At 43.5% G+C, this 143633-nt stretch overlaps 3 protein-coding genes across 4 annotated transcripts; 1 reads left to right on the top strand and 2 right to left on the bottom strand.

Moving 5' to 3' along the window:
• Positions 1 to 11419: 11419 nt before the first annotated feature.
• SNAP29 (synaptosome associated protein 29) lies at positions 11420 to 34932 on the bottom strand. 2 transcript variants are annotated; one of them, XM_060785927.2, is made up of 7 exons: positions 34848 to 34932; positions 31843 to 31938; positions 24786 to 25101; positions 22125 to 22321; positions 18063 to 18148; positions 17417 to 17521; positions 11420 to 14651 (listed from the first exon to the last, which is right to left on the bottom strand). In XM_060785927.2, the coding sequence occupies exons 3-7, from the start codon at positions 25008 to 25010 to the stop codon at positions 14494 to 14496; spliced, it is 771 nt and encodes a 256-aa protein (XP_060641910.2). In that variant the 5' UTR covers positions 25011 to 25101; positions 31843 to 31938; positions 34848 to 34932; the 3' UTR covers positions 11420 to 14493. The 2 variants fall into 2 exon arrangements, with proteins under 2 accessions (XP_060641910.2, XP_060641909.2); XM_060785926.2 differs by having other exon boundaries at positions 31843 to 32048; positions 34848 to 34930.
• Positions 34933 to 35000: 68 nt separating this feature from the next.
• Positions 35001 to 111497, top strand: PI4KA (phosphatidylinositol 4-kinase alpha). The gene is made up of 55 exons (XM_060785924.2): positions 35001 to 35228; positions 42564 to 42680; positions 43007 to 43100; positions 44517 to 44605; positions 44938 to 45010; positions 48079 to 48338; positions 48631 to 48697; positions 49738 to 49886; positions 59872 to 59937; positions 61219 to 61315; positions 61743 to 61934; positions 62128 to 62228; positions 62665 to 62794; positions 63148 to 63277; positions 63577 to 63672; positions 64588 to 64771; positions 65766 to 65869; positions 66215 to 66383; positions 69758 to 69808; positions 79419 to 79527; positions 86226 to 86362; positions 87280 to 87413; positions 87747 to 87829; positions 88516 to 88586; positions 89034 to 89158; positions 89450 to 89531; positions 89791 to 89874; positions 90416 to 90505; positions 90828 to 90947; positions 91890 to 91982; positions 92803 to 92959; positions 93243 to 93370; positions 93672 to 93830; positions 95579 to 95730; positions 96571 to 96678; positions 97078 to 97205; positions 97731 to 97850; positions 98242 to 98321; positions 98665 to 98858; positions 99222 to 99312; positions 99611 to 99778; positions 100093 to 100146; positions 102424 to 102544; positions 102872 to 103001; positions 103453 to 103523; positions 104310 to 104382; positions 104501 to 104571; positions 106791 to 106900; positions 107173 to 107277; positions 107735 to 107860; positions 108058 to 108178; positions 108799 to 108958; positions 109330 to 109419; positions 110303 to 110386; positions 110823 to 111497. The coding sequence occupies exons 1-55, from the start codon at positions 35061 to 35063 to the stop codon at positions 110872 to 110874; spliced, it is 6318 nt and encodes a 2105-aa protein (XP_060641907.1). The 5' UTR covers positions 35001 to 35060; the 3' UTR covers positions 110875 to 111497.
• On the bottom strand, positions 72488 to 78103 carry SERPIND1 (serpin family D member 1). The gene is made up of 5 exons (XM_060785925.2): positions 78022 to 78103; positions 76717 to 77600; positions 75232 to 75505; positions 73839 to 73983; positions 72488 to 72820 (listed from the first exon to the last, which is right to left on the bottom strand). Exons 2-5 carry the CDS (start codon positions 77582 to 77584, stop codon positions 72629 to 72631), a joined length of 1479 nt encoding a protein of 492 aa, XP_060641908.2. The 5' UTR covers positions 77585 to 77600; positions 78022 to 78103; the 3' UTR covers positions 72488 to 72628.
• Positions 111498 to 143633: the final 32136 nt, after the last annotated feature.

The following is a 143633-nucleotide window of genomic DNA, read 5'->3' on the forward strand; positions in this document are numbered from 1 at the left end:
GCAGATTCCCGCTCTCCAATAGCTGTTGGTGAGCAGGCAGGTCTGGAAGACAAGGACGGATTATGGGTCTTGAGTGGATTATTGGGTCCCAGCCAAGGGACAAATAAAGGGGACCATTAGGTCCCATGTGTTTTATTGTTAAGATGATTGTGATATGTCTCTCGCAAATGGTCCAGTGCCTCTGATGCTGCTGTCCATAGAGTCCAAAAGCAGAAATACTGTCCATGCTGATAGGACAAAGTAGCGTGTTCATGTGAAAGGGGAAATGTTATTGTTGGACAATGGGGCATGACCTCCTGGTGTACTGGTAGTCATATCAGGTGATGAATGGCATAATGTCCAGGTGCCTGAAACAAAGGGCAGGTGACCCAGCAGATGGATCCTGTCGTCCTCTGTACATTCAGGGGTCTATGGGACCAGTAGAGATGGACTGGTTTGAAGGTGATGGGTGACTGAGTCCTTAGGTAGATGAAGCCCAAGACGACAGCTGGATGGGCTTCCCAGGTCAGGAGATGTAGGCGAAAGGTCATCACAAGGACTGGGTCAGTGGCATGCTTCTCCATAAGGGGTTTTATATTGAGATGAGTAGATCAATAGGTACCGCTCTGGCAGGAAGGTAATGGCGCTCCATGCAGTCATGCTGGCCACATGACCTTGGAGGTGTCTATGGACAATGCCGGCTCTTTGGCTTAGAAATGGAGATGAGCATCAACTCCCAGAGTCAGACGCAACTATTTATTTATTTATTTATTTGCTATATTTATATACCGCCCTTCTCAGCCCACGGGCGACTCATATCAGGTGACTTCATGTCAGGGGACAACCTTTACCTTTAACATATAATAAAGTCAATTCACACGCACACGAAAGGGTCCATGGATATCGAGGGAACCATGTGAATGGGTAATTAGATAGATATCCACAGGGAAAGGGGGATGCACACAAAAGAGCTGCAGATACCGGGGGAAGCCCTTCAAATGGGTAGGTCTCAGTATCCACGGGGGAGGTTATGGTTGATGCAGGGTTACTGGGGCCAAGGTTTGATGCATACAAGGGAAATGGGAAGGAGAGCGCCATTTTCAAGGCTGTAGAGGGTGGTGAGGGCCATGCGGCCAAGCAGCCATCGGGCTGGCTGCGGAAGGCGGAAGTAGGAAGAAAAGAACTCAAAAGGCAAAAGGAGAGATGGAGAGGCAGACACTAAGGATCACCAGGTTTATTTAGGGGTTAAAGGCAAAATAACTAATAAAAAGGGGAAGATCAAAGCAAAACGGTTTCAAGGTGCTGGTAGCTGCTGCTGGGCTTCTTCAGGTATTGGTTGGGCCAATTCATGGAATTCCTGGCTCCTGCCAACTGTGGAACTCTCCGCTGTGGTGCCAAATATATTAACGTAATATTTCGACCCCGGGGGAACGGGGTCTATCTTCGACAACAGTACAAGTTTTTTTGGCCTGACTCATATCACAAGGTTGCAAAAGTAAACATGAGAGAGTCGTGTTTGCTACTCTTCAATACTTGGAAAAAAATCAATATTTGATGGTTTGCTTTTTTGAAGTACCCGATTTTTTAAAGTATACAATCAGGTGGACCTCAATTTCAAGTGTTCCTGGATTTTTAGCAATTATTCCTGGACCCCATTCCCTCCAAGATCCTCTGTGAGCTTGAAACTGTAGTCGACTTGGAGATCGATCTTTGTCCGCAGATCAGCAGGGGGAAATGTGATTCTTTTAATCCTCTTATGCTTGTCAGCTGCTTTTGACACCACCAGGTTTTGCAGAGCCATCTGGCCGCACAGCAGGGCTCTTCGATTTGAATATTCAAAATGGCTCTAAAGTGAACAACCAAGACTATTGATCTACTCACATTTGTATGTTTTCAAACTGCTAGGTTGGCAGAAGCTGGGGCTAACATTGGGAGCTCACCCTTTCCAACAGATTCAAACCACCTTCTGGGCAGCAAGTTCTGTAGCTTAGCAGTTTAACCTGCTGCACCACCACAGACCCATATCTCTTCATACGTGGGAGCAAAAAGTTTTGCTGCTACTTTATAAATCAGGATTAGCAACTGTGAAGCTTTCCAGATATTTCTGAACTACAACATCCAGCAGCTCTAACCAGCATAGACAATGACAAGGAATGCTGGGAGTTGACGTTCAGCACCCAAAGTCCCACACAAATCCCACCCTTCTTATTGACTACCATATTTCTTATAGCATGACTCTTTCCTCTTCATCAGATGCACTGAAATGTCAGGAGACACTGCTGGGGTGGAATTGTAGACCAGGAGTTCAAGGGGTGATTACACTCCGGAAATCCAGATAGTGACAATTGCATTATCAGTCTTGGCCTTTCCCGCAACTATTGCCTGCAACCCAGAGCCAGAATGTTTGTATTATCAGCAACACTTTGATTACACATTGCGTAACCAATCTGTTTTCGTTCTGATACGATTAGAGCTTGCAAAAGAGATGTGTGAGGCATAAGTCAAGGAATGGATTTATCCGTTTGGCTTTTTGCTGTGTCACCAGCGGCTGCTGTGTCACAATATTGCGTTTAATTGCTTTGTGTCGCTGGGTTTTGCTCATCACTCTCCGCTGCAAAAATGTGAAGCAGAAACTTCTTTTGTTAGCTAATTCTTTGTCACTGTGTCACCCTGATCAATATTTTTATATAGGGATACAAGTAAAGGAGGAAAAGGAAACCTAAGAGGGGGGGGGGGAATAATAAGATACAAATGTTGCCAGATTTCCAGCCCCTCCCTGAGTCTGCAGACATTAAACCCTCCCTCTCGGTGAGGTCAGTCTCCTTTAAAAAAATAATGAAGATAACCAAGGCTATTAGCTGATGGGCTGCAGCTGGTTGGGTGTTGGCGATGTGGGTAGGGTTGTCCCTCCCTTCCGCTTCCCACCCCCTGAAGTTGACAACAGCCCTCAGAAAGACCTCTTCCCTTTGCAAACTTGTCACAAGGTAGGAAAAGCTGGTCTGGAAGGACCAAGCCACATGTGGACCTTCAAAACCAGCAGCAACTTTAGGAGTGGCAGTAGAGGGCATAGAAAGAGCGAGGAGTTCTGACAACTAGATCCTGACTAATGTATTGTCAAAGACTTTCATGGCCAAAATCACTGGGTTGTTGTAGGTTTTTCGTGCTGTATGGCCATGTTCTAGAAGCATTCTTTCCTGATGTTTCACCTGCATCTATGGCAGGCATCCTCAGAGGTTGTGAGGTCTGTTGAAAACTAGAAAAATTGGGTTTATATATCTGTGGAAAGTCCAGGTTGGGAGAAAGAACTCTTGTCTGTTGGTGCTAGGTGTTGTCGAGCAATTTAGATTGGGTATGGATAGAGAGATCCAAGCCATTGTGGGTTGTCTGGTGAGAAAAGAAGCCAGTATTCAAGAATAAATCTCACCAAGTTGAATAGAAAGCCACCAAGGTTTTATTTCATTCCAGCTGGAAAGGATGACGATTGCAGTAGTCTGCCAACAAATCGACATAACCCGCTGGGCAGAGAAATACAAAATAAATAGCCTTCAGATTCAAAAGTTCCCACCTCCCCCCCCCCCCCCCCCTTGAGCTGGCTTTGTTATGATTGTCTGTGATATCAGCAAGCCAGGAGGAGATCAAATGAAGACCCTGGCCCTGCTTTTGGCTGCCCAGCCAATGAGGTGGAAGGGAGGCGGGCAACAGGGAAACAATGAAGAAATGTCTAGTTGACTGGATTTAGAATGGCTGGTGTTTGCCAAATGGCTACACAATAGCTTTAGGCTCTTAAGCCTGGCCTGAGTTATTGTTTGATTCCTTGAATTAACGTTCTTATCTAGCCCTGAGAGGCTAGGTCCTTTGCCACACTATCCTGCGATATGGAGTTCATTGATGAAGTCAATGCTAGTTTCAGGAGATCAGGATGTGGCACAGCAGGGAGGGGGATGACAAATCCCTGGTTCCTCGCAGATGGAGAGATGTGTCCTTTGTGTTGGGTGATCCAAAGTGTCCATAGACCCCATCATTCCGAATGGCCTGGCTATTAGCCCTCCGAGGTCCGGTCAGAGAGAGCCATTTACTTATTGTCCATGCAAATGGGCTTGGTGAAATCCTTTGTTAGGGAATTATTGGCTCAGAAAGTTTGGAAACTCCAAGAGCCATGGGTTTGCTGGTTCACGAAAAGGTTGCTTTCCTTCATATTTTTTATATAGACATAAATACGTATAGGGAATGAGGAATGGGGCAAGGAGAGGGTGGTGCCCATCTCCATTTCTAAGCTGAGGAGACAGCGCTGTCCATAGACACCTCCTAGGTCATGTGGCTGGCATGACAGCATGGAGTGCAGTTACTTTCCTGCTGAATCTTTTTAGGTGTGATGCTGCGGCCAGCCTCTGACAGAAGTTGACCACAGTTGCACTGGAATACCTATTAATCTACTCACATTTGCAAGTTTTCGAACTGCTAGGTTGGCAGAACTGTGAGCTCACCTCGTCCATGGATTCGAATCGCCAACCTTCTGGTCAGCAAGTTCTGCAGCTTGGCGGTTTAACCCGCTGCGCCACTGCGGCCCCGCTGCACCATCACGACCCCAATTTTCATACCGGCAAATAAATTATAGAATTGGAAGACACTCTTAGGGCCATCCAATCTAACCACCTTCTGCCATACAGGGACATACAATCAAAGCACCTCTGACAGATGGCCATCCAGCCTCTACTTAAAAACCTTCAAAGGAGACTTCAGAAGAGTCCTGAGCAATATAGTTCACTGTTGAACAACAGCTCTTACTGTCAGGAAGATCTTCCAAATGTTTAGATGGAATCTCTTTTCCTATACCTTAAATCCGCTGCCCCATTATGTCCCAGGGCCCTTCCACAAAGCCACATAACTCAGAATATTAAGGCAGAAAATCCCACAATATCTGCTTTGAACTGGGTTATCTGAGTCCACACTGCCATATATCCCAGTTCAAAGCAGACAATGTGGGATTTTATTCAGCTGTGTGGAAGGGGCCCCAGAGCAACAGAAAACAACCCTGCCCCCTCCTCAATGTGACATTCTTTAAAATATTTAAACACAGCTCTTCATCTCCCATCTCAGCCATCTTTTTTCCAACCTAACCAGATCCAGCCTCCTAAGACACCCCTCATAGGGATTCTTGGCTTCCAAACCTAACTCAGGGCCCTTCCACACAGCCCTATATCCCAGAATATCAAGGCAGAAAATCTCACAATATCTGCTTTGAACGGAGTTATCTAAGTCCACACTCAGATAATGTGGGATTTTCTGCCTTGATATTCTGGGATATAGGGCTGTGTGGAAGGGCCCCCAGTCCTCTCTCCTTTTCCATCTTTGTCCTCTGTCTACGAGAAAGTTTTTAGCAGTTTTTGAATGTGGAGGGTTGTGAAGAAAGGTTAGTGAAACACAGATGGTCGGCACTTCACATTTGCTGGGGTTAGGGGCACAGGACCTCTGCAGAAGTGAAAAACCATATTTTTTAAAATGCATGATTTTTAGCATGAGATCACATCTTTTTAGGTGTGACGCTGCGGCCAGCCTCTGACAGAAGTTGACCACAGTTGCACTGGAATACCTAGAGATTCTTGATAGAATATTTAAATCAAATCCACAAGAGTAAAACTGAGATCTTGACCGTGGAGAGTGAATCCTGAAGTGCGGATACCGAGATCCATTAGGCGGATGACAAGTACTGGCAGTGGGCCTTCTGTGGATCCATGCCTGGTGAGACGAAGAAGCTACAACCTAATATTCCACAATCAAGAAGTCTCAGCAGTTGAAGAAGAAGCCACCGAGGTATTTCATTCAATTCAGCTGGAAAGGATGACAGCTTGCGGTAAACCACAAAAGGAAGCAGACATGTTTAGTACAGGCAAAACATACATTTTTATACTGTTCAGTCTTTTGTTTTTACTACTCACACCCAGGTGGAGCCAGCTTTGTGCTGATTGGTGGAGCCAGTCTTGACGTCATGGCCAGCAGGGAGGATTCCCTCTGCGAGGCGGGATTGTAACTCCCGCCAGCCAATCAGAAAGTGTTCCTTGCTTCCAATGCAGATTTCTGCTCTCCAGTGGCTGGCAGGGGGCAGGATAACCATTTAGACAAAGAAATGCATAGTTCCATGAGTGTATTATGGTGTCTCGACTCTGAGACAAACAAAGAGGGGCCATTTGGTCCCATGAGTTTTATTGTTTTGCTGATTGTCTTTATGAGTCCCCTATCAGCCGGGTCTAGCGACTCTGCACTAGTGTCCATTGTTCCTCACGGCAAGGTATTGTTGAAGATTATTGGATTTGATGATCCATCCTTGGGAAAAGTAAGTACATTTTATTGATGCACCCATTGGCTGTTTCAAAAACATTTGACAAACACATACACATACAGTACAACATAAGTTTAAATAAACAAGCTGAAACAAGGTCCCAATTCAAATCAAATATCTGCATCACCTCCAGAGTTTACCCCAATTGACTCTAAATATGCAGTTCCTAGCTGTGTTGCTTTGAAAAGAAAAGGTGTTATTTCATATGTTACCAACTGTACCCGCCACGAGTTGCTGTACCCAACCATCACTCCCACTTTCTCTTCTTTTTCTCCTTCCTTCCCTTTCTTCTTTCCTTCTCTCCTTCCTTCTCTTCTTCTTCCCTTCCACCCCCCAAATTTTCTTCCCCTTCCTCTTTCTCCCGTTTCTTCTCTACCTATTCTTGGACTGCAACTCCCAGCAGTCTTCCTGATCCATCTATCTATCTCTATCTAATCTATCTATCTGGAGGATTGCTGGGAGTTGCAGTCCAGGAATAGAAAATTGGAAATATGCAGGGATTGGAATGCTCTCAAAGAAATCCAAGGAGAAGAAAGCTTGAAGCTTGGAAGCAGTGGATTTGGATCATCCTCCTCTCCTAAAAGGCCTGGTCTAGGGGATGCTGAAGTTGTAGTCTGGAAGAGAGTGTGGATATGCTTTTGGGTGTTTTGTTTGCTGGGGGAGTAGTTTTTGTGCGTGTGCTGTAGTGACTTTTTGCTTTTTTGGCTTTTTAAGTCCCTTCCGCTGTGTTTTTTAGCATTTTTATGAGTGATGGTCATTAATTGGCCTGATAGGTGTATTGTGTCCAATTTTGGTGTCAATCCGTCCAGTGGTTTTTGAGTTATGTTAATCCCACAAATAAGCATTGCATTTTTGCCACCAGTTTCTCCAGAAGAAATAGAAGGCCTGCTTCGAAAATTAAAAACAGGAAAAGCCCCAGGAGAGGATATGCTACCGCCAGAATTATTTAGATATAACATCGCCTGGTGGGCTCCCATCCTGGCCAGATTGTTTACATACATCAACCAGACAGGAATGGTCCCAAATGGGTGGAAAACTAGTGTGATTGTTCCTCTATACAAAAAAGGCAATAGGACAGACCCACATAATTATAGACCCATTAGCCTTTTGAATGTAGGGTCAAAATTTTATGGTAGGTTCCTGCTAAATAAACTACATAGTTGGGCTGAGGAGAATAATATTATTGCAGAAGAACAGGCTGGATTTCGGCATGGCAGAAGCACAATAGACCAGTGTTTTGTGCTTTCACACCTAATCCAAAATAGTCTGAAGAAACCAAAGGGATGCCTACACACAGCATTTGTGGATTTTACCTCAGCCTTTGACTTAATTGATAGACAGCATTTGTGGGCAAAGTTGGCAAAGACTAATGTGGGTAGACGACTATTGTTATTATTGCAACAGCTATACTTGGGGACAGACCTAAGAGTGAGGTTAGGCCTGTCAGGCAAGCTATCAAACAACATTGAAACTAAAAGAGGAGTTAGGCAAGGCTGTCTGCTAGCACCCTTTCTGTTTAATTAATCCCACAAATAAGCATTGCATTTTTGCCACCAGTTTCTCCAGAAGAAATAGAAGGCCTGATTCGAAAATTAAAAACAGGAAAAGCCCCAGGAGAGGATATGCTACCGCCAGAATTATTTAGATATAAATAATCTAAATAATTAGATTATTTAGATTATTTCGCTCCCCCGACCACTTCCCTCCCTTAGCAGGTAGTAGGAGAATCCAAGTCTTGTTGTATGCGGATGATATGGTCCTCCTGTCAACTACGCAAATAGGTCTCAGGAGACTTTTGAGGTCACTAAGCAGAATTTGCGAACAAGAGAAGTTGAGGATCAATCACTCTAAAACCAAAGTAATGGTATTCTCCAAAAGGAAACAAATACACAATTGGAAATTGGATGGCCATTCAATAGAGCAGTGTCATAGCTTTAAATATCTGGGCATACACTTCTCATATAATGGAAATTGGAAGAGCCATATTGAGGCAGCCAAACTAGCTGCATGGAGGTCAGTGAACTCAATCCTAGCCTTCGGGAAAACAAAGGGAGGGTTCTTGGTCTGTCCCACAGTAAAGATTTTTGCTGCTAAAATTTTATCCCAACTATTATATGGAGCTGAAATTTGGGGACAGGGCAATACAAAACAGGTTGAATGTATTCAGAATAAGTTTGCAAGAGCTCTGTTAGCCCTTCCCCCTGGGACTCCAGCTGCCTTGTTAAGGCTGGAATTGGATCTTCCCTCACTTAAGGCCAGAATGCATAAGCTTAACATCTTATATGGGAAGAGGCTCCTGGGAATGGAGGACGAGAGTATAACAAAGCAATGCATGATGGAGCAGTATAAGCAGGGAGGATGGGCACAATACTGGCAAGCCTTGCTCCTTCAGTACTTTGATGGGTCAACAAATACCCTAATGCATCTGTACAAGAAGGCGATTAGAGACAAAATCTTTGAGAGGGATGCAGCTGACAACTTGCAGATTAGAAAACTGCAAGGTTTCTCTACCTGGTATCCTCGGCTAAAAAGTGACCAATATCGTCAACAATATCTTCAAGACCTAACGTCAGCAGTCCTGAGGAAAGCATTTACAGCCCTGCGATTCCAAACAATGCCATCAAACTGGCTAGAGGGAAGATACAGAGGGATCCCCCATGCCCAACGACTTTGCATTTGTGGCACAGGGGAAATAGAAGACCTAACACACTATTTGCTACGTTGCCCCTTGTACAATGACCCTAGGAAAAATCTCCTAGGATCACTCTTGGAAGAAAGGGCATCATGGCAACAATCTGTGGTGATCTGCGACTTGCTAGCAGATCATTCTAAAAATATAACACTAAAGGTTGCCACATTCGCAATCGCAGCCCAAAAGATCAGAGCCAAAGTAGCAAAACCCATACTGGGGGTCAGAAATGGAAACGGTTTGGAATGACTCAAAGCAGACACTGTTATTGTCATGTTTCTGCTTTCATAATTTTAAAGAACTTGTTTTAGTTTTAATTCTTGTTACATTTTAAGGTTTATATTGGAAAGTGTTTATAAAGTTAGTGTATTACTGATGTCATGGCCTATGGCTAGTACAATAAACCATTCATTCATTCATAATATAGATTTTAGCATTCTGGCCAGCCAATAAAAATGTAATTTTAATATATGGATCCCTTGGGAAAAGGGGAAATGGCATTGTGGAAGACAGGGCAAGACCTCCTGGTATCAGGGAAGAAATGCCAAATGAGGAATGTTTCTTTCTTATGTCCAGGTGGCTGTACAAAAGAGGGGCAGCCCAACTCTGGGTCCTGTTGGTCTTATGGGAACCAATAGAGATGGATTGGTTCCAGAAATGATGGGTGCTTGACTCCACTGTCGTTAGGTGATGACCAAGAAAAACCACTGGAGGAGATTTCAGAGTCGAGAGGTGCTGGTGAAAGGTTACCTGAGTCTTGCTTGGTGGCGTCATACTCCAAAAGTTCATAAAAATGAAATATTACATTATACACACACATAAAGGGTCCATGGATACCATGGGGGTTCCCAATCAAGGAAGCTGAGTTACCCATGAGGAAAAGGGTTGGTTCAGGGTTTAGTTGGGGTGAAGGGAGGTTACATCCTGGGGGGGGGGGGGAGCCCTGCTCTGAGGGCTATGAGGCCAAGTCGTTATGGCTGCCAGAGATGGGAAGGAAAGAGAAAGACACAGGAGGCAAAGAGAATACAAAGAATCAAATATGAGGGTAACACACCACCAAGTTCTCAGAGTGCTGGTAGCTGCTGCTTGGCTCCTTTGCTCCTCCAATCATTCACATCGTTGATCAGCTGGGCTCCGGGCTCCTGTTCTCTGCGGGTCTTCCTACCATGGTTCCAGCAAATTATCTTTATTAATTTGACAGTTTTGGGGGAGGGGGCCATGCTTGACCACAGAAAGAACAAGGTTCTACACTGACAGATTCTATTGTATATTTTACACCACTTAGGCGATCCCTCGTTGTCCAAGGATGATGGTCCTCCAAGTTTGCTGTCCTGGCGGTAGGTACGTAGGTGACTATGGAGCCCTATTCTTGACCTGTATGTTCTCCTGCAGTGAGGGCATCGGTTTCCAGGTGGAAGGTGGTCCCGGTCGGGGTTGGCACGTTTCTCTCTTTGCACAGCTCTCTTTTGCCCTCCATTTGTGCCTCTTCAAATTCTACAACACTGCTGGTCACAGTTGACCTCCAGCTAGAGCGCTCAAGGGCCAGGGCTTCCCAGTTCTCGGTGTCTATGCCAGTTTTTAAGGTTGGCTTTGAGCCCATCTTTAAATTTCTTTTCCTGTCCTCCAACAGTCCGTTTTCTGTTCTTGAGTTTGGAGTAGAGCGACTGCTTTGGGAGATGGTGATTGGGCATCTGGACAATGTGGCCGGTCCAGCAGAGTTGATGGCAGAGGACCATCGCTTCAATGCTGGTGGTCTTTGCTTCTTCCAGCATGCTGACATTTGCCTGTCTTCCCAAGAGATTTGCAGGATTTTTCGGAGGCAGAGCTGATGGAATCGTTCCAGGAGTTGCATGTGACGTCTGTAGATAGTCATTTCACAGGCGTATAGAAGGGTTGGGAGGACAATAGCTTTATAAACAAGCACCTTGGTATCCCTACAGATGTCCCCCTCGATGGATTATCACCTTGTCGTGGTGAGGGGGCTTGCATGTTCCAATGAACCTGCGGGTGCAATGACTGGAGTCATGAACTCCCAGGAGTGACCACAGGGGAGGTTCCAGACCAAGCACAATCCAAAGACCCAAAGACCTCAACGGCGGAGCAGGCGGAGGATAACATGGTAGTACATGTTACAACAGCTGTGAAGGCGGAAGAAGGCTGCAACAGATTGAGAAGCCACCGTCGTTGTGGGACCTCACTCTGTGAATATTTTACATACTGCTCTGAATACTAATGGTTGCCATTTGTTAGATTTGGAAATGATTTTTGTAAAACTTCTGCAGGTTCTTGTTTCGTAAGGCCACACTAGTATTTCTTTGCAGAAGTGTGACAAGCTATTTCTGGGAATACAACATCCTTTCTCACACCCTGAGAATCTGTTTTGACTTTCCAACAGCAATGTCAAGAAACAGGAGTCTCTGACCATAAGCACCTTTATTGATCGACTAAAAGCACATCGAATAAAGTGTGACACTACAGCAATACATTTCTCTCTCATTTTTCTAAGTAGAAAGGTTAGCCTTGCAAGTAGAAAAAAGTCAAGATAAAAGTTTAGTTTACAACAAAAGAGAAGAGATGTGGCAACAATTGTCTGCAAAGGTAAAAATGCTTCCATAGCACTGAGAAGAAATACAGTTGGTTTTCAAAGCGAAAACGTCCTCATCAAAGTGAAGTTCCATTTGAACACTCCTCTGTACAACAAAAAAGAGTTACATGCACAAAGTAAACTAGCAATTTGGGACCATGTTTAGGATAGATGCCATCTCCATTACATCTCGTATTCTACGGTGCGTCTTGAAGTCTCGCATACATTCTAGATTGAGTTCATTCCCTGTGAGAATCAAGGCATAAACCCATGGATTTTACATATGCTCTCTAGGATTATTTTCCTTCCCACTTGCAAAATCCTATGACGTCGTGTTTCCTGAATTATGGCTATCTTGACTTCCACCAGGAACACAAGCACTGCTGTTTCCTGGTCTCTTACAAGGCTGAGAAAAAGCAGTTTGTAGCATGAGCTTGCATACTGAAGATCCATTTGTACACCAGCACTGTTAGCATGTCTTTTCAAAGAGCATTTGTTACACTTGGAACAACGTACTTTATTTTGATACAATTGGTTTCCAAATAGAGGTCCTCCTTGATTGCTCTTCAAAGCGACAGTGAAATTAAAACATTAATACACAAACAAATCTTTCAGCAATACCTGAATTCAGATTTTTTTTTACCAAGTCAGTTTCTTCATCACATTTCTTTCTCTCCAACAGATGTCTTAGTGAGACACTAAAGCTACATCATTATTACAAAACAGCCTTGTTTGTCCTTCATGTTTACTTATATTTGCCTTTTGCAACAACTGATGGTTCAAAGTGCCATCTGCCAAAAGGAGGAAAATTATAGGGGAGCCGCACAGAGCATACACAAAATCTTAAAGGGAAATCAATTCCAGAAAAAAGCCCCCAAAAGGAGAAAACCCCTATTTGTATACCCTGATGAGAAGTTGGGATTCAAAATGAGATGAAACAGGAGAAAAGTGAGACATGAGGAGGAAAGCCAGCATCAAAACAATGTACGAAGTGGGGCAAAGGCAAGTTTTATTTTGCAAGCCGTTCCAAAAGGTAATTGCGATGCAAAGAATATCTGTGCAGGTTTCGTAGCCTGTCAATTGAGAAAAGCAACCAAGGCGGCTTCATGTGAGGAGGGGAAGTTTTATTTTTTGCCTTTCCCGCTTGGCAACTACACCATAGTTATCCTCCAACACAAAGAAAACCAAAGTTGTAACACTTGCCAGTCTTTTCCAAAGGTTCTCTCTTTTTCATTTAAGAGAGCCACTCATTGCCAAGACAACAGACAAGCTGAATACGGCAAGAAATTTTCTCCAGGCCCTGCTTGACAACAAAGTTCTTTTTACAGATAATGGGAAGATAGGTGATTGTCTTGCTTGGGAAGTCAAGACTCTAGTTGGCAGTTTTCTAAAACTGAGCTATAAACAAACATACCTGAAATTCCTAAGTCACTGCTATCCTTCAACCATCCAGTAAACATTTCAGACAGGACAGGGAACTGTGGTCCTCCATCAGAAAGACATATTAGACAGCCTTTTGAAGCACAATTCCTAGTGACAAGGCACGTATGTTCCTTACAATTGTGTTGCCACTGAATAAGCCACTTGGTTTTAATCTTTACTATGTGAGAGGTGGATTACGAACTACAACAACAGATTTGATAGAACGGATCCATAGTTGATACCATAGTAGTGATAGATTTCTGCCAAGTTTCTCAGGAATTACGAGGGGAGTCAGAGCCAAAGTCAGCAGAAAGTATACTCTTGTAACTGAAACTCTACCATTCACATTAGTTCTCAGTGACCACTGGCATGTGACAGAGGTAATTATATTAATTACTGCAATTTTCAGTTGTTCTTTATTGCACCGATGATTCACTGTGTGGGTTTAAGAGATGGTATTTGTCACTGAGTGCAGTTTCAAAAACCTTCATATTTGGTAAACACAGAAACAATCACATAGATTCAAAAAGGACAGCGGGTTACACTGTACATAGAGAGCTCTGCTGCAGAATGTACATGCTGAGACTAATTAAGGAGCAGGACGGTGCCCGTTTCAGCAATGACAGACCGATACGATATGCAATCCTAAAGCAGGTGACCTATAATAATTGACCAGCAGGCAGAGTTGTTTCATGTGTGCCCAGACCACAGGGGTGTTTCTAGATGCCAGCTTACACATTGCTTCTGAAATGAAAACCAGAAGCAATTGGCCCTTTGGCATCAGGCAACAGGGAAAGGGTGGCTGTATAAACAAATCTAAAACTGAGCACTCTTGCAACATCCTCATCAAGTCCATTTACAAACAGAAGCAAGCAGACAGTAAACCTCTTTTTAAAATATATAGCAAATCATGCTGGGCCTTACTGCTTATATTGGAAGAGAAAGACTACCAGAACCACCGCTGTCTTCATATAGTTGCTTTGCTTCTGGACCGCAACCTCTGCTTTTGACAGAAGCTTATTGGTCTTCCCAAACTTTAAAAAGCTGACGAAGAAGTAAATGAACAGCTACTCCACAATGCACAGCCTACAGTATTTACCATTTCAGAGTAAGGAATGAGTAACACTTCTCATGAAACAGGCAATGAAGATACACTCATCGTATGGAACGTCTGCCATAACCGAAGGCCAAAGGGCACTGTAAAAGTAGAAGCTCACAGCTTTTGTAGATTTGTACAGAACTGAGACAGTGACTCTGAAATCAGAAGCTCCAACAGGCAGTTCTTAAACTTGCTCTTAAACACATAAAAGGAGGTGGCTTAAATTTCTCTGACTGAATTTAAGGCTATTCAGTTTTAATCACAAAGCAAGACAGTCACACAGGCCATTTTCTTTCTGCTGGTAGTTTCCTAGACAGCAAGACAACAGACAAGCATATCAAATGTGCCAAGTTCAAATATGGGAGTTGAGAATTGGGAGCGCCTTAAAGCTCCTTGATTTTTTTGTCTGTGCTTTTGATATTGATGTCCAGCGTGTCGACTTTGTTGGTGAGGCGATCCAGGATTTCGTCTTGCACCTCAATTTCAGACTGCAAGCCCAGAGCAAGGTTCCTCAGACGGCCCAGACCAGAGGACATCTCATCTGTAAGAGGGCCAAGAACACACAGAGCAATATTAGCAGCAGAAAAATAGTGCCACCTTTTCTGAGAGGAAGTTCACTACAACTCTCGCTCTGCCCATTTCTTGGACTAAGGAACAGTGATGCAGATGGGTGCTCATTTTAATTCCGGAAAGTCCTAAGGCCACCTTCTCCAACCTGATATCCTCCATGCTTTGAAGAACAATGCCCATCAACCCAAGCCAATGTATTTAGTTGGTAGGAAACATGGTAGTTATAGCCCAAAATAGTTGGGAAGCAACCAGTTTAAGACGCTGGGGATCCATTTAACTCAGACTCTCACCTGCAAAGGCTCATGCCACAATCAAATTAAGGTGCTCCAGTATCCTGCTGTGTGAATCAATTGTTCTGAAATTTATTAAGTGTGGAGATCAGTTCCTGATGACAGTAATCTCTGCTGTTTCCAGGCCATTCCCAACTCAGTATCATTGACTTTTATGAAAGCAGCACATTGATTTCACCGTACCCATTTAGTTTTGGATATGAAAATGTGACTTTCAGAGTGTGATGGGACTGGGAGGCACTGTTCTACAGTGACTCCGGTCCTCCCTGGAGGGACGAACCCAGAAGGCGGTGCTGGGAGACTCCTATTTGACTCCATGGCCTGTAGGGTCCCTCAGGGTTCAATTCTGCCCCCCATGCTGTTTAATATTTACATGAAACCACTGGAAGAGATCACCTGGACTTTTGGAGTTCGATGTCAAATTGATGCCAATGACCCCCAACTCTATCACTCCTTCCCACCAAAAGCCAAGGATACCATCCAGCCCCTAAAGTGGTGCCTGTCATCAATGATGGACTGGATGAGGGCTAATAAATTGAAGGTAAATCCAGGCAAAACAGAGGTACTCCTGTCAGTCGGAAGGCGGATCAGGGTGTGGGATTTCAATCTGTGTTGGACGGGGTCGCACTCCCCCTGAAGACCCAGGTTCTCACAGTCTGGGGGTGATCCTGGACTCATAGCTGACTCTGGAACCCCAGGTGTCGGAGGTGGCCACAGTTAAAACTTGTGCGCCAGCTGTACCCGTACCTTGAGACACCAGGCTTGGCTATGGTAGTCCTTGGTTACTTCGCATTTGGACTACTGCAATGCTCTCTACCTGGGGCTGCCTTTGAAGATAGTTCAGAAGCTGCAATTGATGCAGAGATCGGCAACCAGGTTACTAAGCGGAGTGCCGTATCATGAGAGGATGATTCCCATGCTGCAGCAGCTCCACTAGCTGCCGATCTGCTTCTGGACTAAATCCAAAGTGCTCGTCATTAATTATCAAGCCCTAAACAATTCAGGCCCAGAATATTTGCAGAACTGCATATCCGTATACTAACTGGCCTGAGCCTTGCGATCCACGGAGGAGGCCCTGCTCTCGGTCCCACCCCCATCTCAAGCATGGCTGGTGGGAACGAGAGAAGGGGCCTTCTCTGTGATCACTCCCCACCTCTGGAACTCCCTCCCTAAAATATTAAAATCTGCTCTCTTTCTCCTAGACTTTAAAAAATGGCTAAAAACACACTTATGGACTCTGGTGTATGGAGAAGAGGAAGACTAATATGTCCTGACATATATCATCGTTTAGCTACATTAAATGTATTTATTTATTTAAAGCATTTATATTCCGCCCTTCTCCCCCTGTAGGGGATTCAGGGCAGAGCACAACATATATACGGCAAACATTCAATGCCGAGAAATAATACCATAAATATATACAAACATTAAAATCACTTATATCCACTTTAAAATCAGTTGCTTTAAAACCATTTCAGGACACCATTCTATTATTGCCTCATTGCACTGCCCCAATTGGTCCCACAGCTAGGTCTTCACTATCCTTCTGAAGGACAAGAGGGAGGGGGCTGATCTAATATTGCCAGGAAAGGAGTTCCATAACCGGGGGGGTGGGAATCACTGAGAAGGCCCTGTCTCTTGTTCCCGCCAAACGCGTCTGTGATGGTGGTGGGACTGAGAGTAGGGCCTCCCCAGAAGATCTTCGTTTTCTGTCTATACTGGAATCCTGTCTATACTGGAATTGACCTCAGCCTGTCAGATGTTGGAATCCACATCCTACACAAAATAAAGTGTTTTTATATTGTGTAAATGTATATGAAGTGATTATGTCTGATAGGGTTGTTAAGTTTGATGTCTTGGTATATTCTTAATTGGTATTAAGTTTACAGTTAGGCTGTTTCATATTGTTTGATGTCTCGTTTTGATGTAATTTGTTGATATGTTTCTTTGTTGGCATTGAATGCTTGCCATATGTGTTGGAAACCGCCCTGAGTCCCCACAGGGAGATAGGGTGGTCTACAAATAAAGTTGTTGTTGTTGTTACTATTACTATTATATGATTTTGGGAGAAACCACAATCACTAAACTTATGTATTTCTGCTCTGGCTGACAATTTTGCTGAAGAAAACCAATGGAAAATTCCACCCTTCACCCATGATCTGCCAGCAACTTTAGAGGTCCCATTTTGTCACCATGCTGTCTCTATCCCTCCCATTTCCAATGGAGAGGGGGAGAAACAAGCTGAGATTATCAATAACAATGGTCCTAGAGTTCCCATTTCTTTCTGCAGTAGGAGGAAAAAAACGGGGAAATATGCCCATTTCTCCCTGGAAACAAACTCCACACCCCTTCGCCACCTGAGAAATCACCAAGGCTTTATTTGAGGGTGAAACAACTAGAGAGTAAACATGAGGAAGCCCCACTTAGGTAGGCTGTTACAGCTTACCTAAATTGTTATCAACTTGCTGGTGATAAGATTGAAGGTATTGATTCTTGGGGTAGTTATCACGTTGAGATGAAGGAATTGAATTGGTTCCACTGGAACTATAGTCTGGTAAGAAAGAAAGGCAATATTTACCAACCATCAACTTTGGTAGCACCAGGTCTAAATGCCATACAGGACATGCCTCGTGGCAAGCAAATATTACTAAATTATTGAAACCCATAAGTGACAATCATAAACATTTGTTTGTTGTTAGAAGTGAGCAGTGCAATCCTTTCCTTCAAACTTGCCCAATACTACACATACATTTGTAACCTTGGGGCTATTACGGGAAAATGTTACCAGCTAACTGACAAAGCTGGCATCTGTGCAGAACTCCCCTATCTCCAAGGTTCACAGTCAGACCATTTGTCCTTGAAGCCTTCCTTTCTAGATTATGTGGCTTCTTGGATGTTTGAAAGACATCTGAGGGAAGGGGACTTTCAAGTGCTCGATTTTCCTTGGCTGCTCCGAGCACCTTTTTGGATTGCACAGCAAAGTAGAAACCCTTTAGGTAAAATAAATAAATGACCAATGCTCACAACTAAGAGGTGAAAGAGATCCAGTCGAGCCGATTCCAAGAAAGTTCAAGAAGCAAGATGAAACAAACCTGAATGATCCAGCTTCCGCAAATTTGGATGACTCTCCTGGTACTTTGACTCCTGTTCTTTACTGACAGACAATGCTTCTTTTAATCTGGGGAGAAAGAAATAGCTGTGATGCTGAGTGCTGCCTTGCAGCATTTTTTTTATTTACAACTAGTTTAGGTACCTGGTGTTGCCCGGGTTATTCGAATAAGTCATTTTTAGTGCTCTTTGATTGCAGGTGAACTATAAATCCTGGTACCTACAATGGCTATACATCAAGGTGAATTCCCTCCAAACCTCTCCAGTATTTTTCTTTGGTCATGGGGGTTCTGTGTGCCAAATGTGGTCCAGGTCCATTGTCAGTGGGGGTCACAGTGCTCTGACTTGATGCAGGGTGAACTACAACTTCCATCATGTGGAGTCAATCCCCCAAACTCCTTCAATATGTTTGGTTTCTGATTAGTTCTGCTCTGTTTGTTGTGCAGACAGAGTTGAAAAGAGTAGGAAAGGGTTAAGGGAGAGGGAGTGGGCGGGATGATATGTATTCCATACCAATGGAGGGAGTAAGAAACACTGGGATGCCTGTGGTGGAGGAAACACATAAAATCTAGGATGAAATTGTCCCAAATGAAAGCATTCTTTGGGTGGTGGTCCGTATGGTGTTTGTGGAGGACATTGGCAGGGGCTGGGCTATAAGCTGAAATGTCATTGGAGGGAGCACCTTTGGTGGCTCCTCAGCACTGTGGGTTAAAACTGTTTGTGGAAGCAGGAGCCTGCCTGTGGAAGTGGGCACCCCAGCCACACACACATATACATATTTTCACTTTCATTAGATATATAGATAGATTTCTTTCTGCATTACCTCAATATAATTTCCTATTTGGGGAGGCAAAAATGAAGCAGCCAATAGAGTCAATCTCTGCTGAGTTCTTTTCTGCCTCCGAAAGTATCCCATTTACAATTGGAGGCAGAAAAACTTTTTCCAAATTTTCACATCGTTTTGTCTAGTCTTTCCACCTCTAAGGAGACTTTCTGGTTTGTTTGCCTGCTTCTGCAACCAAGAAGTGGCAAATGCTAGTGCACAACAAGCCCCAATTAATCCGAATTCATATCAACCCTGGCTTACAATGTATGAATTTGACTATTGTGACTAAGGTAGGCTTTCCCGAATCAACTGGAAATAAGGTGTTATATTGAAGATGTGGACCGAAGCTTCACTGCAAAACTGGATCTGCACCCCAAATTTCATGCAGATGATTCAATTCCTGTATTTTCTATCAGAAGGGACAGAGAGTTTCATCTATGCTGATGACAGTACCATCACTGCTCAAGCAGGGAGCTTTGAAATGGTTGAAGAGAAGCTCTCTGAAGCTTTAGCTCAGTGGTTCTCAACCTGGGGTCCCCAGATGTTTTTGGCCTTCAACTCCCAGAAATCCTAACAGCTGGTAAACTGTCTGGGATTTCTGAGAGTTGTAGGCCAAAAACATCTGGGGACCCCAGGTTGAGAACCACTGCTTTAGGTGCTCTTACTGCCAATTACAGGGAAAACCAGTTGATTCCTAATAAATCTAAAACACAGACATGTGCTTTCCATCTTACGAATGGACAAGCATCTCAAGCTCTAAGGATTACTTGGGAAGGAATCCCACTGGAGTTGCCTATGGGCTGAGAAAGGCGGTATACAAATACATTAAATAAATCTACATAAATAAAATTGTAATGTTCCTTTGTGGGATTAACATAACTCAAAAACCACTGAGCGAATTGACACGAAATTTGGACACAATACAGCTATCGGGCCGATGAATGACCATCACTCATAAAAACACTGTAAAATACAACAGAAGGAACTTAAAAGGTCAAAAAAAGCAAAAAGACGCTACAGTGCATAGGAAAAACGACTCCCCCGGCAAACAAAACACACAATAGCATGTCCACTCTCTCTTCTGGACTACAGCTCCCAGCATCCCCTAAACCAGGCCCTTTAGGAGAGGAGGATGATCCAAATGCACTGCTTCCAAGCTGCAAGCTTTCTTCTCCTTGGATTTCTTTGAGAGCATCCCAATCCCTGCATATTTCCAATTTCCTATTCCTGGACTGCAACTCCCAGCAATCCCCCAGAAAGATAAGGTAGATAGATAGATAGATAGATAGATAGACAGACAGACATAGATAGGTAGATAGATAGATAGAAAGATTGATCAGGAGGACTGCTGGGAGTTGCAGTGCAAGAATAGGTAGAGAGGGGAGAAAGAGGAAGGGAAAGAAAAGGGGGGAAGGAAGGGAAGAGAAGGGAGAGAATGAAAGAAAAAAGTGAAGAAAAGGAAGGAAAGAGGGAAGGAAGGAAGGAAAGAAAGAGGGAGGGAAGGTTGGCCACAGCAACGCGTGGCGGATACAGCTAGTAAATAAATAAATAATTGCAGCACACCAAAATACCTGGGAATCACTCTGGACCATGCTCTGACTTACAAGAAGCACTGCTTAAATATCAAGCAAAAAGTGTGTGTTACAAATAATATCATACAAAAGCTGACTGGCACAACCTGGGGTAAACAACCAGTGACAGTGAAGACATCTGCCCTTGCACTTGGCCATTCTGCCAAGCGTATGCCCAGTGTGGAACACATCTCACCACACTAAAATAGTGGATGTGGCTCTTAATGAGACATGCCGCATTATCACAGGTTGTCTGCGCCCTACACCGCTGGAGAAATTACACTGTCTAGCCGGTATTGCACCACCTGACATCCGCTGGGAAGTAGCAGCCTGCAATGAAAGGACCAAGGCATTGACATCTCTGACCCATCCTCTGTTCGGATATCACCCAGCAAGCCAACACCTTAAATCAAGAAATAGCTTCCTAAGATCTACAGAAATACTCGCAGGAACCTCAGCAAGCTAGAGTCCAAAAGTGGCAGGCTAAAACCTGGAATCTTAAATCAGTGGCTGATACCAGATGAGAAACTCCCCCCTGGGCACACAGAAGACTGGGCAGCTTGGAATGCACTGAACAGGCTGCGATCTGGCACCATGAGATACAGAGTCAATCTTAAGAAACAGGGCCACCAAGTGGAGTCCACAACATGCGAATGCGAAGAGCAAACCACAGACCACTTACTACAATGAGGTCTGAGCCATGCCAAATGCACAATGGAGGATCTCCTTACAGTGGCACTCCAAGTGGCCAGCTTCTGGTCAAAGGAAATTTAATATAATGCTAAGTTTTTAACTTAGCTTGTGGTTATATATATACTGTATATTCTGGCGTATAAGACTACTTTTTGACTCAAGAACATCTTCTCAAAAGTCGGGGGTCGTCTTATACGCTGGAGTAGCCTTATGCATGGGAATAATCTTATATGCGGGAGTAGTCTTATAAGCCAGGAGTCTTTTTATAGAGCGAGTGCTGAAACTTCCAATCTGGACTGGAGAATCTGTGGTTGCTGCATATTGTGGGGGGAGCTCAAAAATGGCAGTGGCTGCGTCCCTGACGCATGCAGCAACTGTATGAAAGCATTAAGGGCAACACTGTACAAGTACGGTAGAAGAAAATCGATTCATCAGAATTCGTGGACTTAATGCGGTCCCGATGGTGAGGTGAAGGGGCGCCTCACCAGGAAGGTGTAAGTGAAGGGAGCAAGCTGCAGGCACCCGGGGCGCCCGAGGTACGGAAAAAAGAGAAAGAGTGGCTCTGGGCCCAGAAAAACACAACTCTTTTACCTGTCTGGCCCACCCTTGTATCCTATTACCGTACCTCCTCCTCTGCCTCTCAGATCTCACTCCTGAAAACTGCAGTGAAGCGGTACAGGTGTGCATGTGCGAGATCTGAGAGGCAGAGAAGGAGGTACGGTAATAGGAAAATTACCATATAGAAATCAAATCTGATGCTTTTAAAAATTTTATTTGGTGTGCGTTGGAAGAGGGGTAGTCTTATATGGCAAGTATATCCCAAACTCTATATTTTAACTGGAAAAGTTGGGGGTCGTCTTATATGCCCAGTCGTTTTATATGCTGGAATATACGGTAACTGTATTCTCAATTTGCTTCTGACATGATAAATAAATATCATCTACTGAGTTGCTTACTTGTTGCTTGCTTGGTGCTCAGAGGCCCCATTTTCGTCAGGCTTTATCTCTTGCGGCTTGGCCTTGAAATAATTTACAAAGCCACCAAACACACTCTTGATGCTGTTGATATGCCTCTGGCTTGTCTTTAAGTCTTGATCCATCTTGTCCACCATTCGTTCGGTGCGCTTCAGTACCTCACCCTGCCGGGTAAGCTCCTAAAGGGGAAATTTAAAAAAAGAAAAGGACTGAAGAAAAGGGATGTGAGTGCTTGACTTACTGAAGAATTGCTTTCCAAGAATTGCATTGAAAGTGACTATTTTCCTCATTTCTTTAGTATGTTGCAAAGGAGAGTTGGAGGGCCAAGGGAGAGGTGTACTAACTGGTTCACCTTTGCATTTCTACAGCATTCCTCTATTGAATCCCAGGTGCTCATTCCAAAAGGGACCGTTTTTTAAAAAATGCTTATGAAATATTTCACAGATCAGGCTTAGAGTTACATGGGTAAGAAAAAGGACACAGTGCCTTACACCAAATTACCTCCTCTGTGATCAAATATTACTTATGATAAGGCATGTTTCTGATATCAAGGAATGGAAACATTCTTTGGGGGTTGAACTTGAGCCTTCAGGACACAATTCAGTTTAGTTCAAATCTGAGCTGCAATTGCGGCTTTTCAAATTTGCAGGAATACAACCCTCTGCAGTCATATCTAGAGGAAAAGCAAATTCCTTTGCATTGTACTGGAAATACTACCTGGGTCTGTATATATTCTTAAGATTAATATATTATTTCGCAAGGTGCTGAAAACATGGCAGGCTTTTTGGAAATGATTATGACATCTGCTAATCCAAGGATCAAACAATGTAATATTGACACTGGCACTTTAATAGTTGAATTTGGGTTGTGGCTGGGATGTTGTACTATTCATTTTAATGCCAATTAGTAGTATGTTTTATTGATTTTAATTGAGATTGGTTTTTTTATTTTTGTAATGTGCTGTTTTTATGTGAGCTAATATTGTCTAATACGTTGATGTGATTTTACCTGTATTTAATATGTTTATGGCACTTGTATGTGCTTCTGTAAGCCACCTCAAGTCCTTTTTGGGAGATGGTGGCGGGGTATAAATTATTATTATTATTATTATTAGGTGATAGGTGTCCATTTTGACTGATTTGTATGAGCTGTAAGGCAGAACAGGGTATAGGATTACAGTCTATGCTGGAGGGGTCACACTCTCCCTGAAAACGCAGGGTTGCAGTCTGGGGGTGATCCTGGAACCTCAAGTGTCAGCGGTGGCCAGGAGCGCCTTTGCACTGTTAAAACTGGTGCACCAGCTCAGCTCGTACCTTGAGATGCCTGACTTGGTCATAGCAGTCCACGCCTTAGTCACATCCCTACTACTGCAATACTCTCTACATGGGGCTGCCTTTGAAGATAGTTCAGAAGCTACAGTAGTTCAGAAATCAGCAGCCAGGTTACTAACTGTGGCTCCATATAGGGAGAGAACCACTCCCATGTTGCGGCAGCTCTGCTGGCTGCCGGTCTGCTTCCAGGCTAAATACAACGTACTGGTCGTTACCTATAAATCCCCAAACAGTTTGGGTTCAGGCAACTTGTCCAACCGCATTTCCCTATACAGACCACTTTGTGCACTGTGGTCAGCAGAGGAAGTCCTGCTCTCGGTCCCATCCCTGTCACAAGAGAGGTGGGTGGGAATGAGAGAGGGGGCCTTCTCTGTGATCGTTCCCTGTCTCTGGAACTCCCTCCCTAAAGAAATAAAAAATGACTCCCACCCTCCTCTCCTTCAAAAAACTTCTAAAAACATACTTATGCACTTTAGCGTACCGAGAGGAGGAGGACTACATACCCTAAACCAACTTCATTGGAATGCGGGCTAACTTACCTGTATTCTATGGTCGCTATAGTACATTTTAAAGCACAAGTAAGATAGGCTCTTTTATGTATTTTAATCGTTTAATCTTTCAGGGTATATGTATTTAATGTCAATTATGTTACTAGTGTGATTATGTTTCATTTGAGCATTTGTATTTTTCTTTTATTTTAATGTTAATTCCTCTCTTTGTTATAAGTTTACCAATGTCATTTTATATTATTTTGAATTATTTTGATGTGTTTGAATATGATTATGACATTGAATGTTTGCCATTTTGAATGTAAACTGCCCTGAGTGCCCTTGGCAGAGAGAGCAGTCTATAAATAAATAAATAAATAATTTAATGGCTCCTTACACTTTGTCATACCACAGGTCCCTCTTGACTGGTGCTTGTAATGATTTCAGATCAAAAGTCTCCTCTAGCTGATTCTGGGAATTAAAACTGGGACCCTCCATGTCGCCTTTGTTTATGGAGTACACCTGAACATTCCTATCAACATGCTTTGAAGGCCACGGCCAATATTTCCATTCTTCCCAAACAAATATACATATCCATGGTTGAGCAGGAGAAAAAAGCAGGGTTTCCTTAGGCAAGGAATACTCAATAGTGGTCCTGCCAGGTCCTTCCTCTGAAATAGCGCTAATGGTACCTGGCATGTGTTGGTGATCTATCCAAGTATCAACCAGAGCCGACTATACCTAGTTTCCACAATCAGGATCTGGTGCCTTCTGGCTATCTAGGCAAGAAATACACATCCATACATATTAGGAGTCTTGCTTACCTCGGAGGTGGCCACTCCGATATGTTCTGACTCATAGATGAGACCGAGTGAGCGGTTAGTGCTGTCAACTGTGGCCTGAGAGCGCCTCAAGACCTCTTGCTGGAGATAGCTCTGTCTGTCGGGGGCTCCCCTGGGGGGTTCATTGCTTTCGTTCCACTTTACGGGCTTTAGATCTTCGTCCTCGTCTTCATCAAAGGGATTGTAGCTTTTCGTATAGGCTGACATGACTGCCACTCCAAATGTGGGTCCACTAAGATCCTTCAGACTCAGATCAACACCTTCCTATCAGAGGCAGGCAGTAATCATCTGAAAAACTCTGAGGGGGGGGGGGGGAGAGCAATTTCTCAGCAAAATTTAGGCAGAAGTTCCAGTGATTCACTGGAATGCATACTCACACAGCACCATAACAAATGATTGTCAATGACCACTTCCTGGCAGAGCCCCAAATCACTAGAAGATACATTTTGTTCTGCCTTTCTTTCAATTGTCAAGTGACACTCTTCAGTGGAGACAAAAAGAAAAACAGTTTATCTTTGTTCTAAAATGGAAAGACACTCCATAACATCCTTGCCTTCCTCGGTACATGACTTGGCTGATCCGCTTTAGTCCCATCTGTGGGAATGTTTTTCTGCCCTCCCAGAATGTAAGAAGCATTGTAAGGACTTCAGCTGCAGGCCTGGTATGTGAAGAGGTTCAGATCATTGGTGGCTCTTTCATAGCACCCACATCAGCTGCCTAAGGCGTTCTTCTCACTTTCCTTAAAGATAAAGCTAACCCGTCCTGATCTTTTGGTATATATTACCATGGCTAAGATAGACCTGTATCTCAGCTTTCTGTTTAAATGGGCCAGAACTCAGAGAGGTCATGCTTCACATTCTTTTTCCACTTGGGTTTCATTTAAGCCATTAGAAACCCTTAAGGGAGTGTTTCTCAGCCTTCCTAAGGCCACGACCCCTTAATACAGTTCCTCATGTTGTGACCCCCCAACCATAACATTATTTTTGTTGCTACTTCATAACTGTAATTTTGCTATTATAAATCGTAATGTAGTATTTTCACTCACTGGACCAAATTTGGCACAAATACCCAATACGCCCAAATCAGAGTACTGGTGGTGTGGGGGTGGGGATTGATTTTGTCATTTGGGAGTTGTAGTTGCTGGGATGTATAGTTCACTTATAACCAAAGAGCATTCTGAACTCCACCAATGATGGAACTGAGCCAAACCTGGCACAAAGAACTACCATGACCAACAGAAAATATTGGAAGTGTTTGGTGAACATTACCTTGAGTTTTGGAGTTGTAGTTCACCTACATCCAGAGATGGATCTGGACCAAGCTTGGCACGAATACTCAATATGCCCAAATGTGAACACTGGTGGAGTTTGGGGAAAACAGATCTGGACATTTGGGAGTTGTAGTTATCAGGATTTATAGTTCACCTACAATCAAAGAGCATTCTGAATCCCACCAACGATAGAAATGGGCCAAACTTCCCACACAACCGCCATACCTTGAAGGGACTAGCTGGTGCGAATCTCCCCTCCAGCCTTGCATGCTCTTCCTCGCAGACACATGCACACCACGCTGTCATGCAACAAGCATGCCTGCTCTTCCCTCCCCCGTTTGGAGTCTCAGAAACAACCCTCCCCTTGGCTGAGAGGCTGGCCAATCACAGCGAGGAGAACTTTTGGTGGGGGAATCCACCGCCTGTTTCCAAAAAGGAAGAGAAGGACAGGCAGAGAGATCATTAGCCTTCTATGCCAAAGGGGTTCCTAAGACCATCAGAGATATGTTTTCTGGTGGTCTTTGGTGACCCCTCTGCAACTCCCTCACAACTCTCCCAGGGGTCCTGATCCTCAGGTTGAGATATGCTGCCTTAAGGCATACTGAACTAACAGCTGTTCCAGAATCCCTTAGAGCAGTGGTTCAACCTGTGGGTCCCCAGGTGTTTTGGCCTACAACTCCCAGAAACCCTAGTCAGTTTACCAGCTGTTAGAATTTCTGGGAGTTGAATGCCAAAACATCTGGGGACCCACAGGTTGAGAAGCACTGCCTTAGAGAGAAGGGAAATGGCTGTTTCTTCTAGCCATGCTATCAACGTTCTATTTTCACTCACCTTCCAGTTCATTTATTTACCTTCTGCCCATATGTGACCCTTATTTCCTTTTACTCAGTTGTTATGTGCTTTCTGTCAGCTCTGACATACGGCAACTCTGTCCCAGGGTTTTTTTGGCAAAGGCTTCCACTCTTCTTTGCCTTCCTCTGAGGCTGAGAGAGAATGACTTGCCCAAGGTCCCCAAATGCTTACCAAGGCTGGGTAAGGCTTCCAAACCTTGTGTCCTAGAGTCCCAGGCCAGCACTCAAAGCAATGCTTGATCAGCACAAGTTATAAATGTCAAAGTGATGACAAAGTGATGCATCTCCACTCTCAAATCAATCCAATTTGACAACCCTTTAACTCTCATGGCCCAATCCTGTGGAATCCTAGGAGTTGTAGTTTTACAAAGTCTTTAGCCTTCTCTGTCAAAGGGTGCCAGTGCCTGACCAAACTACAATTCCTACGGTTGAACTAGGGTAATTAAAGTGGTGTCAAACTGCATTAATTTGACAGTGTAGAAGCATCCCAAGGCATACTGTGCATATGTCTCTCTGAACTACCACTAAGTTAGATGCCAGTTTTAGACCTAGACCGAGATCCCATGATACATGATCCTCAGCAAGCGCCATTAACTTGGTGGAGCAATGTGTGGCCAATCAAAACCCGTGAGATTACAACTCCCATGACTACTCAAGCCAGGGCTGATGGGAGCTGTAGTCCTCCAAGCACTTGGAGTACCATAGGATCCCTACCCTAGTGCTAGGATGCAATAACATCAGAGTCAGATCATGATTTATATGCCACTGTTTCTTCAAAAGCAACGACGAGATGACAAAAAATAGATGTATTTTACACTCATTTATGTGCATTAAACTTAAAAGCACAACATGGTCTGAGTAATACATCCATATGCTGGTTTACTCAAAAGTAATCCTCACAAAGACAAATAGTACAATGTCTTCTTCATTTAGTATTACCATTTAGTATCTCATTCCCAGTAGAGCAGTGCTTCTCAACCTGTGGGTCCCCAGATGTTTTGGCCTTCAACTCCAGAAATCCTAACAGTTGGTAAACTGGCTGGGATTTCCAGGAATTGCACACCAACCTGTGGGGCCCACAGGTTGAGAACCACTGCAGTAGAGAATCATATTTGTTTATTCATTAATCATATTTATTATATGGTGGCCCACGCTCTTGTTACATTGAGAATAGACTACTGCAACGCGCTCTACATAGGGTTGCCTTTGAAGACTTTTCGGAAGCTCCAAGTGGTCCAACAGGTGGCAGCCAGATTTCTCACCAGAGCAAGGTACAGGGAGCACACAAATCCTCTGCTACGTCAACTCCACTGGCTGCCGGTCTGCTACTGAGCACAATTCAAAGTGCTGGCTTTAGCTTATAAAGTCTAAATGGTTCCATCCCAGTTTACCTGTCGAACATATCTCCTTCTTTGAGCCAGATAGGGGGTTAAGATCGTCTGGGGAGCCCTGCTCTAAGTCCCACCTCCTTCTCAGGTGTGGTTGGTGGGAACGAGAGACAAGAGCCTTCACAGTGGTGGCCCCTCGGTTATGGAACTCACTTCCTAATAAAATTAGATCAGCCCCCTCCCTCTTGACCTTCAGCAAAAGGCTAAAGATGTGGATGTGGGCTCAAGTGTTCAGTTAGTAACCCACTAGAGAACTATGGAATAGTGCAATGACAATTTGGAATGGACATGGACTATGATTTCGGATAATATGATTTTAAATAGTGTTTTAAAGTTTGATATCTGGTTTTAATTATCGTTTTAATATATCTGTTTATTTTACCATATCTATATAAATAAAAATGTAATGTTCGTCTGTGAGATTAACAGAACTCAAAAACCAATGGGCCAATTGACACCAAATTTGGACAGCATACACCTAACAACCCAATGTATGTCCTTCACTCAAAAAAAATTGATTTTGTCATTTGGGAGTTGTACTTGCTGGGATTTATAGTTCACGTACAATCAAAGAGCATTCTGAACTCCACCAATTAAGGCATTGAACTAAACGTGGCTCACAGGACTCCAATGACCAACAGAAAACACTAGAAGGGTTTGGTGGGCATTGACCTTGAGTTTGGGAGTTGTAGTTCACCAACATCCAGAGAGCACTGTGGACTCAAACAATGATAGATCTGGACCAAACTTGGCACAAATGGAGTTTGGGGGAAACAGACCTTGGCATTTGGGATTTATAGTTACTGGGATTTATAGTTCACCTACAATCAAAGAGCATTCTGAATCCCACAAACAACTGAACTGGGGCAAACTTCCCACACAGAACCCCCATGATCAACAGAAAATACTTAAGGCCATCCAGTCCAACTCTCTTCACCAGGGCAAGAAAATGAAATCAGAACCCTCCTGACTGGGAGCCATCCAGCCATAGATATAGATAGATAGATAGATAGATAGATATGATTCACACACAGAGAGAGATATAGTATCATAGATTTGAAAGGGACCCCTAAAGAAGGACTATGATATGTTGCATATTCCTGAGCAGGCAAACCAGACACTCTCCACATCAACACTGACAAAGAAACAAGAAATACTGTTTACCCACAAGCATAAAGAAATTACATATATTAGAAACCAATGCTTTCTCATTACTGTATTTTCCAGATCACCATACTGGGCCACAGCAACGCGTGGCCCGGGACAGCTACACACACACATACATGGCATTGAATCATTGCCTATACAAGTAAGCCGCCTTGAGTTCCTTATGGGGTTGAAAAAGGTGGGGTATAAATAGGGTAAATAAATACATAAATAAATATTCTGTATCTGAATGACCTAGAATCATAGAGTTGGAAGAGACCTCGTGGGCCATTCAGTCCAACCCCATTCTGCCAATAAGCAGGAAAATCACATTCAAAGCACCCCTGACAGATGGCCATCCAGCCTCTGTTTAAAAGCTTCCAAAAAAGAGCCTCCACCACACTCCGGGGCAGAGAGTTCCACTGCTGAACAGCTCTCACAGTCCGGAAGTTCTTCCTAATGTTCAGATGGAATCTCCTTTCTATGGCCTAAGCATCAATAAAGTACTAATCTAATCTGAAATGACAGGAAGGCTAACTTGCAGCGAGTTGTGCGAACTGTGTGTTATTTCAACTGACGAGTCCCCGAAATAATAGTAATTGTTAAAATGATTTTAGAATCTGTATGTATGTAATTCTTATAAGATAGTTTATTGTGACATGTGTTTGTTGTTTGTACTGTTTTTTAAATGTTGTGAGCTGCTTTGGGTCCCATTCAGGGAGAAAAGTGGGATATAAATAAATAAATAAATAAATAAATAAAAAACCTAATTCATAGGCTTCCCTCTCTTTCTGAGGGGATGCAGGATAGTTTACACAAAAAAGGGCAAACATTCAATGCCCATAAGCAAATACAAACACCTCAGAATAATGCAAAATAATACAAAATAACCGTAAATTGTAGACAATCGCAACTCTGTCACTCCAGTTTGAGGGACCGCAAACAAAAATGTCACCCCAGACAAAGAAGAAGCTGCCTAATAAATGCCCTCATCTCTTCACAAGGAAGCTGTAAAGAAGAGGATGTGAGAAACCAGTCTGGCATTCTTGTGATTCATACTTGGCAGGTGAAGTAGATATTTTAGGTAACGTTAGACATAGGTTAAACTGCTGAGCTGCTGAACTTGCTGACCGAAAGGTTGGCAGTTCGAATCTGGGGAGTGGAATGAGCTTCTGCTGTTAGGCCCAGCTTCTGCCAACCTAGCAGTTCGAAAACATGCAAATGTGAGTAGATCAATAGGTACAGCTTCTGCGGGAAGGTAACAGCACTCCATGCACTCATACTGGCCACATGACCTTGGAGGCATCTACGGACAATGCCGGCTCTTTGGCATAGAAATTAGATGAGCATCAACCTCCAGAGTTGGACTCAACTAGACTTAATGTCAGGGGAAACCTTTAATAGACATGGATTAAATGACACTCTTTTAGACTCTTTGGGCCTGTTTGTTTCAGTCAAAATGAACTCTCAAAAGCAGACTATTCCTTCATCAACTTACCAGGCCTCTAAACCCCCAGTCCCATTTGGGAGAAACCCCCATCATACAGTGTACACCTGGATTGTCAAACCATAAACACAAACATTCAGAAATGTTACTTATTTGGATTCCCAGCCAAGACGATCAAACTGAACCGCCAAATCCCAAGCCCAAAACAGTGATTCCTGAATGGTTTGGACTTCATCTCCCAGAATGCCTCAGCTTCCTTTGCAAATGATTACAGAGTCTGGGAGCTGAAGTTCCCAAACCTAAAGGGTCAGAGTTTGGGTTTCTTAGTGTCACCCTAAAGGCCAGCTTCCCAGCCTCGAGTTCTCCAGATGCTTTAGACTTCCAACTCCCAGAAGCCTCTGTTGTCTGGGCCAAGGGTTGGGGATTCTGGGAGATGAAGTCCCCAAACCTAGAGGGCCAGAGTTTGGGATTCTCGCAGTGGTTCTCAACCTGGGGTCCCCAGATGTTTTTGGCCTACAACTCCCAGAAATCCCAGCCAGTTTACCAGCTGTTAGGATTTCTGGGAGTTGAAGGCCAAAAACATCTGGGGACCCCAGGTTGAGAACCACTAAACACTAGAGCTCTCCAGATGCTTTAGACTTCAACTCCCAGAAGCTTCCGCTGCCTGGGCCAATGATCAGGGATTCTGGGAGATGAAGTTGTCAAGCCCAGAAAGTCAGTTGGGAAACCGCAGGGCTAAAGGAACAAAAGGTTAGGTCTGAAAAGCTGGCTGAATCCTTGAGGATGAAAGTCAGGGAAAAGAACTCTGTCCCTGCCCTTGAACAACAGAAGGAAATCTAAATATAGAAGTATTGTTTTTTAAATGCCAGTAAATATTGGAGTTTGGGGTGTTTTCGGAAACCGAAACCGTCCTCCATGTTTTTTCTCCGCCACTTACCCGCTGCTGTTGCCACCTCGATGAAGCTCTTCTTCTTTCCCTTCTGGCTTCCCGTCCAGAGCGGAGGGCAGGGCTGCCTCTTGGGCGAAACCATTTCTAAACCGAAAAGGGGGGAGGAGCCAATTGGACGCGGTTGGAAGGCACCAACAACGTCCATTTGCGGGGGGACGACGACGACGAAATACCAGTTTTATCATTTCCGTTTGCTGGATGGGAGAAATTAAACCCTATTTAGCTCATTCAATGCGGGATTTTGTATAGAGCGCTTTGAGTGTTTTCAAAGAAGGCCCTACAAGGGCTGATACACATGGTTGCGTCTAGGGAAGGGGGAGGAGGAGCCACAGGGGGCGTGGTCATTTGATCACGCGGTGGGCGGGGCATCTTTAGCAGCTGAGTCTTCCAGAGGATATTATTTATTTATTTATTAACTTTATTTGTACCCTGCTAACATCTCCCGAAGGCTGACAAAGGCCAAGGCCCTCAATAAAACAACAGCATAACAAATGCAACAATCAAACTCATAAAGCAAACCAATAAAGATTAAAGCAATAACAGTAAAGCATGAAAACAATACATCATGACACATTTAAAACTAAGGGCGGGGCCAAATGTAATAAATAAAATTAAAAGTGCTGGACATGACAGGTGAAATGTAAGGATTTTAGGGTAGGTGCGATGTGCAGGCAATCTTAAATCTCTAATAAAGTGCGTTTGGGACATGATACTGGGAGTTTCCTATTCTGGAAAGGCACACTGGAACAGCCAGGTCTTCAAGCTCTTCCTAAAGACTGCCAGCGTTGGGGGTTGTCTGATGTCCTTGGGGAGAGAGTTCCAGAGTTGGAGGGGCTACCACAGAGAAGGACCTGTCCCTCGTCCCTACCAAACATGCTTGCGAAGCAGGTGGGATCGTGAGCAGGGCCTCTCCAGATGAACGGAGGGATCGTGTGGGTTCATATACAGAGATGCGGTCACGCAGGTCATGCAGGTAGGCGGGATAAGCTACAGATACCAGTTGTTGGCTGTGGTTACTGTAGGGCACTTCCACACAACCCTATATCCCAGAATATCAAGGCAGAAAATCTGAGTACGGACTCAGATAACCCATTTCAAAGCAGATATTGTGGGATTTTCAGCCTTGATATTCTGGGATATAGCGATGTGTGGAAGGGCCCGCAATAGATTGCAATTCAATAGCAGATTCTGGCTGGATCTACACTGCTATATAATCAATATTATCAAAGCAGATAGTCCAAATTATCTGCTTTGAATTGGATTATATGATGCTCCTTCTACACTGCCATATAAAATCCAGATTATCTGCTTTGAACTGGATTGTATGGCAGTACAGAAGGAACCTCATATAATCCAGTTCAAAGAAGATAATGTGGATGACCTGCTTTGATAATCTGTATTATATGTGTTGTTGTTCATTCATTCAGTTGCTTCCGACTCTTCATGACCTCATGGACCAGCCCATGTCAGAGCTCCCTGTCAGCCATCACCACCCCCAACTCCTTCAAGATCAAGCCAGTCATTTCAAGGATGCCATTCATTCATCTTGTCCTTGGTCGGCCCCTCTTCCTTTTTCCTTCCATTTTCCCCAGCATCATTGTCTTCTCTAATCTTTCCTGTCTTCTCATGATGTGGCCAAAATACTTCATCTTGGCCGCTAATATCCTTCCCTCCAATGAGAGTTGGGCTTTCCTTCCACACAGCCACATAAACCAAAATAACCCACAATATCCACTTCGAACTGGATTATCTGAGTACACACTGACATATATCCCAGTTCAAAGCAGATAATGTGGGATTTTATTCAGTTGTGTGGAAGGGTCCTGAAAACTCAGGGCTTGAGTTTTTGTCCCAACTGTGGGCCTCTCTCGCCATTTGACCCCAACTCCCAGAATCCCCAGTAGAACTGATGGGACTTCAATAACACTTATAATAACATTGCACTGTTCCTATATCCCAGGATCTGATCCCAGATTATCTTCTTATCCCAGATTATCTGGCAGTGGAGATGAAGGGCCCTTCCACACAGCCCTATATCCCAAAATGTCAAGACAGAAAATCCCACATTATCTGAGTGTCGACTCTGGTAGCCCAGTTCAAAGCTGATATTGTGGGATTTTCTGCCTTGATATTCTGGGATATATGGCTGTGTGGAATGGTCCCCAGAACACCAAGGCAGAAAATTCCTCATTATCTGCTTTGAACTAGAATATATGGCAGTGTGGACCCAGGGCTGTTCCACAAAGCCATATAACCCAGAATATTAAGGCAGAAAATCCCACAACAGGGGTCTTCAAACTAAGGCCCAGGGGCCGGATACAGCCCTCCAAGGTCATTTACCATTTTTGCATTACAAATAAGATATGTGCAGTGTGCATAGGAATTCATTCATATATTTTTTTTCAAATTATAATCTGGCCCTCCAACAATTTGAGGGACTGTGACCTGGCCCTCTGTTTAAAAAGTTTGTGGATCCCTGTCCCACAATATCTGCTTTGAACAGGGATATCTGAGTCCATACTGCCATATATTCCAGTTCAAAGTGGATAATGTGGGATTTTATTCAGCTGTCTTGAAGGGGTCTGGGTTATCTGAGGGCCCTTCCACACAGCCCTATATCCCACAATATCTGCTTTGAACTGGAATATACGGCAGTGTGGACTCAGTTAACCCACTTCAAAACAGACATTGTGGGATTTCCTGCCTTGATATTCTGGGCTGTAGGGCTGTGTGGAAGGCTCCTGACTGAGGGCCCTTCCACACAGCCCTGTATCCCTGAATATCAAGGCAGGAAATCCCATATTATCTGAGTGTCGACTCTGGTAGCCCAGTTCAAAGCTGATCTTGTGGGATTTTCAGCCTTGATATTCTGGGATATAGGGCTGTGTGGAAGGGCCCTCAGTCCACACTGCCATATATCCCAGTTCAAAGCAGAATATGTGGGATTTTATTCAGTTGTGTGGAAAGGGCCCGAGAAGCAGGTGCTTCCCTACCTTCGAGGCCTCTCTCGGACTCCAACTCCCAGAATTCCCGGCCGGTGGCGGCGCGGGCCGGGCTTTCGGGGAGTTGAAGTCCCTGCCGGAAAGGTCTCCAAATCTCGCGAGAGGCGGGCGTGTTGGCGGCCAAGGGGGCGGGGCCGGGCGCGCGGGGGCGGAGGCGGACCTCGTCCAGCGGCGCCTCGGCTGGGCTCGGCTCTCCCGCCCAAGATGTCGGCGCTGGCTGTGGCCACGGCTGCGGCCGCGACGGCGGCGGCGGTGACGGCGGCCCGCTCGGAGAAGCCCAGCAGCCCGGGGGCCTCGCGGGGCTTCTACTTCAACACGGTACTGGCGCTGGCCCGCTCCCTGGCCGTCCAGAGACCCGCGCCGCTCGAGAAGGTGAGGGGAAGCCGCCCGCCCGCCCGCCCGCGGAGGCGTTGGACAGGTGGCACCTGCGCGGGATTGGCCCTCGCTCAGGCAAGGCCGCCAAGGCTGGCCCTTGGGACAGTCCGCCCAAGAAACGCCTCCCCCCCCCCCCGCCCTCGCCTTCCCACAGGCTGCGTTCAGGTGCAGAGGGATGCAGACTTGGCAGCTCCCGTTTGACAAGGCCTTCCGCCTGCTTTGGCGCCTCACCAAACTGCACATCCCAGCACTCCCCCGCCTTGACAGTTCCAGTGGTGTCCAACTGCATTCATTCGACGGCACAACCGCCAAGGCTCAATGCTGTGGGATCCAGGGAGTTGTCGTTTCACCCTGGCTTTGGCCTTTGCTGTCAAAGATTTCAAGTGCCTCACCAAACTACAACTCTTGAGGCATGGCAGTTCAAGTGGGCCCCATCTGCATGCAGACCTCCTTTCACTGCCCTGGAACCCTAGGATGTGTCGTTTGGCGAAGCTCCAGCTCTTTTTGACAGAGGACCTTGTCAAACTACAACTCTCAGCCTCCCACTGTGAAGAGCCTTTGCAGTTCAAGGGTGTCTAACCACATTGATTCCATGGTATTACTACCGTGGCTCAATGCTATGAGATCCAGGGAGTTCTCATTTCACCCTGGCTTTGGTCTTTGCTGTCAAAGGGGGCCTCACCGAACGACAGCTCACAGGAGCCCATATTCTTGAGGTATGGCAGTCCGAAAGAGGTTTAGCTGCATTCATTTTTCTGGGATGTGTCATTTGGAGAGGCCCCAGCCCTCTTCGACAGAAAACCTTGTCAAACTACAACCCCCAGCCTCCCACCGAGAAGAGGCTTGGCAGTTCAAAGGGGGCTTCACCAAACTACAACTCCCAGGAGCCCATACTCTTGAGGCATGGCAGTTCAAGTGGGGCCCAGTTGCATGCAGGCCTCCTTTCACTGCCGTGGAACCCTGGGATGTGTCATTTGGCAAGGCCCTAGCCCTCTTTGATGAAAGACCTTGTCAAACTACAACTCCCAGCCTCCCACTGTAAAGAATCTTGCAGTTCAAGTAGTGTCCAACTGCATTAATTCGATGGTATCACTGCCGTGGTTCACTGGCCTTTGCTGTAAATGGGGGCGAGGGCCTCAACAAACTACAACTCCCAGGAGCCCATAGCCTTGAGGCATGGCAGTCCAAATGGGGTCAGCTGCATTCATTTTTCTGGGATGTGTAGTTTCATGGGGCCCCAGCCCTCTTCGACGAAAGACCTTGTCAAACTACAATCCCCAGCCTCCCACCATGAAGAGCCTTGGCAGTTAAATCAGGGTCCAACCACATTAATTCGATGGTATCATTGCCATGGCTCAATGCTGTGGGATCCAGAGAGTTGTCATTTTACCCTGACTTTGACTTTTGTTGTCAAAGAGGTAAATGGCCTCACCAAACTACAACTCCCAGGAACCCATAACTTTGAGGTATAGCAGGTCAAGTGGGGTCCAGCTGCATGCAGGCCTCCTTTCACTGTCCTGGAATCTTGGGATGTGTCTTTTTGTAAGGTTCCAGCCCTTGGTGATGAAAGACCTGGTCAAACTACCACTGCCAGCCTCGCACAGGAAAGAGCCTTTGCAGTTCGAGTGGTATCCAACCGCATTAATTCGATGGTATCACTGCCATTGCTCAATGCTATGGGATCCAGTTAGTTGTTGTTTGACCCTGGCTTAGGCCTTTGCCATCAACGAGCGCAAGGGCCTCACCAAACTACAACTCCCAGGAGCCCATCGCCTTGAGGCATGGCAGTTCAAGTGAGGATGGATGATATACCTTCCACAATGGACATTCCTCCTTTCACTGGAATCCTGGGATGGGTAATTTGGAAGGACCTTCTCAAACTACAACTTCCAGCATCCCATAGCCTTGAGCCAGGGCCCTTTTAAGTGCTGTCCAACTGCCCTTATTGGACAGTGATGATATTCCCCGAGTGTCCCTTCTCCAAAGTGCTGGGAACCAGAAGTGTTTCCTATTTTGGGATAATATTTGCATCAATTTCCTGGGCTTTCTTGAAGATGAGTCTAAGCACTGACTTCATTTATGTCTCATTGACGCCTCAATGACATATCCTGAAGGTCATTTTGTACCATAATTTTAATGAATTCATCCTTTTGGGCCGCAAGCAAAGCTTGGGGTACCTTGAACCCACAGCAAAAGGGCTCACTGTCTGAGCCACCCCAGCCACCACTTCTGATTATTATTATTATTATTATTATTATTGTTGTTGTTGTTATTAACAGTTTAATATTACTAGAATTTCATCAACAATTTGGCTTACTTTGCCTCTGGGTTCTTTTTGTTTTTGTGGTTGTATTCTTACTAAGAATATCTCATCATTTCCTTTGTGAAGAAATAACAAAATTGCTGCTATTACATAACATTTCTAATAATAACCCTGAGACCTGGTTGCCCTTTTGCACAATAATGGCGTAATGATTATTAAGATTCCGAATGTTATCTTGGTTTTCTATTATTTGATTGTTGGTAGTATTTATGTGTATAGTTTTTTTCCTTGTGTTTTTTGCATTAAGTCAGAAACTTCTTGAAAAGCGCACAACAACAGCGGCATAATCACCCAAAGGAAGCATTTTGGCTTGCCAAGTTGCTATATAATTGTATGAACAATGTGACTATTGGGCATTCTGATGGGTATTTGTGACCCAATGCTCACTCTTCCAGTTTTAACTCAGTTGATACTAGCCACATAGAGCAAGTCTTTGCATGTTTACTCAAAAGTCCACTGAATCCAGTAGGAGTTACCATACTTTTTAGTAAACATACATAGCTTTGTTCTATATGCCTGATGCAATATAGTAGGCCTTGCTTTAGTCCCATTGAAATCAAGACAGCAACTTAGTTGGACTAGTTTATAACTAATTCCCATATAGGTTTTCCACCATATTCGAGAAATTCAGCCTTCAGCCTATTCTTTTTATTTATTTATTTATTTATTTACAGCATTTTTACTCTGCTCTTCTCACCCCTGCAGGGGGACTCAGAGTGGCTAACAATGGCAACGATTCGATGCCACAATAATTACAATTATAAAAGCAAAATAAAATCATACAATACAATACATTAAAACAACATTAGTTATCCAATAATAAAGGCATTTCCATTATGGCAACCATCTGGTCCAATTCACTGTTCGGGCGGGGGAGGGGTCATTACCGAGAAGGCCCTGACCCTCGTCCCCACCAGCCGCGTTTGCGAAGCTGGTGGGACCGAGAGCAGGGCCTCCCCAGCAGATCTTAAACTACGAGGTGGAACATAGAGCTTTTTAACTTGCCAATATGGCTAGTGGATCCACTGAGGTGTACTTCAAGTCAACTGAAGCTGGTGCAAAATGTGGCGGCTTGTCTTCTTGCCGGGGTGCCGGCAAGGTGTCGTATCACCCCAATTCTACAACAGCTGCACTGGCTACCGATTGAGTACCGGATTACTTTCAAGGTGCTGGTATTAACCTTTAAGGCCTTATATGGTCTGGGGCCGGCGTACCTGAGGGCCCGCTTATCCCCCTACCAACCCCAGAGATTACTTCGGTCCGAAGACCAAAATTTGCTTGAAGTCCCCAACATCTGGACTTATCATCTGTCCTCTACTAGGCAGAGAGCCTTCTCAATTGTAGCCCCTTATTTATGGAATGCCTTGCCAGTTGAAACCCGATCTATCCGAGATCTACTTGCTTTTCCGAAAGCCTGTAAAACCTTTCTCTTCCGACAAGCTTTTGATGGGTGAATAACTCGGGACTATGTCTGTTCTTGTTTTTATTGTATTTTAAAGTTAATTGTATTGTTTTAATCTACTGCTGTAAACTGCTCTGAGCCAAATTGGGAGTAGCGGTATACAAGTCAAATAAATAAATAAATAAATAAATAACTTGCATAGGACTGTACTGCCGATCCCTTTATCATTAAAAAAAATACCTTGCTTTGCAAGAGGGCATGCTTTGTTTTTGTGTTCAGCACAGTACCAATCTTCTGAACATTGGGTGAGAGCAAAGAGCTTAATGCTTCCATTTGGCAGGTAAAGTTGTTTACTCGTGAAGATTAAGAGCAGCAGGCACAAACCTTGTTGAGAAACAGGGCATGCTTTTGCAATTTATGTGCACATGGAAAGCATTAACCCAGCAATACCCAAATGTTTCCATCTACAGCTAGTTTGGTAACTAAAGAGGTTGATATTAAGGCTAAAATCCTTTCCCTGGGGGCAAGCCCCATTAATCTCTGTGGGACTTGTATCTGTGTAAACATGCAAAAGGGCTGCATTGTTCATTTGTTGGCAATTATTATTATTATTATTAAACTTTATTTGTACTCCGCTAGCATCTCCCGAAGGACTCGATGCGGCTTACAAAGGCCAAGGCCTCAATACACAACATAACAATACACTTAAAGCAAATTAAAAACAATTAAAGCAGTATTAAACAACAAAGTTAGGTATTTTCTTGTGATAAGGTCCCAGTGCATGAACCAAGCATCTTCTTAATCTGAAGGCTTTTCAGTAGGAGAGAGCCAATTGGTCTGCATTTTCCACTCAGATTTGTAGCTTGGCATGTCACAATGACCCATAGCTAATAATGGTATTTGTTGTTGTGTGCCTTCATGTCATTTCTTGAACCAATTTCTTTAAGAGGGGGTTTGGCCTTGCCTTCTTCTGAAGCTGAGAGAGTGTGGCTTATTTAAGGCCACCTGATAGATTTCCATAACAGAGTGGGGATTCAAACTCTGATCTCCCACTGTTTTAATCCGTTATTCAAACCACTATACGCAACACTGGCTCTCTATCATAGGATTACATGAGTAAGCAGTTCACTGAGGGCAACTTGCCCAGCACCCGGGTCCTGTGTTCCAAGCAGAGGTTGGAAAACATATGGGTTTGGAGTACAATTTCCAGAAACTTTGTCTTTGTAAACCAATAAAATCTCTTCTGGAATGTTTTTAGTCCAGAATGTTTCCAAAGAATTCAGAAATTATTGTGTTTTTTGAAAGTGTTGTCAGCCATTCTTCCTCTCTTCTAGGATACAAGGGGTAGCCCAATGCCTCCAGCAACTAGCAGTGACTCATTCATCCAAGCTACAATCTTTCGACTAGGTCTGAAGTACAGACCACATTGTTTAGCTCTTGTATTTCCCCCCATTGCTCCTGCTTAGATTGCTTAGATTTTTGTGTCATTTTTAATGGTGCTAATAAAATTGTCGCTTTCAGCTCCCCCCTCCCCTTAATGCTCTAGAACAGTGGTTCTCAATCTGTGGGTCCCCAGATGTTCTGGCTTTCAACTCCCAGAAATCCTAACTGCTGGTAAACTGCCTGGGATTTTTGGGAGTTGAAAGCCAAAACACCTGGGGACCCACAGTTTGAGAACCACTGCTCTAGAAGATCATCCTTTTCCCACCCTACATGAGCACTAACTAAAATTTGATGCCCCTGCTGTTTTTTCACTGCTGCTTGTGATTGTTATTTACTGATAGATCTTTACCAGTTTTATCTTGCAAATGGAAACCCTATTCAGTCTCTTGGAGCAAAACCACAAAAAGTCCTGTGATGTTTAAAAACTGACAAATTTATTCTACCATGAGCTTTCCAGGAACATAGCTGACTGACCTTATTGTCTGCTGTCTGTAGTCCAACCCCAAACTATACACACAGAGTGATTGATGAAGCATGTGTGCAGACCTATGGTTGTTTTCTTCTCTTAGTGTAGATGCCATCCTATATGTCTGCATTTGATCCCATAAATAAGATTGCAGGAGCAGCAGGTGACATGTTGAGCAATATAGTCGGTCCTGTGAGTTGAGGTGATCTTACACTTTGGTTTGAATTTTAATCATTTCTTTATTTATACTTGGATAGGGCTTATTACATCTGATGTAGTGAGCCTGAACTCCTGTAATCAATTTGTTTGTCTTTTAAGGTACCACAGGGCTCTGTTGTTGTTTCCATTGTTTTGCTATTGGGTTTTTCCTCTCAATTGCTTGTCTCAGCACTGAGAAGACCTTAAGCTTGTGGGATGCTTCAGAGAAAGGAACTTGCAAAACCACCTCTGAATATCGCTTTCTGGATGTTTTGAACTTTAGCTCTCAGGAGCTCCAGCCAACATGGTTATTGGCCAGGTGTTTCCGGTTACTAAAGTCCAAAAATAGTGTCAGTTAGTGGCTCTAATGCAGTGGTTCTCAACCTGTGAGTCCCCAGATGTTTTGGCCTTCAACTCTCAGAGATCTTAACAGCTGGTAAACTAGCTGGGATTTCTGGGAGTTGTAGGCCAAAACACCTGAGGATCTACAGGTTGAGAACTACTGCTGTAATGTCATTGAGGTGACCAGGTTTTAGATTGACTGTTGAAGGAGCTCTCCAAGGTGCTAAATCAATTTTGAGGCCAGAGTTCAGTACCTCACCTTGTTTAAAGTGTGTGCCTAAACTGGATGCCTCAGTGTACTAATATATAAGAGCCAACCACTGCAACTGATTCAAAATATCTGAAAGGCCAAAGGTTGGGAACAACTGAAATGGGTCATTCAGATCTCCATTATGTATATAACATGCTTACTGGTATTTCATCTTCTAATTTTCAAAGGCATGGCCATGTTCATCTGTCCTGGCAAAACAAAGAGTCTTGTGGCACCTTTAGGACTGGACTTAATTTAGCATGAGCTTTTATGGAGTATGATCTGCCTGAGGACATGGATTGTCAGCTAATTAAGCTCATGCTAAAATAAAACTTGTCAGCCTTAAAGGTGCTCTAAGATGCTTTCTTGTCTAATTTTATTCCAAACAAGGTTCATGTCCTAAATAAATGAAAAAAGGAAATAAACAAAAGCCCTAGTTAGTTGGCAAGTGTGGCGCGTTTGTGAAAGGAGTATTTGCAAATAGGAGTTCTCTGCTTCTTTCTGTGTCTGTTTAAAAGTTTCACAGCTGGAAGGAAACTTGAGTTTTTCCTTGGATAATGCTGGGCTGGTTGATGAGACCATCATGCTGCTGTTGCTTTTGGGTGCCTTTTTCTGGTGTAGCATGGAATGAGGTGTCACAAAAAGGAACGGGCCTATTTTGAATGACAAAGGTGAAAAAATTTCTTGATTCCCCCCTGTAGACAAACAGGAGAAAACTGTTTCCAACAAGGATTTTCTGAAAGATTTGGAAATCTTTATTGTGGAGGATACTGACTTTGGCAGAGTGATGAACAGAATCATTTACGCTTAACAAATACTATTGTGTTGGGAGTTGTTGACAGATGTTTGGAAACATTTTTTTTTGTAACAGTTATCATATAATGTTTTTCCCTCTCCTTCGCATTTAGGTACAGAAACTACTCTGCATGTGCCCAGTAGATATCCATGGGGTTTATCAGCTGGATGAACGGCGCAGAGATGCTGTACTTGCCTTGGGAATTTTTCTCATTGAGTCTGACCTGCAGGTACAGTTTTTTTCCCAGTCTAATATGTCTTAATCTAAGATGTATCCTCTGGTGCTTCTCGAGGTATCAGATGTGATGAACTGGCAATTTCCCTCAATGGGCCAGGCACTAGTGTCATTTTTCTATTGTATTCACCAAATTCTCTGGAAGTTAGCTGGTGCCTAACTCACTATTCAGAATCTTCTATCACACTGCATGTGATGTAACTTTACACAGAAGAGATGCTAAGAAGCCCTGTTAGTGAATTGTGGAGATGCATCATAGGACACCAACAGCAGTGGATCGGGACATACCTGTTGTTTCAAAATGTCCTGTTTTCATTTCAGCATAAAGATACTCTGGTTCCCTATCTTCTTCGTCTCTTGAGAGGCATTCCTAAAGTGCAATGGATAGAAGAAAGCAATTCGCGGAAAAGCCGAGGTGATATTTCAGTTTCTTTGCAACCGGGTGTAGGCTTCAGGACCTTTCTGTAATCTAAGGCCTGTAGCTTGAATCCAGTCATTAGTCTTAACTCAAGGAAACAAGTTGGAATCAGGACAAATACGAAGAGATAAGTCCAGTGCCAGTTTCAACTAGAATAAACTTAGTCATTACTAGCATTAATGCCATTTATTTAATGGGTTGACTCTAGTTGGGACAGACACTGGGTTCAGTCATAAATGTGTGAGCCTATATGGATCTACTTAGAAGACAGTGCTCCTAGACTCATTTTGGCTTAGACCCTGGCGAGAAGATATAGGAACTAAAGCCCAAGAGGAAGGGAGAGTTCTCAGTTCTGCTTTTTTATGTGGTGTAAATGCAGTTGAGTGATTCATGGTCATCTGGTTTTGACTATTCTTTAACATACAGATTCTTTAGTTGCTTAATTTGTTATCTTGATATCCACTCTTTCTCACATGGATCTCAAGATGACAGAGTCTGAGGGTCACCATACATCCATGCAGTGGCCAGAGCAGTTGAGCTTCAGCAAGATTGGCTTTCTCATGTGCTTTCAGGTTGATTGCTCACAGAGATCTCATGGCAAAGGTCTGTGTAACAGGTTGGGTTTCCCAGATAGTGCACATGAATGAGTAACTCTTACACATCTGGGAGAATGTCTAAAGGAAGCGTGTCTTACTGATGTAAATAAATAAATAAATAAATTTTATTGATTAGCCCTTAGGCCATATCACCATACTGAACGAAGCAACAAAGCTTGATACAACTTAACAAAACTCTATGTAGTAAGTTAAATAAGAGAATTATAATAATACAGTAATTTTTATTGTGTCAGAAGCAACTTGAGTGTCGCTTCTGGTGTGAGAGAATTGGCCATCTGGTATGACAAAACTGAATGTCTTACTGATGATAGAATAGAAATATGGTCTGATATACCTTTATAGCAATGGTTCTCAACCTGTGGGTCCTCAGGTGTTTTGGCCTACAACTCCCAGCCAGTTGACCAGCTGTTAGGATTTCTGGGAGTTGAAGGCCAGAACATCTGGGGACCCACAAGTTGAGAACCGCTGCTTTATAGGCTGTGCCACCAGATACTGAAAACACTTAGGCCTGGTTTCATTGTAATGTTTTTGCTCTTGAACTGAGAATAAACTTTGTGACGGAACAATTATTCCTCACTCTTTTGCTTCCCCCCACCTCTTCCACAACCATCTCTAAGATAAGATAATGTGACTTATCAAATCACATAGTCCAAATTTTCATTTGTTGAGTTTCCTTTGTGGAAATAAAAAGTAGGATATAAATAATAATAATAATAATAATAATAATAATAATAGTTTATTTTGATGTATCAAAATGATGACCATAATACCATTATATTTATTGCTCTATTTGCAGGCATGCTTCCGATTGCAGAAAACTTCAGCTTCTGCTTGGTGACCTTGTTGTCAGATGTGGCTTACAGGGATGCAACTTTGAGAGAACAGGTAACGTTAATTGGAAAAAAGGAGCATAGATCCCAGTTGGTTAAAATGCGTCTCTAGACTTGTTAAGAGTTCCGATAATGTAATCTCTGTGTACTGGGTCATGTAAATGATCATGGAGTTATATAATTGGAATATTAGTGTAAGTTTTTTTAAATCCTTCCTTAAATATTTCTTGATGCAGAATTGACATTTCAAAAAGACAGTAGCTTAAATAATCATATTCTGATAAGCTGTGTCTGTCTTTTCCATAGTAATTAATATAGGCAGTACAATTATGTTTCTTGTTTCATTTCCATCTGCAGATTTTAAGATGTCTGTCTTTAATATTGTAGGTTATAGAGGCAATTTTGCAAGTGATGCAGGTGCTGCTGGGAATGTGCCAGTCTCCACCAATCCAGGACAAAGGTACTGGATATGCTTTTTTGATGTGTGATGCTGTTTTTATTATGGCTAATGTAAAATCTACTCACTCTTTGTCCTGTTATTTTTGTACTGCAGCAGTCCAAGATAACCAGAACAGCAGTCAGCCTTTATGTGAGAAAAATATTGTTCTGGGTTTTGTTGGTTTCAAGTGAGGTTAATATTATTTCTCCTTTATACTCTGCATATATGATTCACTTTAAATGCAGCAGGAAACAATTGATTCCCATTTTATGCACAAAATGCAGTAAGCCTTGGGTTGTAATTATCCCTTAACTCTCTCTTTTACATTTGTGACCCTAGGAAAGAGATTATGCACTTCTGATTTGGAACATACCAAATTCCATTGCATAATCGTTGCCACCATGTAATTGTCGCTCCCCTATTTTTGGGTGGCAAACTTGGTATTTTTGTGTTAGTCGCATAATAATCGCAGAGCCATTTGTGGCTGATTTCCCCTTTCTTTCTGCCTTCTTTCCTTCTGTCTCCAAAGGAAAGGCAGTTTACAAACTATGAAAAAATATTTATTTATTTCACATATTTGTATCCTGTCCTTCTCATCCCCGGAGAGGGACTCAGGGCAGTTTCACAACAGGCATCCATTCAATGCCAACAACAGTAATAAATGTTAAAAGCAATTAAAACAATTCGTTAATGCTTTAGAGTTACTAAAACATTGTTTAAATCACGTAGGTTTAAAATCATAGTTCAGGTCAGTCCATTGTCATTCACACAAATTGAGTCTCATTCTAAATTGCTGCCTATACTGTTCAAACGCTTGGCCCCATAACCAGGTTTTGAGTTTCATTCTAAAGGATAAGAGGGAGGGGGGCAATCTAATGTCACTGGGTAGAGAGTTCCATAGGGGAGGGGCCACCACTGAGAAAGCCCTGTCTCTCATCTCCACCAGTCGTGTTTGTGAGAATGGTGGGACTGAGAGCAGGGCCTTTCCCGTTGATCTTAGACTTCACAATGGTTCATAGCAGGAGATACGTTTAAACAGGTAAGCTGGGCCAGAACATTTCAGGGCTTTATAGACCAAAGCCAGCACTTTGAATTGTGCTCAGTAGCAGATAGGCAACCAGTGGAGCTAGCGTAGCAGAGGGGTTGTATGCTCTCTGTATGCCCCTCTGGTGAGCAACCTGACTGCCATCCACTGGACTAGTTCAGTGGTTCTCAACCTTCCTAATGCTGCGACCCTTTAATACAGTTCCTCATGTTGTGGTGACCCCCAAACATAAAATTATTTTCATTGCTACTTCATAATTGTAATGTTGCTCCTGTTATGAATCATAATGTCAATATCTGATATGCAGGTTGTATTTTCATTCATTGAACCAAATTTGGCACAAATGCCCGATAGGCCCAAATTTGAATACTGCTGGGGTTGGGGGGGGGGGGGAGATTTTGTCATTTGGGAGTTGTACTTTATGGGATTTATAGTTCACCTACAATCAAAGAGCATTCTGAACTCCACTAATGATGAAATTGAACTAAACTTGGCATACATAACTCCCATTACTAATAGAAAATACTGGAAGGATTTGATGGGCATTGAGTTTTGGAGTTGTAGTTCACCTACATCCAGAGAGCACTGTGGACTCAAACAATGATCGATCTGGACCAAACTTGGCATGAATGCTCAATATGGCCAAACGTGAACAGTGGTGGAGTTTGGTGAAAATAGACCTTGACATTTGGGAGCTATAGTTGCTGGGATTTACAGTTCACCTGCAATCAAAGTGCATTCTGAACTCCACCAATGATAGAATTGAGCCAAACTTACCACACAGAAGCCCCATGGTCAACAGAAAATACTGTGTTTTCAGATGGTCTTTGGTGACCTGTCTGACACCCCACTTGCGACCCGCTCAGGGGTCCCGACGATGGCAAAAGCGCGAGCTGGGCGAGGGGGCTTTGCGCGAGGCCAGGCCTCGCACCGAGATCCCCTCGCCCGCCTCGGGCCCTCGCTGGATAGCGAAAGTGCGAAGGAGCCCTCGCGTGGCCCGCACCCTTTGGATGAGGCCAACGGAGGCGGCCTCACGACCCCTCCGAAATGGCCAGGTGATCCCCCTGGGGGTCGTGACCCCCAGGTTGAGAACCACTGGACTAGTTGGAGCTTCCAAACAGTCTTCAAAGGCAACCCCACATAGAGTGCATTGCATTAATCTATTTGGGATGTAATGAGAGCATGGACTACTGTGGCCAAGTCTGACTTCCCAAGGTACAGGTGCAACTGGTGCACAAGTTTTAATTGTGCAAAAACTCCCCTAACCACCTCCAAGACCTGAGGTTCCAGGCTCAGCGATGAGTCTAGAATCACTCCCAAATGTGAACCTGTGTTTTCAAGGGGAGTGTAACCCCATCCAGCACAGGCTGTAACCCTATGCCCTGTTCAGCCTTGCGACAGACCAGGAGGACCTCTGCCTTGTCTGGATTCAATTTCAATTTGTTCGCCCTCATCCAGACCGTCACAGCTGCCAAGCACTGGTTCAGTACCTGAACAGCCTCCTTAGTAACAGGTGGAAAGGAGTGATAGAACTGAAATGGAGGTCTGTGGAGCTCCACTCTTTCCTTCTTCCTCCAAAGAGCTCTATTTTCATTGCATAATAGTCATACCCCCTTTTTTTATTAAAAAAGGGATAAAAGTGTGACTGTTATGTGATGAAATATTGTATCACATTTCATTGTTGAATCTGACCATCAACTGTGTTTTGTTTAAACTCAGCTTCATGAGGTCAAGAATTGAAATTGTGGTTTGATCTCAATAGTTCTGAAACAGTGTGTTCAAACAAGACAATGCACAGTTTTTAGAGTTCATATGTGAAGGAACTCTCCTTCCTTTTGTGGCTTCTTCAAAATGTCTCCTTGTGGCCACAAAACTGAGTGTTTGCATTCAAAGTTTGCCACAGCTTCTGCACATAGCAGAAAATTGGTTTCCTATTCCATCTAAATTGGTGTCTAGTGACAACAGTGCTTTTAGAAAGTAGAGGCAGTTGTTGCCCATGGGACGAAATGAATTTTAGAAACGAAAGCTTCCCTTTACTTTCCAGAATACTTATGCCGATATGCTGTGCCATGCCTGATTGGAATTTCGCGAGCGTTTGGACGCTACAGCAACTCCGAGGAATCACTTCTGTCAAAACTTTTCCCGAAAATTACTCCACATTCCCTCCGAGCCCCCAGTGAGCTGGATGGGATCCGAAGGCGCTCTTTCAACGACTTCCGCTCCATACTTCCCAACTCCATGCTCACTGTCTGCCAAGAAGGATCTTTGAAGAGGAAGACCAGCAGTGTGTCCAGCATCTCACAGGTTTGTTTCTTCTTGGAATGAAATCAACCTGAAGCAACGTTTGGGAACTGCGAGGTGGTTGTTAACTGTCAGGGTGATGTGCTTGGGATTGAATGTAATTTCTTGTTTTAAAAAGTATTGAAAACGATGGGGGGAAGACCTAGAACGCAGGCCTTCACAATCTGAACCCAGAAGTTGACCATATTGTTGCATAGAGGACTTAGAAATTCTTAGAAAAAAAACATTTTAATCAAACCCATAAAGGTCAAACCTGCTAATGTGGAGGGTTGATCGTAATTTTTGTTTGTTTCAGGTCAGTCCAGAACGCGGAGTTCCTCCACCCAGTTCTCCTGGAGGTACTGCTGTGCAATACTTTGAAGGTATAGTTTTGCTCTCTAGTATGTATTGTTTGATTTAGGGTACAGTCAAGGCTTTAAACACTTGGAGCTGATTCTAGGTTATACAAAACTTTTAAATAAATGAAGATATGGCTAAAATGTTTCATATGTTTAGACATAAGCCAGCACACACTTTCAGGAGAGTAAACCCTGATGGGCTATAGAGAAATTTAACTTGTATTTTAACTATGTGTATCATGTTGTATATGTTTTAATAGCATTTTATCCCTTGTTTTCGCAATGTTGTATCCCACCTCAAGCCACAGGTAGAGGCGGGTAATAAATTTATATTATTATTATTATTATTATTATTTCCATCCACATACATGTAGAACTAGGTTAGTCCCAAGGAGTTTTTGTTGAAATGATTGGGAGTGACAAAGAATAACATACTCCCTTTTAGAGCAGGAGCTTTTAAAAATTCCTTTATCCTCTAGTTGCTTGGTTGCAAGGAGCTTATTGTAGTAGCTAAAACATAGTTGAGGAGATTAATGTAATTTTAAACAGGAATGCATTGTGCTGTACATCAGAAAAAGTGCAGAGCAGAGGGATTTTGAATTTCCTTTTATGCTTGGAAATCGAGAGTAGGGACATGATAAAGTGAAATGCAGAACATGTGTGACTTAACGTGGGAAAATAAACCAATGGTGGCTCCTGGAAAGGCATGGAGTTTGTTAGGGTCATATGTGTTGACTGTAAAATGGATTTCTGCAGGAAATGAGCCAAATGATGCTTCCCCAGATCAACCTTTGCCATGTCCTTTTCCTATTTAGGTTGTACTTTCTTGAGGTGAGATACAGGTCTAGTCTAGGATTATGTTTTGCATAAATGTAGGAATATTGCAGCCTAGATACTAAGTAAGCTCATATAGCCGGTGTCTTCAGTAGGCCTGCTGGCTTTCAATGGCAAGTGTGCTTTTGCCTGGGAATACATTTCTTTTTAATGTCCTGTGGTGTACATAAGCATATGCTAAAATCACACAGTAACATTTTCCTCTTCTTCTGATTTTTAAAAATAAAAAGGGTCCTACCTACCTGATGGGAGCGCCGTAGATCCGGAGTATTACTTCTCCACAATCAGTTCAAGCTTCTCTGTCTCTCCGCTCTTTAACGGCATTAGCAACAAGGAGTTCAGCATTCCCCTGGATATGCTCCGCCAGCTGCTCAACATGGTGTGTATGTATTTATCTTACCGAAGTGCTGATATCTTGCCCTGTGTCCAAAGATCCTGCAGCAGTATACAGTAAAAGCAGTTTAGAACTTTTCAGAACAGCAGTGATCGCCTTAAAAGACTTCTTACTTACTTACTAGGCGATCCCTCGTAGTCGGAGGATGATGGTCCTCCAAGGTCAGTGTTCTGGCGGTGGGTCCGTAGGTGACTGTGGAGCCCTATTCTTGATCTACATCTTCTCCCACAGTGAGGGCATTAGTTTCCAGGTGGAAGGCGGTCCTGGTCGGGGTTGGCTTGACGTGCCTTCCTCTTGGCACGTTTCTCTCTTTCACCCTCCATTTGTACCACTTCAAATTCTACAGCACTGCTGGTCACAGCTGACCTCCAGCTGGAGCACTCAAGGGCCAGGGCTTCCCAGTTCTCAATATCTATGCCAGAGTTTTTAAGGTGGACTTGGAGCCCATCTTTAAATATCTTTTCCTGTCATCCAACATTCCGTTTTCCGTTCCTGAGTTTGGAATATAGCAACTGCTTTGGGAGACGGTGGTCAGGCATCTGGACAACGTGGCCGATCCAGCAGAGTTGATGGCGGAGGACCATCGCTTCAGTGCTGGTGGTCTTTGCTTCTTCCAGCATGCTGACATTTGTCCGCTTGTCTTCCCAAGAGATTTTCAGGATTTTTCGGAGGCAGCACTGATGGAATCGTTCCAGGAATTGCATATGACATCTGTAGACTGTCCATGTCTCGCAAGCTTATAGCAGAGTTGGGAGGACAATAGCTTTATAAACAAACACCTTGGTATCCCTACGGATGTCCTGGTCCTATTGGAAAAATGCTGCACTCACAGAGCTCAATGTCAATGTTGACTTTTGTGGAGAGATGGCTGCCAAGGTAGCGGAAATGGTCAACATTTTCTAATGTTACACCATTAAGCTGTATTTCTGGCATTGGAGAGGGAATGGCTGGTGACTGCTAGAAGAGCACTTTGGTTTCCTTGATGTTTAATGACAAGCCGAGCTGCTCGTATGCTTCTGTGAAGGTGTTTAGAGTGGTTTGTAGGTCTTCTTCTGAATGCGCACAGACAACATTGTCATCAGCATACTGGAGTTCTATAGTAGATGTTGTTGTAGCCTTGATTTTGGCTTTCAGTCTGCTGAGGTTAAATAGCTTGCCATCTGTCCTATAGATGATTTCCGCTCCAGTGGGAAGCTTCCCATCAACAAGGTGAAGTATCATAGCGATGAAAATGGAAAATAAAGTTGGGGCAATAACACATCCCTGTTTGACACCTGATTCCACCTTAAATGGGTCACTTAGGGAGCCATTGATGTCCAAGACTGTTGCCATCACGTCATCATGGAGGAGCGGCAGGATGTTCACAAATTTGTTAGGGCACCCGATTTTTTGGAGGATGGTCCAGAGACTGCTGCGATTCACTGTGTTATTATTATTATTATTATTATTATTATTATTATTATTTAAAACTTTTATATCCAGATCTTCTCTATCTCTGTAGAGGGACTCAGACTGGCTGACAGCAAAAATTCAATGCTAACACTAAAATATCATACATCAACATTAACATTAACCAATACATATAGGATAAATTACATTATAGCCGTTGGCCAAGATAAAATCATGTCAACTCAGTCTGCATATTCAGTCCATATATTGTGGTCAGTAACTTTGGTCAATTGCTGGTCTCAGACATCATTCCGCAAAAGCTTCGTTCCACAGCCAAGTTTTCACTAGTTTCCTAAAGATCAGGAGGGAGGGGCAGATCTAATTTCATTCGGGAGGCAATTCCATAGCCGAGGAGCCACCACAGAAAAGGTCCTGTCTCTCGTTCCCACCAGACACACCTGCGAAGGTGGTGGAACCGAGAGCAGGGCCTCCCCAGATGATCTTAATACTCTTGATGGTTCATAGGGGAGAATACGTTCGAACAGATAAACTGGGCTGGAACTGTATAGGGCCTTTGCAAGGTTGATGAATGCCATGTACAGTGGTTGATTTTGTTCCCTGCATTTTTCTTGGAGCTGTCGTGCAGTAAAGATCATGTCCACTGTTCCTCTGGAGGGGCGGAAGCCATTCTGGGATTCTGGGAGGGTGTCTTCTGAGAAGGGTAGAAGGCGGTTTGCAAGGATTCTTGTAAGGATTTTCCCAGCGGAGGTTAGAAGGGAGATACCTCGATAGTTTCCGCAGTCTGTTCTTTTCCCTTTTTTGAAAAGGGTGATGATGGTGGCATCCTTGAAATATGCTAGGATTTTCTCGGTCACCCACACTTTTTCAATGAGCTGGTGGAGTTGTTGTGTCAGCTCAGGTCCTCCCTCTTTAAAGATTTCAGCAGGGATCCCATCAAGTCCGCTGGCTTTGTTATTTTTTAAAAATAATTTTTATTGGTTATTCAAGATAAGGTACAACAAACAAACCCAGATAAAAAAATTACAAAACACACATTTATCTATCTCCTAACCTTCCCCCTATCCAATCTCACCAAGAAACTAAACAATAAAAAGAAAAGAGAAAAGGAAAAAAATAAAAAATAAAAATTAATAAAAAAGAATTTTGGTGACTTTCGCTCTTCTTCCTTCGCTTCCCTTATTTTTGTCATATTTCCCCCTTTCCTCTCGAAAATGATTACGAGAGGGCTGGGAGGAAAGAAAAAACAACAACAAAAATAATCTCTCTTGTTTTCTATTTTCATTAATTACTTTGTCCATTTGATAACTCTTTTTTCATGTAGTCCTCTATTACTTTCCAGTCAGTCCGTTTCATCGCTTTTCCGTTATTTTGTCTAAGCCAATAGGTCAGTTCATCCATATCTTTTATTTCTATTATTTTCTCCAGCCATTGTGTCCTTGAAGGAATCAAGTCCTGTTTCCAGAATTTGGCAAAAACCATTCTGGCTGCTGTCACAAAATAAGTGAATAGTTTTTCAGTATTGGTATCATTAAATATCTCAACATCAAACATTCTTAGTAAATAAAATTCTGGGTGCATGGGGAATTCTACTTTTAAAAATTTTTTACACTCTGTATGTATCATTTTTCAATATCCCATTGTTTTGCCGCAAGACCACCACATGTGATAAAAGGAGCCTTCCTGAGATTTGCATTTCCAACAGTTATTATCCAGGTTTTTATACATTCTGGCCAGTTTTTGCGGTGTCATATACCAACGATGTAACATCTTTAGCCAATTTTCTCTGAGATCTAATGCATAAGTATATTTTAATCATTTTGACCATATTATTTCCCATTCCCTCAACTGTATTGTTCTACCTATATTTCTTGCCCATTCAATCATCGAGTTCTTAATTACTTCAGTTTCTGTTGCCCAACCAATTAGTTTATTGTATAAATTTGTAATTATTTTCTTTTCCCCTCTTTGTAATTTATCCCAGAAGTCATCGTCTGATCCAAAACCTCTTTTCATATCTGCGTTATAGCGTTCCTTAATTTGCATATACTGAAACCAGGATACACTTCTATATTGACTTGACATGTCTTCCTGGGTTTTCAATACCATGAAATCATTTCTTTTAATTAGTATCTCTTTATATGTTGGCCAGTAGATCCAGTCCAACAATCTTCTTTGATTTGCCTCGAGAGGTGAAATTCATAGTGGAGTTTTACTAAAGAAATATTTCTTGTATCGTTCCCACACTCTTATTAATGACAACCATATAAAATAGTTCCTAAAGTTTTTTTCTGTCTTAGTTCCTTCATACCAAAGGTATGAATGTCTACCTTTACGTAAATCGAATCCCTCTATTGTCAGCATTTTAATTTTAGTTAACTTTGTCCAATCCCACACTCACATCAATGCACAAGCTTCATAATAGAGTTTCAATCCGGTAGGTCAAAGCCTCCTTTACTTTTCGGGGTGGTCATTATTGTGAACTTTATTCTAGGTTTCTTGTCTTTCCATATAAATTTTGTAATATCTTTATTCCAATCCTTAAAGATTTTAATATTTCTTATTATAGGAAGGTTTTGTAACAAGTAAAGCATCTTGGGTAACAAGTTCATTTTAATTACTGCAATCCTTCCTAAAAAGGACAAGTTTAATCTTTTCCATTCCTCCATTTCTTTCTTGATTTCCTTCTATTTTTCTATATAGTTATTCTTTAAAAGTGTAAGTTTCTTGACGTAATCCACAGACGTTTTCTTCTTAATTTTCCATGCCAACGACTTTCCTATTTTATTTGCATTCTCGAATGTAGATTTTTAAATATATTTTAGTTGTTTCGCCATTTGTTCCATCTCCATACTGTGTTTTTCTTTTTTTTAATAATTCTAATTCTTTCCTCATTTCTACATTTTCTAGGGTTTTTTAAAATATCTTTTTCTCTTTTTTTGATCTTTTCCTTAATTTCATTTATTTTATTTTCTATCAAATTCTGTTGTATCAGATGACCTCTCATAAAAGCCTTATATTCGTCCCATACTACCTGAGTCTTTGTTTCTTCTTTTTCATTTAATTTGAAATATTCCTTTGTTATCTCCTTATTTTTATTAATATCTTCTTCTGCTTTCAATAAATTTTCATTTAGTCGCCATTTCCTTGTTCCTCTTTTATAGTTTAAAATTATTACTATTGGGCTATGATCCGATACATCCCCAGGAAGAATTTTAATTTCTCCTACTTTTGCCGTTAAAGTTTTTTTTGTCCATACCATATCTATTCTAGACCAGCTGGAGTGTCTGTTGGAATAAAAAGTAAAATCTTTTTCTTCATAATTATGAACCCTCCATGTGTCATCCATATCAAATTGTTCAATAAGTGAGGTGAATATTATAGGCAGTGTACTTGCCTCCTCTGGTTTGGGTCTTCTCTAATTTTCTATTCATAACTCCATTAAAATCTCCCAATATTATCATATGTTCAAATTGTTCACTGGAGATTTTTTTCCCTCAAATGTTTTTGCAAATTTTGTTTTAGGGCCATTTGGGGCATAGATGTTACATATAAGGATATTTTCCATTCCGATAGTTATTTTAACGGCTAACATTTTTCCCTCCTGATCTCTGAAGGAATATTTTCATCAATGTAGAGTACCACTCCCCTTTTCTTTTCAGAGGCTGAGGAGTAGTAAACTTTACACAAATTCTTTTGTGTCAGGTGGTGTACTGTCGCACGCTGGGCCTGTGCATAAGACTGTAGACAGGACATAAATTCTGTGTGGCCCAACGGGACGCCGGGGCTGCCTCAAATTAAAGGCCCTTGGATTTCCTTAAAACAGAGTCTTTAGATTACTTAAGGGTTCAACAAAGTTCTTTATTAATGAAAACAAACAGGTACTTTAAGGCTTTCTTAACAGTCTATTGGCTCTCTCTCAATCTTATCCACAGGGAACAGGCACTATCTTCATAACTGTAACTAATGGGGAAATCCTTAACTTCTAATCTGGGCAGTCTGTCTTTGCCTCTGTTGGCGTGGAGCCCCTGCATCTGCTTCTGGCTTCTGCGAGTGACTCTTACCAAGCAGAGCTTTGTAGACTTCCAGGGGAAAAAGAATTCAGGTTTCCGTGATGGCTGACTGAAGTCCTTCAGCAAAGGAGCTGTAGGGCTGTATAACCCCGGCCAAGCTGTGGGCTGTATATCTCCCCGGTCAAGCCGTAGAAGACGAAGCTTTCTACAGGAGCTCTTGGTATTATGTCCTGCATGAAAGGCTTCTCTGTGTGGACTGAACCCAAATTGGCTCCTATTCCCTCCAAAACCCAAAAAGGGGGCGGGACCAGGGAACCTGACAATAATTGACAGGTGGCTTGCCCTATGATTACAGCCAAAAGAAGCCACCTATCTGCAGAGTCTTTGAAACTTAGGACTACAACAAACATTCAATGCAAAGCAAACAAAATTGGAGCTCCTGGTACAGCTATACCTGCACAGGTGGGATACATGTTTTTGACATATATGTGTTTCTTGTAAGGCTATTATATTATACTTTCCATGCTTTATTTGATTGAAAATTCTTTTTCTTTTATTAGACGAATTCAGGCATTTACATTATTAGAGTAGCATTTTAATTGTTGGGTAAATTCAGCCATTTTTTTCGTCTGTGTCTTCCTCTTCCGGTTCATCTCCATCCTCTTCGTCATCGCCATCTTCATTGGTAGATTGCAGGCCAGCAATTGCTCCCAGAGCTTCCGGGGACCGGGATCTCTTTCTCTTAGGTTTTTTCCTTTTTTCCGCCGATTTTTGTGGGGTTCTTATCTTTTTTTTTGCTTTCCAACCTTTTGTAAAACTCTTTCACTTTATCCTCAGAAGTGAGCCAGATTTTTTCGCCTTTGTAAGTAGTCATAATCCCTTCGTATTTCTCCCAATGAAATTTTATATTCAATCTCTTAAGTTCATCTGTGAGGAAGAAATATTTACAACGCCTATTCAATATGGATATTCCTTAAGTACAATCACTTTAGTATCTTTAAAGATAAGTGGTTTCAGATTGCTTTGTTTCAGTACCTCATCCCATGTTCTTTTGCGGACAAAATTTGCAATTGTGTCTTTGGGGACATTTTTATTTTCTATGTTCTCCATCTTCTTTTGCAGTCTTGTTTGAGTTTTTTCTATCTTAATATTGTTAACTTTCACCTCCTAGCGCCTTGATTAGTTCCATTTTTAATGACCCCATCTCCTCTCTTAGTTCTTTTTACATTTCTGAAACTTCCTCTTGGATCGCTTTTTGCTGTTCTTCATGTTTAGAGGCTATTGTTTGAAATTCCTTCTGTAAGTTATCTTGTTTTACTGATAGGTTTTGAATTTCTTTCTGTATTTTCCTCATCATCTCCTTCATGCCAGTCTCTTCTGGTACCGATCCCCTTCTAGGAGTTCCTTTGGTTTCCTTTAATTCCTTTAATTCCTTTTCCATTTTTAATTTGGGGTTTGTCATTCTGTCGGAGGGGGGAGGGGAGGTAAAATGTATCTAATTTATAAAATAATATTAAATAATCTCCAAGGATTTACTTTATTTTCCCAATTTTTCACTTATTCTTCACTTTCTCTCCCCCCCCCCCTAAAATCTGTATCTCTACCCCTGGTAAAATTTGATTGATTGATTTATATATATTTGTTTTTATTTCCCTCTCTAATAAATTTAGTTCAAAACTCAATAAATTAACCTGTCTCTTTTCCCCTTTTCTACATTTATTTAATTTCAGGCACCTCAATATTTCTACTCTTACATCCCCCCCCCTTTTTTTAGCCCTTTATCTTCTTCGTTATTTATTTATTTATTTATTTCTATTCTTTTTAGATCAATTACATTACTTCCCCCCCCCCTTGCACAGTTCAAACAATTTCCCCTTTAGTACTTCTTTCCTCTCTTTTTTCCTGTCCTTTCTGCTGTTACGTCTGTTTCTCCTCCTCAACCCGTCTGCTTCTCTTCCTCGACCCGTCTGCTTCTCTTCCTCGGCCCATCTGCTTCTCTTCCTTGTTACGTCTACTTCTCTTCCTTGATCGTCTGCTTCTTGTCCTCGCTCTTTGTCACTCCTTTCTCCTTCCTCTGTTGTTCCAATTATTGTATTTTAATTTTATTTAAAGTTCAATTTAATTTGATTTTCTTTTTGGCCTTTCTTTCCCGTTAATTTTCTATGGTTGCGGTTCTCTTCCTATTCCTGTCAGTCTCTCATATGCATCCCCCTTTGCTCTTCCGTTTTCAACTTCCTGACTCTCCTTCCTTTACAGCTTTATCTATGGTATGTGCATCTCTTCTTTTCTTCCCGCTATTTACTTCCTCCCACTTTCCAGTCACGCTGTTTGTTTAAGAGGAGGGAGGTTACTTAGACACAACAAAAAGTTCTCAAGGTCAGTCCGCCATTAATCCTTCGTTATTTATTTGGTCTCTCCATTGGCTCTTTGTATTACTTAATTGATTTAAATGTAAATAAAATAATATCCTTGTGTATTAATTTCCCGTGTTATATTCACTCAATTGTATCAATTTAATTAGGCCAATTTATCCTTTATTCTAATCCCCCTCTCCTCTATATTGAATCCTTCAATTCTTCAATCTTTATTTCTTCAATCTTCCAATGCCGCTGGAGATTAATATTAGTAATATTATTTGTAATTATTTATAATATATCTTCGATCTTAATTCTGATACTTTATAATCTTTATATTTTTGTATATTACCCCTCTCCTCTCTTTCACCCACCCTTTATATGGGTCTATTTCTCAGAGAGAGGTTTAGCCAGGAATAAAAGCTCTTTCGTGGGAACTTACGTATTCCCCTTCAAATGATTTATTTCTTGTTTTCTTGTCTTCTTCAATTTGAAGTGGGTGTGGAGGCAGTAAATGCGGAGTTTCCCCCCCGCTTCCCGATACTTGATCCAATTGCAGCGGCCGTGCACCCCGGACCCTCTCACCCCCTCCCCTTGAGGGAGAGAAGGTTTTGGGGTTTGTGGGGGGGGGGAGCTGGCTTTGCGTATCTCCTCCACTCACTCTGTGAGGAGAGGGGGGGACCAATCACCACTCCAGATCCCAGAAATCGGGTGACTTGCCGAGAGCCCTCAGCAAGCCCTGCCTGACTCCATTACCGCCCACCTGAAGTCTCTGGCTTTGTTATTTTTTCGTTGGCTGATAGCATTGCTGACTTCTTCCAAGCTAGGCAGTGCTGCAAGCTAATCCCTGGTTTGTTGTTGTGGGATTTGTGAGAGAACCTCTTCGGCCACATTGGAGCTGCGATTCAGGAGGCTTTGGTAGTGCTCTTTCCAACGTAGTGCAATTGATGTTTTGTCCTTCAGAAGTTGGGTTCCATCTGATGAGCGTAGAGGCTGTATGCCATGGTTTCCTGGTCCATAGATGACCTTTGTGGCTTTGAAAAATCCCTGAGCATCATGGGTATCTGCCAGGTGTTGGATTTCTTCAGCCTTCTTTGTCCACCAGATGTTCTTGAGTTCTCTTGTCTTTCTTTGGACCTCAGCTTTTGCACTGGTGTAGATCTTTTTCTTAGAAGCACAGTTGACATCTCTCTGCCATGTTTTGGAAGGCTTTCCTTTTCTTGTCAATTAACTGTTGGATCTCGTCATTTTTGTCAAACCAGTGCTGTTTGAAGATAAGCTTGTCTGGAGGGCTCCTGAAGGGCTTGGGTGTTCATTTTGCGCCTTGTCTTTCTTCCTTGGAGTCTGTGTTTGGGGATGATCTTGATAGCCATCATGGATCGGATTAGCCTGTACAGTACAATTTATAAACATTAACAGCAATAAAATAAAAACAACAGCAGTAAAAACATAAGTCAGTAAATCCTCAATAAAAAACATTGTCCAATTCCATTGTATAGTTGTTCCGTTTTCCTATGTCTATTACTCAATATTTGCAAATACTTGCTCGAACAACTATGTCTTCAGTTTTTTCTGAAATGTTAGGAGCGAAGAAGCCGTTCTAATCTCCTTGGGAAGGGCGTTCCATAGCCGAGGGGCCACCACTGAGAAGGCCCTGTCTCTTGTCCCCGCCAGACGTACTTGTGACGAAGGCAGGACTGAGAGCAGGGCCTCCCCAGACGATATTAACGTCCTCGATGGTTCATAAGGGGAGATGCGTTCGGACAGGTAAATTGGGCCAGAACCATTTAGGGCTTTATAGGCCTAAGCCAGCACTTTGAATTGAGCCTGGTAGCAAACCAGCAGCCAATGGAGCTGGCGCAACAGGGGAGTTGTATGCTCCCTGAGAGCCGCTCCTGTTAGTAAACTGGCTGCCGTTTGTTGGACTAATGGAAGCTTCCGGAGCGCGTTGCAGTAGTCTATACAGGATATAACCAGAGCGTGGACTACTGTGGCCAAGTCAGACTTCCCAAGGTATGGGCACAGCTGGCGCACAAGCTTTAACTGTGCAAATGCTCCCCTGGTCACTGTCGAGACCTGGGGGTCCAGGCTCACTGATTCATCCAGCATCACACCCAAGCTGCGAGGCATGATTGAGGCATGGATTGCATAACAAGACTATAAAGGAATGTTTAAAATGTTCTTTTTGTCATTTAGGTGAAACAGATCGTTGGGGATTCTGTACTCAAATCCTTAGATGCGGTGGTCAGTGAGGTGATTGAGGTATGCTAACTTTTTACCACACAATTTCAGGATATCAACGTACTTTGGAATGTTATAAAATAAAAGGCTTGGGTCTTAGACTGGTTTCTTAAAGGCAGTAGTGATAGAAGATTATTCAGCAGGATTAGTGTCCAAAATATGCAAGAACTATTTCATTTTCATTAGGAATATGACGTAAATGTAAAGAATTATGAAAGTAGAGTTTTCCCTTGGACTGGAATTGCACTGAGCTACATCAATGAGCACAAGTGGCAAAACAAATTAAATGACAATTTTCATAACTATGGCAGCATTGCATTTTAGACCATATTTCGTGGAAATCTGCCACCTCAAGTTTTTGTGTGAACAAATATACACAATAGGATTATTATTATTATTGTCTTTTTGGATTCCTCTTCAATCAAATGATCTGAGTCCTGTCTGTAAATGTATGTGATTCTCATAGATTTGCTTTTTCATTCCCATAGTGATATCTTGATTTGAAAGACAATGTAAGAAAGACAACAGAGGCAGGAAAACTCTAAACTACTCTTTCCTGGAAATTAATATAGAAGATTTCTTTCTGTTAATGTGATGTTTGGGAACAGATACTGTATATACTTTAGTATAAGCCGACCCGAATATAAGCTGAGGCACCTAATTTTGCCACAAAATACTGGGAAAATGTATTGACTCAAGTATAAGCCGAGGGTGGGAAATGCAGCAGCTACTGGTAAATTTCAAAATAAAAATATATAAAAATAAAATTACATTAATTGGGGCATCAGTAGGTTAAATGTTTTTAAATATTTACATAAAACTCTAAGATAAGACTGTCCAACTCAGATTAAACCATTATTCTAAGCTTACATATCTTTCCAATAATAATAAAGTAAAATAATAAATAAATAAAAATAATAAAAATAGTGTAAAATAAGGAAAATGTAATAATAACAGCAATAATAGAGAAAAATAATAAATGTAATAATAATAGAGTAAAATAATGTGAATGTAATAACAACAATAATGGAATAAAATAATAAATGTAATAATAAAAATAATGTAAAATAATAAATGTAGTAATAATAATAAATAGAGTAAAATAATAAATGTTTATTATTAATAATAACAATAACAACAGAGTAAAATGATAAATAACTTTGACTTGAGTATAAGGGGCTTTTTCAGCCTAAAAAAGGGCTGAAAAATTCGACTTATACTCGAATATATATGGTACGTGGATGAATTTTTCAGAATCCCATTGTTAATCAGAATCCCCTTCCTTTTCCATACACCTTTTAGGCAAATCCCCATGCAGAACTTTTCTACAAAATGTTCAGCGACCCTCTGTATGTAGCCCAGTTCAAGATGCTGAGGGACACGCTGTATTACATGAAAGGTGGGTAACTGCGATCGTCAGCTTTCAATTTGTCAGCATTGTGTGGAAATTAAAATGATAATAGGTTTCCCCCATGATGGCATAGACCTATTGAACTGTAAACCAGGGACCATGCTGCATAAAACAACAGACAATGTTTGCTTATGCTTTAAAAGGAAATGCAGGTCCTCACTATCTCTGAATATTGGGAACAATGCTGGTTAGGACAAGCCTAGATAATAATCCCGTACTCTCCAATTTTGATTTGTTCTACAACTGCAGTTTGAATCGATTTAAACTTGCCCAGTTAAAAGTTATGTCCAGACTTTTGGGCAACCTTTTGGTTTCAAAAAGATGCCATTTAATTGCATTTTAAGACTTTCTAGGCTCTCTTTCTCTTCAGAAATGGCTACGGTATCAATTGTGACTCCTTCTCTTTCTTTCCCAGATCTCCCCAACTCGTTTGTGAAGGAAATCCACGATTTTGTCCTGGAGCAGTTCAACAGCAGCCAGGCTGAGCTCCAAAAGCTCCTCCACGATGTGGACCGGTTGCACAATGAACTGAACCCGCTGAAGTTGCGCTGCCAAGCCAATGCTGCCTGTGTGGATCTCATGGTGTGGGCTGTGAAAGATGAACAAGGTATATTTGCTGAGGGCGGTTGCCTCCCACTTCCAATTCATACATAGTTAATTTGACTTGATTTCCTGGAGAGAACAATATAATGGTTTGATTTCATCAATTCTTCCATGATGAAAGGGAACAGAGGAAGTCATCCAGACATATGAATGTGCTTGGTTGTAATACTTTCCAATGTTGTTCGTTTGCTACAAAGGAGCCGAAAACCTGTGCATCAAGCTGTCAGAAAAGCTGCAGTCCAAGACCTCCAGCAAAGTCATCATTGCTCACTTGCCTCTTCTCATCTGCTGCTTGCAGGTTGGTGAAGAAAATTGTTTTGACATTTGTCTCAGTGGGTGCATCTGCACAGTAAAATTAATTCAGTTTGACTCCATTTAAACTGCCATACTCAAAGCTGTGGAACCCTGGGAGTTATAGTTTGGCGAGGCACCAACCCTGTTGAGCAAAGAAGGCTAAAGCTCATCTCTAACTAGAACTCCTCTGATTGTGTAGCATTGAGCTATGGCAGCTTCTGTTTCCACCATTTGTTATTGAGGGAGGTTGGATCAGTCTCCACCTAGATAAAACATCCAGTGATATAGGTGACTGCCTTGCCTATAGTTCTGTATGATCCCTTGTTACACCCAACGAGTATCTCTAGCATTTGCTATCAACAGAAAGAAAGACTTGTGCTTTCTTGTAGAATGCGCTCCTGTTTTTCTGCTTTCATCATGCTGCCCTTTTTTGTCCTCAGGGTCTGGGTCGGTTGTGTGAGAGGTTCCCGGTGGTGGTGCATTCGGTTACACCCTCCTTGAGAGACTTCCTGGTGATCCCTTCGCCGGTCCTGGTGAAACTTTACAAGTACCACAACCAGTACCAAACTGGTATGTCGCTTGTGTTGTTTCCCAGTTTAGTTTAGTCTCTCTTTATTGCAGCATGCTTTGGCAGCCCCAGTCAGCATTATATGAATGAACACTTAAAAATGAATGACTGAGATAGAATGATTGTTCTAAGGTAACCTGGAGAATGCCATGGCGCAGGGAGGATTTGAACCCAGGTTTCACATGTTCTGCTCCAGTGCTTTAAAGTACAGTGCCACTGTCACTGTTTCATATCGCTTAGGATAGCTGTCTCTTTCACAGTTGCCTTTTGGAAATCCTTGTTCTATAGAAGCATCAAAGATCCAGAAAAATGTTATCTCTCTGGATTATCTGTTGCCTCTTTTGGCTTCCCTCAGGAGGAAATGACATCAAGATTAGCATCACCAATGAGCATGCAGAGTCCACTGTCAGCTTGATGTCCGGCAAGAAGACTCAGACCTCCATGTACGAACAACTTCGGGACATTGCGATAGATAACATCTGCAGGTATCCATTTATCTAACTTATGTGGAAATGTATTGTCGAAGGCTTTCATGGCCGGGATCACTGGGTTGTTGTAGGTTTTTCCGGGCTATATGGCCATGTTCTGGAGGCAATTTTTCTCCTGACGTTTCGCTTGCATCTATGGCAAGCATCCTCAGAGGTTGTGAGGTCATTCATACATATAGCCCGGAAAAACCTACAACAACCTTATGTGGAAATGTTTTTCTTAGGGCAAATATTGCCAACTTATGAGCCAGAGGTGCTTTTGTGTCTTGATTGTCTTTTGTTTGCCTTTCTTGCAGATGTTTGAAAGCTGGCCTAATTATAGACCCAGTCATTGTTGAAGCCTTCTTGGCTAGCTTGTCTAACCGCCTCTACATTTCACAAGAGAGTGATAAGTAAGTTACCTGCAGGAAAGGCATTTATTTATCTCTGTTGAGTAAGGATTGATTGGGCTCTTACTGTTGTCTGGAGAGGAGTGAGTAAACTTGGTTAAAAGGTGTCTTATAGATGCATATATGTCTTTGTGAAGACTGATGAAAGTAGTTGCATGCCCCTCATGCCATAAGCAAGATGTTTCCAGGATTTGCATCTCAGACTTGCCTCATTGCTAGACAGTATTTTTCCTCTGTTTCATTTTAAAAAATGTGGCTAAGTGCTTTTTCAGAGGATGCTGATACTGCCGGTTCTTGGATTGTGACTTATAGCAGTTTGTCTGACAAAAATCCACCCTAATCCTTTAAATATAGTTATTTCACAATTCTGTTCTTTCTGGAACATTTGCAACATTGTTGGTCAGATTTTTAAAAAGTTTTATGATGTTTTTATAACAATGTGGTATCCCAAGACCTCATATTTGCTCCATTGGTTTATTTCATAACGTGAGTTTAAAATTTTATTTTAATGCCATTTCAGTAAAAAAATAGTTCTATAACAAAAAAAATGGCATATGTCATAAGGGTAATAAAAGTGATTTTCTTTTTTGGTGAGAAAGGAGGGAGATATCTGAAAGGATGACAGAGATTAGCAAAGTGAGGCCTTCCAGATGTTGGATGGTTGCTTCTTTCTTCACTGTCAGCTGTTCTGATTGAGACCATTGAGAGCTTTAACATCTGTGAGGCCACATTTCCTGTTGTTGTTGTTCTGTTTCTTTATGCCCTGGTTTTTCTCTCCACAAAGGAGACTCAAAGCCGCTCCTACCCCAGTGTAATCATCATATTGTTTCCTCTGTCTGTTCCTGTTGCTCACAGTAGATACATTAAAAATGCACCCGTGGTTTTGCAGATGACACAAATCCTCTTTTGTTGCTTCAGGGAAGCCCACCTCATTCCCGATCACACCATCCGTGCACTGGGACACATTGCCGTGGCCCTAAGGGACACCCCCAAAGTGATGGAGCCCATTCTCCAGATCCTGCAGCAGAAGTTCTGCCAGCCGCCTTCTCCACTGGACGTTCTCATCATTGACCAGCTGGGCTGCTTAGTGATCACAGGAAATGTAAGACAATGACAAATTGCTGAGCAAGAGTCAGAACTAGGTGCAAGAAGGGAAAGATGGGGGCCCTTTGCAATGTTCATATGGGGAGAGTGGGAATTAGTGCGATGCGGTGCTCAGTCCTTGCCTTTCAAGTGTCCTTGGGATAGTTTTCAAATTTTCTGATCCCTTGGATTGTACATTCCTGCGTGGGAGAATGTGGTTGGATTGGACGGCCCTTGTAGTATCCTTCACCTCAAATTCTTCACAGCCAAGTGCTTAAATGTAGTGCTTGGGAAAGTGCCTGTCATACTGGTTGAGACATTCTAGGGCGGGACTGTCAAACTCATTTCCATTGAAGTTCACATCAGCGTTATGATTGCTTTCCAAGGGCCGTTGAATCCATGGATGGAAAAACTGTGAAGACACAGAGAGGGCCAACTATAATTTTCTCACATAGTGGTCGGTGCTCTTTAATTTTTACCCAGTTTGGGTCCCCAGGATGTTATTGAAGGACAGCTTCCATTGCTTTTGATTATCTGCCATGCGGATTGGGGATGGTGGGAACTACAGTCTAACAGCCCTTGTGGTGCCGAAGTTGGGGAAAGGCTAAAGGGCATTTTAAAGCCAGGTACCATATCCTTGTATCGCAATCCAAACCCTACTCTCCTGACTAAACAGAATAAACTGCAGCCTTCCAAAGGATATGTAGCCAAACTCCCATCAGCTCTGGTCATGATGTCTAATGATGAGAAATGCAGGAGGTGGAGGCCATCACCTGGAGGGCCACATGAAATAACATGAAGGGACAGATTTGACTCATGTGTTCTAGGAGTTTCGGTCCAGGAAAACAACTTTTCCAAACTCTGAGTAGAATTGGCTTGAAGGGCGTAATGTCAGTGGGCAGGCATACTTTCCTGCAAGTGGCCCTCATCTCTTCCTAGCTTGTTTTCTTTCTATTGATTTTGATTGTATACTTTTGTATTTGATGCTAATTTGGGCATTTTTCCCTCCCCAGCAATATATTTACCAGGAAGTATGGAATCTGTTTCAGCAGATCAGTGTGAAAGCGAGCTCAATTGTATACTCTGCAACAAAAGACTACAAGGATCACGGATACAGGTGATTTTATTGTTGGTTCTGTTTGAATGTAATGTATTGATTGATTAAAAAAACAACCTTCTTTTCCTGTGACATTTTGTGAGTTTCCCCAAAGGCAGCAGTTGGAGCCTGTGAAGTTCCTGCAGGGGACTTTTATGACTTTCTTATTCTTCTTGCTCCTCTTTGCAGCTTAGTTTTGCTTTAGTAATATTTCTAAATGCTTTCCCTCTGATAGACTTTGCAAGTGATTGTGTCAATGTTCACATTAGAGGAAATTATGATTGGCCTTCTGCTTCATATAAAAATAGGAAATGCCTAAGAATCAGGGGCTGATGCTGATGATTGCCTTTATTTCTGTCTCCTCAGACACTGTTCCTTGGCCGTTATTAATGCCCTGGCCAACATTGCGGCAAATATACAGGATGAGCATCTTGTGGACGAACTGCTGATGAACTTGCTGGAGCTGTTTGTGCAACTTGGGCTCGAAGGGAAGCGAGCCAGTGAGAGAGCAAGTGAAAAAGGCCCAGCATTGAAGGTACAAGAAAAGTAAAGCAGTGGCTCTCACAGAAAGCTATCAAGGCTAAATCCAATCCCATGCACAGTTAAACAAGTGTTGGATAGTGGACGTTGACCATAGATTTGTGTTGGAGGATCTGGACCATGTCTCTTTAACCTCCGGTCCTCCAAGTGTTCGAAACTCCAACTCTCAGAAACCCTAGTCAGCTTGTCCAATGGCCAGAAATTGTAGAATCTGAATTCCAAAACCCCTAGAGGGCAATGTTCCAGAAGAAGATGATTGCATGACTGTATCTGAATAAATGTAGATTGTTGTACATGAAAAAAAAGACGTCCTTTCAAAATGAGCCCTAATTTATATTTTGGAGTAAAAATTAATTTAATACCTAGTCCTTCTTTCTGAGCAATACAGTATGTATTAGCGGTTCTGGAACCAAACGGCAGCATGTACTGTATGTAGGTTTGGTCTGGAGGATACTTTTTTAAGGGGAAGCATAGCTGAAACTGGCATCATAGCTGATTTGCTGGCCAATCAGAGGAGTTAGCACTAGGCTGCATGAATGAATGAGGAGCTGACAAAGGCTAAGGATCTTGGAATCATCATATGTGAGAAAGACCTGCTTGGTGCTATACAAGTGCCACTTTTGCTCAAGCTAGTCGCTAGATACTCAGGCAGCTTAAACAGATCTTTCTATCAGGTGTTAAGTTCATTAAATGGAGCAGGGAGATCTAATTAAAGACCTATCTTTTTCCGGTAGGCTGACCCAGTCAACTCTGAATAATGAGTTTTGAATTTACATTTTCTTACCATTATATGTTGATTTTGTACCCTGTGTTTGGGGTATGTTTTTATAATGATGTGTTTTGATCTATGTATGCATTTTATGTTCATATGCTTTGACTCTGTGCCCTGCCTTGAGCTGTTAGGAGAGGCAGGGAACAAATAAAAGTGGTTGTTGTTGTTGTTGTTGTTGTTGCTCACGCCCGGCAAAATTACTCAAAATAATTTGATCTCTAATGACGGTTCCTACCGTCCCAAAAAGTGGTGATCAGGCCCCTTCGAGGTTTTTCAGAGCTATTTTGCAGACAAGATCTCACTACTTCGCCGGGACCTCCCTTCCACAATTGATACAGTGAGAGAACTTGAGACTCCGTGGCCACTTGCTGGGCCCATCCTCGACCGGTTCATCCCGCTGGACGCAGGGGCTGCCGATAGGCTCATAGCTGCAGCTAGACCGACCACTTGCTCCCTCGATCCATGTCCCTCTTGGTCGGTGAAATCCTGCTTGGAGGGATTACGCGACCCTCTGTTGAAGATTATAAACAGCTCCCTTGAGCAAGGAGTTTTTCCAGAGGGTTTAAAAGAGGCGGTGGTCTCTCCCCTGCTGAAGAAACCAGACTTAGATTGTTCAGTTCCCTCCAGTTACCGCCCGGTTTCGAATTTCTCGTTCCTGGGCAAGGTGATTGAGAGGGCAGCAGCGGAGCAGTTGCAGCAATTCCTAGACGACACAGCCGGACTAGAGCTCTTCCAGCCCGGCTTCCGTGCGGGGCATGGGACAGAGACTGTGCTGGTCTCCATCACGGATCACCTTCGATGCCAGCTTGACCAGGGCGGGTCAGCGCTGCTTGTGTTATTGGATCTCACAGCAGCATTTGACACAGTCGACTACAATCTTTTGACCCACCGCCTTGCTGTTGCTGGAGTCAGGGGGACAGCTTTAAACTGTCTGTCCTCCTTTCTTCACAACCGTGGATAGCGAGTGGAGAGGGGAGGCCTGGTCTCTGAGAGGTCCCCTCTGTCTTGTGGGGTTTCTCAGGGGGCCATTCTCTCTCCTCTGTTGTTTAACATCTATATGCGACCACTTGCTCAGCTGGTTTGAGGTTTTGGGCTTGAGTGTTATCAGTACGCCGATGACACTCAGCTGGTGCTGAAGATGGAAGGCCGACCGGACTCTGTACCCGATTGTTTCCATCAGTGCCTCAAGGCCGTTACTGGATGGTTGCGTGCCAGCAGGTTGAGGGTGAATCCAGCAAAGACTCCCATCCTATGGCTGGGTCGACCAGGCAGTGGGGACATCCAGCTGCCTACCCTGGATGGCGAGGCGCTACGCCCGTCATCATTGGTAAAGAGTCTGGGAGTCCTTTTGGACCCTCTGCTGACGATGGAGGCCCAGGTCTCCGCCGTTAGCAGAACCGCCTTTTTTCATCTGCGGCAGGCTAGACGGCTGGCCCCCTACCTGTCCAGGGACGACCTAGCTACGGTGATCCAGGCCATGGTCATCTCAAGACTGGACTACTGTAACGCCCTCTACATTGGCCTTCCTCTGTCGGTGATCCGGAAGCTCAAATTGGTACAAAATGCAGCTGCTCGGCTTCTTGCGGGAATTCCGATGAGATGCCACATAACACCAATCTTACTACAGCTGCATTGGTTACCAATTGAGCACCGGATCACTTTCAATGTGATGGTACTCACCTTTAAGGCCTTGCATGGTCTGGGGCCGATGTATCTGAGGGACCGCCTCACTCCCTACCAACCCCAGAGATCCCTCCGTTCTGAGGACCAAGATCTATTGGAAGTCCCCAGTGTCAAGACCTTGCGTCTAACAGCAACCAGACGCAGAGCCTTCACAGCAGTGGCACCATCACTCTGGAATACTCTGCCACCTGAAGTCTGTGCCTTGCGGGACTTACCAGCTTTCTGCAGGGCATGTAAGACATACCTGTTTCGACACGCTTTTAATGTTTGATATTGCTGTTTTTAAATTGTTTTAAATTGCTTTTAAATTTTGTTAGATTTTAGCCATTCTTGTAAGCTGCTCCGAGCCCCAGGGGAGTGGCGGCATATAAGTTTAAATAATAAATAAATAAATAATAAATAAAATATTATTAAGCGGCTTCCTATAGTCCCTGTCTGCATTGCCAATCCCAAAATTGGACTAGAAGGAAGTCAAAGTGCCTTTCACAATGCTTAGATGGATTGGGATCCACCTCCTACGTATACTGTCTGTATCCATGATAAGCCTTTGCCCATTTGTGCCACAGATCAACTAGCCTGAAGGACAGTTGTTTCCCACAACAAGATACAAAACCCCTTTAGGGATGGTGTTTCTGTTCTTTTGGGAAGATACCCCTTATCCATGGGCCATTTAAATATTTTTAAGAAGGAAAATGGGCAGACTTTTCTTACTCCAAGGATTACTCACTGTTTCAAAGTGACTTATTACAAAGAAAGCAAACTACAGGGCTCATGACAGTTAAAGTGGGAGCCAAGTGCAATTCTTCAATTCCTCTAATTAGGAAATGCAGGAGTCCAAAGAACCACTGCTAATTTCAATTTTCAAAACAGCACATTTCCCCTAGCTTTTTAAGCATCATTTTTTTCCTCCTTAGGCATCAAGCAGTGCAGGGAACTTGGGCGTCCTGATTCCAGTTATTGCAGTGGTGAGTACTTGAACCAAATTGTTTCCTTTCCTGAAGTAGCCTAAAGCTGACTATTTTGACTGATAGCTGAATGTAGAGGTCCATTGGCTGCGATCAGCCTTTGAATACTTCCACTTCAGAGGTATCATTAATGTCTAGGAGATACTTAAGAGCATGTCCTATTGAGAAAAGCCCATTAGTGTCAGAGTAGCACAAAAGGCCAGGGCAATCAGATAAGGAAAGATTGGGTTGGAAATGGAAAATAATGTATTAGAAAACAATATCCTGTATAATAGCAACAGAACAAAAAGCTTGTTGGGATGATTATAGATCATTTTCCTTTCCGCTTTGAAATAAATATGTCCCATAATTCAAACTCTTCTAGGAGTCCCAGATGGCTGTGAAGTGTCTAATAATATGCTTATTTAAGATCCGTATTCTCCAATTAATCTTGTGTGTAATTTTGTTTAATTCAGACTTGAGCAATTTCTTTTGTGTTTCAAAATACACACTTGACTTCAAGGATTGTTGATTGTTTCTCCAGAGACTCGCTGATCAGCGTTTCTTTTTTCAGCCATTTGGCGCTCTGTAAATACAGTTATGAACCTTCACAAAAGTTAATGGTTACATTAAGAGGTCTGTAAACCAAATATTTGGTTTTCTTGCACAATTGATGGTGATCATGAGCTCCTGGCTACTATTGTATGTGCGGTTCAGCTTTAACTTTTTAGAGGTTGCTTGTAGGGATTGGGATTTGTTTCAGAAACAAATAAAATTCTGCTCACCTGAGGAGTTGCTTCATGTACACAGCATTGCGCTCTCTCTCTCTCTCTCTCTCTCTCTCTCTCTCTATATATATATATATATTATAAGCCTTGGCACTATAAGAGAGTTGCAGCAGTGTAGTAACAGCGAGGTCATGGACCATATCTTAGTTCTTCTGGTGGTGCATGGACCACAGGTTGGGAACCACTGATAGATAGATAGATAGATAGATAGATAGATAGATAGATGATAGATAGAAATAGTTAATCTGTGTGCTTAGCTAGGAATCTTAGTTTTTTGGGGGAAATGCATATTCTGGTATGTGAAGAAGATATTCGCACTTCTTTTGGCATGGAAAAGTTCATCAGCGCATAGATAAAGGGGCAAAGTATACATTTTGAACTTATTTATCCCATTTTGGACTAGATAAATGGCTTTAAACTACTACTTGCTTATAAGTGGCTGGATCCTGTTTGTAAGATGAAGGATTTTCCTTTCCTTTCCTCATAGCTCTTTATACACTTCTTACATAGATGATCCAAAGACACTACAGCATTCTTTGTTATTTGAGGGAACTGTGGATGAAGGATGGAAGGATGGAATTGGCAAAATTCAGGGGTGTCCCTTTAAGTTATGGGTCTGTGGGATCCAAATGGCATTTTCCAATTTTACAGAGACCTTATATGTGTGCACATCCTACTTGCCATCTTTGGGCTATCAAAATATAACCATGTGGAAGTTTCCTTGCCCTCAGTCGAAACACTGTCACATTGAAAGGTATACTTCTAAAATAGGACCCCAAAATAGAGTAGTGAACTAAAGTAGAACACCTCAGCACTAGTGAGAAAGATTGAAGTACACGGGTCTTCTGCATTTGTTGGTGTTAGGGGTGAAGAAGCCCCACAAAAGTGGGAAAGCTGAAAAGAAAGAAAGAAATAACACTAATTTTTAACCCAAGCAAACACTTTTCTGCGAATCTCTAGGTCCTCCAGTGGGACTCTATGGTCAACTTCCACCAGTGTAGATAAGCAGGGGGGTTGGTGGAGGGTTTTTGGAAGCAGTGCGAACTGGGTGCATCTGCACTGTAGGACTAAAGTGTTGATGCACTTGTGTGCCTTGGCTCAGTGCTATGTATTCATAGAGCTGTGGCTTTAACCTTCTATGCCCAAGGGGGCTGGGGCCTCAACAGATTCCAACTCCTAGGACTCCATAACATTAAGCCATGGCAGTTCAAGGGGTGTGAAAGTGCTTTAGCCGCATAGCATTCCATGTGAAACCCCACTATGCCTAGTTGAAAAGAGTCCCAGGTAGCAAGTCATGAGATAGACTCTTCTGTGCTGAAGACCCTGGAGTAATCTGGCTGGACAAAAGTACACTGCATGGACCAAGGGGTCTTTGCAGTGAAAGCCTATCAGTGCCAAGCCAGGTTTAAATTCTAGTTGAATTCACTTTAGCTTATTCCCAGTTAAGTCAACAAAAGATTGCAGCTTTCATTTTGGGTCCACATTCCCCAATGTTGAAGAAGTTGCCTTACATTCTCCTCAGGACAATGTTCACTTCTGATGGTATTCAGTAGTTCAAGTTATCTCCCTAGAGGAAATCTTATGTTTTCGACTAGCCTTCTTTCACTTATGCTTCTCTCGCTAAATTCGTGCAGCACTTTTGGTTTCACTGTTTAAAATGCAATCTAGATTAATTTGCTTAATCGGTATTTTGTGTAAATCCCAGGACATTTTGATAAACGCGAGTAGCGCTCCTCCAATTAAGGTGTTAGTCTCAAAGCAGCCAGTGGGCAAGATTGTGGACAGCAGCCATTTTTACTAATCTAAACCCTGCTCTTGCTAATTGCTTGACTTTCTAAAGATCCGTTGAGCCAATTAGAAGAAGTCTGGAGGTGGCACGAAAACTGTCACCAAGGTACAGGGGTCACCAAAGCAGCAATTACTGTGTTTTTTTATTTGGGTGCAGTTGCATTCCATTCTGTAGCACTCCCTACCAGTATAACATTTAAAATCTGCATAGAAAACTGGTTACATTAAAAAGTAGTGAAGTTGCCCAACTTGAGCGTTTTGCTTCTCAGGCCTTGGTTGGATTGGCAACTCTCCCCATGAAGAGCAGGCAGCTGGTACGGTGCTCATAGATGAGGAACAGAAAAGGGCGGTCGATGATGAAGCGGATTTGAGCTGAAAGGGGCATGAAGCCTGCAGTGGTTACGGATGCCGCCTCCGTGCCTTCTTCATTCACTGTTATAGTCCCTTGATGGCTAAACTGTAAACAATAGCAAGGAATGTTACAGGGCAGAAATAATTAAGCACAAAAACCCTGCATCTTAGATGTTGTGACTGAACAAAGCACTTAGCCTACAAGTTCTGTTGGATCATCTTCAGCTCTATGCTTTGTTCTTGTCTGCCACTGGTGTAAGCTGTGGCAATGTCTCATCTCACAGTAATACAAAGTGGAGTATCCACATTTCACATAGTCTATGGCAGGGGTGTCAGGCTCATGTTCACAGAGGGCCACATTGGCCTTATGGTTACATTCAAAGGGCCATTGAATCCATGAATGGAGGATCTGTGGATACAGAGGGCCAACTATATATATTTTTTACGTATTGGTCAGTGCTCTAGTTTTAATCCAGTTTGAGTCCTCAGATGTCATTGAACAACAACTCCCATCACTTTTGATAATCCACCATGTAAACGGGGATCATGGGAATTGCAACCCAATGTTACTTGTGAATTTGAGTTTGGGGAAAGTTTAAATGGCATTTTAAAGTCAGACATCCTATCCACAAGCCTTATATCTAAATTCAAAGCCCACTCTACTATCTAAACAGAACAGATGTCCCTCTATCCCAATTCCCATCAGCTCTAGTTATGATGCCTGATGATGAGGAATATAGGAATTGTAGTCCAGTATATGAAGGGCCACATGGAAGGCTGGATTCAGCCCATGGGCTTTGAGTTTGACACATGTGACTTATGGAGTTGCTGATGCCTCTCATACAAGGCCTACAAGGGCATAGAAGGCTTTTGGCAAGAGGTGTCTTGGGGTATACTTATGCAAGAGAATTAATGGTGTTTGACACCTCTTCACCTGCCATGGCTTAGTGGTATTGTAGAAATAGTAGTTTTGCATGCCTTCTCTGCCAAAGAGGGCTGGTGCCTCACCAAACATCAACTCCTAGATCCCATCACATGGAACCATGGAGGTTCAAGTGGTGCCAAACTACATTCATTCAGCATTGTAGGGCCATGGCTTTATTTTGCCCCCAAGTTGAAGTTACCTTATTGATGATGATGCTCTCTTCGGATATCCCTGAATAATTGCCATTTGGACTAAAGAGCTCATTTATTCCCAGAGTTTTTAGGTATTCAATCAGGTCATAGCTTTTGGCCAGCTTGAATTTGGGCACCAGGACCTCGCGAGTTCTGTGAAGAGCAAAAGAGTGGAACATACTTTCATTTCCTTGAGTCAGTATCATGTTTTCAGAAGACTTTAATCTGTGTCTACAATAGCAGAGCTTATTGCGTGGTCATTGGCCATCCTGGCTAGGAACTATGGGAGCTGTGGTCCAAGCATTTGGAGGGCATTAGGCTGAGGAAAGCTGGAATGTTGCCTTGCATTTATAATGTTTTATAATCTCTATGTCTTTTGAAATGTGGACATTCTTTGGGTATATTAGTTTGGTTTTATAGTATAATCCTTTGTAACCCTCATGGCATTTTCGGGCTATTCGCAACACCACCTATAACAGTCTATTGCCGCCCTTGAGTGAGTTTCCTTTCAATTCTGAGACCTATCTGAACAAAAAATTGCCTTCTGTATTCCTCCCTTCTCTTTCTAAATTGTAGTACATCAATAAAATGTTAATTTTGTACTGTAACTATAAAACATTTGTTTTCCAAAATTCAAAGAGATTGAAACAGAGGGCCTAGCTGGAACTTTAGTATCTGCATTTGGTAGCAGCCAAAACTTCCACGTTTTCAAAGGCAGCCCTGCCTAGGACTTTACAAGCAATTTAGTCTTCATGTCACTTAGGCTTGTATAACCCTGTTTTTTTTTCTGGAGGCAGTCATGGTGAACATCCAAGCTGAAGCTAAGTAAAAGCACTCAAGCCGTTACCTGGGAATGAACTTGATTATCCAAGGGAAGTGCAACCTTGTCTTATCATAGGTTGTACCTCAGGCAATGAATCAGAATTTATGCAGAACTCTTCTGCATTTCAGGTCAAGGATAGTAAACAGAAAATATTGGATTCCATCAGTGTATTGGTGATATCAAATGCCACATCCCTGGCTGATCTTTCCAAGTGAGTTTATCTCAACGTTAAAGAATACAGAGGAGGCTATTACTCACTAGCCAGAGAGCTTTCCTGTCCTCCTCTCCAGTAGCATTTTTGAACTTTTAGACTAGACCAGGATCTTGAAGCTGTTCTGCATTATCTCTCAATTATCTCATTCTTCATACAGTTCACCAGTTGCAGCCAAATATTTGTGAAAATCTGCTTTGTAACCAAATATTTAAGAAAACTTTAAAGGAGACACTTGGTTGGGACAATCGCATAAAGCAAAATGGCTTGAATGCAATAGTATTGTATATGTTTCTACACAGGTGGCTTAAGCTATGGGCTGAGGTGGGCATTAGGGAAGAAATCAGACCTGTGAGCAACAAATTACCTGTTGGTCATGCTCTTCTGCCACCGCTCCACCACTTGAGGGGTCAGTTGTTTCTCCAATACCTTCATGCTGGCCTGTTTATAGGGCAATACAATCAGCATGCTGATGTTACCCACATAGGGTAGCTGGAGCACGCCACAGTCAAGCTCATTATCCACAGTGGCCAGGAAGTTGCCTTTAGTCTGCATCATGGGCACTTTCACCACCTCTTTTTCATTCAGGCGGAAGCTGTGCTTGTGTGTCATTTCCACTGGAAACTTGTTTTCCCATGTTCCTGTTGACAAAATTTTTAAAAAACCTGAAGGCATTCCTCATGTATCCTGTGCCACATCTTAACATGCAATGCAGCTTGTGGTCTAAAGATCTGGAAGCCATATTACCATGACCTTGGCAGTTTCCGAGAAGGTTAGCCAGTTGCTGTCTTTTTTAGCGTTGTTGCCCAACAATACAGCTGAACACAGGAGAAACTGGATTTCGTTGCCAGATGTGGTTCCAGTCTTGATGTCTCACGACATTATTGAACATCATCTGGCAGAAAGTTACACCATTATCTGGCTGGGGCTTCTGTGGGGGGAAATACACCACTATCCAGAGACCCACATGTGGAAATCAATAGTTGAACGTGCAGAAAAACTAATAGATCATGCTTGAAATAAAATATTTGGTCAATGCTAACACACTTTTGGTTGCCATCAACAAGCCTGAAGAGTTGTTCAACCATTTGTAGTATAAACTAGCAAACTTCATGGTGTATTAATTTGGCATCAACAAATATGGTGCTGGCCACCCATATAGATGGCATGTAAGGGGTTAAAAAAATGCATGCTAGGCAAGTGTGTTGTCCACCACCACAATGGCTGTATGCAACCTTCCACTTCAAGGATAGTGATTTTCTAAGTAGGGGTGGGGAGCATTTTATTGAGTCTAGGTTTTTTTAGCACACTGGCCTAATGTGATCTTCCTGGTCCTATCTTGAAAAGAACAGTTATCCTTAGGATTTTATATGTCTCTAAGTTTTGCTGTACAATCCCACTGGCTAAATCCAAGAGAATCCTGGCATTTGTGATTGAACAAAATGTGTAGAATTCCTGGTCAGGGAGCCCTAGTACCAAACTGCAAAATACTTAGGATATCAAAGCGCAATAATTGTGCAGTATGGAAGAGACTCAATAGCAGGACCACCTGCCCTTCCTGTGACTTTAAGACTTATTGAAGTCCTTTGGCCATACCATGTCCCTACAAGGAAAAAGTCCTGCTCAGTTCTAGTGCCTCATTTGTCAAATTATCCTTCTTCAAAAAAATAGTAGTGACTTGATGTTTTGGACAGTGCCCCCCCCCTTTTTTTAAAAAAAAAAATCTTGGTCCAAGTACTTGAGGTTGGTAGGAGCTGAAATCTAAAACATCTGGAGGGCACCAGGATAAGTTGTCCTATGTTATACATTTTTAAATTTCTATAATTTTTCACAGGGACATTATGTTTTTTACCTTTAAAGTAGACACAGTTGAGAATCATCATCAGAGTGGCAGGGTCTACTTGCACGAGGGCTTCCTTTATTAATCCTTTGGTAAGCTTCAGGATACGTGCATTAGCTTTTGTGATAAAGGCTGGATCTGAGAAGTCACCCAGCTGAGCCTCAGCAAAATAATATCTTTTCATGTTATTTTCGAACTCACTCAGGATTGGAAATTGCCTTTGAACATAAAGGTCATTGACTGACCTGAGTGTGTAGCCAAAATTCCTCCTGAAGAGCCGGTGAATAAGCTTATGGAAGAGGTTGTGAACGGTCATCAGGTCGTACTTGGAGCTGGCGTTCACAAAATCTCTGAAGCCCAGCGAATCCAAGACTTCCTCCCGCGTCTCCCCTCTCAGTCCCAATGAAATCATTGCCATGGCTGTGGAAATGCCCACAGGAGCCAGGAGGATGTTATCGGTGGCATTGGCTTTCTCCTTCAGGCTCCGATAAAGATTGAAGGCAAAGTTTGCATTGAGGATATTAAGACGCTGAATTCTGGTTTTCCCTTGGAAAAGTTCCAGAATATTCCCTTGCTTGAATTCAGAAACGGTATCTGGAGTGGCATCGATGATGTCAAAATAGTCGTCGTCTTCACTGAATATTTGATCAAGGTCAAGATAGTCTTCCTCCTCCTCTTCTTCAATGCTCAAGTCGTTGGTCACAGTGTTCTCTTTATGAAACTCAGGTGAGAGCTTCAGAGTTCCATTGCTGTGGAGCCCACGCGGGCCAATAGACTGTGCTTCACCAAGTTGTTTGAAGTGCTCTTGGAAGTCCTTGATTCCACACGATGCAAACGTGACCGTGAGAGAGAAGATAGCTGAGCACACCAACAGGTTCATTTTGATCAGCCAGAAACTAGAAGGCACAAAACATCGCAGTTAGACACTTGACTTACTTAACCAACATTAGTTGATACATTGAGGAGATTAGGTGTTGGACTCCAGGCTCTAGGACTGAATCCAATCTACCTAAAATGACTAAATACATACAGAACTAAATATATACAATGAACTCCAAAATATTTTTGAAATTCAGTCTTGAACTCTGCAGCTTATCCTGTTCATGCAATGCAGACCCATTCTGATCCTAACACGATAATAACTCTCTGATTCTCTGTTGCAACAGCATTGTTATTAATACGCCACAGGTACATTAAGTCACTTCCTTTGTACTGTGACGTTTCATTGTTCATCTTTCTTTTGTTTTTTGTGGCCAATGGGAAATTCAACCCCCTTCAGTCCAGAAAGCAAGTCCATCTCTCAAAGACCTTCCTTACCTCTTGTATCTCCAAATGGAATGCTTGCAAGAGCACTGCAAATAAGGGGAATGACAATGTGAACTTTGGTGTATGGGTAGGCACTAAAGTAAATAGACTGTAAATCAATCACTGGGAAGCTTATCTTGTCAGCTGAAATCCCTGAAGTTGGTTTGCTGCCTTTTTTTCTAGTTGACATTCTGTTCTGGTGTCTATCCATCCACCACCTCTAGACACACATGAGTTTCTCTCTTGTAAGATCAGAGGCAAAACTTGCTTTGCGAACCCCTAAAGCAGGGGTCCTCAAACTATTTCAACAGAGGGCCACATCACAGTCCCTCAAACTGTTGGAGGGCCGGATTATAATTTGAAAAAAACATGAATGAATTCCTATGCACACTGCACATATCTTATTTGTAGTGCAAAAAACATTTAAAAACAATACAATAATTAAAATGAAGAACAATTTTAACAAACATAAACTTATTCGTATTTCAGTGGGAAGTGTGGGCCTGCTTTTGGCTGATGAGATAGAATTGTTGTTGTTGTTGTGCTTTCAAGCCGTTTCATGACTTAGGTTGACCCTGAGCGAGGGCAGGGTAAATGACCTTGGAGGGCCGCATCCGGCCCCCGGGCCTTAGTTTGAGGACCCCTGCCCTAAAGCATCAACATGTTTTCCTCTATAGGTGAAAATGTATGTCAGGAGGGTTAAAATGTAAGAGGATAAACTGGTGAGAATGAAAGGGTTAAATAACCTCCCCCTGGGGTTCCTCTGTAGAAATTCCCCCAAAGGCTTTCAAATAGGACTGTCACTTTGATGGCTCTGCCAAGAAAGCAAAGAAAGTGCTCAAACTGGAAGTTGCTTGAACTCCTTCCATTTTGGAAAAAAATATCTTAGGGTAAATAGTCAGGGGAGGGGCAAGTACTGTGAGATTTCAAAAGCAAATCGTGGTCCCTATAGACTTTTAGGAGAGAGGATTCCCCCATATGTTTGCCAGAAAAACCGCCATCCAGCAAGCCTCAGTGATTATGAAAACAGCTGCATGCAGCCAGAGATTTGCACTTTGTCCCCTCCTGCTTTGAAATCTATATGGTCAGACTGCCATATCCACAGATTTTAAGATTCACAGCTTGAATATATATATATATATATATATATATATATATATATATATATATCTATCCAACAATTAAATTTTGATTTTGCCACTTTATATATGCAGCAATGTTTTGCAATACCCCTGTGTATAATGGGACTTGAGCATCCACAGGTTTTGGTATCCACTGGAGTTCTGGAACCAAGCCAAGATTAGAAGCACATGGATATCAACATCTTGTTCCACTTCTGCTGGTAGTAAACTACTCAGTGGACACTTAAGTAATTTCTTCTTTTGCTTGGCTTCTGTCTTCTTTGTCAGCTAACGAGACGCTTGCCGCCCATCAAGGAAGCGAAGCCCCGGTTGCAGAAGCTCTTCCGCGACTTCTGGCTGTATTCGGTGCTCATGGGATTTGCTGTGGAAGGCTCAGGTAGTCCAGAGACTATGATTTTTCTATGTTTTTCTTAAACCCTTCCCAGTGAAGCAAGCAGAAAAATGTGCCAGTGTGTTACTGTTATCATGTTTGCATTACATTTGGAATCAACTCTTAGCTGGAAATACAGGAGCAGTTTAATTTCAAAAGAGCTCCAGTTTCAGAAGGAGAAGATAGCTTATACCAGTAGGTCACTCCAAAATTGCAAGTTAACTTAACCTACTTGGATATATTAGAACGATTTCCTGTCGTAGTCACTGTGAATCATACATTTGGTATCTCTGCGCCTGCGCAGTGCAACTTACGGAACCTTCTAGAAAGTAAAAAGGAACATTTTAGCCCTCTGCTAGGCCCGCCCCCCCTCCTCCCGAGTATATATAGCCTGAGGGCGGGACTAGCCGTCAGTTCTCTTAATCCGCTCGTGTGCTCAGCAGCTTGGAGAACCTTCTGACAACTTCGATCTTTCTCATTGATTACGATTATATTGGTTTTGAATTTGGACTGACTTCTGACGATCCCTCTGCTGTACCCTCTTGCTTTGGTCTCTTCGGCGAACTGATTCTGAGGTACTTTGACTGGACTGGCCTGACTACTCTTTTCGATTGATCCCTGCTGGTATGGCGACCACTTCATTTAAGAAGTGCTCCAAGTGTCCCAATATTCTACCGGACACTGATGGGCATACCCTGTGCCTTACGTGCCTGGGAGAGGCCCACCTGACCCAGTCCTGTTCCATCTGCCTCTCGTTCACCCCTCAAACGAGGAAGAACAGGGTCTCTAGACTCCGTGCGGCACTCTATGAAAGGGCCCTTCTACCAGCCACTGCCTCAGGGCAACCCACGGAGAGCCCAAACTTACCTTTTCTGCAAACCTCTTCGGGCCTCACCAAGAAGAAGGTTAAAAAGCCCAAAAATAAAGGGGCTCAAGATGGCGGCCAGGCCTCCGTTCAGGAGAAGACAACCGAAAAAAGGGCGGGAAGATTCCTGGACGCCCGCCAAAACGCCACTTCCCAAGCTATGCCGGGCGCCCAGCGAGAAGAGGTGCTCCCTCTGCAGGCTGTTGGCGCTGTTGCTGCAGGCCCGTCGACATTGACCCCGATGCCTGCTGCTCCCATGCTGGAGCCGATTGGCCTCACCCCGCCTCCTGTGGCCTTTCCTCTCTTCTCGCCCCCGCCCCTGAGTAGGGCTCGAGATTCGCCGATGCGGGCGGCCGGGACCGATGCCGCCTCGACGTCGGCGCTTGCTGAGATGCCTGCCCTCACGCAGGGAGGAGGGCTCCAAGAGGCTGACTCCGCCCCCTTGCTGACACAGACCAATGACGACACCGGGGGCGGCGCCGAGATCGAGCCTCCAACCCAGGAAGCATACTGTGGAGCAGGAGAGCTCGCCGCTGTCGGGGACGCCTCAGCTTCGGTACCGGCTCCCCCCTCCCTTCAATGGCCTCAGCCTCCATTGCGCCGAGGCAGCAGGAGGCCGAGGCGCTCGAGATCGCCCTCTCGGCGGAGTGGGAGGTCGCGCCGCCATCACCGCAGGTCAACATCCAGGCGCGGCCGCTCCTCCTCGACCTCTTCATCCTCCTCCTCCTCCTCCTCATTGGGATACTCCCGACGAAGCAGAAGGTCCAGATCCTCTAGACCCTCGAGATGGCACCGCCCTCCTGTGGGCCCTCCACCTTGCCCTGGTTTCTCACAAATGGGCCCCTCAGGCCAAATGATCTTTGTGCAGGCTCCCTTGCCTGTGTTACCGATGCCTCCTTTACCAGCTCCTCCTTCTGAGATAGTTCCAGCTGCCTCTAATACTGCTTTATCAGCATCCATTGGGAGGCCCCCTACGTCAACCCAGTGTGTTCCAGGAAGGGCTGACTTGTGCGGTTCTGATGTTGTGCTGAACAATAGGCCCTCTACGTCAACCCAGTGTGTTCCAGGAAGGGCTGACTTGTGCGGTTCTGATGTTGTGCTGAACAATACCGACTTGGACTTGTGTAGCACTACTATTGTGTCGAACGCACCCCAGCACCAAGTTGCAGTGCCTACCGGCGATCATGACAGCAGGCCTTCTGACACCTCTGATGTTATGACTGCATCTCAGACTCTTTTGCGAGGTGATTCTACTCCTGGGGGTCCTGGAAACTCCGGGCGCGGGGCGGGGGAACTAGATAGTTCTGATTCAGAACAAGAACCCCCTGATGCTCAACAACGGGAAGACAATACGGCCTCCTTTATCCATCCAGCCGAGGTCAATAAATTTGCTGCACTGATTGACAGGATGATAAAGGCCCTTAACATCCCTGCCCCTAAACCTCCCGAGCATGTGGAGGACCCCATGTTCCCCTCCGATGAGCAGGTAGTGACCCCCTCCTCACCTTTACCAGTACTCCCATACCTCCTTAAATTGGCCAAAGTAGCAGACTCCTCTCCTGCCTTTGTTCTGGCGATTCCTAGGCGGTTAGACTCACTTTATAAGATTGATGTGTCATCCGCCAAATGGGTCATGGCCCCACCGAAGCCCAACACGGTGGTAGCCGAAGTAGCAAAGACGAAGCGTCCTAAGAACTCCCTCACCATGCCCCCCAATATGGATGGTAAAAAAATTGACACTTTGGGGAAGAAGGCCCATTTCTCTGCAGGGCTGTTCACCAGGATGGCACATTATGCCACGTATGCAAGTGGATATCAAACCTTCCTATGGGGGAAAATATTGCCATACATCGAGTTATTGCCAGCGGACCAACAACGATTTCCTAGAGCGTTGCAGGCCGAGGCCCTTGCACTGTCAAAGATGCAGAAAGATTTCGCCAAGCACCTTGCTGAGGCTGCTGGCAATCTCTTCTCTACCGCTACCTCATTGAGGAGACATGCATGGCTACGCGCGTCCAATTTATCGGAGGAAAGGAAGGCCCTCGCAGAGGACCTTCCTTTCCACGAGGACGGCCTTTTCAATCCACAGACGGATGACAGGCTTAAGCAAAAACAGGACGTAAGGCAGGCAGCGGGAAAATTTGGGTACTCGTGGCAGCCCTACCCCCAACAGCGTCAAAAATGGAGTCTGCCAACCACTTCCTTCCGTAGGAATTATGGGAACTCCAATGGGGGTCCCTTCCGGAACAGAAATACTAATCCTTCCAGGTTTCAGGGTGGGAGAAGGGCTCCCTACTTTTCCAGACCCCGTAACCAACCTTTTGGGAACAGATCAAAGAATCAACCTGGGCCCAAGAAGCGTCTTTGACGCGCATGGTCATGGGAACCCGGTGAGGCACATGATGCCCTTTTGCCTGTTGCAAATAATTCAGCCCCCGTTTTACAGACCTGTTCGTCTGTAGGTTTGCCCCAGTTTGAGAATAGGCTCTCGTTTTTCTACCAGGCTTGGTCTACCATAACTACGGATAAATGGGTGTTATCCATTACCTCCGAGGGTTATAATATTGAGTTCTTTGACCAGCCCAGAGTGGGCCACATCAAATGTACTGTGCCTTCGGACCCCTTGTTGGATGAAATTGGAATGTTACTGAATAAAGGAGCAATTGCTCCATTGGACCCTTCCATGTTTCCTTATTGTTTTTTCTCCCGTTATTTCCTGGTTTCCAAACGAGGAGGAGGGCTACGCCCCATCCTCGATCTTAGACATCTGAACGAACACATCCGACCTAAGAAGTTCAGGATGATCACTCTTGCCTCCATACTACCATTACTATTTAAGGGTGCGTGGTTCGCCACCATCGACTTAAAGGACGCGTACTTCCATTTGTCTATTGCGCACCACCACCGCAGGTTTCTCGCCTTTATGGTAGGGAGTCAGGCTTATTGTTTTAACGTCCTCCCTTTCGGGCTGTCTACAGCTCCCCGGGTCTTTACAAAATGCATGTCGGTGGTGGCCGCCTATTTACACACCAGGGGAGTTCCGGTTTACCCGTATATTGATGACTGGCTTATCGTTTCGAGGTCGCGGGACCAGCTCCAAACTCAAATCTCTTATGTTCTGTCCCTTCTCCAGCTTCTCGGCATCGTTGTCAACATCGACAAGTCGTCACTGTCCCCCTCTCAACGGATCGAGTTCATCGGTGCCACGTTGGACTCCGTCGTTCAGAGAGCTTTTCTCCCGGCAGACCGCTTTGCCAAACTGAGAGAGCTGGTGATACAGGTCATGCACACGCCTTCTGTTACAGCCAGGCAGGTGCAGGTCCTGCTGGGACACATGGCTTCTACCACGGCTGTTACACCTTATGCCAGACTGCGTATGCGACCCCTCCAGTCATGGTTCGTGTCGACGTTCAACCCCATCATGGACAACCCTTCTATTCGGCTCACGTTGCCCGCCAGTGTTCGCCGGTCCCTCTGTTTTTGGAGGGACCCACTGTGGGTGTGTGCGGGACTTCCTTTTCACCCTCCTCCTCCTACCTGTGTTGTCACCATGGATTCCTCCCTTATGGGTTGGGGGGCACATTCCCAGGGCCTCATCGCTCAAGGCGTTTGGGTAGGAGAAGAAAACACTACACATAAACGTTCTCGAACTCATAGCAGTGCAAAGAGCACTAATGTCATTCGAGAGAATCGTCACGGGCCAGGTAGTGCAAGTACTCACCGACAACACCACGGTGATGTACTACCTGAACAAGCAGAGAGGCACACACTCCCGATCCCTGTTGAACTTGACCATCCAAATTTGGGATTGGTGCCTGGCCCGGGACATTCACCTCCTAGTAACACACCTTCCAGGGGAGCAGAATTTGCTGGCAGACGCACTCAGCAGGAGTCCACTGACCCACCACTAGTGGTCTCTCAACAGGTGGGAGGTCATGAGACTATTTCGAGCGTGGGGCACCCCGGAGGTGGACTTGTTCGCGACTCACACCAATGCGAAGTGCGCTCTATTTTGCGCCCGGACCCACGCCTCGGCCAACACAGGGTGTCTGGGAGATGCCTTTCTCCAGGACTGGTCGATTCACAGCTCGTACGCGTTTCCTCCCTTCCTCCTGCTGCTGCAGGTGGTTGCAAAGATACAACGGGAAGGCGCTCGGTGCATTTTGGTAACACCTTGGTGGCCCCGTCAGCCATGGTTCTCCCCTCTGCTCCAGCTAGCGAGGGGAGTGTTCTTCCGTCTGCCGAACAGAGTGGATCTCCTGACATCACAAGACGACAGGGTGCTGTACCCGGAGGTCCACAAGTTGAAGCTTACGGTGTGGAAGATAGGACCCATTCTCTAATCCCTTTTGAGACATTGTCTGCTCCAGTGTTGGCAATTATCGAGGCTGCACACAGGGCCTCTACAAAACACTCTTATTTGTATAAGTGGTCTAGGTTTAGTTCCTTCGCCCATTCTAGGGGTTTCGATCCAGTTACTGTTTTGACGTCTGTTGTGTTGGATTTTTTAGTATCTTTAGCAGATTTGGGCTTATCCCTTTCATCTTTAAAATGTTACTTAGCTGCCATTTCATGGTTCCGACGTAAGTCAGGATTACCCTCTTGCTTCACTGACCCCTTAGTTAAAACATTTTTGAGGGGTTTCGCTAACATTAGGCCTCCAGTGACTCCAATTGTCCCATCGTGGAGCTTGGAGGCTGTGTTATCCTGTCTCGTTAAACCACCATTCGAGCCTCTGGCCAGAGTTGACTTCTCCTTTTTATCCTGGAAGACTGCCTTCCTTGTGGCAATAACGTCCGCTAGACGTTCAAGTGAACTTTGTGCCCTTTGGGTGGATCCCCCTTATCTCAAATTTCATAGAGATAGAGCAGTTCTGCGGACGGATGTGGCTTTTCTACCAAAAGTCGCGACACGGTTTCACATGTCCCAAGAGCTAGTTCTGCCAGGGTTCTTTCAGAACCCCAAAACACCCGGAAAGCGCTCTCTGCATTTACTTGATGTGCGCAGGGCATTCGCCTTTTATGTTGAGAGGACGGCACCTGTTAGGAAAACACCGAAATTGTTTATAAAATATCGCAAGGATGAGCTGGGTCTCCCAGTGTCATCACAAAGGTTTTCATCCTGGATAGTTTCGATTATTCGTTTATGTTATCGTTTGTTGGGTAAGGAGTTACCAGTGCAAGTCAGGGGACACTCTACGAGGTCAATGGCTACATCTACAGCCTTCCTAAAGGGCGTACCGTTGGAGACTATTTGTCGGGCAGCTGTTTGGGCATCCCCTTTGACGTTTGTATCTCACTACAAGGTGGATACACTTGCTGATAAGGAGCTGGAGTTTGGTAGAGCGGTTCTCTCTTCGGCAGTGGCATGATCCCGCCAGCCGGAGTGGATTGCTCGCTAATCTACCAAATGTATGATTCACAGTGACTATGACAGGAAATTATAAGTTGCTTACCTGTAACTGTAGTTTCCTGAGTAGTCACCTGTGAATTCATACAAACCTGCCCTTCCTCCCCTCGAGTATCATGCCATGCCGTCTGGCTGTTTTTTGTGGCTAAGAGAACTGACGGCTAGTCCCGCCCTCAGGCTATATATACTCGGGAGGAGGGGGGGCGGGCCTAGCAGAGGGCTAAAATGTTCCTTTTTACTTTCTAGAAGGTTCCGTAAGTTGCACTGCGCAGGCGCAGAGATACAAAATGTATGAATTCACAGGTGACTACTCAGGAAACTACAGTTACAGGTAAGCAACTTATAAATCATGTTAGTTCTTGCTATTCTGTAAGCATTTGGTTATGTTACCCAGGTATAAAGGTGATACTTCTCCTTCCTTTCCCCGTAGGTCTTTGGCCAGAAGAATGGTATGAGGGTGTCTGTGAGATTGCAACCAAGTCACCCCTCCTGACGTTTCCTAGCAAAGAGCCTCTTCGCTCTGTTCTTCAGTACAACTCCGCCATGAAGAATGACACCGTCACAGCTGTATGTTGATCTTTCTCCTTCATGCCTGTCCTTTGACAGTCAGAAATGTATGGGGTGTATGTTGATAAATGCGGCTAAACTGGAAAAGGAGTGGGTCACACAAGGTTTAGTAGAACAAAGCCATTTTCGAAAGAGAGCTTTTACTGAGCCATGAACCAAAATTGAGGTGATGCCAGCTGGTAGAGGGGATCTGTCAGAGGAGTTAAACCATCTTATACTTGCCAGGTCTCCATTCAGCTCTACCCTTTGGGCATCCTGCCTGCAATTCTCTCTCTTTTGAAGCATTGGAAACCCTCCCATTACCATTACAAGACAAACAAATTTGGCTATCTATGTTAGCCTCTTAATACAGTTGTTCCCCAAGGATTTCTGTGGACCAAGAGAAAGAATTATGATGATTTTATTGTTGCAATCCCCCCCCCCACCCCCCGGCACTCTTTTTATACTTGCCTATCTTCCTATTCAAAGTTGCCGTATTGGGGTGACTTGTTCTGATACCTCTGTGGGATTTCAGAACTCGGCAGTATTCATCCTTGATGGTTGCCTTCCTTAATGGAGTGGGCAGATCATGACTACATATACTTTTTTATTAAGTGGGGGGGGGGGGGGGGATTTAGAGGTATGTGGACTTTCCAAGCAGGGTTTTTCTTGGCATGCTTCAACCCCACTGTGCTGAACTTGAACTGCCTGCACATTTTTGTGCCCTGCGACTTAGAAGGCAAACTCGTGTTGTTTGTTTCCCTCCAGGAGGCATGGCAAACTAGTTGAGGAGATTTTCATTTGTCTTGTGTGTTTCTCTTGCTTGGCTTCCTTTGTGCACAAAAACAACCAACTTTAACATCTTTCAACCAGGAGCAACCTTGTCCATGGGCAAGATTTCCTGATACTAAATGAGTTTCTTTTTGTTTTGCCTCCAGGCTGAACTGAGCGAGTTAAGAAGCACCATCATAAATCTTTTGGATCCGCCTCCAGAGGTGTCAGCCTTGATCAATAAGCTGGACTTTGCCATGTCTACATACCTGCTCTCTGTGTACCGTCTGGAGTGCATGAGGTAAATATCAAAAGCCTGCTTCATTGCTGTAATTTTAATGATGTGATTGCATAGGCAGTACCAGGGGTCTGAGTGTTGGACGTAGGATTCCGAGAAGCCAGGATTTGGATTCCACTCAGCCACAGAATCCCACTGGGTGACCTTGGGCAATTCGCACTCTCTCAGCCTCAGAGGAAGGCAACAAATCTCTGAACAAATCTAAGAACATTGGGTATACAGTAGAGTATAAATATTTTTTGACAAATAAAAGATTCCTTCTGAAAACAGACTAAAAAAAAAAAGAATGCTACTTTCTTTTTAAAAATGGGTTAACACATATTATTTCACTCCTAGGGTATTGCGTTCAACGGACCCAGATCGCTTCCAAGTGATGTTTTGCTACTTTGAAGATAAAGCTATTCAAAAAGATAAATCAGGTAAGAACATATAAGGGGGAAGAAACAACACTAGATAAAGATGACCGGTCTGCCTTTAGCAAAATGAGCGAGTTTGTACTTATTTTCTTTCTTCACATTTTGTGCAGTTGGATTACAGTAGGGATGGGGAACACCCCTTTTTACTGGACAGTATCTTCCACCATTTGTTGCTGTTAGCTATACTGGATGGGGCTGATGAGATTTGCATCCCAACAACTCGTGGATGGCCACACTTTTCTGACCACTTCATGGGAGCCATTGGCCCTGGCGAAGAATAAAGCCAAAGAAAACTAAGCTTAGTTTTAAGAGATGCCAGCCAACTGGAGATAGAATAAAACAGGCTTATGAAGTGTCTGCATTTTGGTGGGCATCTATTTTCCAATCAGAGTTCCAGAGGCCACAAGTATATTTGATACATATAACCTATAAATAATCACTTCTTACACATGCAGTTGTTTCGGCTCAATAAGAAGAGCTGTGTAGCACCTGAACTACCAGTATGTATAAAATACACACATTCATATACATGGGCATTCTTGTGTTAATGGGTACTGTTTCTTGTCTCCCAAATTATTCTTTGTTTTTGTTTTTTCCTGCTGGGGGAAATAATTATCTAAAAGCAAATAGAATGCGTTGTGCCATGTTTCAATTTTTCTTCTTCGGTGCTCAGCATTTCCTTCTTTCAGGCATGATGCAGTGCGTAATCTCTGTGGCGGACAAGGTGTTTGAAGCTTTCCTCAGCATGATGGCTGACAAAGTAAGTGGCCTCATGGCGAAAATGCAAATGTACAGTGGCCTGCGACTTTGGCTGGCTTTAACCTAGAGAGTGTGTGCAGATTCGATTTTCGTTGTAGAACTTTGTGATCCTCATCTACTCTGTTATTGCCCCAACACAATAAATGGAGTCCCTTGGTAAAACCTTGGAAGGATGGATGGAGATGCCTTTCCCTCCAAGGGCTTAGTTTGAATCCCTAGGGAAATGTGGAGTACAACTGTATATTTTGGAACAGGGTCATACACAGCATGGTGATGTGGAGTTTTGCGAGTAAATCCAGATTACTTACGTTAATATATGTTTATGTTGCAAACTGCACTTAGTGGGAATTGCTTCCATGTAATTCGGCACGAGATTGCAACAGTCAATCGAGGTTTAATATCTATTTTGAAAGCAAATTGCCTGATGGTTCTCTTTTTATGTGTTTAGCCTAAAACGAAAGAAAATGAAGAAGAGCTGGAAAGACATGCTCAGTTCTTGTTGGTGAATTTTAATCACATTCACAAGAGGATCAGACGTGTGGCAGATAAATACTTATCGGGCCTTGTAGATAAGTGAGTATTAAACATTGATTTCAATAGGATGTTTTGTCAAGGTCAGCTATTCTGGCAAATTGACATAGTAAATTAAATATGTTGCACTGTATATGGACTTCAGCAACCATTTGAGTCACTTTAATATATTTTGTCACTTGGCCATAGAAAGGTTGCTAGATCTTTCACCTGATATTTGACCACTCAGCCACTGCTGAAAGTTACACACAGAAGTTTTTGAAAGTTGAGTCCTCATATTTTGTGATATTTGCTGTTTTCCAGCCTCTTCATATGTGTCATTCTTGTTTGCAGGTTCCCACATTTACTGTGGAGTGGAACTGTGCTGAAAACCATGTTAGATATCCTCCAGACTCTCTCGCTCTCTCTGAGTGCAGTAAGTATTTCTACATTAGTCTTGTGTTGCTCAGTTTTTCTGAAGTTCAGCTATAAGATTTTTGGTCATGTTAAGAGCAGATAATGTTACATTGAAGATCACTATAAGATTTCTCCAGGTTTTCTGATACTGGTGCCACATGTTCGTACTCATGATAGTAACCAAATTGTTTAATTCAGTGTCTAATAATGGAGGCTGGATGTTTATGATCATTAAAAATAAGTTCTTTTGTTGTGGTATGCTTTGCTCTCCCTTTCAGGACATTCACAAGGACCAGCCATATTATGACATTCCAGATGCTCCCTATAGGATTACTGTTCCCGATACATATGAAGCCAGGGAGGTAAACACTATACACTATTCTTTAAAAAAAATTGTACTATGTTTTCTGGGTATGCGCATTCTTGCTTCTGCTCATGTTCAGAGTTGGAAAGGGCCTATTTCCTTAAGCCCTGCTCATGCTTGACTTCTAGATCTTTTGAAAGGTTTCCAGAGTCATATTTTAGCAGAGTTGGACTGTTGGCTTCCACGGCCTTCCTTTGAAAGACAAACTATATTTTGCCCAGTATTCATGAACTAGAATGGAAAAGACATTTGCCCCAGGCAAGAAAGAGCCTGCCTTTCCCTAACATTCCTGCTAAGACTCATCCATGATGTTTCTTCCGTGAAGTCAGTGTTTGACTTTAGCTTGTACATATGGCCCTGAACTCCTTCATTGGTGTCCCCAGTAAAATTCGGGATTTATCTGTGCATTGACGGCTCAGCCACACTAGTTTTATTCTTCCCAGAGAGTGCTTTGGTTTTATTCTATTGTTAAGCACAATAATTGATTCCCCTCCCCCCCCCCCCCTCCCCGACAAACTGTTTTATGTCTCTCCTTTCAGAGTATTGTCAAGGATTTTGCTGCTCGCTGTGGAATGATTCTCCAAGAGGCCATGAAATGGGCTCCATCGGTTACCAAATCTCACTTGCAGGTAGAGTTACAACAGATGTTTTGTGCTCCTAGTCATATCAAAAGTTGAGTTTACAATAAAAAGGTATGGAGGTGCTTCATTCCTTATCTCTTCCATGCCAGACAATGCATCTTCTATGCATATACTTGCTAAGATGTGTGTGTGTGTTCTAAAACTCAAGACGTGTTTTCTTTTCTCCATATTCCAATTTAAGACTAAACTTGATGTGATTAATCAGTTAAAATGTTGTCTGGTTCCAATGCAGTCCTATTCTGTGCATATGTGTGTAAGTTGGAGTTGAAATCCCCTTCCTCTGATGCTTGGCTCTCTTGGCCTTTTCCAGGAATATTTAAACAAACACCAGAACTGGGTCTCTGGCTTGTCCCAGCACACGGGGCTGGCAATGGCGACGGAAAGCATCCTTCACTTTGCAGGGTACAACAGACAGAACACGACGCTGGGGGTGAGCGAGAACAGTCGCCTCTGGGGTTTGGTGGCAAGAAGTGCTGTGTCCTTTGTTGATATTGGGTGTCAGTTTCTTAAAACCAAAATGGAGTGCCTTGAGTGACATGAAAGATTTCATCTGATCCTGACGGTGGTCATAGCAGTGATGCATTACATGTAACTTCTGCACATTTTTCTAAGTTCTTGTCTCACAAACAGATGTTGGGAACCTTCAGCTTTCCAGGTGTTCTGGATTTCATTTCCCAAGCTTGGCTAGGGAACTGTTGTGGGCAACATCTGGAAGGCTAAACTTTCCCCACCATTGCTGTACACTATTTAGTCTTTCCAAGTGCTTGTAACATAGATTGGAGCTGAGTCAGAGAGAAAGGGTACCGTCGAAGGCTTTCATGACCGGAATCACTGGGTTGTTGTGAGTTTTCCAGGTTGTATGACCATGTCAGGAGAAAATGCTTCTGGAACATAGCCATACAGCTTGGAAAACTCACAACAACCCAGAAAGAATATAATTGATAAATGGAATTGAGAATTTTTATATCCATAAAACAGATGGGTTTGGGGACCAATTATCGTGGACAAAATTGGTTTACAACACTCAGTAGGCAACTATCGTAGTAAATGGAGATTTAACAAGAAAGAAATGAGACAGGGTTGCCCACTTTCCCCACTATGGTTTATCCTCTCAGTAGAAATTTGGATGAGGAATATTAAACATTATAAAGGACTATGCATAGGAGGACAAAGCTTTAAGACGGAGCCATTCACAGACAATTTGATGATAGTCTTGGAAGACCCCTCAAATAGTATGGAATCCTTATTGAAAACACTACAAGAATATGTTGTACATTTCTCTATTAACACCTCCAGCATTTCTGAGTTCTGCTCAGCATGTCAGATGTTCCTAGGTTTATACAAGAAAAGAGTAATTGTGTGTCATTTGCAGGCAACCCAGTTAACAGAGAGGCCTGCCTGTGTGAAAAAAGACTACTCCAACTTCATGGCATCCCTTAACCTGCGCAACCGCTATGCAGGAGAAGTAAGTGCAACAGTTATGAGTTTTACCAGGCCTTCAGAAAGCCAGGATTGTTTGTCTTAATTTCTGTGGCTATTTTTCAAATTGGGAACCATCCTGTTTTCTTCTAGCTCTTCTAGCTCTAGGAACTTCTGGTAAATTGTTCTCTGTGCTTTTGAGAAATTCAGGAAAAGCAAGGAGACGTCTCACTGCTCTGTAAACTCCTATAAGGCTATTCAAGTGTCTTGAGTAATTACTCCTGGAAGAAGGAGGAAACCTCTCAGTTTTGTTCCTCTGAGGACCTTTTCTAAATTTCTTTTGGGCTGAGAATGTAGTCTGGAGATCACAGCAGTTCATACCAGAATAAAAAAACAGTGGCTGCCAATTATAGACACATAAACGGGGACTCTTGAAAGGAAATGACACATACCTGTTTCTATCATTCAAAAAAGGAATACATGAGAATTTTAGCAAGTTTCCAGAGTTGTTGATCTGCTTCTGCAAATTACATTACAACAGAGACAACTAGTGGCCAATTGTGTGCAAGGACAAAATCCCAGCATAGCTCTCAGTTTTGCAAGAAATTGAGATACTTCACCCACAGATCGCAAATACAAATGCTGTCACTTGTGCACCCAGAAAAAACTGCAAGACTCTTCCAGCACAATGCCACTCAATCTTTGGTCCCCCACAAATTTTGGATTTCAACAACTCCCAGGATTCCATAGCGTTGAGCTAGGACAGTCAAAGTAGCGTCAAACAATCTAAGTAGGTTCTTAACCAATTATAATGAGCAACTCGGCAATTGTCTAATAGTCATGTGTAAATGCCTGCTCCTTTACAGGTTGCTGGGATGATTCACTACTGCAATGCCACGGGTCGTGCATCAGATCTGAATAAGCTAATGGTCAAACACCTGAATGACGCATTGGAGCCAGGCCATCCAGAACACTATACTCAAGCCATGTTCAAGTTGACTGCATTGTTAATCAGCAGTAGAGGTAATGAGGGAAATGCACACCTGTACCTATGTGATGAGGAGTCACAGAGGTGTATGATTAAGAGTATCCTTTAGAGTAGCCTTTAAAAAAACCCACAGTGATGCCTGTGGTACCTTGTGGCCAAGGTACTGCTTAGATTTTGCAATAAATATTTTTAAAACATCGCTTTTAAAACTTTCCCCTGTTCCTCAATTTCTACCCCAAAGACAAATTGCAATCTAACAAATTATGCTTGTTGAAAATACCTGCTTTTGAAATACATTCATAGAGCTTTTCCTTTCAGATACTGATCCGCAGCTCCTTCACCACCTTTGTTGGGGTCCCTTGCGAATGTTTACCGAACACGGCATGGAAACAGCCATTGCTTGCTGGGAATGGTTGCTTGCTGCGAAGAATGGGATAGAAGTGCCGGTAAGGAGAATAAGAACATTTTCCACACTACATTATATATGTGAATGTACATATGCAACAAACTCCTAAGTTTCTATCTTGAAGTTGGAGTTGGTACATTTCTATGCACTCTTATTCAACCCTAAATCGCACCGGATTCCAGCTCGACAGTCCTGTACCTGATATTGCATCTGGGAATTCTAATACTGACTAAAGGAGTGTATTTGTTCCTTTTAGTTATTTTTATTTCACTGAATACTCTGTGGTGAATGTAATGAGGCTCCATACACTAGAACTCAATGTGTTGATTTCCCCAATCTAGTTCATGCGCGAAATGGCAGGGGCTTGGCAAATGACGGTGGAGCAGAAATTTGGGCTCTTCTCTGCAGAACGGAGAGAAGCAGATCCATTAGCTGCTTCAGAAGAGAGTCAGCCCAAGCCTTGTCCACCAGAGGTGACACCACATTACGTCTGGATTGAGGTAAGGACTCCTTTTCAGGAATGCTACATGCTTACCATCGCAATTGCGTAAAAAGATCTGTTGGAAACCGGGATGTAGTAAATAGGCATGGTGAAGACAAGTTTAAACTTTGGCTTTACTCTTATGGCAAACCTCCTAAGCATAAAGCAGACATCATATGTTAATAAAGTGCATAAGAATACAGATATTAAAGACCTAAGACAGTGGTTCTCAACCTTCCTAATGCCACGACCACTTAATATAGTTCCTCATGTTGTGGTGACCCCCAGCCATAATTTTTTTCGTTGCTACTTCATAACTGTAATTGTGCTACTGTTATGAATCGTCACGTAAAGATCTGAAATGCAGGATGTATTTTCATTCACTGAACCAAATTTGGCACAAATACCCGATATGCCCAAATTTGAATACTTGTGGGGTTGAGGAAGGGAGGATTGATTTTGTCATTTGGGAGTTGTAGTTGCTGGGATTTATAGTTAACCTACAATCAAAGAGCATTCTGAACTCCACCAACGATGGAATTGAACCAAACTTGGCACACAGAGCTCCCATGGCCAACAGAAAATACTGGAAGGGTTTGGTGGGCATTGACCTTGAGTTTTGGAGTCAAAACTACAGAGAGCACTGTGGAGTCAAACAATGATAGATCTGGACAAAACTTGGCACAAACACTCAATATGCCCAAATGTGAACACTGGTGGAGTTAGGGGAAAATAGATCTTGATATTTGGGAGTTGTAGTTGTTGGGATTTATAGTTCACCTACAATCAAAGAGCCCCTTGAACCCCACCAATGATAGAATTGGGCCACACTTCCCACACAAAACACCCACATCTTGAATGGACTTGGTAGCGCGAATCTCCCTCCCGCCTCGCACGCTGTCCCTCGCCCGCACAGGCTCACCACGCTGCCATGTGCCAAGCATGCCTGCTCTCCCTGCTCCACTTGAAGTCTCAGAAACTGCCCTCCCCTTGGCTGAGAGGCTGGCCAATCACAGCAGAGGAGGGCTTTTGGTGGGAGGATTTTCTTTCTGTTTCCAAAAAGGAAGAGAAGGACAGACGGAGAGATCTTCAGCCTTCTCTGCCAAAGGGGTTCCTAAGACCATCAGAAATATATGTTTTCTGGTGGTCTTTGGCAACCCATTTGAAACCCCCTTGTGACCGCCCCTGCCCCCCCCCCCCCCCATGGGTCCTAACCACCAGGTTGAGAAACGCTGACCTAAGAGATGCCCCATTGAATGAGGATCCCAGCCAATCTGGCATTCTGTGCCCCAAAATGGCCAGCTAAAATTTCCTGGAATCAGCACATGAGGGCCAGAGTCCCTCCCTTGCTGCTTCTCAGCAGCTGCCATTCAGTGGCATGTTCTCATAGAGACATGTGAGACTCAGCAAGGTTTCTTTGTGGGCTAAAACTCCCAGGATACTACATCAGCAAGGCAGTTGACTGTTGTAATCTGGGAGTTATGGTCCAAAGAAAAACTTGGGTCCCATCCTGGAAGAAAAAAGAAGCTACCTTGTGTCCCTGGGAGAAAGGTGTGATATTAATCTGATTTAAAAAATCAAGTTTTGCCAAGACTAGCAGCAGACTTCCATGAGGACATCTAATCGTTTTTGAAGGGCATCTACAGAAATGGCCATCGCCACACCTTGTGGTTGTTGGTGCCATACATTTAAAATAAGCTTTTCAGCAAATGGCTTAGTGCTGAGAACATCGAAAGAGAGATGGTAATATTTACTTCATTGACACAGTTCCTGGTGCAGAGGTTTGAAATTGCAAAGTACTGCAGCTCCGACCAGGTGGAAATCTTCTCCAGTTTGCTCCAGCGATCCCTTTCATTGAACATTGGAGGGTCAAAGGGCAGCATGAATCGACATGTGGCAGCCATTGGGCCACGTTTCAAGTAAGTGGCTGTGCCGGTGACTTAGAAGGGAATAGCAGTGACCTAGCTTTATAATGCAGACATGGCCCCCTTTCTACTGTATTTTGAAAACAGTGCTTGCTGTTCAAAGGAGGCTTAATTGTTCTGAAACCCATTATATGGAGCCTTGTTAAAGATGAAGGTTCAGGATAAAATCTGTTCATTTTAAAAACTTTGTTCTATCTACTTCACACTGTAGCATGATTCTGAAATGAGTCTTAAGACAGAACTTAGCAGCTTGGTCATCATTTTACCGATAAGAATAAGTTTGGTTTTCAGCACCCCTCATTTCACTCTGTGGGTCAGAGTCCAGGATGTAACTAGGAATGGATTGGAGAGGGAAATACACATTTATGATTGACTGTCTTATTCCATGGTCTCCATAAAAGCAGACTAAGGTGTGCGGAATATGGGGAAGACCACCCATGTGTGGTGGAAGGTACCTCAGCTGGTTCAGTGCTGCCGTGTGACTTCCACATGCTACACAAAACATTATAAATGGATTTTTTTTTGTGTCAGGAGTGACTTGAGAAACTGCAAGTTGCTTCAGGTGTGAGAGAATTGGCCATCTGTAAGGATGTTGCTCATGAGACACCCGGGTGTTTGATGTTTTACCATCCTTGTGGGAGGCTTCTCTCATGTCCCCACATGGGGAGCTCCTTGGATTTGAACCGGCGACCTTTCGGTCAGCAGTCCTGCCGGCACAAGGGTTAACCCATTGCGCCACTGCAATGGATTAAAAGGAGAGACTGAAATTGTAAACTAGCTTGCATGCATGAATCCCTATGCCTTTTACATGTGGTTTGCTTCGGAATTGTTTAGGCTGCTGACGCTGGGACTGTCTCTTCTTCATGCTGATGTGGTTCCAAATGCAACAATTCGCAATGTCTTAAGAGAGAAGATTTATTCAACTGCCTTTGATTACTTCAGGTATTACAATTTTTCTCCTCCTGATCTAGAGGCAATCCAAATGGACCCCTCATTCCCCCATGGAACTGTGCAATAGAAAAAAAGTTGAGATTACTTACCTGCCCAGAAAGTACTCAGGGCTGATATTTAAGAAGGCTACAGCTTTCTCCAAACAGAATGTTAAAACCATGGCTGAAACTGCTCCTGCTTGAACTACCCACAGTTTATTGACCACAACAATAAACTGGTTAACTGAAAAGGGAAGTGGAGGCTATTACTCTTACCGTCTTGTGGCTGCAGCAGAGAAGGGCAGAGGAGAAAAGAGCACATCACCCTGAAATCAGTGGAGTTTTATGTCCACCAGATAATTTTCAAATAACAAATGCTTTATTGTCATTTGTGCCCCCCTGTGTGTTTAAGCTCTGCCCCAAAGTGTCCAACTCAAGGTGAGAAGCGACTGCGCGAAGATATCATCATACTCATCAAGTTTTGGACCGCAATGTTCTCTGACAAGAAGTATTTAACGGCCAGCCAGCTTGTGCCGCCTGGTGAGTCTTGAATGGAGAATGCAAACAGCTTTCTTCTTCATTTTGAATAGCCTGGTTCAGGCTATTTGCCTTTGGTGAGTAGGTACACAACCTCACAATATTGCTTAGCCTCAACGTTATGTCACTGGACTACACGTTCCCCCCTCTTGTGGGAAAGTTTGATTCCACAACCCCCTGCTATAGTGAGCTCTCCTCCGCAAATCAACTGCTTCTCCTTTATCTCACCCGAGTTTTTAATTAGTCTCTCTTTTCATCACTACATGTAGCCTGCCCATTGTCATTGTGGCTGTGTTTATTGTAATTTTATATCGTTATGTATTCACATGTTTTATGTAATTATGTTGTTGTTGTTTATTGTCTGCGTTTTTGGTTTGCGTTTTTGGTTTTATTCTGTTGTAACTTGTTGTTTGGGCTTGGCCTCATGTAAGACGCCCCAAGTCCCCATCGGGGAGATGGTAGCGGGGTATAAATAAAGTATTATTATTATTATTATTATTAGTTGCCAAACAGTGTTTTTACTCTTAGATAATCAAGACACACGGAGCAACCTGGATATCACGGTTGGATCTCGCCAGCAAGCCACTCAGGGGTGGATAAATACCTATCCTTTGTCCAGTGGCATGTCAACTATCTCCAAAAAGTCAGGTCTGACACAAATCAGTTTTCTCCTATTACTCCTCTGTATTTATTGTTGGCTTTTCCTCCAGGGGGTTCAATATAGCATACATGCTGTCTCAACCCACCTTTTTATCTTCACTTACAGAATCATGATAATTAAAAAGGTTTGAAACCGTTACTGTCCCAGTTTAAAATGACTGTCTAGTTTTAAAAGCTTTGGAAACATTTAATGCATAGCTATGAAAATACTAGTACAGCACACATGCATGGTTAAAAGACCCTTCTGTGGGTCATAAGATTCCCATCTTAATCAAAGGGATGTATCTATTGATGTTAAGGAAGGGGGGGGGGGGCAACAGAAACATATGTGGCATCCAGATGTGAAAGTGAGACAGCTCTCTGTGTTGTTCATTTGAAGGGATGTCTAAGAAGACTAACAGAGGTACCCAGCTACACAAATACTACATGAAGCGGAGAACATTACTGCTCTCACTGCTGGTAGGCTCTCCATTCTGCTAGAGCAGTAGAAATCTGGTTTCCATTTAGTCTGTCACCACCACCCCCTACCCCCAGAAAATAAGCTTGGCAAGCAGGAGAAAACAGCAACTTGTCTTTGACATTTGTTCCTCTAGTCTATTTTTATCAACCTGTGGAGGCTCTGTGGGGTCTTTGCTATTGTCTTCTACCCAATATTTTGAAATAGAGGTAACTTGGGACTGAATCTGGGATCTTTCATATGCATGTGCTCAACTGTTGTGGCCACTCCAGTATGAGACAAGAGCATTTTCTTTATGATCATCCAAAACATGTGCCTCTTCTGGTTTCTTCTCTCTTTTTGAAGGCCACTGAGATTGAGCGCCTCATCACGTGGTATAACCCTCTCTCGTCCCCGGAGTTGGAGTTAGATCAAACCGGAGAGAATAGCGTGGCAAACTGGAGGTCAAAATACATCAGCCTAAGTGAGAAGCAGTGGAAAGATAACGTGAACCTAGCTTGGAGCATTTCCCCACACTTAGCTGTCCAGCTACCTACCAGGTGAGCTTCTCATTTTTGAGAGTTCAGTGCTCTCGAGCTAATCACCCTTTCATTTCTTCCACCCCCACTGAAGACTCTGCCACTTTTGCACCAGTGATAATTCCTGTGAGCCAAAAGCTCAGGAAGAGCATTGCAGCCATTAATTGGAATGTTCCTTTTCATTCTGATCCTAGCCTTCCTTTTAAAACAAGGGTGGAGACCACCTTTAATTTTAGAAACTCTCTTAGAGGTTATATTGCAATGGTGGGCAGGACCAAAGGCAAAAGGGGTGGGACACCAGCATTTGTGTTTCAGTGGGCAGGAAGAGGTGACAGTATGATCCTTACGATGTGCTCGTAACACACTTTCCCTGGGTGCTCCTAGGTTTAAAAACACAGAAGCCATTGGGATGGAAGTTACCCGTCTGGTTCGCTTGGACCCAGGAGCAGTTAGCGATGTGCCTGAGGCAATAAAGGTAAGTCCCTTGCGTATATTCTACCTTTTTAGAGTTTTATTACTTAGGAAGAGGGTCGCAACAGTACTCCTAGGGTGTCCCATCATGGGCTCCAGTATTCTTTAATTTTTCAAAGTTCATAAAGCAAAGTGATTGGTTTTCAGAATAATGACATCCGTTTTCATCCTGTGGTGGGTTCTCTTTTCCCTCAAAATTGTAATAAATTATATTCCAGTGCTGTGAAATCTCACCTCCCCTGGGCCTCCCAGTGCAGGGCGTGTTTTGCCTTTGAGTCATTCTCTCCCTACCTTTCTTTCAGTATCTTGTCACATGGCACACTATTGATGCCGATGCTCCTGAACTCAGCCACATCCTATGCTGGACTCCTACAGACCCCCCAACAGGCCTGTCATATTTTTCCAGCATGTATCCACCACATCCCTTGACAGCTCAGTATGGAGTTAAAGTCCTTCGATCTTTTCCTCCGGTAAGAAGCCATCTGGAAGTGCAATTGACTAGCCTCTTAGCTAGCTGGCAAAATATTTTGCAAGCCATAAACTTTAGAGGGATTTTTTACTTGTTCATGTGCATGCATGAAAGTCAGACAATCAAACACATATTGAAGAAAATGTGGTGATCACCAAGTACCTTGATGAAAAACACTGCTCTTGAAGCCAGAATTATGTTAAACCTTGATTGCTCCTTGTGTTTTGAAGAGGTCTTCCCTTTATTTTCTCTAATGGAAAGGAACACTAATAACTATTTCCTCTTTCTCTCCACTTCCCTTTTTTTCTACCCTAGGATGCCATTTTATTTTACATTCCACAAATTGTGCAGGCACTCAGATATGATAAGGTAAGAAAACACGGATGCTATATGAGGTGGGTTTTAATTTCACTTATGGAATGGATGTGTGCTGCCTTTCAAGGCAAAGCTCTTTCAGAGCAGCTTATAACACCCATTGCAGATAAAATCAAAGTGTGACGATGTGTAAATGTTATTCCTTTGGTTATGTGTAGTTTGGACAGTGGTTTAGGGATGGTAAGTATGTAAGATTATGTTTTGTTGGAGAGAGAGTGGCTTGATGGTAGCTGAGTTGCCATAGCAACGGGGGCGGAGCCAACTATCACTTCACGGCGCAGCTTTTTGAAAGTGGCAGTCTGTGACCGGTGAGCTACAGGAAGGGACTGATTTCTCTAGTGGGAGAAACAGGGAATTAGTCAGTGGCCGGAGAGCTGCTGAGAGAACACTGAATCTCTTGGTGGAGATTCAGGGAATCAATTGGTGACCAAGTGGTTGCAGAGAAGGACCCGGTACAGGGGGTTGTTGATTCTGAATTAAGAATCAAGGTTTGGCTGGGTTTAAGCCTGTTGTGCCAGCTGTGAAACCTTATGAAGTGTTTGCCTGAGTTTACTCATGAAACCTTTCCAATGTATCCATCAAGATTTGTGCCTCTTTTGAAGAACAGTTATACATTGTTATACTCCTGTTAAAATAAACTTGTTACTTTTTCCTCAAGCCTTGCCTGATACAGTTTCTCCTAAGTTGAACAGCCTGCAATAATAAAGTCAGCCAGAAACAGTCCCTTTATAAAATAGTTCCTAGGCTGATATTGATCGTTGCCCGGCTTCCCTCATAGATTAGGTGGCAGTGGGTGTTTTACCACTCGCACCTTCACATTTGGTGGCATTCGGTGGCATTAAAACGGTCTCCTTTACAATTGGTGGCAGCAGTTTAACGACTCCTTCACATAGAGTATGTTTGATTCAATGGATAAAAAGTTAAGGGGAAAAAATAGACAAAATAGGGGATTGGATAAAGGTTGGAATGAAGAAGGAAACAATTATGGAAGAATTTAGAGAAATAAAATTGACATGGTTCCATTGTATACAATTAGAACAATGGTTTAAAAATTGGGGGGAAAGAATAAAAACTGAAGTAAGCTTAACCAATTTGAACAAATAATACAGAATGGAAGGGTTGTAGAGGAGCATGAAAATTTGAAAGGAATAACTAGTAAAATATATAAGATAATAATTGAAATAAAGGAAGGAAAAACAAAAAATAACACCATCGAGGTCTGGGAAGAAGATTTAGGAATAAAAATAAATGAAACATAGTGGCAACAATTATAGAGACAAAGACATCTAAAAAATTTATCAATGCGGGTTAAAGAAAATTATTATAAGTTAATATCGAAATGGCACCTAACACCAGTAAGAATAGCACATATAAATAAAGACTATTCAAAAAATTGTTGGAGAGGATGTCAAGAACCAGGAACATATAAACATATGTGGTGGCAATGTAAATATGTAAATAATTTTTGGGGGAAAGTATTTAGAGAAATAGAAGATATAATGAATATTAAAATAGAAAGAAGTCCTAGTATAGCTTTATTATCATTATATAACAATAAACAATTGAAAAAAGAGGATAAAGAAGTGATAACAAATTTATTAACAATAGCAAGACTGTGTATAGCAAGGAACTGGAAAAAAGAAATAAATATACAAACAGAGGAGTGGTATAAGGAAGTATGGAAACTGGCAATAAATGATAAGCTGACATGTATATTAAAAGTTAAAAGAGATATATGGAAACAAAGTGATTTTGAGGATGTATGGAGAAAATTTATTGAAAAAGGATTAAAAAATAAAGAAGGAAAGTTACCTCCACAAGAAGAATTGAAATTTTGGACAGATGATATGTAAAAGCTGTGGCTTGAGAGGGGGGTGAGAGGACAGCGGTGAGAGATAGACAATAAGTATAAGCAGAAAAATAACACTAGATGCCATATATATATATATATATATATATATATATATATATAATTTTAAAAAGAAAAAAAAGAGTATGTTTGATTCTACATTAACAATGGTAGCAGAAAAACAATGCATTGTAAGTTGTCCAGAGGTAGACTGAAACATACAAGTTGTAAAGCTCCTTGTTGATGGAAGGGCTGGCTTGGGAATTTGGGAAGTTGTAGTTCAATACATTAACATTTCCCAACTCTGCACATAAGATTTGATTTTAGGACTCAGAAATGCTTTTTAGGCTTAGGTTCACGTTTCGAGTGTTGTACGATTGCAAAATACTACCTCTGAGCTCTGTACACTTCTACTTTCATAGATGGGCTACGTGAGGGAGTACATCTTGTGGGCAGCCGCCAAATCCCAGCTGCTGGCTCACCAGTTCATTTGGAATATGAAAACCAACATCTTCTTGGATGAAGAAGGACACCAGAAAGACCGTGAGTGCTTTATACTTTGGGATGGTGCTCCCCAGCTTCCTTGGATTGAGAAATGTGTAGTGCTGATCTTTGAATGTTTCTCCTAGACTCAAATTTAGCACAACCCCCCTCCCCAAAAAACACCTTTTGTTTATAAGCTTATTACTGAAAAGTATCTCTGCCCAAGAAAGCTACAACTCCCAGGATTTCATTGTGGCAGTTCAAGTGGTGTAAAACTTGACAGTGTAGCTGTGCCCTTGGACTGGATGTTTTGATTGGTCATTGGAACAGCTTTGGAAAATGTGTTATTTGGGGGGATATATCGCACTGTTTCGCTTCATTTTTCAGCGGATATCGGGGAACTGCTGGAGCAGCTGGTTGAGGAGATCACGGGCTCCTTATCTGGGCCAGCAAAGGAATTTTACCAACGGGAATTCGATTTCTTCAATAAAATCACCAATGTTTCAGCCATCATCAAGTAAGTAAATAACCTGTGCAGAGGGATAATATCAGCATTGACATCATTGTGAACAGCTACCCCAGAAGTTACATAGATAATTTATCTGTGTAATGAGAACCAGCATGGTGTATTGGTTTGAATGCTAGATTAGGGCTCTGGAGTCCTAGGTTTTTATTCCCACTTGGCCATGGAAACCCATTCTCTCAGCCTTCAAGGAAGCCAAAGGCAGCCCACTCCCTGAACAAATCTGGCCCATGATCAGGGTCATCAAAAATCAGAAATGACTCACTGTGTATTAATAAGGTAATGGGAATTGTAGTCTATGAACAGCTTTTCATTTCAGACTTGGGATGGGAACCCCAGACTTGACTATTTGTTGTCCTTTTTGTAGTTGAATGGGTTCTTAATAATTACATGCCATTGGCATGTTTCATTATCCAGTTACTAAACACAGGGTTCTTCTTCACAGACCTTACCCAAAAGGTGACGAAAGGAAAAAGGCTTGTTTGCATGCCTTGTCCGAGGTGAAAGTGCAGCCTGGTAAGAGATGCTGAATAGCTTTACTTTTGACCTTAATACCTTCAGGGGTGAGAAGGGTGGGTTATAAATGCAGGAAATAAATAAATAAATAAATAAATAAATAAATAAATACCTCAGTTAGCTCTCTCCCCTTAATCCCCCTCCATTTTTCTTCTTAATTATCAATGCAACTATGGCCTGATTAATAAAATCAACATCATTAGTCCTTTAAGCGAAACTTTAGTACCAGAGGCAGAAATAACAAGGTAGGAAATGAGAGGTTGCTATACCACAAAAAAGGAGTTAAACAGAATTCAAAACTAAGAATATGTCAGGTCAGGCAAGCCTTGCATAATTAAATAAAAACATTTTGAACTTTCTAAGGACACCTTGAAGGCTTCTCCAAAGTGTACGCATGGGCATGATCTTGTCAGCTTCCATTTTTCTTTTAATTTGCATTTTGATGTCCAAACTTATAGATCTGAGGTTTGACCAAAGGGGAGAGGGGGCATGCGTCCATCCAACAGTATTCCCCAGTGCTTGCTATTAGCATGGGGCTAGTAATTTTTCAAAACATTACCTGGCTTGGAAAGGAATTGCTCTGTGTATGTGAATCTTGAATGCTATCCTGCAAAAGAACTTGGGCTTCTGCCAACAGCTTCAGGCTACACATCTGAAAGCCAAAGTTATGCTGTGTTGGATTCTAATGGCTGAACTGATTTGAAAAGTGATAAGGGGAATACCTCACCAGGCGTCTTTTGAGATTCAAATGACTTAGCCTTTCTCCTTCTTCTCTCTCTATGATAGGTTGCTATTTGCCTAGCAATCCTGAAGCAATCGTTTTGGACATCGACTACAAGTCAGGAACTCCTATGCAAAGGTACTGGTTGGTTTTGTTTTCTTTATTTCCAGTGATACACATTTGAGATTTTCCCCCATCTAGATTCACCGGCTGCTTCTGATACATCTGCCTTTCTGTATTCTCATTGTTCTTTCAGTGCAGCAAAAGCACCCTACTTGGCCAAGTTTAAGGTGAAGCGGTGTGGAGTCAGTGAACTTGAAAAGGAAGGTGTGTACAGTTGCTGTGTGCCCCTGAATGTTTAGAGATACAGATCTTCCCTCAGATTCCAATGTTTGTTATTCCAAATGCTAGCACTCCCATGCGCTTCCAATAAAGTGTGAATCAATTCTAAGAAATTGTCAAATTTCAGTGGGTGTTCAAAAGTGTTATCCAAATTTATGCTGAACAGTAGAAGAAAATTATTTAAGTATCTAAGAGCACATGACAGGGGGTTTGGCAGGGTGGGTGAAGATGGTGGTTAATGCCTCCCTAAAGGAGGGCAAATTTCCAGCGAGCCTAAAAGGCTGTTATAAAGCCGCTGTTGAAGAAACCATCACTGGACCCCACCCAATTAGACAACTTTCGGCCAGTTTACAATCTCCCCTTTTTGGGCAAAGTCCTGAAACGTGTGGTAGCTTCGCAACTCCAGGGATTCTTGGTAGACACTAATTATCTAGATCCGGCACAGTCTGGCTTTAGGCCGGGACATGGTGCCGAAGCAGCCTTGGTAGATGATCTATGCCGGGAACTAGACAGGGGGAGTGTGTCCCTGTTGGTTCTGCTGGACCTCTCAGCGGCCTTTGATACCGTCGACCACGGTATCCTTCTGGAACACCTCAGGGATATGGGACTTGGGGGTACTGTTCTACAGTGGCTCCAGTCCTTCCTGGAGGGTCGGTCCCAGAAGGTGTTGCTGGGGGACACTTGCTCGTCCCCACAACCATTGATTTGTGGGGTCCCACAGGGTTCTGTACTGTCCCCTATGTTGTTTAACATTTACATGAAGCCGCTGGGAGAGATCATCCGGAGTTTTGGGGTCAGATGTCATCTGTACGCAGATGGTGTTCAGCTCTATCACTCCTTCCCACCTGTTACTAAGGAGGCTGTGCAGGTCTGAACCGGTGCTTGGCTGCTGTGTTGGCCTGGATGAGGGCGAACAGATTGGAACTTAATCCAGACAAGACAGAGGTACTCCTGGTCAGTCAAAAGGCCAAACAGGGGATAGGGTTACAGCCTGTGTTAGACGGGGTGGCACTCCCCCTGAAGACACAGGTTCTCAGTTTGGGAGTGATCCTGGACTCTTCGCTGAGCATGGAATGCCAGGTCTCAGCAGTGGCCAGGAGAGCTTTTGCACAATTAAAGCTTGTACGCCAGATACGCCCATTCCTTGGGAAGTCTGACTTGGCCACGGTGGTCTATGCTCTGGTTACATCCCGAATAGACTACTGCAACACTCTCTACGTGGGGCTGCTTTTGAAAACTTCTCGGAAGCTCCAATTAGTCCAGCGGTCAGCAGCCAGGTTGTTAACTGGAGCTGCGTACAGGGAGCGTACCACGCCTCTGTTGCACCAGTTCCACTGGCTGCCGATTAGCTTCCGGGCACAATTCAAAGTGCTGGTTTTAACCTTTAAAGCCCTGAACGGTTCTGGCCCAGATTACCTGTCCGAACGTATCTCCTGCTATGAACCATCACGAAGCTTAAGATCATCAGGAGAGGCCCTGCTCTCGATCCCACCACTCTCGCAAACACAGTTGGTGGGGACGAGAGACAGCGCCTTCTCGGCAGTGGCCCCCCATCTGTGGAACTCTCTCCCTAACAATATCAGGTTGGCCACCTCCCTCCTGTCCTTTAGAAAACAACTGAAGACCTGGCTCTGGGGCCAGGTGTTCGATAAGAGGCCAGCGGCAATAGGAAAAGGAAATTTGGATTTTTGTGACATGGATTCTCCCGGCTCGGCTTGGTTTTGCTGGCACGTTAATCTATTAATTTATTGTTAAATTTTATTGATGATGTACAATGTTTTAAAATGATTTTATTGTAAGTTGTAGTTCTTATGGTATTTATGTTGTTAGCATCCTCTGATGCTCATGTGAGGCCGCGCTGAATCCCTCTTGTGGGGAGAAGGGCAGGATAGAAATATCTGAAATAATAATAATAAACTTTAGAATTGCAGGCCTGAAGTGTTTGGTTTATTATATTTCAGAAGTTGTCAGTGGATATGTGGGGTTGTTTATTGTATTTATGTGCTACATTCTATCTCACATTCCTCGAAGATGCTCAATTGGCACATCCATGGCCTTCGTTCCCATTTCAATCCTCACAAGAACCTTACAGGCTATGTTGAGAGTTACCAAGGTCACCAGTAAAGTGGTGAAAATTTGAACTTTGATCACCCTCTGGCTATTCCTGCAGACTAAGCCTTGTGTTATTCTGACTCTTTTCCTAGGTCTGCGTTGCCGATCAGATTCCATAGATGAAAGTGGAGAGGATGGAGTAGAAAGCAAGAAGATCTGCTGGCAAGCAGCCATCTTTAAAGTTGGTGACGACTGCCGACAGGTAAGAGGGCTCTCACAGCTGGGGCAAAATGGTTGCCTGCAGCATGAATTCCATGCAATGTTTGAGTTTTTCCTGTATAAAGGTGAACAGGCATGCCCACTGTTCATGGCATAGGCAGTTATTCCCATGCAGTCTTCACTGGAGTAAGAATGATCTTGCTCCTTGCAATGTTTGGAGTTGCACAGGTGCTAATCTGAGGCATTGCCTTTGGTGTCCTATACCATCTGATTAGACTTTTTCTTCCAACTCCTCTCTCTTTGTGTGGTGAACAGGACATGCTGGCTCTGCAAATCATTGATCTTTTCAAGAACATCTTCCAGCTGGTGGGCCTTGACCTGTACGTCTTTCCCTACAGAGTGGTGGCCACAGCCCCAGGGGTGAGTGCTTGTTGTTAACAGTAATAATAAGAAAAAACGAGTCTCCTCCTACAGCCTTTTGGCAATTTCAGGCTTTGTACCTCTATAGATGTGAGTGTTCTTTGAATCCTGCAGATCCCTATTGTGAACCTTCCCCTTTTGTGACCTCCTTGCATTTTTCATATGGGGCTATGCATGTGTCAACCTTCACAGGGGATGTCCTAAAGCAGTCTTCCCAAACCAAAAAAGGCTGCGCTGGTTGCAGAAATATGGGAATTGTAGTCCAACAATCCCTATTAAATCTAGGGAAACATTTGTAAGGCTTTCTAGGAGACCAAGGGTGAAAATGCCTCCCTTGTATTTTTTTAAATGTGTCCAGCAGCTAGCACTTATTAGTGATTTAAAAAACAGCCTGATTATTTGTATAGATTTATTTTTCTCTGTTGCGATTATTCCTTTCCTTCCATCCTTTTCCTAGTGTGGTGTCATTGAATGCATTCCTGACTGTACATCCCGTGACCAGCTGGGCAGGCAGACAGACTTTGGCATGTACGACTACTTTACCCGGCAGTATGGGGATGAATCCACCCTGGCTTTCCAGAAGGTACTTTCACAGAATTGGTGTTATGTTGACAACTCTCCTCCAATTCCATACTGGAGTTTTCTGACTGAGTTGTTTCTGAACCTAGCAATTCTGGCAATTTTTTAAGTTGGTGGTGCTGCAAGAAATCTATGTTCCATTTGACTACTTCCAGCCATTGTTTTCGGTCTAACCCCATTGGCTTCATATCCCCCTGGCAGGCTCGCTACAACTTCATCCGGAGTATGGCCGCCTATAGCCTTCTGCTGTTCCTTCTCCAGATTAAAGACAGACATAATGGCAACATCATGCTGGACAAACATGGGCATCTCATCCACATTGGTTAGTTTATACTTGTTTCCTCTGTGCCGTCTGCTTGTTTGGAGGCAACATGCTGCTTCAAAGAAACCTGTTTTCTGTCCAGTGCCAGCTGGAGTCAGCTTCTCCCAAAAGAAGGGAGGGATGGGAATGGTGAGCACATTTCTAGAAGTAGTCCAAAAGAGAACTTTTCCAAGCTCTAGATACAGTGGGAAGGGGGGGGGGAGTATTTAGTCAGATACCAATTGTACAAGTTCTTCCACTTAAAAAGATGAGAGATGTTGTCTCTCATAGTTGAGGTCTACCTATGATGTCAATTACAGGCCTCTCTCATCTTTTTAAGTGGAAGAACTTGTAAAATTAGTATCTAACTAAATACTCCCCCCCCCCCCCCCCCAGTATAGGAGATGTGAAATTTGTGGTCTTTCCAAAGATATTGGTCTGCAGCTCCCCTCAAGCCAAGCCAGGATAACGTGGTGAGGAATTATGGGAGTTATAGCCCCATAACATCAGCAGGGTCACCTTTTCCCATTCTTGTGCAAGGAGGTTATCAGAAGTGACAGCACATTTGAGCCCCTTGGTTATGTTTAGCCATTCTGCATGGAAAGAACAAACTCAGTTTCTCCTTTTCCTTCTTGGTACAGATTTTGGTTTCATGTTTGAAAGCTCACCTGGCGGCAATCTGGGCTGGGAACCTGACATCAAGCTGACCGATGAGATGGTGATGATCATGGGAGGGAAAATGGAGGCGACACCTTTCAAGTGGTTCATGGAGATGTGTGTCAGGGGATACCTAGCGGTCAGGTGAGGAACTTTGCATATCAGCCCAATCCACCATGCCCAGTGATAAGGAATTACGGGAGTTGTAGTCCAAAATACCTGGAAGGCCAAAGAGCATTTTTACCACAAGAAAACAATCTACTTCTCAGTGTTCCATTCTTGCAACTTAGAGAGGCAAAGTGGAGCAGTTTCCAAGCTCAGATAACTACCTTTGCCAAACTGATTTTGTTAGATTGCAGAGGGCAGGGCTTCATTACCAAATGGATGCAACATAGAAAGCATAGATTTAATTATGATTGTAAGGTGTTTTGTATTCCCAGCTGACTTCTTCCATTTTTATTCTCTATCCCGGCTGGTAGGAAATCTAAACTTCCCCCTTTTTCCCTTCTGCACAGGCCATACATGGATGCAGTAGTCTCCCTGGTTACACTGATGCTGGACACGGGGCTGCCTTGTTTCCGAGGACAGACAATCAAATTGTTAAAGTAAGTAATACACACACTTTAATGTCTAGGTTTGCTGTGAAATTGTATTATGGGACCAATTAGAACTAAGTAGATCTTGGTCTGTTTAGTGCTTTAATGATACTCATTTGAGCCCTGTCGAAGGTGGTCTGTCTGTGAATTTAATTTCAATGTATGATGTAGTATTGGACTGAGATTTAGCAGGTCTGTCTTCCAGTCATCACTAGCCATAAAAGCCACAGGCTGGCCCTCAACTGGTCTCTCTCCTTGACATTACATTGTTGTGAAGCGGACGTGAGCTGGAGAAGAATTGTGTTCCTTGCGTTTGTGCCAGCAGGACTGAAAACAGACAGGTCAGAGGTTCGAATCCAGGGAGAGTGTGGATGAGTTCCTTCTGTCAGCTCCACCTCCCCATGTGGAGACATGAGAGAAGCCTCCCACAAGGATGGTAAAACATCAAAACATCCAGGCGTCCCCTGAGCAATTTCCTTGCAGACAGCCAATTATCTCACACCAGAAGCAACTTGCAGTTTCTAAAGTTGCTCCTGACACACACACACAAACTTTGAGCTCATTGGGAAGAAAGTAGGATAGACAGATCAGTTGGTTGTTCTTGTATACCTTTAAGTTGTTTCTGACTTATGATGTCTCTAAGGTGACCCTATCACAGGTTTTCTTGGAAGAGTTTTTCCTTTTGCCTCCATCCAAGTGAAGGTGATTTTTTAATGGAAGTAAGTCCGTCAGTCCTGTTAAACCATGCGGAGTTTGCTACTGAGTAAACTTGTCAGGCGACAATCTGCAAGTGGCCATTGGGCAAGCTGGGTCAAGCTTCTCTGTAAGCATTGGCGGTTGTGACTAAATGTGGTATCTTTGGCCTTTCTCTTCTTGCTTCTTCCCTAAACAGGAACAGATTCAGCCCCAATATGACAGAGCGAGAAGCAGCTAACTTCATCATCAAGATAATCCAGAGCTGCTTCCTCAGCAATAGGTATACTGCTGTCTTTCTCTCTGCCTTAATTCCTTGAATGTTCCCTAATGGCATCTGACATGGTGGCATTGGCAGCCAGTTTATATGACTTGTCTGGATTGAAGAAGAAGTGTGGGCTGGATCGTAATTGGGGCAAAAACTGTTAAAGGCCCTCCTCTGTCCACTTTACAACTAATTTGACTCAGTCCCATGGTATTGTTTGAAGAAGATGCTTCTTAGTTTTTGTCAGCATCACATGCAGACTTTAACTCCCAGAATTCATAGAACCCTAGAATCAATAGAGACCCTCAAGGGCCACCCAGTCTAACCTTCTTCTGCCAGGCAGGAAGACACAAACAAAACACTTCTGAATAGATGGAGATTATTTGCAACTTGCTCAAAATGGTTGAGTTGCCCAGAGACAACATTGTATTTGTCCTTCACCTTTTCTTTTTAGGAGCAAGACCTACGATATGATCCAGTACTACCAGAATGATATTCCTTACTGAAACTACCAGGAACCTCTTGTGGGTAGGGAAGAACCACAATCCCTTCGCCTTTGTTCCAGCCTCGCAACGTGAATCCTAACGTCACAAATGTACTGCCTCCAAACAATCCTTGCGCGCGCCTGTGTGCATGCGAATGTGGGTGTGCCCCTCATACCAGACCTCGGAACAATCGACCAGGTCGTAAAATGTGTTCTCTTTTTCTCTATGCTGGGATGTTTGTGTTCCTTTGATGACATAGGAAATAGCTGCCATTGGAGGGGTGCAAAGGAGCGGGGTAAGTTGGCAAGCAAGGCAAAGCTTTTCCATGGAAGCAAGGATGCTTCCAGTGTCTACTCAGTAGGCTTGGGTAGGAATGGGGTTCTCCAGAGGGTTCAAAGCAATAGGGGGGAGGGAAGCATCCAATGGCTCTGATGAATGCTGTAGAGATTGTAACAGTAACTGTCTGTAAGTGTCTGTGTTAATATATCGTCTTTTGCACTGTAAATCGTTCCCGCTCCACCGCCAGTATTTCGTACATACAGGAAGAATGTATTTTCCCTTCTTTTGTGTGGTTTTCAAAGAGAGAAACTCTACTGAAGATAGATATATTTAATCTAAAAATGGAATTAAAAGACCTTACTATACCGTAGGTGTCCCTTCTTCGTTTTTAGAATGAAACCAGAATGCATTTGTCCAAAATGGGGCTGGGTGATAAGGTTGCTTGCTTGCAGAGATTACAGAATCCAATTTTGGGGGGCACGTGGAAGCTGGTGTTTGCCCCCCGTTGGATTTATCTTCTTGCAGGCAGTTTTTTAAGCTGACGAGAGCTATTTTAAAAAAGCAATCCTCTACTGAAAGCGTTAACTGATAAACATTGTCTTGTTTTATTCAGGTCTCCGGCTGCCCTTGAGAAATCAGCATTTCACAAAGAGCAGGGAGGGACAAATCAGGGCCCTCTCCATGTTCCACTGTGACTCCCATCATCCCCCACCATTGGCTATGCTGGCTAAAGGATGACCAGAATTGCAGTTCCACCTCACCTGGAGCTTCCTATAGTTGCCCACTCTGGCCTTTGTTTTTTAGTGCTATGGTTCACACAGCACAACTGTTGCACACGTTTTCATTTCGGCCTTTATAAAAGGTTCTGTTTTGTGGAGCTGGGCCAAAATGATTAGGGAAACCTCATCCCTCTACAAAATATTTCATCTTTCCCTGCTGCCATCAAAGCCTGTGCATTCTGCAGGAGGGTGCCTTATGCATGCGTGTCTCCAACAATGGGTCTGGAGAAAAGCGAAGACAAAATGTATCATTTTTAATTAGCTGGCTACTTGATCAGTGCAATTCCAGTGATGATTTTATGATTTGTGCAGGAGAGTGAAGGGCAAAGAAGTTGCTGCCTAGTAGTATCCCAGCATGATGCAATAATGTCATTTTCTGAGAAGCCCCAGATCTGGATGAAGCTGTGTCCCTTCTCATCATAGCTCCAGTCTATGGATCCTGGGATTTGTAGTTTGGGGGAAAGTCCTTAGAATTATCTTCTATATTTTTCTGTCAGATGCAGCTATGCCAAAGAGAGATCAATATGCTATAATGGTGCAGCCTGAGAAATGCAAGGGACATGTTCTTCTGGGGAGTGTCCAGCAGGGGGCACTCCACCACCAGTTTAGGGAGTACATGGGGCAGGAGGAAAGAGCAGACTGGAGGGCCAGGTTCCCAGCCAGTTCGCTCTCTGGCTTTTGGTTCACTGATTCTTAAGCAATTGAACATGGTAGGCCAGTAGAATTCCCCCCCCCCCTCCCATGTGCGTAGGACTGGCACCATAACCATCAGGGTAAAAAAATCATGAATTGCCGATTTCTTCTTGCTACAAAATGTTCAAAGGAGTGACCTTCTGTCACACTGGCTTTTCCGCCCAGACCAATTCTCTTCTAGTGTTGCCAAATGCACTGCTCTTCAGCTGTATCAGACTAAAAATCCCTCACTATCCAGAAATGATGATAGCCAGAGTCAAAACATATCCTCTTGGTGTGTATTAGGTGGAGTTTACATCCATGTTTGTCTCTTTTTTTTGGACAGGCCCTAGGGCACTGTCCTGTAGCTCGTTGCTTTAGAATCCAGAGCAAGTGTGTTCATGTTGTTTAGAGTGCTACAGAGGAATTCTGTTCTTGCCCAAGTGGTATCTGGTAGTGGAAGCACCCTAGTTTACAGTTTGGACCCATTTTTAGAGATAAATGTCTGGTCCAGGAGATTCCTGAGAGAGAGAGAGAGAGAGAGAGAGAGAGAGAGAGATCGCTCCTTTTCTTTGGTCCACCAGGGGGTCCATCATGCTCAGATCATTAAAGGAATAGTAAATGTGTTTTCTTTAAAATGTGAGATGAGTACACATTTAGATGAAGTGGTGAATTCCCATATACGTGGGATAGCATGTTTTCCTCTAGGCAGGAGGGAAAGCATTGCTCAGTTATTTTGGCGCAAAGTGCATTCCACCAAAGCTGGCTCTGGCTCTCTGTTTCAAAGGCCTCCTCTTGAGCCAATAAAGTGTGTTTGCATCCTGCTTGGATTGGGCTTCCTCTGTCCCACTCTGTTCTCACCATCAATCCAGCCCCCTCAAGCTGATGTTAAACTGATGAAAGGATGAGAAGACAAGGATGGGATGCATGCCAGGGATAATCTGGCAATGCAATCTGAGCGTGCGGAAGAAAGGAGCAGGCAGGGGAGAGAAGCATCTGCGTGGCATTCTGCCCCAAGTTGGATTGAGCAATGAATACCCCAGATGCAACCCAGGCCCAGCCAAGAGGCAACATGCGCTTGTACTCAGGATATAAGGAGTTACATGTTGGGGGCTCTGTAACCTGATTCATCAACTCTTCTAATCTTCCTTTTAAAAAAGGCCGAGGCAATGGACTTTGTTCCCTACTGTGCTGGGAACTGTGTTTCAGTTCAGTTTGAATGGCTCTGCTTCTACAACTTTCTCTGAACAGGTCACTTTACTCCTAGGACACACAGCTTACTACCTAATGGGATCTCTCTTTCCAAAAGATTTTCTCAGAGAGAGAAATGGACTGGACTTACTTGAAGACCTACACAACTGCACTAGGGGGCACCATCTGCCTGTGGACTAGAGCCATGCAGCGTGCTGTTAAGAAAAGCTGGCTGACATCATTTGGGGGGGGGGGGATGCTGGATTTAGGAACCTTTGGGTGAACTTGGGCCTGGCTTCCCATCGCTGCAGACATACGTTTGAGCATGTCACGGACCAGCCCAAGGGGACAAGCAGGAGATGAATGGAGTGGGATGAGGAGCTGGGGAGAGAAAAACGACAAAACTTGGCTCTGGTTTGGCATGAGGAATCAGAAGGGGCTGGGAAGCGATTCACAGGCTTGGAAGATTTCCTTATCCCCTTTCTGCCCTCCATGCTCAGTTCCCCGAGGGATGCGAATGCAAGAGTTTGAGAGTAGTAGCTTATGAGATGCCAGTTAGTGTGGGCAGGAGTAGAATCAAGTCCAGGAAATAGCCCAGGCTTCCAATCCAGGTAAATCCTTAACAATTACAGTCCCAAGACCTCCAAAAGAAATTTGGCACAATTATGAGTCTTGTTCTGAAAGCCTATGTTGGTCAAGATCATCCTTAGATTTTGTAACTTAGAGATCCATAATTACATTACAGAAATGAAACATAATCCCATTTGTGAATTGTGAAAATGTGCATTGAGCACTTTTGATACACACTGGGCACCTGTGATGTGTATTGGATACATCAGTGCTCTCCATTGGGTTGCCACCCCTTTTTTCTGATTGGCCCCTTGCCTAGAAGAGCTACGTGGCAGGGACATTGTAGTCTCTTCTTTGCCAAGATTGCCAGGCCCCATTTTGTCAGACCAATCTGAAAGAAAAATTTTCTTTGGTCCATTTTGGGAAGAGCTAACTCAAATCTGCCACTTGCTTCCTTAATGGGATAGAGAGAATGTGGTCTGCTTGTAAGTAAGTTGATAGAGAAAATGAAAAGGGCAGATTCAGGCATGTAGCTGGGGGCTTGGGGGGCTTCAGCCCCCCCTGAAATTCTCATGGTGGTCCATGAGAAGGCCTTACTGGTACATTATTTAAACTGTTATGTTATTCATATCATGATCTGATCACCATGCTCAATACATCCCATATGCATAAGGGTATTGGGGTAACGATACAAAAGGTTTGCTAGGGTAGACCCTCTTTCACTCAGACTCAGCCCCTCCCCCCCCCCAAACAAAATCCTGGCTACAGGCCTGGGCAGATTGATCCCTAGTTAGCTTGGGGTGGGGTGGGGGGGGGGGTTACTCACACCTTTTCCTAAAACTTGTCTCATAGAGGTTTCCCTCTTTTATAGTCAGATTTTTTTTTAAGCTTCTGCTAACAGAGGTGCCTTGGGAAGTGAACCCGCAAAGCCAATTCCCTGTTCTGATAAAGTTCCCTGTGCTCATATGTGCCTCCCGTGCTGCTGGGGGCAAAACAAAGATGCAACTAAATAAAAATAAAACCCATGCTTGGAAACTGTCCAAAGGGCTGTAGGAGGCGAATCACTGGCACGATGAAAAGAAGTTACAGTTTGGTTAATGGCATGAGATGCGAAAGAATTCAGTGGCAAGGAGTAATCAGGTTGCCAGTTAGCATCAGCTGGTGAAGAAAGTGTGATCCATAAGCCTCGGGTTTGGCTTGTCCTTCTCAGGTGCCTCTGTGGCCATGTGGCAACTTCCCCCTATAAAAGGCCTTGGCTACCAGCATTAGCTTTGGCAGAGAGAGAGAAGTTGGCGAGGTTGCCTTCAATTAAGCATTGCCTCCGAATCTCCCGAGGGTTTCCTTTGCAGCTCTTGAAATGAGTGGCGCTGGTAAATAATTCAAGAGCCATTCCACCTGCAAGTTGACAAGACAGGAAGAGGAAATGGAGCGTCTGGGAAGAAAGAAGCCAGGCATCAAGAACAGGCAAGGTGAAGTTCTGTGAGAAGTGCCCACATCTCTGAGCCACAATACAGAAAGGAAATATAGTGCAACTCCTCTGTCCACATACTCAATATTTATGGTTTCACTTACCCACACTCCAAAAAATGCCCACATCCCTAGAAGTGTTTATAGGCCTCCCTAGGTCCTCCAGTGCAAATCTATAGTATGCTTCTGACCCAAATATAGTAAAAATCAGCTTGGTGAGCTGATCAATCCAAAAAATGTTTAACCCTGTTCAAGCTACAGAAGACCAAGTTAAACCTCTTGCTGAGCTGTCCCACATTGTTCCCCTTTTCACTAATCAAAGTGCCATATGTGCCATACTTGGATTTCTTGCCTGTCCCAACAAGGGATTCTTCAGTTGGGATACAAAATGTCTTGGAACAAAATAGAACAGAATTAAGTAACAATTCCTATCATCTAGCTTTTTTACAGAGGTGTACTTTTGGAACTGGGTGGAAAATGAGGGAAAGGAACCCCAAAATAAGAATTTTAATCCGTTACATGAAATTGCTCTTTGGACCTCAAATTTGCACAATTGCAGAGGGCAAGAAAAGGACAATAATTCACACTCGGTCCTCATATTTTCCTTTCACTCATTCCAATTTGTGTGCAGCTTTCAACAAAAATCTCTCTCTGGACATCAAGCACATGCATTGGGTTGCAGTGAAACCTTTTTAAAAAAATCCACTCAGGAATCAAAGGAAGGATTTGGATTTTTTTGTCTTGAAAGATGTCGAAACAGCCAAAATTATTGCCAGCCTGGGGAAATATTGCCTATTTCACTTTCCCCCCCCCTCCCCTCCCCTCCCCTCCCCTCCCCCTCGGGATGTTCTTTGGAAACCTCTTTTGATGCACCTGCTGGGGGAGATGAATTCACATCAGATTATCAAGCCAATGCCTCATGCTTGTTGTTTCAGCAGGAGAGCTGTTGGCCTCCCTGGGAAATCTATTTGTGCAGTCGCTCACAAAGCGACTGAATAGTCCCAGTGCCAATGAGATTTTTGATGACAGTCCAAATATTTGAGGGCTCCGATATGGTGTCCGAGTGCAAAGAAGAGCAGCCAAAGTTATCTGGGGCTAGGAATGTATCTACACTGTAGAATGAGTGCAGTTTGAAAACACTTTAACTGCCATGGCTCTCTGCTATGCAGTCTTGGGAGTTGCAGTTAAATAAGGCACCAGAACTCTTCAACACCAAAAGCTAAAGACCTGGTTATACTGCAAATCCCACAATTCTGTAAGGTAGTAAAAGGACGCTAGACATTATGTTGTGGTGCAGAATGTCTCAAGGTGCAAGCGAGCTACTAGTCTTTCAAAAAATCTGTTTCTTTCTGAAAAGAGATATTCTGTATTATTGGACTGAATCTTTGTGTCTTTGTGAGTAACAAACAGAACTTTGAAATGTGACTACAATTCCCAAAATCCTCCAGCTAACCTGTGCAGTGCTTATGCTGGCTCAGGATTTTAGTCCAAAAGGCTAATACATAGTTGATAGATAGCATGGGTCAGAAAATAGCAAAGCTTGTAAGGTTAGAAATACATGTATCAGGACACTATAAATTTACAAAAAAGCCAGAATACAAGACAGACCTAAATAGTAAACACACCCATAACTGTATATGTAATTAAAACAGTGAACAGTTACTCTGCAAAAGGAATGATTTGATCCTGCCTTGCATGAGGATTGCAACGTAACTTCTTCACGCCTTGTTCATGGTAAACAAGCAATGACTGAGAAATGTGGTCGCGGCTGCCTTCCAAGCTTCGGAGGAGAGCAGCGGTTGTTTTCAAAATTCAGGGCTTTCTTTGCCCGCTGAAAGAGGAGCACAGGCCCACGGGGTTCCCGAGAGCGCCGCACTCATTGACACGTGAAGAATCAATGAGGTGAGGTTGTAAATAGATGGGATTATCGAAGCTTTGTGGATGAGGGGAATTAAAGGGAGGTGAAGCCACACGAGCGCCAACCGCTCTCCAACACAGGAGGCAGGGGGAGTGCAGGCACAGAGGCCCTATCGGCCATGATCTGATGATGTTTTACAGGCTGATATTTCCACAAGTTGGTAAGAAAGGTGAGCCAGAAATTTGCATGTGACCAACAAAGCCATTGCCTCTGCCTGTTTGCTCCAGGGTTGACCCATAGGGCAGCAGCCTCAGAGGGAAAATCCTGGGGGCACCAATTGGCAGCAACCCTGTTGTTCCTCCTAAGCCTTTCACCATCCCCTCTAATGGAAGACAGTGCTATGCACCATCTAAATAGTCTAGCACCCCTTAACATAGGACTCCATCATGCTATGTTTGATAGCGTTATTTTTCCACTTTCATGGAAACATCATATGGAATGCTGGGACTTGCAGTTGGAGAGCAATTTAGAATTGTCTTCCAGAGAGCTCTTGGGTCACCCTGAACGACAAATTCAAATCCCACTAGATGTTGCCATGACAACAATTCCATTCAAGTGGAAAAATAGCGTTATCACGATGTAATGTGTAATAGTGTTATCACGATGTAATGGAAATGGTCCCATAGGCTTCTGGTGAAAAACAGGAGCATTGTCTAGTCACCAGAGCTAAGGTGAGAGTCAGCTGCCAGCCCAGCTGGCACATGGAAAAGAGTGGGATGCATTTTTGCCTCAGGTAGCAGGAAACGGCTCTGACAAAGGCCTAGACCAGGGGTCCTCAAACTAAGGCCCAGGGGACGGATGCGGCCCTCCAAGGTCATTTACCTGACCCTCGCTCAGGGTCAACCTAAGTCTGAAATTACCCAAAAGCACACAACAGCAACAACAATCCTACCTCATCTGCCAATAGCAGACCTACACTTCCCATTGAAATGCTAATAAATTTATAGTTGTTAAAATTGTTCTTCATTTTAATTATTGTATTGTTTTTAAGTGGCATTTGCACTACAAATAAGAAATGTGCAGTGTGCATAGGAATGCATTCATGTTTTTTTCAAATTATAATCCGGCCCTCCGACAGTTTGAGGGACTGTGACCTGGCCCTCTGTTTAAAAAGTTTGAGGACCCCTGGCCTAGACCAACAGAATGTATGTGATTTATTTATTTATTTCTCGTGTCAGGGCAGCCAGTCAAATATATTACATTTCTAACAGAACAAAGCAAACAAACAGAGAAAATACAAAATGTGTGAGTTTGGTAGTTGATTAAATGTCCTTTGACCAGTATCTGGCCACTTGGAGTGCCTCTGGTGTTGCTTCAAGAAGGTCCTCCATTGTGCATGTGGCTGGGCTCAGGTTGCATTGCAGCAGGTGGTCTGTGGTTTGCTCCTCTCCACACTCGCATGTCGAGGATTCCACTTTGTAGCCCCATTTCTGAAGGTTGGCTCTGCATCTCGTGGTGCCAGAGCGCAGTCTGTTCAGCGCCTTCCAAGTCGCCCAGTCCTCTGTGTGCCCAGGGGGAGTCTCTCATTTGGTATCAGCCATTGGTTGAGGTTCTGGGTTTGAGCCTGCCACTTTTGGACTCTCGCTTGCTGAGGTGTTCCAGCGAGTGTCTCTGTAGATCTTAGAAAACTATGTCTGGATTTAAGTCGTTGACGTGCTGGCTGATACCCAAACAGGGGATGAGCTGGAGATGTCTCTGCCTTGATCCTTTCACTATTGGCTGCCAATTCCCGGCAGATGTCAGGTGGTGCGATACCGGCTAGTCAGTGTAATTTCTCCAGTGGTGTAGGGCGCAGACATCCCGTGATAATGCGGCATGTCTCATTAAGAGCCACATCCACTGTTTTAGTGTGGTGAGATGTGTTCCACACTGGGCATGCATACTCGGCAGTGGAGTAGCACAGCGCAAGGGCAGATGTCTTCACTGTATCTGGTTGTGATCCCCAGGTTGTGCCAGTCAGCTTTCGTATGATATTGTTTCTAGCACCCACTTTTTGCTTGATGTTCAGGCAATGCTTCTTGTAGGTAAGAGCACGGTCCATTTGGGTGCACTGCATCAACATGATTTTTGGAGCATTTTCAGCATCTTTGTAGTGATTTATTTAAAAAGTAATTTTATAATCCTTCTCTTGTCATTTTCATAGTAGCTCAGCCTTAACATACAAGGAGTACCCCCAATGTTTCTGAGGCCAGGGTACTTGTTGAAGATGGACTTTGGAGTCTTTGGAAACTAGACTGGCCTGTGACCCCAAATTTTCTTTTACCAGATTTTGGGCCCAAAGGCTGGTCTGACAGGAATAGAAGTGCCAGGGCCTTTGAACAACAGGATGGTCAGAGGTTTCCAGGCAGCCTCCCTGCCCAACTGAGCCTGTTTTTATTCCTGGGCTGATTGGCAGTCCTGAGAATGCATGGCAAGTCTCTGGGGAGAGCTGTTTCTTTCCTCCCTGGCTATTGTCCTGAAAATGAATAAATATCTCTCCCTCTCGGCTGCCTTCCTGCTTAACGCTTGCCTGGCTCCCCTCCTCAAATTATTCCCCCAGCTGGGTCAATTTGGCCTGCCTTCCCTGCGTAGGAGGATCCTTCCAAGCTACATTGCTGTCTGCCTGCGAGGCACAATCAGGTTCACCTGGCAGCAATAAAGCTGGGGAGAATTTGCACCATCACATGGGGCGCTTGTACAAAGGGGGAATGGATGCTTGAGTTCAAATCCTTGTAACAGGAGGGTTCTGCTTTTTCTCCTTCTGGACAAAAGGCAAGGCCTGACATTAGGCAGAGGAAGGTGAAAACATAATTTGAATCTTCTTGTACTCAATAGAGGGGTCATCTGCACTGTAGAATGAATGCAGTTTGATACCACTTTAACTGTCAAGGCTCAGTACAAGAGAATTTGTAGTTTGGTGAAGTACCAGCACATTTTGGCTGAAGGCCTTGTAAAGCTTCAACTCCCATGTGTTATCAAACTGCATTTATTCAATAGGTGTAGATGCACCCAGACATGGCCAGTGTCTTTTTGAAAAGTCAAATGCCAGGATGCTGAGATGGTGCTAAAAACAGAATCATCAAACAAAACAGCTGCCCGTGGGCTGTCCCCTAATTTTGCCCAGTTGGCAAAGACAACTCACTGGGTCATGGTCCGTGGTGCTTTTATTGTTGAATAAAGAAAAGATGTCTAGGTTTTTTTAGACCCATGGGCCTGGGAGTGGCCAATGACCTATCGGCATCAAGGGATCAGACTCCTTCTGGAATGTCTCTGGGAACAGCAGGAATGCTCTGCCGATAGGTTTCCCCCCTGCTGTAGCTGTGGAGGGTGAGCTTCACGTTGCCCGCCTTTGCTGGTTGGGAGGAAAGCGAGCAAGGAATAGCTTACACCCAGCCGTTGCACCGCTGTGTGTGTCTCCTTCATCTCTCCCTCGCCACCTCGTGTCAGTGCGGCCCTGGGCACCGTGCCAAGGGAAGCATAAGCCGGGGTCTTCCCAATTGGCAGCCGGCCCAGAAACTTCGACATAATCGGAGACATTCAACATCTTGCCAGAATGCGGTTGTGTTTACATGCCTGGGGTCAGGGAACAGGCAACAACATGGTGCTCTCTGAGCCCCATGATTGTGCCGCAGCCCCCGGGGACTCCTTTCTGGCCACGCTGCTTCTTAACCCACCAGGTGCCAGGACCAGGAACAAGGTTCGAAAGAAGAGCAGGAGACCCCAGGACGGATCAGAGCAAAGGCCTCTCTTGTTCTGTTTTCAGTGCCAAAAGAAGACACCACAACAGGAGGCCCACAACCAGGAGGAAAACACAATCTCACCTTCCTGCTTGCGACCCCAACAACTGACATTGTGAGTCCTGCTGCCTCCCACAATGGAGGTGATGCCTCATTGCTACAAGGATTTGCCATGAAGAACCCTGGCCTTCACAAACTTCCTTTTAAAGCCTCCTAGGCAGGTAGCCAACATCTCATGTTATAGCAGTGAGTTCCACAGTTTAAGAATGCACTGTGTGAAAGGTACTTCCCTTGTACCTGTCGTTTTTATTTTCTGCAGATGATCCCAGGTTCCAGTATTTGAAAGCGGGAGCAAACATCTCCCCATCTCTATATCATGCATCACTTCATAACCTGCAACAAAACAACCACCAGGACACCAATAATTGCCACATTGGGTAGCACCAACCTTAGTGACCCCACGGCACCCATCTCCATTTGCAAGTGATGCAGGCTATGGAAAAGACTAATCAGGCAAGTAGATATTGTTGCAGTATGAAGTTGTTATTCCAGGCTCCCCTCTGCTCCAATGCCATGATCTCTGTCCTATTTTATCCCCATAGAGGGGTTGGGGATATACACAGGACAGATCTTTCTCAGGAAAGGCTGGTCAGATGTTGGGTTACTAATGATCTCTATTAATAATGGATACACCAGAGTCTTAATTGGATGGCAGTTGGACATTATTTGTGAAGCCGTTTCAAGATAGATTTCACTGCAGCTTTAGCCACTCAAACAATGGCTCATTAGATTTGGAGCCTCTGACAGCCCAAGACAAGGGTGCCGCTTCAAACATGGCCCTTGGTGAAGAAATATAAAAAACAGACTCCTTGCTTTCAGTGTAAGGAAGGGATCATGCACAAACCAAACTTACAGATCAACCAAATCCCCATTATATCAGATTCTAAAGCAGGCGGCCCTCCAGCTGTTTGGGCTTCCAACTCCCAGAGGCCCTAACGAGCTTGTGCAATTTTTAAGACTTCTGGGAGTTGAAGGCCCATACATCTGGAGGGCCGCAGTTTGAGGATGCCTGTTCTAAAGTATCAGAAGGCAAAGACACACAAATGACTCATTGCTAGGACTTAATTCCGGGCCCACTGATGCTTGCCCATGCATGTTCCCAGATGGATAAGGCTGCAACAGGGTTTCTGGTTCCTTGATGGAGCATTAAGGTATTTCTGAATGTCAGCCTCTTTCATTCTGTATCACCTGTTCCAAGGTATACAATGAAGGAGTGTCAAAAATGCAGGCAGCTGTGTCGACTCATACCAACAAACCAATTCCAAGAGTTTCCATCAGCATCAGGAGCTGCTCTTTTGAAGATATAATTTCCATCATAACTGGGATTGTTCACCAAAAAGATTTGTAGTAGGAAAATACACACACACACACACACACAGAGAAAGACTATTGTAGATATTATTTTGAAATTATATCTAAGGTGACAGAAAAGCTTTGGCAAGAATCACTACACCTGCTAATCAACATTTCATAGCACTTCGAGAATTTGTGTCCAGATATCTGTTTAGGCCTCAGCCTTTAAAACTGTCAATACAACACAGTTGAATCTGGTATAATATATATCAGTGATGAGCTGGATGGACTCTGCAGTGGTTCTCAACCTGGGGTCCCCAGATGTTTTTGGCCTTCAACTCCCAGAAATCCTAACAGCTAGTAAACTGGTTGGGATTTCTGGGAGTTGTAGGCCAAAAACATCTGGGGACCCCAGGTTGAGAACCACTGTGCTAGATGATGCCTTGAACTGTGTTGTTGTTCATTCGTTCAGTCATCTCCGACTCTTCGTGACCTCATGGACCAGCCCACGCCAGAGCTCCCTGTCGGCCGTCACCACCTCCAGCTCCTTCAAGGTCAGTCCAGTCACTTCAAGGATGCCATCCATCCATCTTGCCCTTGGTCGGCCCCTCTTCCTTTTGCCTTCCACTTTCCCCAGCACAATTGTCTTCTCTAGGCTTTGCTGTCTCCTCATGATGTGGCCAAAGTACTTCAACTTTGTCTCTAGTATCCTTCCCTCCAATGAGCAGTCGGGCTTTATTTCCTGGAGGATGGACTGGTTGGATCTTTTCGCAGTCCAAGGCACTCTCAAAACTTTCCTCCAACACCACAGTTCAAAAGCATCTATCTTCCTTCGCTCAGCCTTCCCTAAGGTCCAGCTCTCACATCCGTAGGTTACTACAGGGAATACCATGGCTTTGACTAGGCGGATCTTGGTTGCCAGTCTGATGTCTCTACTCTTTACGATTTTATCGAGACTGGACATTGCTCTCCTCCCAAGTAAACGTCTCCTGATTTCCTGGCCACAGTCTGCATCTGCAGTAATCTTTGCACCTAGAAATACAAAGTCTGTCACGGCCTCCACATTTTCTCCCTCTATTTTCCAGTTGTCAATCATTCTTGTTGCCATAATCTTGGTTTTTTTGATGTTTAGCTGCAACCCGGCTTTTGCGCTTTCTTCTTTCATCTTGATTAGAAGGCTCCTCAGCGTCTCCTCGCTTTCGGCCATCAGAGTGGTGTCATCTGCATATCTGAGGTTGTTAATGTTTCTTCCAGCAATTTTTACCCCAGCTTTGCATTCATCAAGTCCCGCACATCGCATGATGTGTTCTGCATACAAGTTAAAAAGGTTGGGTGAGAGTATGCAGCCTTGCCGTTCGCCTTTCCCAATCCTGAACCAGTCTGTTGTTCCGTGGTCAGTTCTTACTGTTGCTACTTGGTCGTTGTACAGATTCCTCAGGAGAGAGACAAGGTGGCTTGGTATGCCCATCCCACCAAGAACTTGCCACAATTTATTATGATCCACACAGTCAAAGGCTTTAGAATAGTCAATGAAGCAGAAATAGATGTTTTTCGGAAACTCCCTGCCTTTCTCCATTATCCAGCGGATATTGGCAATCTGGTCTCTCGTTCCTCTGCCTTTTCTAAACCCAGCTTGAACATCTGGCAACTCTCTCTCCATGTATTGCTGGAGTCTTCCTTGCAGGATCTTGAGCATTACCTTACTGGCATGAGAAATAAGGGCCACTGTACGGAAGTTTGAGCAGTCTTTCACATTTCCCTTTTTTGGTATGGGGATATAAGTTGATTTTTTCCAGTCTGATGGCCATTCTTGTGTTTTCCATATTTGCTGGCATATGCCTTGAACTGTACATTTGAGGAAAAATTGTGGTTTGATGAATCATGGTTTGACAAACATTGTTTGATCAATTATGACTTAATCATAGTTTGACCAATCATAGTTTAACTGTGTTATTTGGAAACAGGAAGTTTGCTTTTACTGTTTCAGACCTTTGGTCCATGTAGTCCAATACTGTCAGCAGTGGTCACTACAAACTCTTCATGAAGCATTATTTGTTAACTCTACCTGGCGATGCCTGGTCTGATGATGGTCTCCCATCCAAGGGTTTGGCTATGCTTAGCTTTTGAAATAAGACAAGACTAGGATGGGGCGGGGGACACACACATAAAAACCTGCTAGTTGAAGCAAAACACTGAGTTTTCAGTTTAGGTGAGTGCTTCTTCAATTGACAGCATACTTTCTCGACTTATCTGGTTAAGGTTTACCTGTGGATAAACATGATAAATGAATTGCTTCCCATTAATAATTAAGACTGGAGGTACAAGACAAAAAGATCTTTGGAGGGCTCCAATTATCCTAGGAAAAGCAAATGAGTGTGTTTGGATGCTTGAGGTAAAATCATGGCCCTTGGAGGATGAATTAGTTGTAAGCACAGCAGGGCCCCTCTGGCATGAAAAATGTCTGTTTTTCCCACTGGCATAAGATACAGGTTGATCATGTTAATATGCTAAGCAAGTTTTTCAGCTTAAAAGAGTGTGGTGTGTACATTAAATCACCTCATGCAACCCACTAGGGACTCAAGTACTGCATTTTCTAAATATATTCGACCAAAGTAGCAATTGGTTGCTCTTTCTTTTTGGTGTATGATGCAACGAATCAAGGTGTTGATAGCTGCTTCAGATACCAAACATCCCGAGAAACATCACTCATTCTGCCAGTTTTCTCCAAATTGGAGCCCATCAAGTTGCTCACTCATTTGCCCAAAATGCTTTGCTAGATGATGCTGACTTTTGGCCCTTCTGTTTACTTTTGAGATTTGTCAATATCACAAAACCTCATTGACTGTTCATAGAATCATAAAAAGAAGACACACCTGGTGGACCTTCATTTCCATTTTCTTTATTTCTTTTTCTTCCTGTTTTTTAATCCCTTCCTTCTTTCCTGTTCTCTCTTTCTCTCATTTCCGCCCTCTTCCTGACTTTCTCTTTTCTTCCATCCTTTGCTCTTTTTTGTTTCATTCTCTTTTCTCTCTCTTTCTCTCTTTCTCTCTCTCTCTCTCTCTCTTAAATCGCAACCTTTCTTGGCCATCCTGCAAGCACGAAAGGAAGCAGTATTCCACGACCAGCCAGTAGCATAAAGCATCTTGCAAACCTTCTCTTCTCCCCCCAACTCCCCACTTACAAGAAAGTCTTTTTGATCTTGTTTCCTGCAGTATTATGAAGACTCCGATGGATTGCTATGGCAACTGGCCAACCAGGCCTGCATACTAAACAGAGATGGCAGAAGGAAAGTGGCGGAAAGTGTTAATAATGCAAGCCCAAACCTACACAGCACACACAGAGCCCAACACCAATGGTGAAAGACCTCCCCAAGCCTAAGCCTGCCACAAGCATCTCTCTGGTGGGACGGGAGTGTTGAGGGGGGTGGTACGTATGTACATGACCACAGCTTGGAAGAGCTCACCATTGGAAACAATGACTCCCTTCTATCTGTAGCATGACAGATTCCATAGCAAACATTACTATTCCTCTCAACTTCCATCCTGTATTGTTTTGCTTCACACCAGTTGTGCTGCTTTCTCCTAAAGTCTGAGAAGGCTCTGTTTCTTGAGGTCTACACTGCAAATGCATTATTATGGGGAACAACGAGGCCCTCCAGATGTTGGGATGCTTCATCTTTCACCATTTGCTCTGCTGGTTAAGGCTGATGGAATCTGTAGCACAACATCTAGAGCAGGCATCCTCAAACTGTGGCTCTCCAGCTGTTTGGGCATTCAACTCCCAGAATTCCTAACAATTGAACAAGCTCATTAGGGCTTCTGGAAGTTGGAGGCCCAAATAGCTGGAGGGTTAGTTTGAGGATGCCCTATCTAGAGGGTCTAGAGGATTGAGTAGAGGTTCTACTCAACCACCCATTCACCTCTCAATGCATGGTTTCACTATCAGCAAACATTCTACTGGTCTACATTATACTATATATCCTACTCCGAGCTTGGGGTTTTGGACTGCAATTTATAGAATCTTCCAGCAAGGATGACCAATGACCATTCTGGGAGCTGAAGTCCCAGAAAGGAACTATTCCAACCGCTGATTCTACTTTACAGGATTTTCACCCCTTTAAACCACTCTTGATGCCTTCCAACAAGGAACTGTTTTCTGTAAAGTAGGATAAAGGGTCACCCAATGTCCTTGGCAAGCTCTACCACTGCATCCTGACCTGAGCTCCCCTTGATATTTCCTCTCCCATGTCCAGCCCTATCTAGCCACCATTCATTTCCAAAAAAGGCTCCAGTTTTACTGTATCAGGGGCATTATCGGAAATTAACATAGTAGCCATATTTCCCTACATATTGCTCAAGCATGAAGTCAGCTCTTCAAAGGGCAAAGTTGTCTCTGCCTAGGGTTCCCCTACCATCCAGAACCATGATGACTGGAGGATTATGGGAGTTGTTGTCCACACAATGGGATTCCACTATGTTGCCAAAGTCTGATTTAGAGTGCCTGGGAGAAGCACTCCAAGATTTCAGCCAGACATCTTCCCAACCCTACCTGGACATCGGGGAGCTTCATCCTCAATATCGAATATGTGATAAAATAAACACTTGGCACAAAAGGAAGGGTACTGGAAGTGCCCTCATTTTCATTCGTGAAAGACTTAAGAGGATGTGAATTATTGGAGGGGTCCACAGTATAAAAGACCCTGTAAATATTATTTTTCAGAATCAAACGGGTTTGCGGACACACAAAAGACAGCTCATTCTGCATATTTCTTTGCACCTCTTGGCACAGGCTTTTGTCCTGCCTGCCCTCTTGCCCTTTGTCTACTTTAATGTGGGTCAGTCCTGGCAGTGTGGTCTCCATGGCAACCCGTAATGAATGCCATTGGCTTGGTGGGTTTGCCCCTCGCTCTCATTAAATTTCAATGACTTTCATGGGGCCCGGACATGTAATTAATATCAGACACATGGTATTCGTCAGCGTTCAGTTTTAAGGGGGGAGAGCGGAACATCATGGGAATTGCGGGTGAGGGGGAAGCTTGAGCAACCTGTCCATGAAGAACCAACCAAACACACACACTCTCAACCAAGAAAATGGCTTTGGTAGGCATTACAATGGTTGGCATTTTAAGGTGTGATAGTGCAGGCTATGGATTATGGGAACTGTACTCTAACACATTTGAGAGAATAGCCTAGTAGCACTATGTAGAGCTATTCAGTTCAGACAAAAACACAAGTCACTGGGGAATGTGATGGGGATGCATGAAACCATGTATGACATGCCTAAGTGGATGAGGAACCCCAAAATCAGCATGATCAGGACTGAACAACTCCATGGCCACAGAATATTTTTCAGATTGCACTCTGAAGCCGGAAATGAAATGGAAAACTGGTGGTAGTGATGATAGAAGAGAAATTGAGTGGAGTGCACAGTATCTTGATCCAGGAATCACAAGAACTTTATCATGCCAGTCTGTTATCTTTTAGCTATTGGAATATTTAAATGGAAGCATACCATTACTTGTACACCTTGTTTGCAATTCTGCCACTCTGGCATTTGTGAATGTCTTCCGCATCTTGCTTCATACCTGTGCTCACCATACCCAGTGCATGTGCACTGTTTTTTTAAAAAAACGATTTCCTCCCCATTTTACAGTATTGGCATTCTTGCAAGAGCTTCCTCTGCTTCACGGTATTGGGTCCATGGTGGAAGGGAATTTTCACATGACAAAATGAGATGGAACAACAGCAATATCAGAATCTTTGATTAATTTTTCTATCAATTAAAAGAGATGACCCAGTCATAATTCAAGTGAAATGCAATTACAGGAGAGACATGACTTTGTGTGGTATGCCTAGTTAAAAAGGGCCATGGTGGCACGGCAGGTTAAGCTGCTAGCTGCAGGAAATCTGCTGACTGGAGGGCTGGCAGTTCGAAGCCGCAAGTTGGGCTCAGCTCCTACTGTTAGCCCTAGCTTCTGCCTACCTAGCAGTTCAAAAGCATGCAATGCGACTATATCAATAGGTACTGCCTCAGCGGGAAGGTAAAAGGGCATCCAATGCAGGCAAAACACGATCAGCGATGTCTATGGACAACAGACTCCTTGCCATGGAAAAATGGAACAACAGCACCTCCCCATGGCCGGTGTTGAGCATTGCCTCCAGACGCCGGAGATGAAAGAGGAATGTCTTTACCTTTGTCTTTGTATTGTGTGTTGTTCACTGTGTAAAAGGCACTGGATGTTTGCCTTACATCTGTATACTGTAATCCACTCCAGGGAGATAAAGTGGAATATATTTATAAGTGTATTATTATTATTATTATTATTATTATTATTATTATTAGAGAGATGGGCCAAAATTAACAAAATGAAGTTCAACAGTGACAAATGCAAGATACTCCACTTTGGCAGGAAAAACGAAATGCAAAGGTACAGAATGGGGGACAATGCCTGGCTCGAGCAGTACGTGTGAAAAAGATCTTGGAGTCCTCGTGGACAACAAGTTAAACATGAGCCAACAATGTGATGTGGCAGCAAAAAAAGCCAATGGGATTTTGGCCTGCATCAATAGGAGCATAGTGTCTAGATCTAGATCTAGGGAAGTAATGCTACCCCTCTACCCCTTTGGTTAGACCACACCTGGAATATTGTGTCCAATTCTGGGCACCACAATTCAAGAGAGATATTGACAAGCTGGAATGTGTCCAGAGGAGGGCGACTAAAATGGTCTGGAGAACAAGCCCTATGAGGAGCGGCTTAAGGAGCTGGACATGTTTAGCCTGAAGAAGAGAAGGCTGGGAGGGGATACGATAGCCATGTATAAATATGTGAGTGGAAGCCACAGGGAGGAGGGAGCAAGCTTGTTTTCTGCTTCCCTGGAGACTAGGACGCAGAACAATGGCTTCAAACTACAAGAGAGGAGATTCCATCTGAACACGAGGAAGAACTTCCTGACTGTGAGAGCTGTTCAGCAGTGGAACTCTCTGCCCCGGAGTGTGGTGGAGGCTCCTTCTTTGGAAGCTTTTAAACAGAGGCTGGATGGCCATCTGTCAGGAGTGATTTGAATGCAATATTCCTGCTTCTTGGCAGGGGTTGGACTGGATGGCCCATGAGGTCTCTTCCAACTCTTTGATTCTGTGATTCTATGATTCTATGATTCTATTTATTATATTTCAATGGTGTTGGAAGAACTATGTCTCTTTTAGGAAAACTCGAGGAATCAGTGCCAGCCTCAACCCTCTGTAAAAGGCATTGAATGTTTGCCTATATGTGTATACTGTAATCTGCACTGAGTCCCTCCGGGGAGATAAAGTGGAATATAAATGAAGTGTTTTATTAATCTTATTATCCTGCCAAAATTGCACCTTATCAACCTTGTGAGAACGTCTCTACACTGTAACATTTTGTTGCAGACGCAACTAAAGCCAAGATGACTTATAAGCTTCCTCTTGTGAGTGTCTTTAAGTGCCTCTTGTCTCATACAGAATAATATTGTACCCTTTGAGAAGAACCAAAGGGGAAAAAAATTGAAGAGAAAAGGAAGAGCTTCAACCTGTTGTTAATATGCCCAGTGAGTGATAAGATGACAGGGCCATGTGTTAACCAGCTTTAAAAACATATTATTATTTCATCTTCAGGAACATGACTACTTTTCCCTGATGAATCATCAGCTTCTGCAAGGATGTCACAGTATAATTTTGTGGTTAGGTTTTTCTGAAGTTAATGCTCAGCGTAATAAATATTTACTGCATAAGCCAAGATTGAATTTTTGCCAGAAAACTCTGTTTCATTTGCACTATGGCAAAGGATGGGATAAAATGACAATAGTTATTGACAACACCAGGATTGGAGAGGGGCAGTTCTAAGAGGAATGAATACAGACTAGGGATGTACTTCATTACTGATAGCAGAGAGTATTTGAAAACCAGATATTTTCCTCATTTCTAACAAACACCAACAAATGCTGAGGCACACATAACTAGAACATTTTGGACACGTAATGCAAAAAGCATAGTTTGTTAACAGCCAAGCAGGAAAGAAAATATAGGAAAGGTCTAAGTGATTCCCAAACTTTGGCCTTCCAGCTGTTGAGACTTGAGTCCCATCTACAAGATATTTCATTATGCAAATACAGGTATTCCTAAATATGAAGAAATCTAAAACACTTCTGGTCCCCAGAACGGAGACTGTACTTTCCTCCGAAACCTTCATGAAACATAGCATGAAATGAGGTTTCGGAGATGGCACAACTCAGAAGAAAAGTTTGGATGTGTTGAGTATCAGAACCACTGAAGGACACTGTTGTTTTCTTGCAGGGAAGACACCAGTCTCAACTCAGTAAGCGCTATGAAAACGCACGCACATAGCATTTGAAGTATGAATTAATGATGAAGCTGCTTTGGGGGAGTGGGGGTGGAATTTTTATTGGGCAAGATGCCTGGGGTCTACACAATGAGGTCTCCAGGCTCCCCTCCCTCTAGGGGTCTTCAATTACACTTCCTAACGAGCCCAGTTTCATTAGAGAGGGAAGCAGAAGTCAGCACTAATTAAAATTAAATTAGGGCTCACTTGAGTTCTGGCACACAGTGCCTTGAGTTGTTAATTTCTTTTTTTAAGGCTGCCTTGAACATGCTCAGGCCCAAAGGTCAAGTGATAACAATTAGAAAATACAGATGGTGATGTCAAGACAGCGAATGGAGTTATTCATTCACATATATGTATGTGCATGTGTGTTGAATTTACCATTGAGGACCCATGGTTGTGGATGGAATAAAGATGGAATCCTGAAGAGGTGTGTGTGTGAGAGAGAGCATCCCATGCACCTGAAGGCACTGCAGTGTTACTATTTACTAGGCCGTTTAACTTCAAACTGGCATCTGATTCATGGGCCTTGATCTGGTTGTTTGTCCAAACTTGAGCAGATTTGGGACCTCCATGTGTTTTAGATTTCAGCTTCCAGAAATCCTGACCATTGGACAAGCTGGCTGGGTACTCTGGGGGTTGAAGTCCCTAATAGCTGAAGGGCCAATGTTTGGGGACCTCTCCCAGCTTGTGCGTTCTTCCTCATAAATAGCTCTAGTCCTCTTGATCCTGACATAATACTGGCATACCTTGGCCCCACCTTCCCAATTTTCACTTGGGAAATGTTGGAGGGTATGCTATGTCAGTCACATGGGACCATGCAAATCATCCTTAGGCAGTCCATTAAAAAGATGGGCCCACACACTGGAGCAGACTGTTCCAAACCCTGTTTATCAACAGCAACTTTGACCTGAGTTTAATGACATCAGCAGTGACTCAGTGGCTCATGTTGCCTTAATGGGTATTTACAAGGCACATCATGAAGTCTCTTAACTACTGCGCATTACCGTAAAAAACATCCTTAATGTGTATTTTCATTTCCCCCAGAATTAGAGCAAATGGGCTGTTACTTTTAAATAGGTAAATGTGTGTTTTATCTTCTCTTTCTCCTCTGAATGTGTTTTGTATGAGGAAGGTGACTGTGTAAGGTTGTTTACTCCCAATTGGCTATGTCGGCTTGTTTGATCCTCTTTCAAGGTATACTTTTATTTACTCTTGTAACATTTTACTCGATTGGGCACATGAAAGGACTCTGCTACACACCCGCATTGTTAAGATGCTGTGTATCCTCTTCCAGTTGGTTGTGTAAGGAATGGCTCCATGAGTTGAGACTTATGGAAATGCATCTGCTATGTACCTGGAAGATCCAACTTTCCAACTTTCTTGTTTCTGTTGGGTAGAGTTTGTCTTTTATGGATGTATACTCCACTCTATGGCAAGGAAGGCTATCAGGATAGCATACCTTTAAAGTAAAAGGGAACCAGGCATGTCCTGGCTTACAATCCAAAAAGTCAAGTCCCAAAAGGAAAAAGGACTGGGGGAGACAAAGGAATACAAGAACCCTCAGGCACAAGTTCTTTAGGTCTCTACCTGGGGCATTCTAGGTGACTGCTGGAAAGCCCAGTGGGCCTGGCTTCTCAAGGGGGCTGGGCATGATGCCCCTTCTATACCTGGTGGATCATCATCAGTTGTCAAAGCTGAACAGGGAGAGAAAAGCTTTCAGTCTTCTTACCGACAGATCTCATTATGTGTGTATAATGCACATAGCATTATATGGATATTACAAACTCGGGGGGGGGGGGGGCGGTCAAAATCCTTCTTGTCCCAAATGTTTTGAGTAAGAGTTACTCAACCTAGAGTACTTCAACACAAGAAAGTTTTTCAGGTTTTGTTTTGAGTTTATAGCAGGCATGGGCAACCTTTGGCCCTCCAGGTGTTTTGGACTTCAGCTCCTAGAAAATCCAGCCAGCTTACCGGTTGTTATGAACTGTGGGAGTTGAAGGCCAAAACACATGGAGGACCAGTTTGCCCATGTCTGGTCTATAGTAACAGCCCACAAACAACAAAGGTGTGGTTCTGAAGGCAATGTTCTCACAAGAAGATCTCTCCTCTTCTCCCACCCCACCAACTCCCATGGACCCATACAACCTAGACCCTGAGATTTAGGACTGGACTCTGAGATCTGGGAACCCTACAAAGAAGGTAACATATAGCTTTTACAACTACTAACTGTTGGTATCTGTAGGATTGATAGCTTGCTTGATGAGGGGCATATTTATCTCAATTCCCCAAATGACCTAGCAAAGCCTGCTAATTCCCATATCCCAGTCTGTTCCTTCCTGCAAATCCCTGTGTCCGTTTGACAGCTGGCCCATCCTTTTTTTCTGTTCAGAAGAGTATGGTTTGGCCATCACATAGAAAGGCCTTCCTGAAAAGGACAGGGGGCTTCAATCTACCAAGCTCTTGAAAACCTTTTCTGTGAAACAGTGCTTTATTGTAAGTTGGAATTGGTTATAATCTGACAGACCCAACACATTTTACTGCCTGATGTAAGAAGCAAAAGGACATTCCCTTAAATTTGTTACAGACTTGAAGACTGAGATAGGATAAGAAGGCTGTTTCACATGTCCAAAGAAAGGCTGGGGTGTAGTTCTGACTATTCTTGTGTATGTTAAAGTTGTTTCCGACTTATGGAGACCCTACCATGGGATTTTCTTGGCAATATTTGTTCAAAGGGTATTTGGCTTTGCCTTCCTCTGAGGCTGAGAGAATGTGACTTGTTCAAGATCATCTCTGGATCTTGCATGACCAAGTAGAGATTCACTCTGGTCTTTCAGAGTTCTAGTCCAATGCACAATCTCAGTGCTATTGACAGGACAGCCTCCTTCATGTTGCTTGAAAGTGGATAGTTTAGGACAGGGGTCCTCAAACTAAGGCCCGGGGGCCGGATGCGGCCCTCCAAGGTCATTTACCTGGCCCTTGCTCAGGGTCAATCTAAGTCTGAAACGACTTGAAAGCACATAACAACAACAACCATCCTATCTCATCAGCCAAAATCAGGCCCACACTTCCCACTGAAATACTACTTCCCACTGAAATACTAATAAGTTTATATTTGTTAAAATTGTTCTTCATTTTAATTATTGTATTGTTTTAAAGTGCCTTGTGCGCTACAAATAAGATATGTGCAGTGTGCATAGGAATTCATTCATGTTTTTTTTTTCAAATTATAATTCGGCCCTCCAACAGTTTGAGGGACTGTGACCTGGTCCTCTGTTTAAAAAGTTTGAGGACCCCTGGTTTAGGAGCTGCAAAAGCCCCTTGAGAGAGACAACTCCATATTCCAACAGCATGGAGGACTTGGAGGGACTTGAACTGACTGCCCTCTCTAAAGCACTCTGTGACAGACCTTCCTTCCATCCTCTCAATTGCATTTGGACGTCTGTGTGAGCATGAGCAGAAACTTGGATGGCTGTCAAACAATGTCTCAAGTTCACATCCATTGACCAGATTACAAGAAGCAGAGTCCAGCTTTTTTTTTCCAAAAAAGAGAACATACTATGTTGCTCTACCAGATTTAAGTTGTGACAGAATCATGCTTGGAAGAAAGCAAGCTTAGGCCTGCATGCAAAACCTGGGAATTGCCTGTGAGAGGAAGCATACAGTATTCTTTCAAGGGGTGTGTGTTAACATTTACATTTTAAGTATGAATGAAGCAAGGACCCTGAAACAGTTTGAAAAGTGGGGGAGGGGGGCTCAACATTGGCAGGCAGGTTACTAATGTCTATTTACAAAGGGACAGAAAATTACAAAGGGACAGAAAATTACTTACTTTTCCGATCCATTATCATGAAAATGTCCTGAAAGATGAATACTCTTACAATCACCATACTTAGGGCTAGGAGCAGTAATGGTGACAAAGAAGGTAAAGTGACAATGCAGCAGGGAGTTGAATCCTGGTATTCAGAGTCCTTGTCCAACGCTCATAGCATCCTAGAGTTGGAAGAGACTATACATGCTATCTAGGTCCAACCCCCTTCTGCAATGTAGGAAAAGCACAATCAAAGCCCCGTCCACCTACAGAAGGCCATCCAACCTCTGTTTAAAAGCCTCCAAGGAAGAAGCTTCCACTGGACTCTGAAGACAAGAGTTCCACTGTTGAACAGCTCTTTTTATGGTCAGGAAGTTCCTCCGAATGTTTCAGTGGAATCTCCTTTCCTGCAATTTGAACCCATGGCTCCAGTGAGTCCTAGTCTTCAGGGCAGCAGAAAACAAGCCTTATGGCATGCTTTCCAATATTTAAACATGGTAACCATGTCTCTCTCAGCCTTCTCTTCTGAGGCTAAACAGACCCAGCTCTTTAAGATGCTCCTCAGGGGGATTCACAGTCTCCAGACCTTTGATCATTTTGGTTGCCCTCCTCTGGATACCTTCCAGCCTAAGAGTCAATATCCCTCTTGAATTGTGGTGCCCAGAATTGGACACAGGGTTATTCTTCCAGGTGAGATCTGACGACAGCAGGATAGAGCAGCACCATTACTTAATTTGATCTATACATTATACTCCTTTTGATGCAGCCCAAAATCCCATTGGCTTTTTTAGCTGCTGCATCACATGGGCCCCCTGGTGGCGCAGTGGGTTAAACCACTGAGCTGCTTGGCTTGCTGACCAAAAGGTTGGCAGTTTGAATCCGGGGCACGGGGTGAGCTCCCACTGTTAGGCTCAGCTTCTGTCAACCTAGCAGTTCGAAAGCATGCAAATGTGAGTAGATCAATATGTACCGCTTTTGCGGGAAGGTAACGGTGCTCCATGCAGTCATGTGGGCCACATGTCTTTGGAGGTGTCTACAGACAATGCTGGCTCTTCGGCCTAGAAATGGAGATTAGCACCACCCCCATATTCGGACATGACTAGACTTAATGTCAGAGGAAACCTTTATCTTTACCACATTGTTGGCTCATGTTTAACGTTATCCGCTAAGACTCCAAGATCTTTTTCCCATGTAACTCTGTTTTCGAGTCAAGTATCACCCATTCTGTATCTGTGCATTTCATTTTTTCTGCCTAAGTGAAGTATTCTACATTTGTCCTTGATGAGATTCATTTTATTAGTTTTGGCCAGTCTGATGAGGATGTTTTGAAATCTGATTCCATCTTCTGGAGAAGTCTTTTCCAACGCTCATAGAATCATACAACATTTATGTAGGGATACGTAAGAGAGAAGATAGCTAAAGTACCTCTGTCCCTACTAATAACATGGGCACTGGAGAAGATTGTCACAATGGTGTTGCTTTCAGTGCTCAAGGCTTAAAGCATTTTAATTGTTCGGAGAATATGTTATATTTCTCACACAAAGCTAAAGGGGACTGTAGCGATCTTAAAAGGACAGGCTTTGTTTGAGTCTTGTATCTATTCTGTGCATCTTTTAAAAAAAGCATCCCTAGTCATAAAAGGAATTTCCTCCTTCCTAATCATTTTTACAAACATGTGTTTTCCAATCTAAAAATGTCCTCCTTTTCTTACAGCCAGCTTCTTTGTTCCAGCAGGCTCAACATGAATCAGCTGCCAAGTTCAGGGTCTTTGCACTCCTTGCTTCCCGGTCTTGGCTCCAAAGGTTTCCGTGCCATCTCTCAGAGGTCATTGTGTGGCGGGGCCCCAAAGAGAGGGCCAGGAGGGTAAAGGCAATTTATAACCTTCGTGGTGACATGAGTCTAACCTAGCAACCCCCTTAGCAACACTGCCAAAGCATTACCATGTGGCTCTCTGCCGATATGAGGGAGATAGCAAAGCATGGGGCAGGTGACCAGTTTGGCCTCACGATGCACAAGCACCTAACCTCAAGTCCCATTGAAAGATGAGAAGCCTGGCAGAATGGGGGAGAACAAAAACCCCATATGTTTTGGCTTGTTTCTTGTCTTCGACATTAACCAAATATTCAACAGGGAGTTATGTTTTGAGACTGGTCCCGTCCAGCTTTCCTTGGCCTCCAAGCAGGGGCGGCTCAACCCATTACGCAAAGTAAGCATTTGCAGTATAGCTGATTTTGCCCAGGGGCGCTCTTGAGACGCTCTTGGGGGAAAATAGACCTTGACATATGCAAGTTGTAGTTACTGGGATGTATAGTTCACGTACAATCAAAGAGCATTCTGAACTCCACCAATGATGGAATTGAACCAAATATGACACACAGAACACCCATGACAAACATAAAATATATATCAGTGATTGGTTGGGGGGGGGGGGCAAAATACTGTTTGCTTACCGTAGAAAATTACCTAGGGCCACCTCTGCCTCCAAGGAACATAATTTGCCAAGGGTAAGACGATTGCCATTTCACCCTCTCCAAAACACTATGGCCTGCGGCTGGAGAAATGAATCTTCAGTGTTTATCTGTCCATTCTCTTTCTAACATTTTCCTTAGGCTACCCGGCCCACAAGTATTGGCAACAAATGGGAAATGCACCACGGGGGAAAGTAGGAGAAGAAACTGGGACATTTTTTAAGTATCTGAAAAATGTGGTATGGCAGAAGATCGATCAAGACTCTTGTTGGCAAGTTGGGACAGTTGGAAGCAATGCAATAATAACAGTCAGTCCATCATTTCACTGCCATTCTGCTTTTCAACTGCTTTTAAAAGAGTCTCAATTTCTTTCTCCTCGTCCCACTTTTCCCCTTTGTCCTTGCTTGCTTCTGTTGCTGCATTGAGTCTAAAATGCAAAAGCAGTACTTCCCAGTAGGCTCTAGCAAAAACTTCTGCAACCTCTCCTAGTGCGTGCTTTTCCTCATTAATAACCTATGTTAACTTGCCCACACTCTGCGTGGCAATACATGTCCCAATTTTTGTTCTCAAAATGTTGGCGGGTATGCAGAATGGCCTTTTTATTTTCATAAACATTTTGAACCGAGACACTGCAATTCTGTCTATCTGTCCAGAAAATGCAGATGTTTAAACTAATTCAGTAAGGTAGAAGAACAATTTATTTTTCCACATTTTGGCTCATTTGTTTGTTTGCCCCTTCCTTGAACTGTTTTCCTCTGTTTGGTATCTGAGAAGGAAGTGAACCACAGGGCCGCCTCAGAAATGATCAAGAAAAACCTGGCAACTTTTCCTCAAAAAATCCTGTCTATAGAAAAAAAAGCCAAAAACAACCAGTACAAATGCACGATTAAATGCATGCTAATTTACTTGCTTTAGCACCCTTTTCATACGAGTGGGATTCAAGGAAACTTACATGATTTCAAGTGCAAATAAAAAACAAGCTACATTGTGAAAAAAACTTTTGAGAATGTTTACTATTAAAACACAATGGAATTTTACAATCTTATTTACTATCTTATCCATAGTCAGTCCTCCACATTATTCATGAATTTGATTAAAATGTTCTGTCTAGAAATACTGAAGTCTTTCAGGGTCATTCTATGGTTAGTTTCCAGCAGTTGACGACCCTAGAATCATGCTGGAAGACTACTAGACATTCGTAGAAAGGTGTTCTCTCAGGTTAAAAAATAGTTATTTTCATTTTCACTCTTAACCCCAGAAAATATTTGAGGCTAGTTTAGACTAACATACTGCCAACCTTTTGGGTCCTTGCAAGATTTCCAGGAATTTGTGGGGTTTGTGATCTCACAGAGTCCAAAATGCTAACCACAGGCCCCACTCTAATGAGATTTGAGCTGGGGCCTTATATTGGCCTGCCTGGCATAACCCTGACTGCTATTTTGAAAACCTGGCAACCTTCAACCCAGATGAAACGTCTGAGTGCCTTGGAAGTTCCAGGGAAACCACAAGGAGAACATTCTTTCGGAAAGCAGGTAACAGGAGGGGAACTGTACTCTGGCAGAATATCTCCCTCTGTAGATTAGAATCTCGAATGCTGGCCATTAATGACAAGGTCACTTTGTCAGTTGACATTTGGGAGTGGGAGTGGGGGGCAGGGGGGGGCAGTGGACAGACATGGGGATGGAAGAAGAAAGGCTGAGGTGTGCTGTGGAGGGAAGCCACAAGATGTCAGGAGGCTGCTGTGCGCAGTTGTCCGAGGGCAGGAGACCGGAGCAGCCAGATTTTGCCCTAATCCAGGGGTGGAGAGTAGGTTCCTGCCTCTGATTTGGTGGGATTTCATTTCCCATTAACCCCAGCCAGGGTGGTAAGGAGAATAGGTGTTGTCCTCCAACACCTCTAGAAGGTCAGAACTTGTACTGATCAATAGAAGCTTGGAACTTTACTTCAAACACATTATTTGGTTATAGTTACAAGAGGAGGAATGTTACTTTGAAGAAATTATTTCGCTATAGTTGTAAGAGGAAGGGACTATTGTAACTTATATTTGGAATGTTACTTTGAGCAAGTTTTTAAGCTATTATTGCAAAAGAATGGTAGTTGCTATTGTCACAGTTAGACTTGGAATGTTACTTTAAGCCCGTCCCTGTAACCAGCACTCGCTGTATAGTGGAATAGGTATTTTTAAAGTCATTGTGTAGGTTAGAATGCCCTTCTTCCCTCTGAAACAACCTCCCCTGTGACCATTCCATTGCTGATGGAGAGCAGAAAAGATTAGAGAAGTGTAGGAGCTATGGGAACACAGTCAGAGAACCCCATTAGGTAAAGGTAAAAGTTTCCCTGACATTAAGTCTAGTCCGACTCTACGGGGTGGTGCACATCTCCATTTCTAAGCTGAAGAGTCGACATTGTCCATAGACACCTTCTAGGTCATGTGGCCAGCATGACTGCATGGAGTGTCATTACTCCATTAGATCTTGGCAAATGTCCCCAGAAAGTGCCTGTTTACTGCAACATAGCCAATGCTTCTCGGTCCTTCCCTCTGGCTCTCCACCAGTTATGTAATGGACCTGAGGGCTATGCTGGAGTAACAGTGAGTCGCAGGGTTGGTGAAAGGACTTAACATTGCTCCATTTTTTTTAATTCAGAAGAGAAATTTTTCCCTTAAAACTTACAGGCACTTTAACAAACCATGCCTTCATTTAAAGAGATGAGTTATGTCAACCCTTTAGAAAACTCTAAGAATTAATTTTGAACAGCCTCTCTAAAAATGAAACAAATAAATGTGAAAGTGACCACAGCCAGCAAATCCCAAGATGACACGTGATGAGAATTCACACTTCTCTACACTAACCAGAGGATCTCATTTTAAATTGAGTCCTCTTTTATGAGGAAAGTTATAAAGATACAGTGACCTAAACAGGGACTGCAGCACTCAGTTCTTGTGGGTTTTTTCGGGCTATATGGCCATGTTCTAGAGGCATTTCTCCTGACGTTTCGCCTGCATCTATGGCAAGCATCCTCAGAGGTGAGGGACTGCAGCACTTAAGAAAGAAATATTCAAAGTGTTGTGTTAGCCTCTGGCATCTTGCAGAGAACAGAAACAACTGTGTTAGATCCACAGCTACATGGTTGGTTGGCAAGCAAAGGGTGGAGCTAACTGAGGTGAGAGATGCCAATCCAATTTGTACACCAATTTACTGCTTCCAAACTTGGCAACTTTGTATTGTGTGCCAGGGTTCTCCTGGAATGATGTGTCTCTTTGCTGCAAGGGTTGGGAAGGAATCCATTGCAAATGAAATAACACAACAGACAAATTGCCTTCTGCAAATGGCTCATGGGGATGCAAACAAAGCTGTTGGCACAAACTTTTTGTGCATGATCATGGCGCCAGGCACAGCAGAATGCTCAGCTCCCCAAAGCAATCATAACCAGAGCAGAACAGCATGCTCCGCTAGAGTTGAACTAAAGCAGGAGAGAAACTGAAAGCGAATCAGGGCCACAAGTAGTTCATGTCAAGGAGAGAAAAAGACATGGGCCAGGAATCCAGAATGAGTTTTCCAGATGGCATTAGAGCAACAACTAAAAGGAACTGCTTTTGGTACACAGTATGGGCAAAAAGCATGACAACCCTGAAAGGGAGTAACACGTATTATGAAGGGGAACTCATTCATACTATCTAATCTTTTGGCCGGTTCCAGAGCAACTCCCCTTTTTCTGGAACTCAGACCTTCCTGCGGGTTCCACTTTTGATCTTTTATGGTTGGCCATGTTTGCTTTCCATTAAAATAACTTCTAACGTCTCCATTAAGAGTAATCCTTGCGGCAGTCTTGTCATTAGATTTTTTGTATTAATCTTTTAAGCATTTTTAGAAAAATCAAGGTTTCCTGTTTTAATCATCAGTGTTTCTCTCCAAGGAGTTGTAAAAATTTATGGCGCTTTTCTATCCTATTTGACTCAACATCTTTCGAGTTTGGTGCTAATGGCCCATTCAGCTTGCTTACATTGTATCTTGAGTCTGCACTTTAAAAAAAAAGAATTTAGGGGTGGGGGGATGCTTCTATGGCCCTTAAGTTCTTGCAGATGCTTAAAGCTTCGAAAATCATCCCAGCCAAAGTTGAAGGGGGTAGGGAAGATGTGTGTCATGGATATGTAGGGGGAAAGGGACAAGGTGGCTCCCCCCCTCCCAATATGGAAAGCTGGGTAAACTAGCAGTTAATTCTGGGCAATAGAGGCACAACATCCCCTCCAATTGTCCCAACTTGGCAGGGAGAGTTCTGATTAATCCTCTCTGCCTTCTTGATTTTTAAGCTGTTTTTTTTAATATATCCCAGTTTTTGTCTTTTCCTCCTCCCTTTTCCTCAATGTACTTCTATTGCTGTAAACTCATTTCAAAGTCCAAAAGTAGTTTGAAGTAAATTCACTAAGAGGAAACAAGGAGGTGGGAACTTGCTCCTTCTCTGTAGACTTAGGCCAAAGCAAATGGCTGCAGCCTAATAAATTGTGTGTTCTTCTTCATTAATACCTTTGCTGTCTTGATAGAATCATAGAATCACAGAATCATAGAGTTGCAAGAGACCTCATTTATTATTTATTTATTTACTTTATTTCTATACCGCTTTTCTCAGCCCTTAGGCAACTCAAAGCAGTTTACACAACAATGCAAAATATCACAAAACAGAATAAAACAATTAAAACAGATTATAACATCAACAATTAACAACAGTATAACAATCATAACACCTCATTGGCCATCCAGTCCAACCCCCTGCCAAGAAGCAGGAAAATTGCATTCAAAGCACCCCCGACAGATGTGCTTCCAGCCTCTGTTTAAAAGCTTCCAAAGGAGGAGGCTCTACCACACTCAGGGGCAGAGAGTTCCACTGCTGAACAGCTCTCACAGTCAGGAAGTTCTTCCTAATGTTCAGATGGAATCTCTTTTCTTGTAGCTTTAAGCCATTGTTCCACGTCCTAGTCTTCAGGGCAGCAGAAAACAAGCTTGCTCCCTCCTCCCTGTGACTTCCTCTCACATACTTATACATGACTATCATGTCTTCTCTCAGCCTTCTCTTCTTCAGGCTAAACATGCCCAGCTTTTTAAGCCGCTCTTCATAGGGCTTGTTTTCCTGACCCTTGATCCTTTTAGTCACCCTCCCCTGGACACATTCCAGCTTATCAATATCTCTCTTCAATTGTGGTGCCCAGAATTGGACACAATATTCCAGGTGTGGCCTAACCAAGGCAGAATAGAGGGGTAGCATGACTTCCCTGGATCTAGACACTATACTCCTATTAATGCAGGCCAAAATCCCATTGTCTTTTTTTGTCGCCACATCACATTGTTGGCTCATGTTTAACTTGTTGTCCATGAGGACTCCAAGATCTTTTCTACACGTACTGCTCTCGAGTCAGGCATTGTCCCCCCATTCTGTATCTGTGCATTTCATTTTTTTCTGCCTAAGTGGAGTATCTTGCATTTGTCACTGTTGAGCTTCATTTTGTTAGTTTTGGCCCATCTCTCTAATCTGTTAAGATCGTTCTGAATCCTGCTCCTGTTCTCTGGATTATTGGCTATCCCTCCCAATTTGGTGTCATCTGCAAACTTGATGATCATGCCTTCTAACCCTTCATCGAAAGCATTAATAAAGGTGTTGAACAGGACCGGTCCCCAAGACCCTGGGGACTTGAACTCGTTTAGAGCGGCAAGGTATTCCTGGACGACTTGTTTTCCAATTTGGGGTTGGATGTCCTCTAATCCCTCATCCACTCCATCTTGCTGGGGTTGAAGACGACTTTCATTTTGTGAGAAGACCACAAAATGGGGCTGTCATAAAGGGTGCTGGAAGTTCAAAATGTGTGTCTGCATCCCGGATTTACAGACACACCTCAGATGGGAAGCATGAGCTGCCATGTGCAAATACATTCCTAATTCTCAGCAATTTCGTTGGCTTCCCCATCCACAACATTTTAATTCTGCTCCATTTCTTTGCAGCATAAAGATCACCCAAGCCTCCAAACCTCCTTGGACTGCCATGTTCACTCTCTTCACATTAGGTGACAGTTTTCTTTCAGGAAACTTCGCAAACCAGGAGTTTAAAAGAACACCATAGCTTCAAAGCCTGGCTGCTTCCTGCCAGGGGGATCCTTTGTTGTTACCTGGCCCTGATTGTTTGCTGTCTGGAATTCTCCTGTTCTTTTT

The sequence above is a fragment of the Anolis sagrei genome, chromosome X (genome assembly GCF_037176765.1).
Source record: "Anolis sagrei isolate rAnoSag1 chromosome X, rAnoSag1.mat, whole genome shotgun sequence".
In the NCBI taxonomy this organism is placed as follows: Eukaryota; Metazoa; Chordata; class Lepidosauria; order Squamata; family Dactyloidae; genus Anolis; species Anolis sagrei.

What these genes read in the sequence shown, in the direction of transcription:
- SNAP29 (XM_060785927.2), bottom strand. Translation starts at nt 25,010, where the DNA reads ATGTCAGCCTATACGAAAAGCTACAATCCCTTTGATGAAGACGAGGAC. An exon ending in GAGCACCAAGCAAGCAACAA is followed by an intron (nt 18,149 to 22,124) that starts GTAAGCAACTCA and finishes CTTTCTCCCCAG; the next exon opens with ATTAAAAGAAGCATTGTCTG. An exon ending in GCGGAAGCTGGATCATTCAG is followed by an intron (nt 17,522 to 18,062) that starts GTTTGTTTCATC and finishes CTTTCTTACCAG; the next exon opens with ACTATAGTTCCAGTGGAACC.
- PI4KA (XM_060785924.2), top strand. Translation starts at nt 35,061, where the DNA reads ATGTCGGCGCTGGCTGTGGCCACGGCTGCGGCCGCGACGGCGGCGGCG. An exon ending in TTATCGGGCCTTGTAGATAA is followed by an intron (nt 89,159 to 89,449) that starts GTGAGTATTAAA and finishes TCTTGTTTGCAG; the next exon opens with GTTCCCACATTTACTGTGGA. An exon ending in GACAGAACACGACGCTGGGG is followed by an intron (nt 90,948 to 91,889) that starts GTGAGCGAGAAC and finishes TGTCATTTGCAG; the next exon opens with GCAACCCAGTTAACAGAGAG.
- SERPIND1 (XM_060785925.2), bottom strand. Translation starts at nt 77,584, where the DNA reads ATGAACCTGTTGGTGTGCTCAGCTATCTTCTCTCTCACGGTCACGTTT. An exon ending in CAACTGTGTCTACTTTAAAG is followed by an intron (nt 75,506 to 76,716) that starts GTAAAAAACATA and finishes TTTTGTCAACAG; the next exon opens with GAACATGGGAAAACAAGTTT. An exon ending in CAGAAGAGCATGACCAACAG is followed by an intron (nt 73,984 to 75,231) that starts GTAATTTGTTGC and finishes TGCTCTTCACAG; the next exon opens with AACTCGCGAGGTCCTGGTGC.